The sequence below is a fragment of the Mytilus trossulus genome, chromosome 4 (genome assembly GCF_036588685.1).
Source record: "Mytilus trossulus isolate FHL-02 chromosome 4, PNRI_Mtr1.1.1.hap1, whole genome shotgun sequence".
Taxonomy (NCBI): Eukaryota; Metazoa; Mollusca; class Bivalvia; order Mytilida; family Mytilidae; genus Mytilus; species Mytilus trossulus.
This window is the reverse complement of record NC_086376.1, coordinates 20,899,443-21,043,621: the sequence shown is the minus strand read 5'-3', so window position 1 is coordinate 21,043,621 and position 144,179 is coordinate 20,899,443. Positions and strand designations below refer to the sequence as shown.

Genomic DNA, 144,179 nt, shown 5'->3' with positions numbered 1-144,179 from the left:
TTGATGTTTTTATGTTTAATACAATTTCATTTTGGAATTATTGTTTAGGTTTAACCTCCAAAACTATTTTCAATTACAGGTTGATGTTTTTGGAGTAACTAAATTTTGATTAAATTCAAATTGTGATTCATTAAAATATTAACGCATAACAGAAAGATCAAAGTTCAATAAACGGTTAAAAGGCCAAATCGATAGCTAAAAACCAAAATTCAAAACAAATGTCCATCTTACTAGTAAACCTAAGTTTTTCAAAAGGATAAATTTACACAAATGACAGTCAGTGTCAATTATGTATGACGACAGTTAAAAGGTGTTAACTACGGACACTTACCAAGAAAACTTCCTACTCATAAAATATAAATGGCTTATAATTTAGTACATGTAAGATCTGCATTTCGTTTATTAGCGACATTGCGGCTGGGCTCGAATCAAAACATTCTGAAACCTTGGCAATCCATAAATTAAAAGCATTCATTGAAATCAAAAATTACACAAACAAATATATAAGAGGCACAATATACTAAAGGGATAATCAAACTCATATGTCGAAAATTAAATGCCAGTGCTATGTCCAAAAAGTATACCAAACGCAACATAAAAAACTAGACTGAGCAACACGTACCCCACAAAAAACAGGATGGTATCAATGTTCCGGAAGGGTTATTATATAATAACTCTATAATAAGGACGACCATTTGATATTCTGGGGGGGGGGAGGGGGCAGGAGGATTTTGAAAATAAATAACTCGACCTTAATAATCACAAAAATAAATGGTTTCCTCTTTGGTAGTTTGAAAATAAATTACCTGACTTGCAATGTATTGAATATAAATAACTCAGCAGGTCTAATCGAATGTATGAGATGGCACCAGATTCTTCATAAATTCATCTTTTAAAAAAAAAATCGCCCTCGGCAAACACTGCCCAAATTATTTAATAATAAAAGTATAAATATTATTTAAATATACTTGAAATGTCTGTAAATTGGCTTCATTTAACTTGAGGCATGTTTTCTCAGAAATACTTTTATTACAGGGCCGTAACTACATTGAGGCAAATGCCTGATTTAGAAAATTTCAAAACCAAACGTTTTTCTCCATATCAAATTGTTTTCACGTCGAGTGCTTTGCAAGAAGCAAGTTCTGTTCTCCCTAAGAAGTAGCCCCTGATTTTACGGGATCAATGTTTCTTATTTATTTGTCTTTTGATCATTGATTGCCCTTCTGTATTCTGTTAGTGTTGCATTCCTTTTGTAATTTACCAATTTTGTTTTAAACTTGATCATGAGTTTAAAAAACAGGAGCCCTAGACTCCACTGTGTGAATTAAATTGTTGCTTTATCATGCATATTTGTCTATTGATGTTGTCCCGAAAAATTTATGTCTTGCACTGAATGTATACATTTTGCTTTGAGACCAAAAATATGAAAGGGTCTAGGGAAGACCCAGAAAGCATGATTTTGAATTATTTCTTTTCAATCTTCTTGTGCCTTCAGTGGCTCCAAAACCCTTTAAAAATAAACTTTGCCTCGCTCCGCTCGGCGTACCATGTTTTCAAATGCTTTTACAATTGGCTAGATACAATTAATCTTTAATATATACTGTATGGAAGCAATAAATGTATATGCAGTTGGTTTGTGATTACTTCTAATTAGATGGTACATAATGACTTAACTAAACATGTATCATTTATAATTTATAAACAAATGATTAAAAAATTGTATGTTTTCGGATATTTTAAATATAGTTGTGAAAATAAATAATCAGTCCCTTGCTTTAATGAAAATGAAAAATCTTGCTTCAATAGTGCAGAAAATAGATAAAATGTCATCTTAGTTTACAAAAATAAATAACCTATACAAAAAAAAATCCAACTAAACAGTTTACAAAAGTAAATCAAAGTCCCCAAAACAAGGCAGCAGATTTCTTTCATTCGATTGATTTAAAACAAAAAACAGAAATAAATGTCTAATAATAATACAATTCATTATTAACATTTAGGATGAAATCCAGACTGATACTCAAAAATTTATTAATTTCTCTGTAAATACACTTATTATAGATGATCATAAATTATTAAAACAATCTTTACATAACTTGTTCATTAATCTTCTGTCCAAAAATAATAAACGATATTTGTTTATCATTTCGCTCAAAGTAATGTGACCCATTATTAATAATGGTCAGTACTAAACTAGCTGATCAGATGTTTACTCTTTCGGAGAATTATTCAAATTGTTTAGGGGCAAATGTTAAGCATTTAATCACCTATGCCGTCAGGACCAAATGCTTTATTAATTTGATTTTTTTATATATAAAAACTCTCTACAATTTGGTCTGAATCAATAATTCAACATACTGTTTGCTTTATATTCAAAATTAATATTTTCTAACGATGAAAATATATTGATGAAATTAAAATGTTAAATCTTTGGTCGCCATAATAGTCCTCAAACCTTCCATCCATATACATTTTAATCAAAAGAGCTTTTACTAATTCGAAACAATTTACTGCACCTTTTTATACACTTCATATTAAAATGTGGTCTGCGTTCGGTTTTCACAACCAAATCGTTTTCTCCGAACGTCAAAACGAGTTCATATTTGGGAAATTGTTGAAATTGGTTTAATATCAACGATTAGTTAATATAGAATAGAAAAATATAAAATGATAAAATGATAAAATAGTAAGAAGGAGGTCACACGAGAGGATGATGTCGGTCTTCTAAAAATTGCTTTCTCTCGGTTTTGGTTTGTTATCCGGTTTGTTTTCGCTAAATCAATTTATGACTATTGAGCAGCAGTATATTACTTTTGCCTTTTATTTGACTATGTTTATGTTTTATAAGGAAATAGGTTCTGATTGCAATTTCTTAAAACTTTGATATCACTCACCAATGTTCTGCTTGCGGGACAATTTCGACTGTCTTGTGTTCTTAATACCATGTAGCAAAATAATAAGATTTTGCGTATATAATATAATTACAAATATTGCTCATCAGAAAGAAAATTTGTGTCAAAGAATTAGTTGCAGTCTTAACCAATTTCAATACTATATTTTATTAAAGTCAGCGTATTAAGATTTGTGTTTGTATTTCAAAAACTGGATTAAAAATCAAATTAGGAAAATGAAAAACGTGAAATGTCAAAAATCATTTCAACCATCATCTTGGCATTTCTTGTAAAATTCTTTAACTTACTTTAGACATCATCCTTTTTAAAATCCCTCCCTTCTCTAATTCAACGGTTTTCACAAGTTCATTTTTAAATTTGCTCACGTAACAAAAAGTATAGCAATATTAGAATGCCATTTACCGTCATGTTCAATTCTTATATTCATAGTAATATATTTTCATAAAGAGTCATTTTGATTACAGAATGTATGTCATGAATGTATTTTGATAAAAGCGAGAATTAAATCAAAGATATAGACATTGATAAAATAACGTCCTGGTCTTGGTTGGAATACAACCATTTAAAAAAATGATTTCTTGTTTAAGAGAATCAATTCGAAATTTTTAGACGAAAATAGATTTGCTTTTATATAATTTTTGATTCCAACTAAAACCCCTGATCCTCATGATAAAATGAATAACTTGTCGTGCATTCGTGAATAAATATGTTGTTTGATTACTATAACAACATTTTTATATGTAAATTTCGATAAGTATACTTTAGATAAATGTGGTCGTCTGAAGTGCTTATCTGAATTTCCTCGTAAATTTTAGAATATTTTTGACTAATGATAAGCCAAAATGTAACTCAATTTTGGTATAAACTTAAGTTGATGAAATTTTGTTTCTAAGATGGATATTATTAGTATAGATATTTGTTTTTAAAACAGGAATTATTTAACTGAATTTGAGGTCTTTAATTCTTTTATAAAACAAATTTGATTCATTTAATAACAATCTTTAAGGATATTTTCATCTAAACCAATAATATTCTTTCATGTGCTAGAGTTTGAAATACGTGGCAACTGTTTTTACCTGATGTTTAATCTGATCAGGTTTAAAATCATGGAAGAAAACAAAAAGTAAGGAAACTCAGGAACTCTGCATGAATATATACAGTGTAAGTAAGTAAAGTAAGGAAATAAATTATTTATTATAGTGACATGTGTAAATTATGTACAGCTAATAAACATATAATATATGATAAATAGAAAAAAGTAAAATCACAAAAAAACTGAACTCAGAGGAAAATCAATTTGAAAAACCAAAAACAAAACGCATCAAAAGCGAATGGACAAGAACTGTCATATTCCTGACTTGATACAGGCATTTTCAAATGTAGAAAATGGTAGATTAAACCTGGTTCTATAGCACTAACCCTCTCACTTTGATAACAGTCTCATCAAATTCCGCTACATTTACATGATGCGTTAAATACACAGTCACAATTAAATACATCCGGCCCACCTCAAATAAAATAAAATAATTATTAAACAATTATATCACGTTCTAATATTTTGTTTTACGTAAGTAAATTTCAAAAATATATAGACATCAAAATATTTGTAAACAAAAATTTCAGCTTTAAATATGTAAAAATTAAGTGTTATACAGCAACTGACGTCTTATATGAAATGCACGAACTATATATTTTGCTAATTTTCTTATGTGGAAAGACATTAAAAAGTTTAATTTGTCAGTATGATCAAATCTGTGAAGTTTCCTCAATTAAAAAGTAAAATCACAAAAATACTGAACTCAGAGGAAAATCAATTTGGAAAGTCCATAATCACATGGCAAAATCAAAAAACAAAACGCATCAAAAACGAATGGACAAGAACTGTCATATTCCTGACTTGGTACAGGCATTTTCAAATGTAGAAAAAGGTGGATTAAACCTGGTTCTATAGCGCTAACCCTCTCACTTTAATAACAGTCTCATCAAATTCCGCTACATTTACATGATGCGTTAAATAAACAGTCACAATTAATAAAATAGTCAAAATATGGGTACATCAGTCATCATCGTATAACAATTTTAAAAGGAACAATTTAACAGGACACAAAAACATCTACTATCTACGAACACATGGATTGATTTGATTGATTAAAAGTTTACCAAAAAAGTTAATTCGACATTCAACATACAATGGGCAATCAAACATGAAAATGGAACTCAGTTTCAGTTTCTTGATTTTTAAAAAATATACATAGTCTTTCTTCTATATTTTCGTTCGAGTATCTACCAGTTTCCACTCTTAAATAGTTTAATTCCACTTCTAAATTGCGCTAAGTGTGACCGCTCAATTTTGTTCAAGTTCAAATTAACGTAATTTTCAGTTTCAAAGACTGTTTTTAAGTTCCTACATGTTCGTAATTTTGAAACGTTTTGGACGGAATTTCTCCAGATATCTAAATACAGACGTAAAATGTTAGTTGAAACCAATGATAAATTGACCTCTGATATCAGTTCGTAAAAATGTCCTAGTTCAAGCTGGTCTTATATACATGGTATATCCTTTACTTCACTACACCAATTACTTTTACAGCGATCATAGTCAATAGTGGATGCTAGTTTGGTCATGCGTAAGAGTCATCAGCTATGCGTGTTTCACTAGCTATGCAAATCAATCTTCCGTCAAAATGTCAAATCGGGAATTAGACAATCTGAAATTTACAGTTAAGACGACTATCATGGAATCTAAAGATCAAATACCATAAAAACATGTCGCTACTGAGTTGAGACAGAGACATATCGTGGTGGTCAACATAATCATAACGTTGCCCCTTAGAACCTATATTAAATGTTATCAAAGGTACCAAGATTATAGTTCAAAACGGCAGACGAGCGTTTCGTCTACAAAAGACTCATCAGTGACGCACAGATCAAAAAAGTTAGAAGTCGCTTTCGGTATTTTTCCCTAGTAACTTGTGTCAGGAGAACTTCGTATAAACGTTACGGGTTTTTTTAAATTGATAACTGTATAAACCATAAGAAGGAGATAAAACAACACAAAACAGGTGGAGAACAGTGCTGGTCTTTTTGATAGACCAGTAACAGCCATGGATACATCAGACAAATAAAAACTAAACTGAACCATGGTTTTACTCCACCTTTGAACTTTATGGATGTTTATGTTAATTTTAAAAATCGATTGATCTACTGGTATTTGTTGCCAGTACTGCACTAATGATAGTATAGCAACACCACACAAAAAATAAGATTGAACCAGTCTATAAAGGCAACAGTTGTATACAGCTCGATTCAGAGAAAAACATCCTGATTACAAACTAAAACCGAAGGAAACACATCTATTCGTGTTGCTTATTCTTTAGTTTTCTATGTTGTGTCATGTGAACTATTGTTTGTTTGTCGTTTTCGTTTTCGCCTTTTATTTTCAATTTATGAGTTTGATTGTCCCTCTAGTATATTTCGTTCCTCTTTAAATGTTCTCAACGTAATGATTTAACATCAAATCATATGTTATTATATCAATAGCGGTATTACTTCTATCAAAAGTTTTGGTTTTGTAATTCATGATTTTCACTGGTATAATTCCATACAAAAAAGTTACCTCATACACAAAAATTATATTTTAAGTAGCAATTCTAAGTAGCAACATTCCAGCAGCACCTGCATACGGAGTATATATCTCCCAATTGATACGATATTCCCGTGCTTGCATTTCCTATCAAGATTTTCTTGATAAATGTTTGCTGCTCACAAGGAAGCTATTAAACCAAGAGATCCAAATGATGAAGTTAAACTCATCCCTTCGTAAATTTTACGAACGCCATCACTAGATGTTTGGCCGTTATGGAATAACCGTTTCACAGATGATATCGGATCTGTTCATTACGTCGTAACTACAATTCCCCTCACTTTCATGAATGTGACCTACCAAATAAGACTATTTACCGGATTTGTTAAAACATGTGCAACACGACTGGTTCCACATGTGGAGCACGATCTGCTTACTCCTCCGGAGCACCTGAGATCACCCCTAGTATATGGTGAGGTTTATGTTGCTTATTCTTTAGTTTTCTTTGTTGTGTCATGTGTACTATTGTTTTTCTGTTTGTCTTTTTCATTTTTAGCTATGAAGTTGTCAGTTTATTTTGATTTATGAGTTTGACTGTCCGTCTGGTATCTTTCGTCCCTCTTTTTTGGCAATGTAAAATTCTATACGATTATCTTACAAGTTTAACCTTTTCTCCAACAGCAGCAGCAATTCATATTTAGAGATAAAATTTTATGAAAGAAACTCATTATCTATATAAGTAGAAGACATGAACACTATAGACTAGACTTAAATGTCCCCATTTCAACATTTCGAATTATACCTGTCACTGAGGACGTAAATACAGATTGGGGTTTGTACTCAAGTAAACTGGTTTGAACGCACCACCTTTCGAAAGAGTAGTGACGTCGTGGTTGATGTGGTCTGATGTTCTGCTACAAGGGTTTTATTGTAATTTGTGTTTAAATTCTTATGTGTTGTTAACTTAACAATAATTTGAAAGTCCTTTTTAACTTTAGTTCGACTTCATCCTCGAACAATATTTCCATAATTGGTGCCAACTATTTCAGGTATTGAATTTTCTTTAGAGTGTGTGTGTTGTAATTTTTAGATACAGTATTGTTCTTTCCTACTGCCTCTTTTCAATTTCTGCTGCATTTCATACCATTTTAACGCTGTCGTCTCAGTCTATGTATTTCATACATTTCTTACCTCTTATGGAATGGTGACAATTAATTCATACGAATCTAATTAAAATGGAAAAAAAACTGCCTGTGTTCCTTGAATATTAGCAGTATATTATATGAATAAAGAAATAGATACCTAGAGGTCAGATGTGTATATACTACGCTAAGCTCTTAATCAAAATAGATACCTAGAGATCAGATGTGTATATACTACGCTAAGCTCTTAATCCAAATGTTTTAAATATTATTTCTTAAACATTATTTTCTCTTCAACAAAACTTTTTACGTCCAACGTCCAACGAAATGCGCATCTGGTGCAACAAAATTGGTACCGTTGATTTTATTATTCCCTTTCTTGGAAATTAACACAAAAGAATCTTTGAAGTTCATTTCCTCAGTGACAGGTACAATTTTAAATTTTGTAATGGGGAAATTTAATGGATGTTTTTACTCAAATACATTTTAGATCCAACAACTTAATTTCATGAAAACTGAATTTCAATTTGCAATTATCGTTTATGTTTAATCGCCCATACTATTTTCATTTAAAATGTTGATGTGTAAGGCACATTCAGCAACTGACGAAGTTCAGACTTAACACGGATTACAGTGTATGTTTTTATCAATGTTTCTTTTTGTTTTGTTTTGGGTTAACGGAACTTTGTTATGCTTATGTTTCTATATTCAGTTTTGATTTTTACAATACCAAATCTGTAATGCGAGGTAGCTTTGTATAAAATATAATATGTTTTACGCAAATGTTTCTTTTTTTTCGGGATAAATATTGATAATTTAGGTCTTAAATCAAAATATATCAACACACATACTCGATTCCAAGGTATTTAAAAACGGAAACTCCAGAAAAACTGAGAAAGCAACCAATGACACAAATCTAAAGATCGAATATTATCTAAACAGGGCAGATTTAAGGTGAAATCAAGGACTAAAGATAGGGTTGAAAGGCAAAGCTGTTATGATTTGAATCACTCCTTTTTAATTGGATGAAGAATACCCTGTACTGAGATAATTAGAATTAAATCGTATTAGATGATATAGTAAAAATTGCCCACAAGAAAGAAAATACCTCTCATGTCGTTGAGGCAACCGTTCACACACCAGCTCTGCGAAAACGCAATCTGAGTTCAAATACTACCCCTTCATCTACTGAAAAGCAAGGTAAACATCATAAAAGTACCTAGGATGGACTCCGTAGCAGGAGTGATCTGTTGAGTACAGAGAATAAATGTTTTTTCAAATAATACTCTGAAATGTATTTGCCTAAATGTATGTGGGTTGAGATCGAAGCTTAAGTCTCCTGAATTTCAGGAACTGATGCTGATGTATGATATACTTATATTTTTGGAATCAAAGACTGATGAATTTGACATTCTAGGGATGCCTGATGGGTATAAGTATTTTGCTAAGCATAGAACAAAATTTAAAAAGAAGTCGGGTGGTATAATTATTTGTTTTAAGAGTAATTTCGAAAATTTTTTGAAATTTCCAAAATCTAATTCTGAATTTGTACAGTGGGTAGTATTAGAAAAGGGGTTAGTTGATTTTGAGAAAAACTTGTTAATGGGATGTATGTATCTTCCACCTGAAAATACTAAGTATACAAGCAATGAGGCGTTCACAGAGGTTGAAATTGAAATGATAGAACTTGCTAATAAGTATAATGGTCAACCTCTAATTATTGGTGATTTGAATGCCAAAACCAAATTGTTAGATGATGTTGTCGTCCCTGATGACAGTCTTTTTGATATACTGGATGATTTTGAAGATGACAGTTTTGTGTCATATTTGTACGATTATCAAAATTTATGTGACAGCAATGTATCATTAAAGCGATGTTCAGAAGATAGCAGTGTGCCCAATAACTATGGGTACAAACTTATAGATTTTTGTAAACGTAACAATTTGTATATTGGTAACAGTAGGTTCCCAGGTAATGACCATATGATAGGTTTGACTACATGTAATAGTGTATCTCTTATTGATTATTTATTACTGTCATCCAGTGTATTTCCATTGATAAAAGAATTCAATGTTCTCGAATTCAACCCACTTTTTTCTGACGTTCATTGTGGTCTTTGTTTTTCTTTTCATGCTTCAGTGAACATTTTTACTACACATTCCGATGATAATTGTAGTAGTCAGCGTGGTCATGCACGATGGGTTCCAGACAAGGAAAACCGGTTTATTGAGACACTCGTTAGTGACGTTACTAAATTTGACGAGATATCACTGCTTTTGTCGGAGGACAGTAGTACTGATCCAAAAGAACGAATCAACACCGCCGTTGATAAAATATGTGATCTTTTTAAAAGCACCGCTAATCGTGTATTTAAACCAAAGGGAAGATTCTATCCACCTGGTACTTCTAACCAACTGTGGTTTAATAAACAATGCAGAGATAAGCGAAAGGGTTTCCATAAAGCGAAAAACCGTTACAGTTTAAATAAGAATAAAGAGAACCGAGATGAGATGAAAAAGTCCGGGAAAGTTTATAGAACCGAAATGAATAAAAGTTTTGAGAGTTTTCAACATGCACTAGAATCTGACATGCGCAAACTTTCGAAAACAGATTCTGGTAAATTTTGGAAAATCTTGAAAAGATTTGATAGAGGGGGGTCTGATAAAGATATTAAAATTACTATTGATCAATTATATGAGTAGTTTAAGTCATTAAATAAGAGCGATGTTCCAGATGATGATATTGATTTTGAGGATTTAGCTAAAAGTATAAAAGATCAGGGTTTTATTGAAATTATAGATCAGGAAATCACACAGGACGAAATACTGTCAGCTGTTAAAAAGTTATGTAATGGGAAAGCCCCAGGGGAAGATGAGATTGTCAACGAATTTATAAAAAGCACGGTGAATCAATTTTTGCCTATTTACACTAAGTTATTTAATTTAGTGTTTGATTCTGGAATCGTTCCAAATTCATGGCTTATTGGTATCATTAAGCCGTTATTTAAAAATAAGGGGGATCCAAACAATTTGGATAATTACAGAGCTATTTGTCTTACATCGAATTTAGGGAAAGTGTTCACCTCTATACTTAATTCAAGACTTAATGCTCTGTCAGACGAGATCGGGATTATAACTGATGCCCAGGGTGGTTTTCGTAAGGGATATTCTGTCCAAGATAGTATGTTTATCATGCATGCTTTAATTTCATTATATTTGAGTTCGGGAAAGAAATTATTTTGCGCTTTTGTAGATTTTAGAAAAGCGTTTGACACAGTGTGGAGGGTGGGACTATGGCAAAAACTATTAAAATATAATATTGGTGGGAAAATGTTTAAAGTTATATTGAGCATGTATACAGATATTAAGTCTTGTGTTAAAAATGGAGAACTGAAAACAGATTTTTTCCCGTGTGAGGTAGGTGTAAGACAGGGAGAAAAAATGTCACCTTTTCTCTTTGCCTTATACCTTAATGACTTGGAGGAATATCTGGATGAAAACTCTGTGGATGGTCTAAAATTTATTAATGGAAAATTTACAGAGAATCTTGATTTGTATATCAAGTTATTTATTCTTCTGTACGCCGATGACACAATCATTTTTGCGGAGTCGGCAGAAGGGTTACAAAAGGCTCTGGATGTTTTTGAGCAATATTGTTTTGAGTGGAAACTCACTGTTAATGTTACAAAAACAAAGATTGTAATTTTTTCAAAGAGAAAGTATAATAAGAATGTTACTTTTAAACTATGTAATGAAATTATTGAAATTAAAGATTCATATGTTTATCTTGGTCTGCTGTTTAATTACAACGGAAATTTCTTTCAAGCTCGTAAAAAATTGGTAGACCAAGCTCAAAAAGCACTTTATGCTCTTTACAAGAAGATTCAAAATATCTCACTTCCGATTGATCTACAGCTAAAATTATTTGATGCTTTGGTGGTTCCTATTTTGACCTATTCCTCGGAAATATGGGGGTTTGAAAATAAAAATAATAAGTTACATCTACAGTTTTGTAAGCGCACTTTGGGTGTGCGATCATCTACGCCAAATTTTATGGTATATGGGGAACTTGGAAGATTTCCGCTTGAACTGCAGATCAAGTTAAAAATGGTATGTTTTTGGCACAAGCTAGCAACAAATGATAAAAAACTATCGGGTAAACTTTATAAGTTACTTTGGTACATGCATGAGCATGAAGGTTGTAATTTTAAGTGGTTTAACTATGTAAAATCTGTGTTTAATGATTGTGGCTTTTGTGAACTATATAATTTTCCGGAGCAAGTTGATTATAATTATATTAAAATTAATATAAGGCAGCGTCTCCAGGACCAGTTTATTCAAAAATGGTTCTCAGATATAAACAATTCATCAAGGGGGGAATTTTATCTACACTTTAAAGAAGAGTTTTGCTTGGAACCATATCTGTTAAAATTAAGGCGGGGTCATAGGGTAAACATATGTAAATTAAGGGTATGTAATACAAAGTTTCCCATCGAAACAGGAAGATGGAGAAATGTACCACGAAATGAGAGGATTTGTCCACTTTGTAAAGCTGGACTTGGAGATGTATACCACTATATATGTAAATGTACCAACTTGAAGTTAAGGATTTAAGGGGGAAGTTCATACCTCCATATTATTTAAAATATCCAAATGAAAAAAAAGTACTTGGCATGCTTAAATATAGTAATAGTAATGTGCTGTCTAAGCTGTCAATTTTTATTCAAAAGGTAGAAAAGATGCTTGTCTAATTTAAAACTGTAATAAACACAAACTTATTTTTGAAGATGTATAATTTAAAAATGTATTATGTTTGTATGATGAACTATGTTGTAATTAATATTGTGTATATAAATATGCTCCTGTTACGCAGTCTTCTGCGGCTGAGTTTTCTCTAATAAACTATCAAACTAAACTATCAGGATTGATGGATGTCTTAATCAATTTCAATCAGCTATGCAATTTAAGGGGGGTCGAAATTATTTATATAGGATTTCTCTATATTTTTCTATACTTTATCTTATAGTTTATAGAAAAATAGAATAAAAAAGTAGGGTCACAGTTCATTTGCGCTCACAATCTGCCTTCGAAAGAAGCATCCATTTTTATAAAGGTGGTTTTTTTCTGTTGAAGTAATAGGAGAAATAAAGGTAATATCGAAATAAAAAAAAGAAGTTTATTACTGAAATCGCTCAAATTTTACAATAATTTAGTTCAAGTACAGCTTATATTGAAATTATATTAAAAAATATAGGTCACCGCGATGAGTTAAAAAAGATATTTCAATTTTAAACTCAAAAAATGGCATTTTCCACCAAAGGGAGATAATTTGGAACTTTTTCAATGATGCATACATTTTAAAAGTCATCTGAGGCCAACACGGATTGTTTGTTTTGAATGAGTTTTGTACCATATGATAAGTAACAACTACAAAAGGTAACAAATAAAATTTGAAATGAAAACAAATGTTTATTTTTTTCCTGAAATTTGTATACCCTCGAGCCTCCTTAAGTCAGTACACTAAGTTTTGTATTCGTTTTACAGTAACTACAGTCAATTTAGGACTGTAGAAAACGTGAAATGTCAAAAAGCTTTTTAAAATTACTTTGTCGGGTTTTTTTTCTTTTTTTGTCTACATCCTTTCAGAATCCATCCCTTGTCTAATTCAACTTTTTTAAAACATTAAAGAAAAGAAGGAATATATCCAAGTCATGAGTATTTAAACGATAAGTCTTGGTTTTGATAGAGTTCCAAACATTCTTTGAATTCGATTACCTTTGTGCAGTGAATTTCACATCAGGAGTACGGGAGAATTTTTCATTAATTGTAGCAAAAATAACTTGAATTTGAATAAAATATCAGTGTAAATTAAAATGTGTTTCATATGCAAGTTTGAAATATATATTGACTTTTTAAGAGTTTGTTCGGCATCAAAGGTTTTACACTATAACTTGGGCGTCAAAAAAAGTATGAAGGTTATGAGAGTGACAATCAAAGCGTCTGATGCAATTACAAAATTTCAATCCTGGTATGTATGATGAGTTTATTTATTGACATTTTAGGCTATTGCTTGATTAACCGTCAGCTTCATAATCAAGATGAACTATAAACGAAAAAAAATACAGAGAAAATATCAAAAAGCACCATCAGCTGCGAGACTGAATGTTCGATATGGTACAAGTCACAAGATAAGTAGAAATCATCTAACATGGAATACACACTCGATCAGTCAAAATCGGGTATAGGACAAACATTGTCATATCACATAATGTTCTATTTCGGAACACAAAAACATGATCTAGTCCATATAAGCAAATTAATTCATCATAAATACATCGATTAAAATTATGTACTCCAGATGCATTTCTTCTACATGAAACGATTTTGTGTACTATTGTTTGTCTATTTGTCTTTTGTTCTTTTTTGGCCATGGCGTTGTAAGTTTGTTATCGCTTTAAGACTTTGAATGTCCATCTAATATCTTGTGTTCCTCTTTGTTCAATGATGTTCGAAATTTTGATCCTGGTTTTTTTTATAAGTTTATTTCCTTAAATGTTAACAGTATTTGATATGAATAAAGGATATGTGAAGTGTGTATCAATAAAACAACAACACATTACATTGCTATTTTGTACATTTCATTCTTCCTTATTGCTAATCTTATTTAATATTAATACATTATATTGAATTTCGATGAACTATCGTTTCCTCTGATACACGTTACAATTTGTAATATAATGTCAGCTGAAATCCAAGATTTTAATTAGTCATTCGTCTCTAATACATGTGGCGCTAAGTATCCTACTGAATGTATTTGTCTTGATTTCATCTCTGATGTAATTCTTGCGTACATAAACCTGAATTGTCAACAAATATGTCTTAAGACTCTAATGGAGACTATTCGTTTGTAGTTTCTATAAATCATCAACATATCATAGTTAGTTTAAATAGCACTTTGTAATGTTTACGTCCAAATTGTCTGCTGACTGAGTATCATTTAAATAAAAAGTGTCATAAAAGAAATTAGCCTGATAAAAAAATCGAATAATACATATACTAATATTGTACATCATAAACAAAATTGAAATCGACATTGAGACAAATATTGCAAGCATATTTCTTGAGAATTATCAAAAAGCGTGATTGAAATTATTTACAACCACTTGGCCTACATAGCTGTGGTAAAAGTTTCCTCCATGAAGGTTTTAAATTCTTCGGGAACACCATTACTTTTCTACACCTGGCATATATTACTCTATATGATTTGGCAAAACACTTTCAGAATTTTGGTTACACAAAGATCTTAAACTTCGTAATCAATTTGACTTTTACCCTTTATTCATTCAACCGTCGATGGTGAGTTTTTGGCAAAGAAAATGCGCGTCTGTGAAACGAAATGATGTATAATAATTCTAACTCAATCAGTCGTCTGCGCCATTTATACTGTCTTTGTTTCTGACTACGACTACATGTGTAAGGATGTTTATTAATATATATGTTCTTGTTGAGATATTTAGTATGGGTTTGTACTTTTCTGTGACGTTATCCTTCGTTTAATTATTACAAATAGTCAAACCAAAACAGCCTTCAGCTACAGAAGTATGAATATCATTAATGTGTATTATCATCGGTCTATCAGATAAACATCAGTTTCATGTTTATTCATGTGTGATTAGCAGTTTAGATATAGCGGATTTGATTTTTACTAATTCTCGATCAATTGTGCATTGTTTCGCTCAAAAACTGTAATCATATTTAGTTATACAAAAGGCATAGTATTTGCATTTCTTTTTTTCATTTCGATGAAAGTCTATAACAATTTACAGTTATAAAACTTATATCTCATGGTCTTTTTTGTCCTTTGAGTTAGAACTCATTTGATGAGACGTGAGTGGCTAAATTGAATGAAATACAAGAACAAAAGGCAGATCATCTGGTTGTTTTTACTGTTTTTAATCTATTGCTTGAACTTTATGTCCCAATATGTCGTGTTTATATGAAGTTAAGTGTTGACTACAAATGCATTAGCAGTTGCTGAGCGGAATGATCTGTCATTTCCTTCTAAAATATCAGTCTTTGCGCTATGTTTGGTCGTCTAATTGAATGGATGCCATTGTAAGATATGTGAGTGAAATGGTAAATGTGTCATTAAATACATGGGAGTGTTTCCAATTTCCAATTACTTTCAAATAATGTACTTTTGAAAAATTGCCTTAACCAGAAAGATTACAGAGTGTTTGAATGGTACTTTTAATTACACAACCTGACATTGACAATCAACAATTTTTGAATAACAACCAAAATGAGTTAATAAAGCTGAAATGAAAATAGGAGAACTAATCAAGTGATGTTTTCTCATGACTCGCATGCAGCATGTACAAAAAATCATGACTGTGGTCAATGAGTAAACCAGACATGGTCAGAGAACTAAAAAACAGAAAGAATAAGTTACATTGAAAATGCATGATGCCTATAACAACATGTGAGAAGATATAGTGAAAACGTAGACAGTTTGGCACAAAATGCATACACAGATCACTCAACATTGACTACTCAACAGAGAGGGTGAATATTTAACAATAATCAAATCAGTAGTTTTTGGTCCTGAATTGCTGACCTTGCTACGAGTTATCTTTGGTCCAGCTATGTTTTTTTTTTATATCAGACCTGAAAAATACATCGAAAGGATAATAGCAATCGAAATATATAAATATACTTATTGCAATTAAAATACAAATATCTATAATTTCTATTACACCAAATATCAAACGATTTATGTCATAATGAATAGTCTGTGTGATTAATTCAGATGAAGTTGGGTCGAATTGCAATTATAGTTGCTATCATAAATGGGCATTATGTTGTTTAATTTGACATTACTTTCAAGGGATACATTATAGTGATACATTATAAATAATGTATCCTTCAGTTCGGCTTATTCTCTAAATTAATTTCAAAGGGCGCTTTGCTGCTGACGGGCCTCAAACCATAGGTTCCGCGACGCGCCAGATCCAATGTCGAGAATTTTTCAGTGAAATTTGTGAATATTCGCACCATAATTGGAAGGTATTTTGATGACATCTCATAAAACATTCTTCTATTATTGTCTTTTTAAGTTTATAACTTCCATGATGCTATAATTGAATCATTATCCTTGTCACAGTATATGTACATTAAAAATATACTTTAGAAAATTATTGTCGGCATTCTAGACTTGAGTCATTATCATTCCGACATGGTGTTTATATGAAACTTAAAATTTGTTACATCTTTCCGGTACAAATTATTATGTTGTTTTGTGTTACTCTATCAATTATTTGATCTGGTTTGTGATAGCTAATTGATTGTTTCACTTTATATCGTCTAGGAAATACGTGATGGTTATACAAAGCATAATCTTCCGAACAGGAAATTATTTTACAGCAAACAATATAAAAACCAAAAACTAGGCAATATAAACCACTTAAGGGAATATGTAAGTGACATTAGTGACAAGATAATCTGTTAAACTGATTCAGAATTCGACCAGGTCAAGTTGACGATTATGTTATTTGTTGTTAACACACACATCACTCAGTTAAGCTTGCTGTTTTCAGTCACACAGGATTCAATGTCTGTTTTATTCCGTCTGTAATACATTTTGACCGTTTTCGTGTTTAATTTAATATATGTGGTAACATCACCAAAACGAAACAAACTGTAAAAAGCATTGAATTAGCGTAATTCTCAAACAGATTGCACCAAAATTTAGGAAGTCTATTTTATGAAAACACGTACATTTTATCCGTCAACTTTAAAGGAATTTAGATTGCAAATTTCATTAAAACCTTATATGGCAGAGTCAGATTACAAATATTGCCGAACTTGCAACGATAGCTGATGATGTTCGGATCGGTTATAATATACTAGATATGAGAAATAGATGGGGAATGATCAATCGCAAATTGTTCTCGAAATCTCAGAAGCATTTGACTTGAGAGAAACATTTGCTCATAAACACTTTGTCACAAAAATTTGATCTGGAAGAAATATCTTATTTTTAAAGATTCATATATTTTGGTGTGCAGATAAACAGAAAAAAACTTCATTAGAACCGGTATAAAGAAAGTCATAATTTAATACTAGTAAATAAACATTCTCAATCTATAACAAACGAGTTAGACCCTGAAATGAAATGGAATGTCATCTACTTAGTAAAATACCAATCCTGAACGTCGACAAAATATAAGAATGTCTCCTGGTATGCAAACATTTAGGAATAATTTTAGCAATTGAGGTATGTTTGAACAAGTCTGATATCGTTTGGCAGGTTATGCATGCATTATAGACAATGGTAAAATAACAAAAATACTGAACTCCGAAAATAAATTCTAAACGGAAAAAAAATACGCAAATGGCAAATTCAAAGCTCTACCACATCAAACGAATGGATAACAACTGTCATATTTCTGACTTGGTACATACAAAATGGTGGATCAAACCTGGTTTTACAGCTAGCAAAACCTGTAACTTGAATGACTGACAGTGGCATGAAATGATATTGCATTGACAACAAAAGAGACGTGTTCTCCGTCGATGCAACAATATTTTGTCCGTCTGGATATAATGCACTTTCCGCAAAGTTATCTCATTTACAAGTTTAAAACAACAATCAATACACTATGTTGTTATTTATTAATTCAATACTGAGTGCAAATGTTGCTCGTGAGATGAAAAACGTAGACTCTTTAACTTTGATAACCATTGGGAAACTTTTGAATAAATAATTCAAATTATTATTTTTATAATATTGTTGGAAAAGTTTGTTGTTGCAAATATCTTTAAGTTAGTAAATGGTTATCAAAGGTACCAGGATATTAATTTAATACGCCAGACGCGCGTTTTGTCTACATAAGACTCGTCAGTAACGCTCAGATCAAAAGAGTAATTCAGCTTAACAAATACAAATACGAAGAGCAATGAGGAACCAAAATTCCAAAAAGTTGTGCCAAATACGGCTAAGGTAATTTATTCCTGGGATAAGAAAATCCTTACTTTTTCGAAAAAAACTAAAACTTTGTTACAGTAAATTTATATATAAAAAAAATATCATATAATGATATATTTATGTCAACACCGACGTGCTGACTACTGGGCAGGTGATACCCATCATCGACCCAGTAGTGTAAATAGTAATGTCAAAGGAAGCTATTAAACCAAGAGTTCCAAATGGTGAAGTTGAAATCATCCCTTCGTAAATTTTACGGGCGCCATCATGAGTTGGTTGATCGCTATGAAATAACCGTTTCTTAAATGATATCGCATATGTTTCTTACGTCGTAACTTCAATCCCCTTCCCTTTCATGAATGTGACCTACCGAATAAGACTTTTTATCGGATTTGTTAAAATATGAGCAACACGACAGGTGCCACGTATAGAGCACCTGAGATCACCCCTAGTTTTTTGTTGGTTATGTGTTACTCATTCTTCAGTTTTCTATGTTGTGTCATGTGTACTATTGTTTGTCTGGTTTTTTTTCTCCATTTTTAGTCATGGCGTTTTCAGTTTATTTTCGATTGATGAGTTTGACTGGTATCTTTCGTCTCTCTGTTATCAAAGGAACCAGGATTATAATTAAATACGCCAGACGCAGCTAATTTGAAAGGTATTATCCTAGTCAATAAAGAAACCAGATAACTATATGAAAAGATATACAAGATACCAGACTTATATTTGGATACGCCAGACGCGCGTTTCGTCTACATAAGACTAGTAAGTGACGCTCAGATCAAAATAGTTAGAAAGCCAATCAAGTATACAAAGTTGGAGAGCATTTCGGACCTAAAATTCCAAAAAAATTGTGCCAAATACGGCTAAGGTGATATATGCCTAAGATAAGAAAATCCTTAGTATTTCGAATATTTCATACTTTTGCAAACAGTAAATTTATACAAATGACCATGTAATTGATATTTATTGCAACACCGAAGTGCTGACTACTAGGCTGGAGATACCCTCGGGGACAAATCATCCACTATAACATCGAAAATCATTGCATTTCACTCTAGTCTCCAGTTAAACAACAGTATCAATCAAAATAAATTACTCAACCTGGTAAGAAAAATATATTCTTTTTTTGTGATGAAACGTCATCTACTTAGTAAAATACTAATGGACTTAGTCGTGGATTATGCCTTCCCATGGGCTAAGAAAAGAAGACGTAGATATTATTTCTGACTGACAAATGGCACTGTAGTCATTACATCAAATCATAAAGAGAAAAACGTAAATGATATATGGTCACTTATTTAACAGCTATCTGTAAAGACCCAAGTGTCTTTCCTATCTCCATGCCAAATGTATTGTCTTCCACGTAAACAAAACATAAAACCTTGTCATTTGTTTAGAAATCACATTCTATGAAGTGCCTCAGAAGGGAATAGATATTTGCAAATCACATGTTCTCTATAGAACTAGAAGATTAATTCAGAGTAAGAACTTTTTTGGATTTTACATGTTAAAATGCCATGTAAGGTAGATAAAGGGTCTTCCGCCATCTTTTATAGTTAAATGGCATACTTTTAAATATATCTTTGAAAATAGCATGATACTAACTAGCAAAGTGTAAAAAATGTCCACCGTTTTTATTTTTAGAATTGTCTATCCTAAAACAAGCATAATAAAAAAAACTTTCACACATCATAATATTCTTGAATACTTTACTTTAAAGTTACAACGAGTTATGGTATGCATGTTGTTTTCCTAAATCAACTAATTCATTAAATATATAGGCTTATATCTTACTACGTAAGACTCATCGGTGGCCACAAATGAATTAAACGAAATGAAAGGCCAAATTATTAACGAAGTTAACCGGAATTCAAATTCAAGAAAGTTGTGAAAAATCAGTGTAGTTTCATCGCCGAAAACCATATAGTGTTTGCCTAAATCTAAATAATTTCAATTTAATTCATTAGACTAAGGAAACTTTCTGACTTTAGGAGGTCAATAATTTCTCTATATCTTCACATTCTCAAATGTATTTGGGAAAAATATTATATACCTTAATTGTTTGGTATTTAATAATTTCATTGTTATCAATTTTGGAATCAGGAAGTTCTATCAAGTATATCGATCTTTGGTGTTTTTTTCTGGTACATTTAAGTCGATGCAAATCTTGCAGACACGTATGTAAAAGATACCACATATCTGTTTCTTTAAAAGGTTTCATTATCATATACTTTAATGTGAAATTTATATTTAGCTTTTACCGCGTACAATGAACTTCAGAAGATAAATACAGAGTAAGAACTATTATTAATTCTACATTGAGACGAGTGGGTTACTTTTTATATGTAAACTGTGATTCATTTCGAATGTTTGGAAACATATATATGCAGACTTAAAAACCATAATTTTCGGTTTTACAGATTCAAATTTGTTCCATATAACATTAACACACATTATCATGTCTACAGTCACACAATACATTGTCAGTTTAATAATGTCATTGGCATTTATTTTGACTGTTGGCTTATATTTAAAAATAAAAATCAATCACTTTCAAATCTATGGTTAAATAAGCTGTTTTTTGCTTTGTTAGATAAAGGCAACAGTAGTATACCGCTGTTCGAAATTCATAAATCGATTAAGAAAAATAAAAAATCCGTGTTACAAACTAAAACTGAGGGAAACGCATCAAATATAAGGAGATAACTACGACACAACAGAAACACAACATTAAAATGTAACACACACAGAAACGAACTATAATAAAATTTCATTACGCCAGAAGTGCGTTTCGTCTACACAGACTAACCAGTGACGCTCAGATAAAAAAAAGTTCGAAAGCAAACACAAGTACAAAGTTGAACAGCACTGAAGACCAAAAGTTCCAAAGAGTTGTGACCAATGCGGCTAAGATTTTCTTCTGTGTTCTGCTTTAGTACAAATATGCGTTAATTCAGCATATTGTAAAAAGGTCTGAAATACATAAACCGGATACCCATATCTTTCATAGTATCCAATTTCACAACGGCTGTTTTTTATCAATTTATCTATATTTATACATATTTGAAAAATAGATATCGCACCAAATCTTAAGAAATAGATTCCCATTAAAACAAGTACAATTTGTCACTCAACTAATGGGGTATTTAGATTGCAAATTTCATTTCAATCTTATATATGCCATAGTCAGAGTATTAGAGTTGTTGTAATTATACTGAAAGCTGATGATGTTCGAGAAGCTTACATAGTTCTAGATATGAGACATAAATGGGGGAATCATCAATCGTAAGCTGTTGTAAGAGGTATTTGACCTGACTTCATGTATCACCTTTGTATGTTAACACCTGTTTATTTTTTGATGCTCCAAAACACATTCGTGTCCACAAAAGTTAATCTCTAAGATTTTTTTATTTTTTTTTGTGATGACACCTCCACTTGTAAGTACAATACTAATGGACTTAGTTGAGGATTATACCACCCCATGGGCTAAACGTGAAGAAGAGGAGACGTAGATATTCTTTTTTATGACATATAGCACTGTAGTCATAAAACCAAATCACAAAGAGAAAAAACTAATTGATATATGGTCCCTTATTTTACATCTATCTGTAGAGACCAAAATGTTGCTTAATGCCTTTCCTATCCCCTTGACAAATGTATTGTCGTCCACGTAAACAAAACTTAAAACCTTGTCATTTGTTTAGAAATCACATTGTACGCAGTGCCTCATAAGGGAATAGATATTTGCAAATCACTTGTACTCTCTTTAGAATAACTAAAAAGATTATTTTTTTTGTATTTTACATATTAAAATACTATGTAAGGTAGATTAATGGTCTTCCGCCATCTTTTGTAGTTCAATTGCATACTTTTAAATATATCTTCAAAATAGCATGATATCAATTATATTGTGACAAAATGTGACAAAATGTCGCCGGTTTTTATTTTGACGGTTGACTTATATTTTTGTATTTTAAAATAAAACCCAGTCACTTCAAAATCTAGAGTAAAATTAGTTGTTTTTTCTCTGTTCTACCACTGTTCAAAATTCATAAATCGATTGAAAAAAATAACAAATCCGGGTAATAAACTAAAACTGAGGGGACATTTTAAGAATGAAATGGTGAGTTGAACCTGGTTTTGTGGCAAATCCTCCCGCGTTGATGGCAATGATAAATATAACATTAAAATGACAACATTACATGACAGGACTTCAATATATACAAATAAATGGTAGAAAATATAGAACAGAGAAACACACGAATAATAGCTAAGAAAGTATCAGGTTTTACAGAAGATATTGGATATGTTCCTTAAGTCGTAACTATAATCTCCCTCCCCTTCATGAATGTGACCTACGAAATTATACTATTTACGTGTATGTATGTGTTATGACATAAACAACACGACGGGTGTCACATGTGGAGAAGGATCTGCTTACCCTTCCGTATCACCTGACATCAATCCTAGTTTTTGGAAGGGTTCGTGTTGCTTATTCTTTAGTTTTCTATGTTGTGTCATGTGTACTATTGTTTGTCGGTCTGTCTTTTTTTTAATTTTTAGCCATGGCGTTGTCAATTTGTTTTCGATTGTGAGTTTGACTGTCCCTCTGGTATATTTCGTCCCTCTTTTAAAATTTTAATACGCCAGACGTGCATTTCGTCCACACAATACTAACCAGTGACCCTCAGATGAAAAAAGTTCGAAAGCCAAAACAAGTACAAAGATCAAGAGCAATGAAGACCAAAAGTTCCAAAAAATTGTGACCAATACGGCTAAGATTTTTGTCTGGGTTCTGCAGATATGCGTTAATTCATCATATTGAAAAAAGGTCTGAAAAATACATAAACCGGATATCAACATCTTACATAGTATTCAATTTCACAACGACCGTTTTCGTCAATATATCTGTATTTATACAAATCTGAAAAATGAATATCGCACCAAAATTTAGGAAATAAATTCCCATCAACACAAATACTATTTGTCAGTCAACTAATGGGGTATTTAGATTGCAAATTTCATTTCAATCATAAATCTGCCATAGTCAGAGTATTAGAATAGTAATTACACTGACAGCAGATGATGTTCAAATAGGTTACACAGTACTAGATATGAAATATAGATGGGAAAGTCATCAATCGCCACTTGTTCTCGAAATCCAAGTTCAAGTTTTTGACTTGAGTTGATGTATTCCCTAGAAAAACTTGTTTGAATTATGTGTTGCTGCTCCAAAACACATTTGTGTTCACAAAAGTTGATCTCGAGCAAATATGCCATTTGCACTGATTCAACAGTAAAGGTTGATACACTTGGATAATACATTTGGCTTTAAACGTATCAAACGTTCAAACGTATAAACCGAAAAAGATTCATTGGATGCGTACACTCAATAAGGTGAAATAATTTTGTTTTAATTGAAAGAAAGAAAGCTAAAACCAAAATCACGAATAGGTTAAAATCATTTCATGCAAAATTATCCAAAAAAAAGTTTGTTTATCGATGTTCCTTAAAACACTTCCATGTTGCCGGTCATAAACAAATAGTTCAAACATTCTCAATCTTCTACAAACAAATAAGTCCCTTAACGTCGACAGGATTACAAATTTCTCCTGGTATCAAAACCTTTAGTGATTACATCTTCTTCCCAATAGAGGTATGTTTTAACAAGTCTAATATCACACGTCAGTGTATGCATGCATTGTAATAGACGCGTAATCCGTCGACGCAACAAGTTTTTGTCCTTCTGGAGGTCAAACGATTTACGCAAAGTTTGGAATATAAATGGTAGATAAATTACTTTTGTAATTTATTCATGACTGAATGCAAATGTTGCTCGTGATTTGAAAAACTTGGACACTTTAACTACAATAGTTTGTATAACGTTGCAGGATAATATTTTTGTTGCATAAATCTCTGTAAGCATCTGGCTGGGATTTAGCTATCCTACTCAAGGAATGAAGGACATATGTAAGAACATCATCGCATTTTACTCTAGTCTCCAGTTGAACAATAGCGTCAATCAAAATAAATTACTTAACCTTGTAAGAAAGATCTTTTCTCTTTTGTAGTGAAACGTCCTGTACTTAGGTAAGTTCTAATGGACTCAAGTGAAGATTATGCCACCCAATGGACAAAACATGAACAAAAGAAGACGTTTATATTCTTTCTGAATGACAAATGGCACTGTAGTTGTTAAATCAAATCAGAAACAGAAAAAAAATGAATTGATATATGTTCACTCATTTACGAACTATCTTCTGATACCCAAATGTCGCCTAATGCCTTTCCTATCTCCTTGACAAGTGTATAATTGCCCACGCAGACAAAACCTAAAACCTTGTCATTTGTTTAGCAATCACATTGTATGAAGTGTCTTATAAGAGAACAAATATTGATAAATCACATGGAAACTTATTAGAAACTCTCATTAGAATTACAAAAGAGAAATTATTTAAAAAAAATAAAATAGACCTTTCACACATCATAAAATTTTGAGATACTTTACTGTAAGTTCCAACGACTTTTGGTATTCATGCTGTTTCCTTAGATAAGCAAATTCATCAAATAATCAGGCTTATAATGTACTACATTTTAAATATGTTGTGTGTCTACATTAGACTTACCAGTGGCCACAAATGTATCAAAGGGGCTCAAGCTGTCTGATTTGTGTTTACCGACTTCACACAAATCCTCATATTTGATTTATAACAATATAAAACATTTATCCAAATTAAAACAAAGTCTTAAAAAACAATGCTCGGAGCATGGGCTCAGGAATATATAACTTCGTGCCGTGCGTATTTTGGTCTAGACGTCGTCTACTTAACTATCGAGTTAACCTCCGAAAATCGCCAATGATAGTATAAACGATATATATAAACATAAATATAGATATAAAATAGAAAGTGGACTCATGCAATTGGATTTTCTAGTTCTGTTTTATTTCTTATTATAGATTTAAAAGATATGTTAATCATCGTTTTACTTGTATAAGAATGATATTTTATGGATAAAGTCAGCCTATCAAATGATTAACTTTTGTTTCACTTTCAATGCTGACATTCTTTTCCTTTACATAACTCAACGCGCACAATGCATGCGTTATCAATCTATAGCTAAGGAATTAAATTGAAGTTCACATGAAAACTGATCAACAAGGTCGAATTATACACTTGCAAGTGAATAAGGCATCATCAATGTTTCTTGGCTTATTTTGACAATTTTAATCCAATTCATCAGACTACTTAAACGTTTAGATTTAATGATATCAAAATTTTCTCAATATGTCCATATTCTCAATATTGCGTGGCTTTATTGTTTGGTTGTTAATAACTTATTTCGTTGTTCTCAATTTATGACACAGGAAGTTCAATCCAGGATAAAAAAAAAATCTGGTACATTTAGGTTGATACAAATCTCGTAAACAATTGCGTCAAAGATACCACATATCTGTCCCTTTTAAAGGTTTCATTATCGAATACATTTATATGGAATTCATAATTAGCTTTTAATGCGTACAATGAACTTTAGAAGATTAGTTCAGAGTAAGAAATATAATTTTAAAATCCAAATTTAGGCAACGAGTGGTTTATGCTTAATAGCTTAACAATGATTCATTTTTATATATGTAAACGTATGTAAGCAGACTTGAAAACGTATGCTATAATAATACGTCCGGTCTGTAATTCGATTTTGTCGTTTGTTGTCGGATATCATTTTTGTTTTCGTTTATTGATTTTCATTTTGCGGTTATTAATGTCGTTTAAATTGTTTAATATTGTCATTTTTGGGCTTTTTAGCTTATTGTGGTTGGTTTGTTTTACTGTCACACAACCATACCACAACTTTTTTTTATAGTCGGTACCTTACCCTAATTTATATGCAAGATTGTTATATTCAAATTATTGCAAAAAGTAATCTTTAATTTGAATTCGTATAATTTTTAGGTTTATTGTTTTTTACGTACAAGTTAAGATTTCTTCTTACGCATTTTTCCTCAACAATCTATTGATCTATATATATATATATATTTATATAGGCTTAAAAATATACCAGCGGGTATTTTCGTTTCAAACTACTTTTAGGCCTAATACATTTGTTCTCTCTGTTTATGTAACAAATATTATCTCAGGACGGTGTGGGTTTAATTTTCCTGTATTTGTTACTTATTTTTTTTTTTTATCTAGATTGGATGATCATTATGTTATAGTGTTCAGAGAAAACTAAAGTGACGACTAGTTATACTGAACCAAATTATTTACAATTTTCTATAAATCAAACAATTATTTCGAATGGGTTTTGGTCGCATAATTAAATGTTGGCCTTTTTATAGTCTGGAAAATACGTGAGGTTGAAGTAAAACATATCTCCAAGCTAGACATAAAATCTTTTATCAACGTTTGTATGCACATTTTGTTAAGTACTTCATAGTAATTGAATTTCGGTTACTCATATAAATTTACACAAATACAAACTAGAAAAGTGCTGTGCGGGCATTTCAACGAACGGAATGAAGTAACTTATTTCTTCTTAATTGCCAATTATATTTATTTTTCCTATGGCAAAACCAATGAAACCGAATTGATGTCAACCAAATACAGACCTTGTTATATTCATTGATTACGATCATTCTGTGCTTACACATTTATTATGTTTCAAATTAGTGTTCTTTCGTTATATTTTGATGTACTTTTGAATTGATATGTAATACCTGTTTGTCCATTCGTTGTGCCTGTGAAGTGTCACCTATCTATTCTTTTTTCAACTGTTCCTGGTAATACTTTAGAAATCTTTTTCCATTCAAAACAGTATATGTGTAGCGTAAGATACTGGAGCAAAACGTTATTGACATTTCTTTTTTATAATTAAAATTCTTTTTTTAGTCTTGTATGATTGATGTTTCCTTGACCGCCCCACATCTCCATGTATGTAAAATAATTACATTATGAACTCATTTATCAACTTGTTTACAGGGTTTGAAACTGCAAATAATTCATTCATTGAGACAGACTTCAAGACGAATGAAAATACGCTTAATTTACCCTTTAACTCACACTCCACTTCTCTTATGATGTCCCTGAATAATTCAAAGTTTGGTGATTGTGTTGATCGCATCCATAGCTTTGCATTAAAACAAATGATACTAAAGAAAAAGTTAGGTTCGTTACATCTAGAAATTGACATTGTGGGTCCGTTGTGTGGAAAGATCGTTCTCATAACATCCCGAAAGAATCGATCTCAGTTCTTTAATGACCCCATGATATAATGACCACAAATATTCATTTTAGTTTTATGTTCTTTGTGTACTTCCATGTTTAATAAAAATTGAGAATGGAAATGGGGAATTTGTAAAAGAAACAACAACCCTACTAAAGAGCTGATACTAGCTGAAGGTCATGATGAGGGAAACCCGGAAACACATTAAATATAAGAGAACTACGATACAACAGAAACACAACACTAAAATGTAACACACAAAGAAACGAACTATAATATAACAATGGCCATTTTCCTGACTTAGTACAGGACATTTTAAGAAAAAAATGGTGGGCTGAACCTGGTTTTGTGTCTAGCCAAACCTCCCGCTTTTATGACAATGTTAAATACCACACTAAAATGACATCATAACATGACAGGACTACAATACAAATAAATATACCTGACTTGATACAGCCATAGTATAATATATTTTATATAAGTATTGAAGCACTGACGAAATGACTCGATAAGGCACAATTGTTATCAAAGGTCCTAGGCTTTTAATTTGATACGCCAGACACGCCTTTCGTCTACAGAACTCTTCCGACTCATCCTTGAGTGATGCTTAGATTAAAACAGTTAGAAAGCCAAACAAGTATAAAACTGAAGAGTATTGAGGACCCAAAATTACAAAAAGTTGTGCCAAATGAGGCTAAGGTAATCTATGCATGGGATAAGAAAATCCTTAGTATTTCAAAAAATTCAAGGATACAACAAGGATTTGTATATAGTTTTATAACTATACAAATCCTTGGATACAAGAATAGGATTTTCTAATTCTTTTTTATTCAACATCATTATAATTAACAGCAACAAATTATCACAATCATGTAAATTAGCATATAAAATAAATTTTACATTATATAAATATTTCACTTAAAATCTAAGAAGAATAGAAAATTTAAGATCTAAGTGTGCATAACATATTGCACAAAAGATTAAAATTCTGTTATAATAACAAAAGGTTTAGTGGTCTGTAGAAATGAAACAAAACTGAAGCATGGCTTTAATTGCCAGGTCAACACAACAAGATACAAACTTTGAAAAAGCATAATACTTTCCTTTTCAAATTAATTTTTACCTAGTTATTGATCTACAAAAGTATGAGAGAGTCTGACTAACAAATCTATACTTTTCTTGAAAGTGTAATTGTGTAAAATTCATGTATACATTCCCACTTAACAAAATGAGGTTGTTCATAAAGGCCTTTAAAGGAAAGCCTTTAAAGGTCTTTTTAAGTGGTTCATATAATCTATAAACTTTTCATCTTTTGTAAAACAGTATAAATGTAAAAAAAAAAACAATGGGTAAAAATAACTTACAAATCAAAAATAACGTATTCTGGTACAGAGAAAATTGAAGACACAACTGTCAGTGAGTGCCTGTGGAGACCAGACAGAAGATCATTTTCATTTCTATTACTTGTGTCCATTTCACATTAATCAGTAATGACCTCTTTCAAAAACTGAGGGTATTTAACAATATCAATCCTGATGTACTACTACAGGGTTGCTCAGATTTAAATGTTGATGAAAACACAGAAAGAACATGTCTAACAAATTATTCAAGAAATGTGGTGGTTTTTAAAATTCCTGATGTAATAATAAAACTGTACAATATAAGTCTATAACCACATTGTAACATTTAATAAAAGACAAATTTAACATCTTATTAAAAAAACAACCAATTGTGTTAACATCTTTTTTGCAAATATATTTATTATATCCTATTTAATTTTTCTATCAATATCTTTGTTATCAAAATGTCATAACTGTGCATTTTCATGAGCAAAGTATTTATTTTGTGGGTCTTCTTTGATTTTGCTCTGGAAACAATATTATCTTTAACATATGACTATTTATTTTCTGATTTCTCGTCGATTAAAAGTATAGGAAATTGTCTGATAAAATACAGCAGAAAAAATCGCAACAGGTAAGTAAAATTTGAAAAAACTTTAAACTTTAAAGTATTAGGAACAGGTTTCATGTACCTTAATTAATATAGATATTCCAAGCTTTAAGGCAATGTCAAATACCTAGTAGGTTTATGACGTCATGCAATTACCTGTTTTTTTTTTCTTTTTCTTCTTGTTTTATATGTCTTTATTCTCTTCTTATTATTTTTGTGTATTATTTTTATTGAATATTAAACTTACGGGTGTTAGAAACTGCAAAACCACATGAAATATTTAGTAAAATAGCAGTTTTAAAAGTATCTTGAACAAATACTAGAAATTGGAGAATAAATAGTCATATAATACAACAATTGTTGACTTTTGATTTCAGTTGATATAATGAAATATGAAACTAACCCTCAACCATTGGCCTCAGTGAATATCATATCTTTGTTGTTGATAAATCATTATATCAACCTCATCAGAAGTCAATGATTGTATAATATCATTAAACAAAGTTCTTGCAATTATGTTTGTACAGTTGATAAGAACATTTCTATTACTAAGTTATTTTGGTCCCATGGCAGGGATTGTGTAATGATTTCAAGACTAAACTTTACGATGCATTTGTAATTGTAGTATTTGGATGACATGTGTGTCTTCCTTGCAGCTATCCTTAATCAAATAATATTCCATTCAAAAAATAAGTGTGGTCAGATGTAGGAGTTTAATTCTCCCATGAAAAACAAATTTCAATCTTTTACACTTCTGCATATATTATTTTTAAGTATATTTCTTTTTCAGAACAAATAAGCCTATGTCTCATTCAAAATGGAGAAAATTTCTAATTTCTAGTTCACTCAAATAAATATAATTACAATAAAACCTACATATAAAAGTCAACCTTCAGGCAAGTTGAAACTGACCTCATATTAAACATATTAAAGAGATGTTACCTGTGAATTCAGGTTCAAAATACATAGGCATAACTACAGTGAGACAATAAGAAGGTCACCAGACAGGTGTTTGCTACATAGAAGTGACCTTAACAGCAGGTTTGACTTGAAAGCAAGGGACTTTTTTCTTACTGAATTGATTATTCAGACCAATACAAATATGTCTGAATAGAAAATGGAGGAATTTTCTGATTTATAAAACCATTATCTTCAGCAGCAATTGTCATCATTGTCTCTTTATAATCCCTGCAATATTCAAAATAAAGTCTTCATTGAATGTCAGTTCACTCATTTTCATCAGCTTAAAAATTAACAAAAGATTTAAATTCTGGTGTATACTGTAGTTTTTTATTAGAACTTTTATTCCTTCATTTAATTAGACATATTGTAAATCAAATGCTTTAAGCATATAGTTCTTTCAAAAATCAATAATAAAGATGCATTAAGAATCTGATTTAATTTCAATTCTGTCGCCCTTATCATAAATCATGAAGCTCAAAATAGTGATCTATTTGTGGAGCTCAACCTTACCACTCAGTTCATAGTTAGTGGCTAATGACTTTTCGATTAAAACGTTGAACATAAAATAAAGAGATGTGTTACAAATGCAAAAAAAATCAATAGTGTAAAAAGTCAATAAAAGATTCATAGTAAGGTTTCATTTTCCAAATATAAGCACATTAGTGTGAAGAAAAAATAAATTAGTGCAACAGATATTTTACAGGCTAGAATGAATATACTGTAAATTCAGAAATTATAATGTGCGATTTATTATTGCGATTTTGTCATTTTAGCATTAAGTACGATTTTAATTTATACAATTTCTAGAAAAATTCTGTTTAAATCATATAAAACATTTCAAAATTTCAGTTCAAATTATGGCGTTTACAACTTTATCACATTTTACGCAATAATAAAAACCTTGCAATAATTTCTGAATTTACAGTTCTCTAACATATACTCCATGGACCAGAGGACATGAGATAATAATTTCTGAATTTACAGTTCTCTAACATATACTCCATGGACCAGAGGACATGAGAGTCAACCTCTCTTTGATAAACATTTAGAATTAAAATATTGAAAAAATTACAAATACCTGTTTAAAACTACCACAACAATACCATTATCAGGACGTTGAACAGCCACACATTCTAAAGATCCACAAGATGCTTCTATTCTTACTGATCCTTCAGGTATAAATTTACTGGAATAAAAAGAAAATTCTTCTTCAAAGCCACAATCAACTCAATGTTAAGATTATATGTAGGTGAATACAAAAGTTTTTCCAATTGCTTTCCTGAGTGCTCTCTATCCTCTAGGTCTAATATAAAGGGGGAGGGTTGAGGTTAAATTTCACATAACATTTCATTGCATATAAGATATAATAACCAACACTGGAAGTAAACCAATCAAATTTCCATCTCTTTCTTTCTTCTTTACAAGCTGTAGTGTCAATGTTACCTTTAGTTTACAAAATACTTTACAAAAACACTAAGTAAAAAGAATAGTGCTTTAAAACACCCAGGATGTATGTTTATGACTCAGCTTTAAAATGTAGAATTAATTTTCATTAACTGTCAAATTCAAGGGAATATTATTTCAAAAAACTAAAATATATAACAGCTACTTTAGTTCTTACACACAATTGATTACAAGAATCTGTCAGCACATGATGTGTACTTAGAAAAGTATTAAATCATTACCTGAATTGCACCCTTTAGTAATGGCAATTGAAAACCATTTCAACAGCAATTTATAAGCTTGTTTTTTCATAATTAGAAACATCTATTCAAAATTACATGCTTTTCCTCCAGGGGCGTAGCTAGAAAGAAACAATCTGCAAGCAACTACTGCCGAGGAAAGCCAGTGGAAAAATTTTGGGACCCTTTTATGCAGATTTTTTTTTCTTTTCAGTTTTCAGTAATAGGACGGTTAAAAGAGGAGCTACATGTAGAGATGTACATAGGACTTATAAACAATTCATGAATGCAAAACTATTTAGAAATCTTGACTTCTGAATAGAGTAAAGCATGGTTAATTGAATATGTAAGTAACACATTTTTGTGATACAGAATTTACTCAAAATTGTCCAAAATCTGCTCTTTGAGTCTTAGCAGAAACGAACGTCTCTATTACTTTGTCAATATTCAAACTGAAATCCCGATGAATATAATGCAGTAATGCTAGGGATGATAACCTAGCTGTAGTTGTTCATGGTTAATCATGCATATGTTTTCAACAGATGTAGTACACTGAGCGATCTCTCGGCAGTAGCACTCGTGTTTGCTATCGAGCGACCTCCCGATTGAATTTGACAAATTATATGCCAGGCCAGTTTCAGTATGTCTCAAACAATGCAGGGATTTGTTCGTTTGTTAAATTACTGACAACACAAGGAAGCTGATAATGCGCAAAGAAGCAATTTTCTGCTGATTTCAGATGCAACTCCAGTTCCATTATCATGTTGTCTATGAACGCAAAATATAATGAGACTTTCCAATACTGTTTTGGCGTGTTTACTGGGGGATTGGCTCTGGTAGTCTGTCGAACACATCGCCTTGGCATATTTTCAACAATATCGAAGGGTACTGATAAATCTAATGTCAATTGCTACATTGCATTCCAAACAATTAAACCATACTCTGTAAAATGTGCCCCGAAACCACTAGAGTATAACAAATTCAAATCATGTAATAGATGCAAGTTACTGTAAGTCTTTTCATCTCCAATAAAACTTTAATTTTGAAACCATATTTAATATTATTACATCATTTAAAAAAGCGATTACATATATGTGTTTCCTTTAAACAATTTATGAATTTTTATTTTGCCATTTTTTTTTTGCATGCCAAATTGATGTGCACGCAACTGCCTGTTGGCATATATGGAGCTACGCATCTGTCATTTGATTGTTATTTTTCTTAAACAATTTTCAAAATACTAACCTAAAATGCCCCATTGCATAGAACATGGGTTGTTTATAAAACTCATCTTTGGCAGCATTTACAATGATTGGACTGTCTACAAAATTCTTCACCCAGTTTGGTCCACCTTTCATATCTAAAGCTATATTCCAATCTGTCCATCCTGTTACCCAGTGATTCAAATCCTGTTATTAACAAAAAAAACATGAATTTATTGTAAAAAATCTTATTCTCATGTTAAATATTTCCTTCACTAAATGAAAGCATCTTGTAGCAGACAATTGTTGCAGGCTCATGTTTAAAGTTATTTTCTTAATAGATGTTTACCATGACTTTATTTTACCCTGGCTGGTTTGGTATACATATTGGGCACTTACAATTTTTGTATGAGTAATTTTGTTGTTTCCAGTAAACAACAGACTACATTGTAATAACAATTGTGGTATAAAAATTGTTATGCCCATCTGAGTCTAGTGCTTTTTAGAAGTGCGTTTAAAAGTCTTATTACATCTAGTTCAAACCAAATAAAATATACATATACACATGTATTAACAAAAGAGACATGTGTTCATTCTAACTGTTTGTTTATTTAGAAATTTATTTAACCGAAAAATTAGCCTCTGTGTACAAAGGCAGATAATTCAATAGTTTTTCTGTCATAGTGTATGCAATAAGACTTATCTTTTTTTCTAGACAGCTTTGAAATATGTCAATAATGCTATTATATATTTGGTTCAACTGGAAATCATAAACTGTTGATCAAAACAAATGTTTTGCCTTATGTTATTCTAAAAGCATAATTTTAATGTTGAAATAAAAATTGCAATACTTTAACATGTAAACTTTGCAGAACATTCAACTCAATGCACCATGATTTAAGGTACAGGGTAAAATAGTCTTCCTGAAAAAGGTAAATACCTGAACTGCATACCAAATACTATTGACTCCTCATAAGCAGTTCCATTTAAACTCAGATAAACATAAACTTTTACACAAAAAGTATACAAAAGTGTGCCAATAATTTAACATCTTTAAAACCAAATAGGTACTGCAATTTATAGAGAAATATTATCAATGATAGTGAATAACATAAAATATTATTGTAGTGAAGTTTATCTCAAATTGGCTTTATGGTGATTTTAAACAAGTGGTTTTTTTTTAACTGCCTATAGAAAGGAACAATAAATGACAACAACATCAATCTGAAAGAAATCTTAAAATCTGACTAACCTGAATTATATCATGAGCATATCTCTGTGCTCGTGCCCAATCACCCAATAGAACAGGAGGTATTGGTAACAAAGGAATATGTTCTGCACAGGCTTCAGTACCAAATATAAAGAAGTCTGGATTATTTTTATGTGTGAGATCTAATGATCCAACTGGAGCCAAAGCATCTAAATACCAATGGACCGCTACACCAGATATGTACTGCCTTGCACCAGGATCACTTAATACCTGAAATAAAGAAGTCTGGATTGTTTTTATGTGTAAGATCTAATAATCCAACTGGAGTCAAAGCATCTAAATACCAATAGACAGCTACACCAGATATGTACTGCCTTGCACCAGGATCACCTAATACCTGAAATAAAGAAGTCTGGATTGTTTTTATGTGTAAGATCTAATAATCCAACTGGAGTCAAAGCATCTAAATACCAATGGACCACTACACCAGATAATGTACTGCCTTGCCCCAGGATCACCTAATACCTGAAATAAAGGAGTCTGAATTGTTTTTATGTGTGAGATCTTATGATCTAACTGAAGCTAAACATCTAAATACCAATGGACCACTACACCAGATAATGTACTGCCTTGCCCCAGGATCACCTAATACCTGAAATAAAGGAGTCTGGATTGTTTTTATGTGTGAGATCTTATGATCCAACTGGAGCTATACATCTAAATACCAATGGACGGCTACACCAGATAATGTACTGCCTCACACCTGGATCACTTAATACCTAAAAAGTTTACTGATTTATAAATAGGGATGGATGAAAATAAAAATCTAGATAACATCATGAGCCTGTTATATGTGTGTCCATTCCTAGTCTCCAAGATATTTTACAATACATTCTGAAATCCCATAAATTAAAATATTTTACTAATTGTTCAGTTTATTTTCAGTTTTTTTTTATAACTTATAGTGTTCTGTTCAAATAGAAAACTATAACCAAAAGCATTTTTAAAACAATTTCTTTTTTGGGTCTGTTTTTATGCATGTGAAGAAAAAAAAACTGATTTTATAAGATTTAATTATCATATAATTTGATATACAGTTCCAACATGTCAATTACACTACTGATTTGCAAGCAGGAAATTAGACATATGCATTGTAAATGAGAAGTTGAAAATAGATCCATCATGGTGATGGTCTACAATGCATATAAAGTTAATTTCTTCATTTCTGTTTACAGTATATTTATACAGAAATTTCCATTAAAAATAACTTTTAAGGGAAATTGTTTGATATACAGTAAATATATCTTATATTGAATAGATAAGTATCTAATTTCAACATATCATTGACAAAACAGTGGAAAAGATATTGTATCAAGATCTATTTTGGTTTTTTTAAGAGAGAATTGTGTAAAAGTATGTTCTGACTTGGTTATTTCACATGTAAGGTCGAAATTGAAATCCAAATATGGTGAGATTGTTGTTTACTCGCAAAATCCCTTTGTCTCTGGTGGAGAGTTGTATCATAGTCAATTATACTACATCTTCCCACTTCAATTTAAATCAGACCTATTTTGGACAATTAACATAAGTTTAAAAAGAAAATCTTACAATATCAGCCCAGTATGGCAGTAATAGCCTCTGATCATCTAGTACCATAAGTTTAACATCTTTATACCCAGCCTGGTGTAAGGCAGGACCTAAGTCTAACTTAATGAAATCTCTCTGTTGTTGTGGAGTCCAGCCCATTGCTTGAAATGTGAAGTTAGCAATGTTACCATCTGTGGGTTCATTCTGTGCAGTTAGTCCCCATAACTTTAAACCTTGCTCTTTATATGCATCTAAAAACCTATAAACAGTAGAGAAAACATAAATTCTGTACTATCTGTGAACCTTGTGACAAAGTATAACTTTGCTGTGCTTAATTTCAATAATCAAGTATTGCTGGTGCTGTGAGCCAGCCAATCTGACTACTGAACATTGCAATAAATACATTTAGTCATTCCTTTTGTCTTATTTAAAGTTGCTGTTGGGAGCTCTCTGCAATTTATTTGAATAGGATATATTTGTGACTTGGTTAAAATGTCTCTTTATTTTTTTATATATTATTTTAGTAGTTTTTTTTGTCTCCATATATATTCAACACTATCTAAACTCTAGCAAAAGATAGTTATCTAATTGGTCATCATAACACATTGTATTACTTTAAAATTGTAAATGTAAACATTTTTTGTTGAATTTATAACTGAGATTGACTTTTTACTCTTAAAGGAGTTACAAAACCATTTTGAGCTAGTCATATAATTCTTCCCTGCACAAACTACTGAAAGGCATTGAAAACAGCCTTAAATGATTTTGTGTTTGGTTGAAGTCGCATGTACATATACTCTCTTAATTATTTTTGGCATTTTTGATGACAAGAAACTATAGAAATACTTCTTACAAAATTGAAAATAAACTTACTTAACAAAGTATTGTGCCCAAGATTTATAATAAGGACCACCAGGTTGACCTTTCAACGTCCCTTGACCTGTCATATTATTGTTGGTCTTCATCCAAGCTGGTGCACTCCATGGACTACCAAATATAAGTAAGGTTCTGTTACTTAATTGTTGAGCTCTCTTTAGATATGGAACCTAAATGCAATAATTATGTGATCTAAATTTTTTAAGTCCCTCATAATAGAAGCAATGCTTAAGCAATTTTAAGGATATTTGGCTCTCCAGAACAAAGTATTTGATATGTAACCACTTTATTTTTTCAGGAAGAACTGATTTGATATTTCTGCAAGAAATACTTCAAAATTTTCATTAGACAGTAAGTTTTTCAGAAAATTCCTTAGAGAAGCTTTAAATTTGGAATATGTACAGCAGATTAAATTAGATATGCTATCAACTCTTTGGCTTATTAAGGTGGTACCTAACACTACAGGGAGTTAACTCTGTAAAGTCAGCTAAACGTTTTAATTACGTTGTGTTGTAAAAAGGAATATTAAGCTTCTCAATGATCAAAATTGGTGTTTGTCAAACTGCTATATAACCAGTTTAATTTTTCTGACAAAACGGTTGGTTCAAAATTTTTGAAATTTTATATTTTTGTTAAAAGGTCAAAGTAAGTACTTTGACAAAATTTTATGAAAAATAAAAGAGCCAAATTAATTTCAGTGTAAGTGTTGGGTACCACCTTAACTGAAGGAACAGATGACCGAACTTTGAAAAGAGAAATACCTTGTATTTGAGATCTTCCTTGGCCAATGAAAATCTAGATTGATTGAAGTCTGGTGGACTATCGTTATTATCATTGTAAGAGTACGGATGTGTAGAGAAATCACAACTCGCCATTGGTATTCTGGCTATATTATACTCAATTCCTGTAATGTACAAAGTAAGAGTATGGATGTGTAGAGAAATCACAGCTGGCCATTGGTATTCTGGCTATATCATACTCAATTCCTGTAATGTACAAAGTAAGAGTACGGATGTGTAGAGAAATCACAGCTGGCCATTGGTATTCTGGCTATATTATACTCAATTCTTGTAATGTACAAAGTAAGAGTATGGATGTGTAGAGAAATCACAGCTGGCCATTGGTATTCTGGCTATATTATACTCAATTCCTGTAATGTACAAAGTAAGAGTATGGATGTGTAGAGAAATCACAGCTGGCCATTGGTATTCTGGCTATATTATACTCAATTCCTGTAATGTACAAAGTAAGAGTATGGATGTGTAGAGAAATCACAGCTGGCCATTGGTATTCTGGCTATATCATACTCAATTCCTGTAATGTACAAAGTAAGAGTACAGATGTGTAGAGAAATCACAGCTGGCCATTGGTATTCTGGCTATATTATACTCAATTCTTGTAATGTACAAAGTAAGAGTATGGATGTGTAGAGAAATCACAGCTGGCCATTGGTATTCTGGCTATATTATACTCAATTCCTGTAATGTACAAAGTAAGAGTATGGATGTGTAGAGAAATCACAGCTGGCCATTGGTATTCTGGCTATATTATACTCAATTCCTGTAATGTACAAAGTAAGAGTATGGATGTGTAGAGAAATCACAGCTGGCCATTGGTATTCTGGCTATATCATACTCAATTCCTGTAATGTACAAAGTAAGAGTACGGATGTGTAGAGAAATCACAGCTGGCCATTGGTATTCTGGCTATATTATACTCAATTCTTGTAATGTACAAAGTAAGAGTATGGATGTGTAGAGAAATCACAGCTGGCCATTGGTATTCTGGCTATATTATACTCAATTCCTGTAATGTACAAAGTAAGAGTATGGATGTGTAGAGAAATCACAGCTGGCCATTGGTATTCTGGCTATATCATACTCAATTCCTGTAATGTACAAAGTAAGAGTACAGATGTGTAGAGAAATCACAGCTGGCCATTGGTATTCTGGCTATATTATACTCAATTCTTGTAATGTACAAAGTAAGAGTATGGATGTGTAGAGAAATCACAGCTGGCCATTGGTATTCTGGCTATATTATACTCAATTCCTGTAATGTACAAAGTAAGAGTATGGAAGTGTAGAGAAATCACAGCTGACCATTGGTATTCTGGCTATATTATACTCAATTCTTGTAATGTACAAAGTAAGAGTATGGATGTGTAGAGAAATCACAGCTGGCCATTGGTATTCTGGCTATATTATACTCAATTCCTGTAATGTACAAAGTAAGAGTATGGAAGTGTAGAGAAATCACAGCTGACCATTGGTATTCTGGCTATATTATACTCAATTCCTGTATTATGTACAAAGTAAGAATATGGATGTGTAGAGAAATCACAACTGGCCAATGGTATTTAGGCGAGTGATATGAGAGCCAAATTTACATTTTTAATACACCTACCTAACACATGACTAAATTATATATCACTGGAAAGCTAAGAATGTGTACTTTCTAAATATCCCGGTCGTCAAAAGAAATTATGGTGCATTTTTTTTTTAATCGAGGTCAAAGGTCATAGGTGCAATTTCAATTCACGGATACTTCCAGTAGATAAATCGATTCAAAACAAATGCAAAAACGAAACAATTTTATAAGAATGCTGTATTACAATTGGGAAAATATATTTCTATCATACTATTAATCAATTTTGGTTGATTTTAACGGTAACGCATGTTGCGTAACGTTTTCTCTCAGAGTCTTTGAAAATCAACCTTTAAGTCACAAAAATGTTTCTGTAGTCGCGTTTGCATGATCTAAATCTTATAATACCTCCATATCATTTGATTACACGTATTTACGTACATGTATCTGCAAATTTGATATAAATAATCCGAAACAAAATATTTGAAGCAAGGGGAAAATATAACATATGACGTATTTTTAATTGTTTAGAAAAAGTCCCACGATGAGCTGTACATTAAAATTGAGGAAGTGTATGGTCTCCTGTTAGTTTGAAAGCCTGCCAACCGCTTCAAGCATAGGGCAGATTTTTTTTTATTATTGTAGTGCAATATGTTGAGTCTGGATCATACCGCGTTTTCATTTACATCACTAAATCAGATATGATAAGAGTACTATAACTAACATTACTAAAATGAGTAAAGCACTACTAGTATATTTATATCAACAAATTGACCATTTTGATTTAAAACATCACAAGAAAATATGATCACTCATTGTACGTCAAACTGTGTTTGAATTTACTTTAGTCGGCCGCCGTGTATCTTGAGATATCTAATTATTCAAACAACACTTGACAAAGAAGCTTTTTTTTTAATTAATTAAATTGAGAATGGAAATGGGGAAGGTATCAAAGAGACAACAACCCGACCATAGAAAAAACAACAACAGAAGGTCACCAACAGGTCTTCAATGTAACGAGAAATTCCCGCACCCGGAGGCGTCCTTCAGCTGGCCCCTAAACAAATATACACTAGTTCAGTGATAATGAGGACAAGGTTATCATTTAAATATTGAACCTTTTATTTGGCTTTCTTATGTTAAAATCCCGTTAGCGTATAACCTAAATGATCGAAACGTTGGACCAATGGGATGTTGGACCATTTAGATATCGGAATATTGCGATATCGGAATATTATAGCTTCATTTTAACTTGTAATCTCATTCTTCTTATCGGTCAACATATCCATACATGCAAAGACAACTGCCTTGGCATGGGCATATATCATTATCAGTACAGCAGAGGTTTTGCTCAAAGCGGAACAAGATCTGCTATTTTCAGATTGAATTACAAATTGGGAGTGGACATGATGGATTTGTCAAAGAGACACCAACCCGTTCAAAAAGCAGGTAACGGCCGAAGACCACCAATGGGTCATCAATGCAAGAAACTCCCAAACCCGGAGGCGTTCTTCAGCTGGCCCCTAAACAAAATTTGTACTAGTTTGAAATGATAATTGACGTCATACTAAGCTTCGAAATATACTAAAGAAATTAAGATAAAAAATCATACAAAACTAAGAAAGGCCAGAGGCTTCTGACTTGGGACAGGGGCAAAATTGCAGCGGGGTTAAACATATTTTTTTTGGAAATCTCAACCCTCCCCCTTTACCTATACCAATGCATGAACAGATCAAATCTTGTAGAAAGTTGCATGAAATCATACCAGACCGATGTTGCCTTTTAGCCAACCAAAGTCATACCGAAGAACTTTTATTGTTTCTGTAGATCTACATTGTCTTGGATAAAGTATTGACCACCAGGAGAAAAAGAATGCCATGTAGAATTTAGGCCCCATTTTCAATTTTTCTAATCTCCTGAGCAGTCAAACTTGTTAATAGTATAGCAAAGGTGTGTCCATAAATACGGTGCATTTGTAATAATAAACCTAAATGAAAAAGAGAAAAAAAAATATTTAAAGATAATATACATTCTACTTAAGCCATAGCTACATTTAAGCTTTATTAACTGCCACAGATGCGCCATCATCGAAAAGACAATACAGAAATGTTCTGAAAGCAGGTGGCATAATTTCAATTGAATAATTCAGTGAAATGTTTTTAGAAAATGGACATTCGTCTGATCGGATTACAACTTTACCGTATTTCTGCTTCCGTAAAATACTAGTAGCTGCATAAAGTGCTTGCAACCAGTTTCGCAGTCACTGCTCATATCTTTAAATTCGACAGACTGTATATCACAGTCATTTTAAACGGGTAATTTTCCGTCATTACGGCATTAGACAAAATTATAGAGCTACTGTATACAATATTGGATATTGTACCTTGGCCTTGTTGAGGCTGTATACATGTAACTATAAATTGGCCATATATTTTTAGTTTTTGATGAAGTTGATAATATGTTGTGTAGTTTTCTCGGCGGCGATCCTCGGGCAAAAATTAAGCCCGGTTAACTGACCAAGTAACCAGAATACGTCCTTGTGTACACCCACGTCATCTTTAATCGTCGAAATGTTAGTAAAAGCTGTTTTATGTTCAGAATTTATTAGCTCTTTACTTTCTGATTTCAAATTTTGTGGCAAATATTTAGCGATGCAAGCTTGATGCTTTAAAGATTTAATAGTAAAATGATCATGACTTCTTTTGTAAATCAGATCATTGTAGGAGATATATGTAGTTACACTCAATACAGGTTGAATTTGCTCCTCAGAGGATACCGTATGAAGTTGTGTTACTTGCTTATAGGCTTTATACATTTGCAAAATAAACAAACAGTCAAATCAGAATGAGTTGTAGATCTACTGCCCTCGTCGATATAGGAGAAGAGACTTGTCGGTAGAATTGGTACATGTAGTACAAAGTCTTTGTACAAACAAACAGAAGATAATAGGTTGTGCTTACTTTTGAAATATTGATAGCAACTCTCATGATATTTTGTATTTTCAAATGGGATGTTTTCATTTTTTTCATATTCATCGACTGCCAGTCTTCTGTAAACTTCGTCATACCGTTTTTCCACTGCGGCAATACAACTGTATCTTTATTTAAGTGTTGAACCAAATAGTTTCTTTGTAGTAGAAACCTGACAGATCATGCTTCTGTGTCAATCAATGGATAGGTTTTTGCTTTTTAGCATAGGAAGGGTTTTATTGTGAACTGGACTGAAAATTTTACAAGACTCGGAAGATTTTCTACAATTTTCCGATACGATTCCTTATTTAGAAAGGGGTGGATTCTACAGAACTCAAAAACTATGTTTTACTTTGATTTGATCTTAATTTCGGACGATTTTATATATATTTAAGCTACACTGAAGTTAAAGATAGAAATAGAACCGTTTAAATATGATTTATCGTACTCTAGTAGCACTATTAAGTACACCGAAATCGACTAAAATATTCAGTAAAAAACGATAACGAAATAGATAAGGGATTCAGGAAACTATATTGATTTTACCCACCATCATAAAATTACAGAAATTCGTGATTTAAAGAAATGTTGAGATAAAGTCTTGATCTTGAATGAAAAAACGATAACTGATGAGTAATTTGGTGTGTTCTAAAACAGATAGAGTGCGAAAGAACTTAATAAAAATTTAATTGTAGATCCGAAAAGGTCAGGATTATGAAAATTTTCGTACAAAATGTCAAATATTTAAGAGGAATGCTAAGGCATGCTGACTTACAGTTGTAAATATTGCTTTTCATTATTTTAAGAATATAATTCCTTAAATTATTCTGTCTAAAAGAAGAGATACAACTGATTTCCTTTGCTTGAAAAAAATGTCGTAATTTTATAATTTTCAACTAATTTCTGAAATAAACGTCAATTTTACAAAAACTGCACCGTACGATTTTGTGACGACTGGGCAAAAATCAAAGTTTAATCATTATTTTTTCATTTAAAAAAAAAAATAGCCGTTTGTTAGGTGGGTGCATTAAAGTCCTTAACTAGACGTCTTTTTCAAATATTACACTCGCCTAATTCTGGCTATATTATCATGATTATACTCAATTCCTGTAATGCAAATTATACAGTTAATGTCATTTTGTGAGCATGGAGGCAGACCAGTGTTTTTTTTTATATAACAGATGGTCTACTTGCCACAAAATATTCTTAAAATATAAGTTGGCATTACAATACTTTGTTTTATCATTTATTCAAATCAGTTAGGGTTTTTTGAAAGAATTCTTTTCACCATTAAACTGATATAAGCGATATTCTTTGATAATACTTAACCTTTTGAGAAGTATCTATACTTTGAGGAGATTGTTTCCTATCTGATTAGATATATTTGCTATCTTAATTGCTTGTAACCAGCATTTAGAGAAGTATGCTTTGAGGAGGTTTTTTTTGTCTGATTAGATAAATTTTTCATGTCTGATAGCTCAAATTTTCTATCGTAATTGCTTACCATCTTTTGCAAAGTATGCTTTAAGGAGATTGTCTCCTGTCTGATTAGATAGACTTGCTATGTTGATACCAGCAGCATCTGTCATGGCACCACCAAATCCAAATATTTTCTGGTAGGTCACATTCTTATTCACTTTTATGACTGAAAACAGAAAAGAGTTTTATTAAAATGTGCCATACAAATAAAGGCTGATTGAACTTTACCCAAAGTATTAGCACAAACACTAGAAATGAGATAAAATATTTTACCAGTTGATATAATATATGGTGTTGATTGATTCAAACTAAAACTTGGTCAATCATTTCAAAAAAATCCATTGTTTACAAATAAATGTTACTATGATACTTTTGACACATTGTCACAATTGATTACTTACCATTTGACTGGATAGCTGCCATATCTTCAAAGTAATAAATTATTTGTGTGAGCCTTCCTCCCTGAGCTGCTGACTGGTATTGTGCATAGACAGACTTTCCACGTTTATATACACCCTCGGGATAATCACAGTAAGATGCATTACACACACACACAAAAGAATTACCACCAAAACTTCTTTGATTGCAAAATGTTGGTAATGTATAACCTTAAAAATAAATATGTGAAAGCAGGGTCAAATTGTCCTTAATACATGAAGAAATAACAACCAGGTGCTCCTCAAGGCACAGCTAATTATACAACCCCAGTGGTTGAACCCTGAACAGTTGGGGAAAATTGGGTCATAATATTCAAGCTTGACACTGTCTGAATTTGGATTGTGATTAAATTTTTGACATTATATAGTTTTTTTGTCACAAAATTAATGTGATCAAAGATCTAACAAATCCATTGCAAAATACAGTGCTATTGAAGATTTCTTCTTGAAACTTTTCAAAATTCGAAATTTGAAAAATTTTGAAAAAAAAGGAATCCCTTAAAAAAAATGGTAAAAAAAAAATCCCCCAACTTTTTAAAACCCCCTTGGAGGAATAACCCTTAAACTCAATCCCATGCTTTCCTTTGTTGTTTTGAACCTCGTTCTATAATTTCAGAGAGATCCATACATTTAAACACAAGTTATTGTCATGATTGTTCGGAAACTAGAAACATGCTCCTTTTTGGCCCTATTTTGGCTCCTAATTCCTAAATATTTTGGGCAATTAATCCAAAACTTAATCCCAGCCTCCCTTTTGTTATATGATACATTGTGGTACAATTAAAGAGAGATCCATGCAATTACCCACAAGTTATTGTATAGACTAGAAAACTAGAAAAATGCTTGTTTTGGTCCCTTTTTGGCCCTTCAGTCCTAAACTTTGGCCCCATAAGCCCTAAAATCAATCCAAACCTTCTATTTGTGGTTTTGAACATTGCGGTATAATTTCAGAGCAATTGAAATACTTGTACACAAGTTATTATCCTGAAACTAGAAAAATACTTGTTTTTGGGCCCCTTTTGGGCCCCTAATTCCTAAACAGTTGGGACCATAATCCCCCAAATCAATCCCAACCTTCCTTATGTGGTATTAAACCTTCTAAAAAAAATTTCATAAAGATCGATTCACTTAAGGTCAAGTTACAGTAAATGGGCTATGTCTTCGATTTCAGTAAAATTTGGCATACAGCTCTGGCTCGATGAACTTCAACTGAAAATCGAAATAATAATGCATTTATCTCAATTATCATTTGAAATATTACTGATTGAATTCTTACAAAATGGGTGAACATTTGTATAGAAAGCACATAAAATCGGCGAAAACCCTTCTAAAATTTGTCTTAAAATCGCCAAATCTCTAATTCTACTCCATAGATTTTTCTTTAAAAACTATATGTTGTTGATACATAAATTTCCGTTATAATGATGCAAAATAAAGATAGGGTCACCGACTTCGTTTTTACAGTATACATCATTCAAAGTTGCGGTCTTTGTGAAAAAATCCAACAAAACGTCGAAATAATCGTAACATTATCGCGTTGCAGGCCGTAAAACGTTGATTTTTGACGTTTTTCACTACCAATAAGGTAACAAATTGATTATTAGATAAAAAACGAAGTCGGTGACCCTATAATTATTTTATATCATTTAAACAGAAATTTATGTGTCAACAATATATAGTTTTTTAAGAAAAATCTATGGAGTAGAATTAGAGATTTGGCGATTTTAAGACAAATTTTAGAAGGTTTTTCGCCGATTTTATATGCTTTCTATACAAATGTTCACCCATATTAAGAGAAATCAATCTGCAACTTTTCAGCAAATAAAAAAGGAAAATGTATTATTTTTTCGATTTTCAGTTGTAGTTCAAGGGGTCAAGATTGTATGCAATTTTGTAGCAAAATCTGCGACATAGCCCATTTACTGTTCCTTTACCTTAAACCTAAGTTATTATCCGGAAACAATGTGTCTTCAGACGACGCAGAAGACGATGACATCATACATGTACCATTACATGCATTATATGATCCCCAAATTTTTTAAGGGTCGTATAAAAATGGCAGCAATGTTTATTACACACATAAACAAATTACAACCATAATTTTCTTTCGTAAATTGTAGTTTTTGTACCCTAAAATGTACAATGTAAAACATGTGACATCATGACACACACATAGAAATTTACCCCCACTTCACATGACAGATTGTAAAATAATTATTAAAGCATTGTAGGTGCAGCAGAGATAGCCAACCAGATTTTAACATCTATATAATATGTTTTGAACTAATATTCAAATATAATACTAGCTGTCTTTAACAAGGAGTACTCTTAGATCTGTTCTTAGCATCTTTTTGATGTGAGGATGTTTATTAAAGTACCCTGCTAGGTCATGCAACTCCGTGTTTTTGTAATATGTATACAATGTACCTCTATTTGTATCTATCTGATGAGTTGAGCTATTTTCAACAGATTTCTCAACTGATTTTTATAGTTTGTTCTTATATTGTACTGTTAAAGCACTGTCCAAAGTTAGGGTGAAGTTTATCGCCTGAAAACTAGTTTATTAAACTCTGTCACATTATATATATATGTGCTTGTCCCTAATCATAATTGAGTGGTTGTTGCTTGTTGCTGTTTATCAGACTGACATTTGGTTTTTATAATGTTTTGTAGAGTGTTTTGTGCTGTTACAATACTGACCCAGTTTAAGGAAAGGGTTCAGCATCATCTGACTAATTTAACGCTGCCACATTCTGAATGTGCCCGTCATATATATTATGTACTTATAGAATGATCTAGTCCAAATAATTATGACGTCTTGAAAGGCTATTATATTTTTTCTTTGACGTCTTACCTCGACGTCAAAGAAAAAAAATATAGTAGCCTTTCAAGACATCATAATTATTTGGACTAAGTCTAAGAATGATCATGACATGAATAAACTTTAACCTTTTAAAGTAAATATTAAAAGTACTGACCATAAACATGAAGTAGATGTTATATGCCATAATTTTATCACTCACTCACTGAATTCATGTCACAGTGTGTGTTAAAAAGACTTTATATACATAAATCTACCCATTACTCATTAGGACATATCTAAACTAAGTATTTGTAAAGATACCTAAAGAAGCGAAAATTCAATTGACACTAATTTCTGATGTAGCAAAATATATAAGCATATATCTATGTCTGCAATAAAAATAATTACCCAAGCTTAAAATGCTTGAAAGAATGACAAAACCAATTAGTTTTGCATTGAGTTCTTGGCCACCCATTTTTGTCATCTGCTAAAACATGACAAATTAAGTTCAACATATCCCTGATAAAACTGTCATCGTTAACGAAAGAATAATATAATTCCACAAAAGAAAATCTGTTTTTAAAATTTACCAATAATGAGATCTATTATTTTGGTTGGTCCATGTACAAATGTATTTCAATTTTGTAAAACTATTTTTAAAAGAAATAACATCAAAAATGTTTGGGTAAGATAGGTAGGACATATTTTAGGTATAAATGATCATGTGACAAATGGCGGAAAATTTGTATTTTTTCAAAAGACAACAAGAAAGTGGAAAAGCACTTTTTGAAGCCTTAAATGGCGACAATACAGAGTAAACACAAATATATTCAAAACCAGATAGTCCTTATTTTTAATGTCCACATTTAAATACCTTTTGATAACTATAATCCATTTTGAGAGGATGTTCAGTGTTGTTTTGTCTTTTGAATGTGACTTTTTTTTTAGATTTGTATTATTTAATTTTTCTTCTACAACTTCATTGTAATATTTAACATATTTTATGCAAATCCATGGATAACATAACCAGTGTTTAAATACACAAGTCGAAATCAGGGATCTTGTTCATTCCACATTTAAACAGAATCCATGTAAGCTCACCCAAAATCATGTTCACTGCCAATTTTTTGTTTGTCCCTTTTACATTCACTCCCATTCTGGCTTGTCCCCATCTATGTTCACACTCTTGATCACAGTGACACATATCATAGATCTATGTTATGGGGCGGAAATAAATACCAGTCGACTGGCATATATTTCTGCCCAAAAAAAAATCAGCCTTCTTTTATCCTGCAATCAGCCTTATATTGTACAAATAACAGGTATGCAAATAATGTTTTGCTTTATTTGTACATGTACAAATAATGTCTCCTGTTACCCGCTTTAACATTGAGCAAGCCATAAGACGTATATTTCTTTCTGAGTAACCAATGGTAACAGTTCAATTTGGGGTCCTCATCGTGGTCAGCATTTAAGTCAATTTTTTTTTAAAATCAAAAGCAATGATTTCTATTTGAACAGCTAACATCAAGTATCGGGTGTAAATAATATGGGTATGTACACTGTTGGAAAATATCAAGTTTATTTGTACTTGCTATGAAACAGGAGAAAAGCTCGGCATAGCCTCGCATCATGTTTCTAAAGCTTGTACAAATAAATTTTATATGTCTGACAATGTACATATATATATTGTATATTTCCTTTGGGGATCCCAACATTACTGTTAAATAATGGAGGGTCCCACAAAATAAAGTGTGTATTTATCATGTTTATTATGCACTGCAGTTTTTTAATTATATACGGGTGTACTGATTTTTTGTAAAGTATTGGCTTGTATATATGTACTGTACATTGTAGGTTGTGGGCCCCATAAAGTAAAAGAAGGCATTATATTGTACTCTTTTACTTTAGAAGTGCTATACAAATTACTATTATATACGGTGGTTGTACATGTACGTCAAAAAAATAAATATATTTTTCACTCCTTTATTACAATAATCAAAATTCCAAAGTACTGAACAATACATTGTAGATGACTTCACGTACAAGTTCTGGTGAATGGTCACAGGCACTTGTTTCAGAAAAGAAATCATATATCTCTAACCTGTGAGTTAGGTTAAAAATATTTTTTTGAAGAAAAGTTTCTGTGTGGATGATGGATAAATGACAGAGAACTTAACCTCACAATAATAATTATTATATTGTAGTGACATGATCATTTGTTATCAGTATGGTATACATTGTAATATGGTTTGTTGTAATATACACAAGTACATTTATATATAACAAGCGATAAAGATTGTTATTTTGCACTGGATAACAATGGATAATGTTTATGTATACAATTTACAAGAAGTGACGGGTTCAGAATTTCTGCACCACCATAACACTAAAATTACCTGTCAAGGTCATCCTTTGTAAAAACAACTTTACAAGGACAGTGATATGGCTCAATTAGCAGAATTAACAGTGGTTGAAATAATACAAACTTGCAGTCCACATCTTATAGAAGTTATTGCCCTTTATTTGATGATGAATTTTACTGTTTCATATTTTTGAAAGAAAAACAAACTATAGTAGATAGAGAGAAACTGACACCAATAAAAACAATCAGAATTGTAAGATCAACAACAAGACATCTTAGTCATGAATTATGTTGCAGTCTTAAATGTTGGAAAAGCATATAGAGCCAGATGAGTGACAAAGGCTCTGTTAAAAAGGCTCTAGAATAAACATAGAATCAATCTCTAGAGTTAAAGATAGATGATATAGGATGGATTATACCAGAGCAACCAAAAGGGCAATGTTGCCAAGATTCAGTTCTAATTCACTACTAATTAATCAGCAAAAATTCACTTGTTTCATTCTATTTTCTACCTTACAGACTTGCAGATATATTGTTGAGAAGGGGAGCAGACCCTAATGAAGTTCTTGCAGTGGAGGGGGTGGCTCCCATGCATATAGGGACAGGACTGGGAGAGGAAGCAGTGAAGCTTCTGTTAGCTTATGGTGGGGATCCAAATTTAAGGTATTGTTATGCAAATTGTTTAGATACAAAAAAAAATTGCATTGTATAATGGTATCCTGTCGTCGTCGTCCAAAGAGGCATTTAGTTTCCAGACAATAACTTTATGTTAAGTGAATAGATCTTTCTAACTTTTTACCAGAAGGTTTAATGCCACTAAAGGATGATTGGTTGGGATTGATTTTGGGGGTTATGGTCCCAACTGTTTAGGAATTAGGGGCCAAATAGGGGGCCCAAATTAAGCATTTTTGTAGTTTTCAAATAATAATTTCTGTTTAAGTGTATGAATCTCTCTGAAATTATACCACAAGTTTCCATACCATGAAGGGATGGTAAGTAATGACTTTGGGGGGTTATGGCTCTAGTAGTTTTGGAAAAAGGGGCTAAAAAAGGGGGAAAACTAGGTTAACTTTCAATTTATTGAATGGATCTCTATAAGTTTTTACCAGAAGGTTCAATACCACTAAAGGAAGGTTAGGATTGATTTTTGGGGTTGTGGTACCAACAGTTTAGGAATTAGGGGCATGTTTGTACATGTAGTTTTTAAACAATAACTTGTGTTTAAGTGTATGAATCTCTCTGAAATTATATCACAAGTTTCCATACCATCAAGGGATGGTTAATAATGACTTTTGAGGTTATGGCTCAAAATGTTTTTGAATAAGGGACAAAAAAGGGGGGCTAGGTTTTTCTGGTCAATGGACAATTAAGATAAATTAAAAGATGTGTAAGGGAGGTAATTCAAAAACAATTTAAGGTATTAATGAAATTTAAGGTATTAATGAAATTGATCCTGGTGAACTTACTTTGAATAGAGCTAATACTAACAATGACCACTGCCCTTTCCTCGATCTTGATATCTATATCACTAACGAAAAGCTGAATACTAAAATTTATGATAAAAGGGATAATTTTTCATTTCCTATCGTTAATTGGATATAGGAAGATGTGGTGTGAGTGCCAATGAGACAACTCTCCATCCAAATAACAATTTAAAAATTAAACCATTATAGGTTAAAGTACGGCCTTCAACACGGAGCCTTGGCTCACACCGAACAACAAGCTATAAAGGGCCCCAAAATTACTAGTGTAAAACCATTCAAAAGGGAAAAACAACGGTCTAATCTATATAAACAAAACGAGAAACGAGAAACACGTATATATTACATAAACAAACGACAACTACTGTACATCAGATTCCTGACTTAGGACAGGTGCAAACATTTGCAGCGGGATTAAACGTTTTAATGGGCCCAAACCTTCTCCCTTTTTCTGAAACAATAGCATAACATCACAACATATAAAAACGTACGATAAAATATCAATTAGCAGACTTAACTCAATCAAAAAACGTATGATTACACAAAGAACGAATAAATTTGGTTAATTATCCGTTTTTAGATGGTGACGTTCCCTTGTCACCATCTTACGGTGTTTATTTATCTCAACTTGTACGATTCGCTCGTGTATGTAACAATGTTTTAGATTTTAACGAGAGAAATTTATGTATTAATACTGAAAAATTATTACACCAGGGTTTTCGATATCACAAACTAGTCAAAACATTTACTAAATTTTATCATCTGTATAAAGACATCATTCGTAAATATAGCTCAATATGCAGACTTCTTATACGTTCAGGTATTTCACATCCAATTTTTTATTGAAATATTCTTTATAAAGCACAAAGGTGTCAGTATTCACCTCATAAACTTACAAAACCTTTGAATAGACTTATTAAGAAGGGATATAATTACGATACTGTTGTCAAGTCATTAAAGATTGCATATTTTGGCGTTAATATTGAGTCACTGATAAGGTCTTTGCGTCGGAACTAAACACATTTATTCTAAAAACAGTTGTTGGCATGACACGGGTTATGTTCTTCTCATATATGTTATGATGGTATGATACTAAACCCCTTACGGGAAGGATTGTGCCTGATGTTCATATGATGAAATCATAATCTTTCAGTCAGTTTAATTGAAGTCTGGAGCTGGCATGTCAGTTAACTGCTAGTAGTCTGTTGTTATTTATGTATTATTGTCATTTTGTTTATTTTCTTTGGTTACATCTTCTGACATCAGACTCGGACTTCTCTTGAACTGAATTTTAATGTGCGTATTGTTATGCTTTAACTTTTCTACATTGGTTAGAGGTATAGGGGGAGGGTTGAGATCTCACAAACATGTTTAACCCCGCCGCATTTTTGCGCCTGTCCCAAGTCAGGAGCCTCTGGCCTTTGTTAGTCTTGTATTATTTAAATTTTAGTTTCTTGTGTACAATTTGGAACTTAGTATGGCGTTCATTATCACTGAACTAGTATATATTTGTTTAGGGGCCAGCTGAAGGACGCCTCCGGGTGCGGGAATTTCTCGCTACATTGAAGACCTGTTGGTGACCTTCTGCTGTTGTTTTTTTATTTGGTCGGGTTGTTGTCTCTTTGGCACATTCCCCATTTCCATTCTCAATTTTAACATACAATGTTTGGTTTGTTTGGATTTACCTCCCTTACACTACTTGTAAATAGTGTATAAAGAAATGTCAGGTTTTGGACTTATTGCAAGAAAAAGGGAGGTGGTAGTAGTTTTCATTTTTTTTTCTCCAAAATTCAAATTCCAAATTTTTGAAAAGATTAATTTGAAGAAGAAATCTTTAATTGCACAATATTGCATATGAATTTGTAAGATCTTGACATTTGTTTTGTGTCAGAAACTCATATTATGTCAAGAATTTGATCACAATCCTAATTCAGAGCTGTATCAAGCTTGAATGTTGTGTCCATACTGCCCCAAATGTTCAGGGTCCAACCTCTGCGTATAAAGCTGTGCCCTGAGGAGCAGCTGTTTTTTTTTAATGTTGTGTGCCTTGTGTCAGAATTTGATCTCTAGGGCAAACTCTATTGGCCTTGGGATCTTGTAAGAACTGCCACCAAGTGACCAAGTTCACTCAGAATTTTCTTCACATTTTCTCTAGTACTGCTGAACAGAATCTAACTTTGCAAGGTGAAGGACATGTTAAAGAAAAACATGTATTTTCTCAAAAGCTTAGCTACTGAACAGATGCAGACAAATTTTTTTGTCGGCAAATTAACATTGAAGAGTTGTAATGTGTGAATGCTTTTTGGAGCTGTCGGAGATCTACTTTCTGCTTTCCAATACTTAAAATTCAAATAGTTGTATGTTAAGCATAGAAACATATGCATTTTGTTCAATTGGGTATTAGGGAGGCTCCCAAAGTACAGCATCAGTTTAGCTGTGTGGAATGTATAAGTACCTAGCCATGTCGGGTCAGAAAAGGGACAATAAATCTGATCGATGCATTGTTTATAAAGAGTACCACTCTCTGCACATTGAGAAAATTTTCAACAAATCTGAGGGGTTTGAGGTAGCCAGTAATAAGGCCAAATTTCTCTCCCTATCCAATATACCCACATTTCCAGTGGCAGTGGTAGTCTAACTTTCACAGTCCTACTTTTTTTTCTTTTTTTTTAACTTGCAGTACGTCTGGTATTTTTTACAATTTATTTTATTACAACTTCTACAGGAATGGTATTAATTGATACTGCATAGGATGATCCAGGGGGACCCTCCTTTTGTGGGTAAAAGTGGGTTGATTGTATAGGAAATCACTGAAGCATGACTGAAGCAGCCCCCCTTATAAAAAGTTCTGGATCCGCCACTGTGTTGTCAAAGATAACTATATCCAGTAACAAATCATTGATTCTGAATTCACATTATGTAAGTCAAATTTTACCACAGAATTTTTGAATTATTATATAATGGTATATTTACTTTAATGTTAATTTACATGTATGTGCATTAACCATTTATGTACAGACTTGACATGATATCTGTGAAACTGTAATATTGTAATCATGGTAAAAACTATAGTTGGTATATGGTTTGTCCACATATAATTATCTATGAAAGACAGTGTTGAAGCATAGGGATATACATGTAGAATATATTTTTTTTTAGATCTGCAGATGGAACGACACCCCTACATGTAGCAGCTAGCTGGGGAGACCGTGATGTTCTACGTCTGCTACTTCAAAATGGTGGAAATCCATACATTAGAGATAGGGTAAATTAAGATATAGTGTAGAAACACTAATTATTGGTGGAGTTAAAATTTCGTGTTTTTGTGTCTTAATAAGATTTCATTGGGATTTAATTTTGTTGATTGTAATAAATGGAAGTGATATTATATAAATGTTAAATTTTCGTGGGTTTTTTAATTTCATTGATTTATTCCTTCCTCGAAATAAACGAAATTAAATCCTCCGAGAAAATTTCTGCGTCTACAGTAACTAAATTTTACCAACATTAATAATCACCTAATTGATAACAATGTACATATCTTATTATTCATTTATCATAAAATTTGTATTTTTTTAAAAGGATTGAATAATTTTCCAATCTTACAATGTTAGGGCTAAAACACCATTTAAATACTGGCATTTACTGGCATTTCTTGAACCTGTTGCCTAAGACAATACCCTGCAGTTTAGAAATTCAAAGAAATTGAACTGTGTTTTCCATAGATTTGATTTAAAAAAAATATATAATTCTTTTTGTGTATCTATGGCATCTTGCATTTATTTACTGTTAAATATTACAAAATGGGACACAAGATGTCACATATATCCCCAATATTTGTTTCAAACTAGAATCATAAATCACTTTGAGTGTACCTTTTCTGAAACTATCAAATTGTCAAATAAAAAATGAGTGTTTGTCACCTTATTTTTTCATTAAATTGAATCACAAAGTTCATGCAACAAAAACTTGGGAAAAAAAATTACAGTAATTTCTGGATCAATGGATATACAAAAAGTGGACTGTCATAGAAGTATATAGAAAAAAGCCGATAATACATACTTTAAACAATTTTGTTCACATTAAACCACTATGACAACTATATTAACCCTCAGCTATCCGAAAATGAATTTTATTGCACCCTGCACACTAGCTATCACATCTACATTGTAACTATTGAGTGCTACCTTATATAATGAATTATTTATTTTAGGAAGGGAGTAGTGTTTTTGAGATTGCACACAAGTTTAACCATGATGACTGTGTGAAACTTCTTGAAGTGTATTGTTTGTTACTGAATCCAGAGGAAGACACCCTGTCAAATATACCAAGATATACTTACGAATTCAGTAAGTTTAACCTGGGTTTATAATCATAATCTTAACAATAAATTTCTCATATTTTACCGTAAACCGGCATGTTTTAAGCTACTGGTTTGCTTGTTCAACCATTATGATATCCTTAAATACATAATTTTTGGAAAGCATGTGTATCTAAAATACTAGCATTTCTTTTGAATAAGGAAATTGACATATTTGAGGAGACAGAGATGTGGTCTGATTGCACTGAGACAACAACTATCCACCAGGGTACAAAAGACAAGGATGCATACACCTATCAGAAATCATAGGGACTTCAACACTGAACCAATCCCATACAGAAATAAGATATAAAAGGCCCAGGCATAAGAAAAGATACTATTGGTAACATCAACCAACAACATTAATGATGTTAGTTTTAAGTAGTTGATAGTTTTAAAAGCACATGTGTTCTAAATACAAAAAAAAACATAAAGATATAATGAGTTTAATTCATGACAACTGTGCAGAATCTCAAACTACTTTCAAGTTTGTTTACAACAATATACAGTTTACTGTAGATTTGTTTATTTTGCTGGAAACCAATTTTTGTGGATCGATGAATATTTATGTATGTATTTTTGTTGATATTTGTTTTCCAGATTTTAGATTTAGGAGATAACTGTATTGTAATTTAAGCTCCGACGGCATCAATTGGGGATTTGATGGTCGCAAATTAAGTTTACTGGTGACGCGTTAGCTGAGACAGTAAACGGGTATTTGCGACCATCAAATCCCAAATTGATCATGTTGATGCCGTTGGAGCTTAAAATATAATATTGTTATCTCCATTCTAATGAAACTGACAGAAAACAACATTAAAACATGTATTTAAGATCTATCATATGCTGTCTGCGCATGCGTGTACGTCCCATAGCATCAATTGTCAATTGATGCCCTGTAAGAAAGTGACGTTATCCAATCAAAATGAACCTTACAATCGTTGTTGCATTAGAATAGTTTGTATTCAAACCAATAGAAAATTTGTACTGTGTTGAACATTATAAATGCAGGTTAACCTGTACCCACAAAATCTACTAAATTTGGTGTCAACCGATAATGAATCTGCAGTATAACCTATATAGTAAGATGATATCATTTTGTCCTATTAGAATTATATCATTATTCATGTTAATTTTTTGTTTTGTTCTTTTCCAGAAGGTCACATCAATAACAATAGAAAACAGCTGCAAGACATAGATCAAAATGACTTATTTCTGCAGGATTTTAACAAATCTACTTTGAAGGAGAACTTCTTCCAGTATGAATTTCAAAAGCATTTAGACAAAGTGAAACATCGTGATAGTGGTGGCAGTAATGTTTGTTTAAATGTCACATCACCAGGTAAACAAATTCTACATCCCCCCCCCAATTCTCTCCATAATTTAGTGTAACATATATATACTATGTCATTTACTTCTAAGCCATCTATAGTTTACACAATTCAATTCAATTCAATATTTTATTTAAGTCTCATCTCTCAATAATATATAATACAACATTACATTAAATGTAAAAATATATAAATATAAAAAGAGAGCCATTCTGTACAGAATTACAACAGACTATTACATTAAAAATTATATAAAGAATGCATCTATTATAAAACATATTGACATTAACATTATTTACAGTATAAAACATTTCTACGTCTATTTAAAGTAAGATTACAGGCTTTGGCACAGCTACGAAGTATATTATTATCTGTAAATAAAAACACTAATTCCTGTTTATCATCATAAGACATAAAATCACTATTAAAATGTGTTGCTTCATCAAATAATGTTTTTCTAAAATCAAAATCATCATTCAAAGGACACGATAAAATAACATGGGCTTCATCTTCTAAAATATTCATACAATTATCACATACTCAATCTTTTAAAATTAATTTTTCAAATCTCCCCGTTTCTATTCTTAGTGGTGCTACACCACATCGAAATTTGGCAAAAGAACTCCTTTGCGAAAATGGCATTGGAATTTTACAAAAAGTTTCCGTTTCAAAACTGTTCTTAAATAGATTATATGTACGAAGTTTATTACCACCTTTACCAGATAAAGCTTTCTCTGATTGTAAATTGCCTTGCCACGTGCACTGTTCAACATATTTACTGAACATTTTAGACATAACTGTATTGACAACTGAGGTACTATCAACATAATCGGTAATGATAAACAAATGTTCTGCATTATACTCAGAAAACGTTTTCCTTACATAAAAATTTCAATTTTTTATACACTTATGTTTTTTACTTATAATGTCTGCCCATATGAAAAATTTTCTGTTTTTTACACCAGGCACTCAAGTGATTTTACAAGGTTGTCATGAATAAAAGAAAGTAAAGTATAGAAAGTTGATCTGGTGATATATTTCAGTTTGATAAAAGTAACATTTCTATTCATCACTATAAATGATTTGAGAGATTTTTGTTGAAGATGAAACTAATTAATTCATGTTCAATGAAATCATGAATGTTCTTAAATCTCCGTAATAAATCATTAATTTGAGTGTACAAATATCAGAGCCTAACAAGACTGTCATCCTAGTGACAGATCCTGATATGTTAAGGCACATTAAGTGATACACTAAAAACGTCAACAATAGTTAGACTTTCACAGAACTGCGAGCTTGAAATTTCATATGGTAGGTCTACTTCCACATGTTGTATGATAGAGGTATATTAATAGGATTTTTTTGTTTTTATTTTTCAGATCATCCAATCATTTATTGTAAATCTTCTTCAAGTTCCACACCAGAGGAGCCTTCTCGACATGTGGTATGGGCAGACAAACTAACACAGACATTACCATATATACCTCTGTCTGACATATCTGACAGTAATTCATCATCATCTGATACATTTATTACTTGTTCTGGTGAAGAACAAAATAATCCTCACAAATTTTTCACATCTAGTATACTTGAACAAAGTAGCAGTAAAGATACAAAAGAATTAATATCCACAGTAGACAATAATACTTTAGAAGATAACAGAACATTGAACTATCATTTATCTACAGGAGACAAAAATACTTTAGCAGAAAACAGAACATTGAACTATCATTTATCTACAGGAGACAAAAATACTTTAGCCGAAAACATAACTTCAAACTATCATAAGTCTACAGTAGATAACAATACTTTAGACAAAAACGGTACATCAAACTATCAAAGTTCTAATTTTTCCATCAACAACAACCATTGTACACGAAAGGTCAGAACTAGTAGGCAAGGTACAGAATACGACAAAAGATTTGTGAGACAGACAAAAAAGACTTGGGAGCCATCACTTCTGTCAATTAATGATTCCCTTCTATCATCAGATGCCAGTTTTATAGAGAGACACAAATATACTAACGTAAAAGAGGACAATAATAACAGTGATGTGTTTGTAAATTATGACTTCGCTGAGTTTGACTCAATACTGACAGAAGATAGTGTTAATAAAAAGAAACGGGTCAGTTTTGCTGAGAAAATAGTAACACCTTGTCAAACTGATAAAACTTTTGTTGTCAACCAAGACGTTGATAAGGCTTTTTTAATGTGTAGGCTGAAAGAGTCATTATCCTCAATAGGCTCCAAGCAGTCGTCAGTATCAACTGCAGAAAATGATGTACTGAATAATAGCTTTCGCTTACAGCGAAATTCTTTAGATAGTACATCAAGTATGATAAGTAATGCTTCCACTATTGATTATATTTACACTGACAAAGAAAAGGGTATACAATTTATTGAGCGCCACCTACCAAGTTTACAGGGAAGTAGTGGCAGACAATCCCTGGACAGCTTGTGTAGTTTTAGTAGTTTGAACACCGTAGATTCACAACAGACAGTTTTATATGATTGGAAAGCCTTTTCTGATACATCAACCTTATCTGAGGATCCCAAATCATCACAGGTACCCAAACTGGTTACAAAATTAAGTAACCAGGAAATAAGAGACCAGCTAATTGATAAGGGAGACAATCCAGGACCAATCACAGACAACACTAGGCAACTTTATCTTGTTAGATTAAACAAAATTAATGAAGACCCAGGATACTTGAAGCTGTGTGCAAAACAACCAGGTTTGTATTTAAGGATATCAAATGTAGAACTTAGGCCATAATAAATAATAGGACTGTTTGCCCAAAGGCTACCTACCCAGAAAAAAGCTGCCTACTCAAATTCTTTTATTGGCCCGATTTGAAGACGTTTTTTTTTAATCAACTAGGCATGAAGACTTATAAACATCTGATACTTCAATTTCTTTTTTTTTTTCCCCACTGTCTCAATCTTTGGGTAGGGTTTGGGCAAACCCAATTTTTTTTAAGTGTGGCTTATAGAGCGAAAGGATCTGATTGACTTTAGATTGTACTTTTGGGTTTTGGTCAGAACAAAAACATGAGAAAGCTAAGAGAGAGCTAACATTTCTGGAGTACTCTATATTATTTGGTTAGAAACAAGTGATTTTGAATTCTACACATTTTATGGCACTTTTATTAATTTCTCATATTGAAATTAATACAATATCATATAAAAATAGAACAATATGGTTTGTTTCACGACTGTTTGCCAATGAGACAGCTCTCCACCAGTGTCATGATGGTCTCCTTCATCACCTTATGACGAAGATTTTAACAACATTAGGTCACAGTTCAGTCTTCAACAATGAGCAAAACTCATACCACATAGGGAGCTATAATAAACTTGACATAATAACTAAAAACAAAACAAAATAACGAAAAATTCCCCTTCATTGAAAACATTTACTTTATCTTGTAGTTCTGTGTTTTGGAGGACATGCATACTGAACAAATATCTTCAAAATGGGCTTTATTACTGTGGATTCATTAATTTTCATGGATTTTGTGGGTACAGGTTAACAACAAATTTTAATGTTCAACCAATTATAAATTTTCTATATGCTTTGTATGCAAAGATAGACAACCGCAAAATCAAATATACACGAAAATGCAATTTTTCATCAATCCACGAAAATTGAAACCCACGAAAATATATGAATCCACAGTAGCAAAAAATACATGCATCAAATAAACAAAAGCCAAAAAGTCATGCAAGTTGCATGTGAGTACATTATTATAAACAGATTTTCCTTCCAGGTTATTCACCAGAATTATGTCAAGCTTTTATTGATTGGGGTCCGTCAGGACTGAATGCCTTAGAGGACAAACTCATTTCTTCTTTTTGTAATACTGACCGCTGTTGGCGAGAAGGTCATTTAAAGTCCTCTTTCAATTATTTACTGCTTGACCCGAGAGTAACTAAGAACTTACCCAACAGGATGCATTCATTAGGCAAGTATAGATTATGTGGGAAAAAAATCACTGGAAATAGTTCCTTGATTTTCTGCTGTCTTATGAGTTGGCTTTTAACAAGTCTTATCTTGATATGATGTCTAAAGAAAAGCAGTTAGTTATTTTCTATGCCTTGCTTACGAAAGTTTGAAAGCATAATATATTTCAGTCTGTGCATCAAATGCTTCGTCTATTTGTCTCAGTGTTTTGTTCAAAGACTTAGACATTCTTGACACATCAATCTGAAACTAAGTATACATGTTTATAATTAATGGAATGAACTTTAAAAAATCAGATCTACTTGAATGATATACATGATATGATTAATCAAAAATTTTATGCAACATTTTTCTCTTTAAAGGAATTTAATTCTTTCTGTGAATTTTTAATTAAAGACTAACAATCTTGTTTTTATCCTTCCTTATACTTTTTTTTTGTATTATAGGTGAAAAAGAGTCATTCAAGATTTTTGTGGCCTCCATTTTTTATATCGGAAAGGGTAAAAGATCTAGACCTTATTGTCATCTATATGAGGCCATTAGACACATGGAGAAACCAAAGCCACAGGTAAAGTGAATTATAAGGAATGAATATTGATTGTTAGAGCTAGCCATACAGTGCTGGCAAAGGCTGATAATTTTGTTTGTCCTTTAAGTCTTATCACTTACCCTTGTATTACCAAAATGACCAGTTTTAACAGATGGATGAAATTATCAAACATCAGAGTTGTAAAGATTGTGCTCACATGAAAAGTTCATGTGAAACTTTTCTCAAAGAACTTTATACTGGAATAGTTGAAATTCACATGAGCTTTACAACATGTATAACAAAAATGCAATTTTTCATGATTTTGATTGTGTTGTAATATTAAGATGTTTTATGAATAACATTATTTATTGTATAGCAATACAATATTTCCCACATAACGTAACCAAAAGTTAGCGTGGAATAAATTCTTATATTGCGCCAGTGCAATAAATCTTCAATATTCATGACGTCATCAACAACAAAATCTTATTTTAAACCATTTTTTACTTTTAAATATTATATTGCTATACAATAAAAGGGTTATTGCATGAATATTGGGGAATACTGTCCCTCGTAGAACATATATTGCACTCCCAAGCTCGTGCAATATAAAATTCTACTCAGGACAATATTCCCCAATATTCATGCAATAACCCTATAGTAGAAAATTCATGTGAATTTCATGTGAAAAAAACACATGTTATTTTCACTGAAAATTCAGTTAAAATCAGTACACATGAGTTTCACATATAGCTCATTGGATGTGAAATTCACCCAAGATTCAAATGAATCTAAATTCACATGTGTGAAATTTCTCTGTATTATAATGTAAGAAGAATGTTCAACATGTTTCAGATTCATCCAACTATAACAATCAGATGAATTTATCTCTCCAATTCTTTAGTGAAATCAACCTTACCATAGCAGGGAGACAATAGTGGAGCCAACTGTTTAGAATTTAGAAACTTTAAAAAAACATTGTACCACCTGTCACCTTGTGAATCAATCTTAACAATAACTAGTATATGTATCAAAAGGTCATGGCTTCATTTTCAAAAAGTTTAAATTATTGCGATTATAACCCTGTTGCATTTTCGCAATAATAAAACATCGCAATCTTTTCTGAATATACAGTATATCTTTATATTTGATAAAGTATGATATTGTTTGTAGGTGTGTAATAAAGTGAAGCATATCCTTGATATATGGAATGATAACTTAGGTGTTGTTTCTTTACATTGCTTTCAAAATGTGATACCAGTAGAGGCCTATACCAGAGAGGCATGCATGGTGGATTCTGTTTGTAAGTTTAACATGTATTTTTTAAAGTACAAATGATAATCTTGGGATGCATTAGGGTAAGCTTGATTGGTACTTTCACTGTTCTCCCTCTGGTCTGCTATATTCCAATAACAATGTATGACACAAAATTCTACATAACCAAAACAACATAATTATTATATTTGATAATCATAGATTAAAAATATCTAAATAAATTCATTTGATAATTCCTTGATTTTGTATACAAATACATAAAACAGTTTTATTTGAAAGATTTTATAGTTGCAAGTATCAAGAAATTTTCATACCCCTGCTGTTGGGGTATACTGTTTTACCTCTGTTTGTCGGTCCTTCTGTAGTCAGTCAGTCCCATGAATATTTTTGGTTGCATCATTCTTAGGACACATTACAAGGATTTCTGAAATTTTGTTTCAGGGTTTATATGAGTTAGCTATACCGTGTAATTTTCAGATTCATTACTCAACAGCTTCCTGTTTACCTTTTACTTTTAGTGGGGCTGTGTATCATTAGTGAGCAGTATTTCACAGATTCACTTGTTCATTTTGAGATAATTTGAAAGTTGAAGTCCTTTTTTGGAATGTCAATTCATACTAGATTCAGAAGGACAGATGAAGTGTTATTTTTATTTTAAGTAGGTCTATGGAATCATTTTACAGTTTACGTAACATGTGAGAGGGTTTGATTCACTTTCACTTTATTTTCATGGTTCAGTATATCAATGATAAGTTTTATGATACACGTAGTAAGACCTTTTTATCAAAGGATTGATTTATTTATGCAGTAATAATTATATAAACAGGCAAATGTTTCAACACATCATTCTAGTATGTAAATTTGAACACTGGAATTTTACTTATGACATCAGTATATACTTGTTAATTGAATGCCATAATTCATTTAAATAACATATTTCATTATTCTATTTTCAGCGTTGAACCGGTTAACTAATAAGAAAAGGGGGGACTACTATGGAATAAGCAGCACATGGTCTATGAAAGAAAAGAGAAGAATGGGAGTATTCTTTCTAAAGAAAGCCTTACAAATATTTCAGGGGGAAGGAGAGAGACAAATTCTCCCTATGGACATCAAAGTTGGCCAGTAGAAGTTATTTGTAATTAATATGTTTTATTTATGAGGCATGAATCCAATTATATTAAACAAAATTTCACTTATTTAATCATGCGGCTTTGAAGTGATGAGTTGATTCGCAGATAATGATGAGATAGTTTGTTTCTATAGATTAGTAGAGTATTTTGAAATGTTATTATAATATGGAAAAAATATTGCAGCATATAATACAGATATTATCTCCCCTCACATTGATCTCAATTGCATTTAATTGTGAGGGGGGGGGGGGGGAAATCACCTAATATATCATTAGCAAGGTTTCTTTAGAATTTTGTTTTCTTTAGTGTCCCAATTCTTGACCTTTACATAATAAGTTTTTAACTCATCTAGTCCAAAGGACCAAGTCATCTTTTCTCATCACCTGAGAGTCAATGTCTGTGGTCCATTAACTTTTCCCAAAATTTTCTCCTTTAAAAATTCTGGACCATTTAACACCCAATTTCTGAATTTACAGTAATCCTTCAATTTTATGAAGTTATAGTCTGGTATTAAATTTGAATTCAGGACATTGTGATTCACTTTTCTCCAAAAAGACAACAAGTACTAAAATCTTTGATGATACTTTAATGGCAAAAAAATCATTTAATTGGATCTCTTCAGTTGATTGCTCAGTATATCAGTATATTATCTTCCATTATCAGCACCAAGTCAATTCTTTAATCTTTTGTTTAGTTCAGAGAATTGTCTTTTAAAACCATCCTTTTCCTATTTCCCAGTAATTGTATATATCGTTTCCAACGAATATTGCCCATGGATGGATTGACTTTAAGTGTACTTATGACAACTTCATCTTCGTTGGTATCTACAATTGGCTCAACTGTACGAGTTATTTGTTTCTTTCTATTATGCCCTGAAATGAAAAGTTCAATTATAAATTCTGTATCTAAGATGACCATGTAGTTTGAGCCTTCCAAACTGAATATGCTTTTGTTTCCAGAGGCATTCTATTTTTAAAGCAATCTCTTGTGCTCTTCTGAGATCTGCCTAATAGATTTATTTTGTGTGTGATTAATGCCTTTCCTTCATAATAATATGCATGAAGATTTTTATATTGTACAATATGCATGCAAAAGTTGTAATGTTTAAATGGAATTTTTTTCTTCATAAAATAATCATGGTTTTAACGAAAATTTGCAACAAAGTTGTCTATCAATAAATTACTAGTAATTAGAAATTTTGATCAGTTTATCATTTTTGATATTTGAAATTTTCCAATCTTACATTTTGAGGCTCAGGACACTTAATTCTTATGAAATTTATAAAGAATAACTCTGATAATTAAGATGATTTTTTTTTCACTATAATTATAGATTATTTATGTTTTTTTAACGAGATGCATTTTCTCATTCTCATCTCATCGAAGGGCGGAGCCCTGAGATGAGATGAGAATGAGAAAATGCATCGAGTTTAAAAAAAACCATAAATAATCTATTTATCTCTATTATTTATATTTTCGAAAATCATTTAATTCAAATTTCAGTAAAAAAAAAGTATCTTATACGATGATAATGCATTTTCTTTTGTGGTACTATTTTTTTTTTGTCGTAGGCTTATTTGATATAAATATGTAGTTGCTCAGGTAGTTCATTCATTGAAAAAAAAATGTCTCATCTGACTATCCGGCGTGTTCAAATATGGCGAGGATCATTCTCACTGTTGATAAGCTGTAATTTGGTGTTTCAACGTATCAAAATGAAGTGAACAGTTGAATATATAATGTATTTTCAAAGTAGGCGAAGAAATATACATGTATGAAGAAATGTACATGCAGACAGACCTACGATGATTTGAAGTAGACTTATGTAAAAAGGGATATTTTTTATCTGTTTAAAACATGATTTGATTACTTTAATTAACTTCCAATAAATTATTTAACGCCGAAATTCACGGTAAAATATTAAAACGAGAAATCATCTTTGACATTTTAGCGCAGTTATCAGATAACATTTTTTTGTATAGTTCCGGCTAATCTTTTCTGATTGGCCGACACTCTAGCGCATGAATTAGATTAATACGCTGTTGCTAAGGACCTTAGAAACTAGCGATAATTTTCATTCTCACTCTACACGAGTGATATGAAAATTATCACAAAAAAACATCAAAGGAAAAATACAGATAATAGCGATAAAGTTATTTATTATAAGCTTTTTCTGATATCATGTCCATACCAGTTTGATCTACAAAAAGACCAACATCATTAAAATTGTCAGATTATTCTTAATAGAGTTATTCCCCTTTAATGATGATTTAAATATGATTCAGTGGCCAATGTTGAAGATGTATGTGGGTAACACAGTCTCTTTAGACCCTCTTATATTAAATAGTGATAGTATCTGGTCCCTAACAGTATATTGCCATTGAGTTATATCTCATATTTAGGTCATAGAATTTTTTATAGTAAAAATGAAATAGATATATTTCCATTCTCAATTTTATTATGTTGAGATTAGAATTCACAAATTTTATTTTACACCAAACCAATTAGATAAAGCAACAAAACATACTGAACAATAGTTGTGAAATACTGGTACTTGTTTTGAATTGTAAATTTAAATTAAAAATATTAATTTACAAAAGTATAAAAGAGATTTTATTTTTTTAGATCTTAAAGAAATGGTAATATACTTACTTCTTTTTCCATCAACTTCATTAACGAGACACACACATAAGATAATACAGATTAGTAATGACTTCATTTTCTGATCACAACTAAGAATTTCCCAAATTTGTGTAAAAGTAAAGAAGGTTTGCTATTTTATAGATATTTGAAACATATGGCTGTAACAAATAAATGAACTTATATACAATATATCATGTTAGATTTAAAACAATTCAATAGTCAATCAGTACAATATTTATATTATGAAACTATTGATATTTCAAATATGTAATTTCAATATTTTATAAAGAATTTTATTTCATATGAAGTCACTCAGGTACAAAATCTACAAGTATGACGTTAAAAAAAACAAGATACATAAAAAAAAATTATAACTTATTGAACCTTAAATATGTAGTGTGTTCTGTACCTTACAATGTATATGGTACTACCACTTACATGTGGAAAGAGCTTCTATTGAATTTAGACTATGATTGACATTTCCTATTTAATACACACTGTCATCGTTCTCATAATGTGTACAATTATAAAGAACATCACAAATATTGAAACAATTGATAATTGGCCTAATGATTGAATGGGAATGGTCAAATGTCTATGGTCACCCTCATGTTTCTTTGATCTGTTAATCAAAACCATACTAAGGGGAGCTTCTGTTTTGATGTCATTTACATCTTTCAAAAATTCTATCTTATTTTATGGACTAACATGATAAATGCAGAATATCCAATTACTTATAAGAGGGTTGTAATGGGGGTTCCTTCATGACAAATAACAATAAAAATTCTTGCCAGATGACTTTAACAATGTTTTTTGGTACATGACCCTTTAGATGATAAAACAATCAACTGATTTTGAAAAATCATGTTACATCTTTCCAAAAATAAAGATATTATTTGAAACCCTTGACTACAAATATTTTTGACGAATCACCATAAAATTTTAAACAATTTGATGCTAACTGTAGCTACAAAAATGACCATTTGAGGCCTGATGGTGGAGGGCATTCATACCCTCATTTAATGAAACCTTGGTGTAAATAGTGTAATTGTATTCTATAGTTTGTAACAGATGTCAGCTATAGGTCAACTTGTACTACAAACAAAAGGTTGTTAAGGATGGGGTTTTGAATATGTAAATACATGTACATTTGTTATTGTACTGCTACAATAGTTCAATCAGTGAAAAAGTTTAGATGCATACTAAAAATATTAAATTGACCCTATCATGGATTTGGCTATAGTATATTTTGTCTAATTGGATACTTTATTATTAGGTTCATTTATAACAGTAAGCAGTGTGTTTTGAAATAGTTGAGAAGAAAAAAAAAATTGTTGTCACACCAAATTGTAATGTCAATGGTAAATACTTATTAAGATAACCCTTTTCCATTTAGTATCTTGAAAATTTTGAATTTCAATCTGTAATTGTTCTTTTGTAAATCCAACAAAATATTTACATTTTACTTTAAAAAAGGGAGAGTAAATCAGTGTCCTCTCCAGAGTAACCTGGTGCTATATTTTCTACCATGGTACTATCTTGGGAGGACTTTACTTTACAATGTATAGGAAGGGGCCTTGTTGCTAAAAATTTTGGAAAAACAGTGCTATGTTTATTTCGATGGTGCTATTTAAAAAATTCTGGGAAAAACACTGGAGTTAAAATGTCAGTTCTGGAGATGGGGATGGGGTAACGTTTATCACTATAAAGAATTTTATTAGATTTTTCCATATTTTTTGCATATCATTTTAATAAAGTGAAAATAATTTGATATAAGCTGATGACATATCGAAAAGGTATATTAGTTTTCAATTAAAAGAGGGAGTGGTGATGATTGATGGTTTTTAAATCAAGCACCATGTTTTATAAGGATTGTTTTCTATGGGTTTGTACATATCAATCTTACACACATTCCAGTATGCTATCTATGATGTGTAGAATAATGATAAAAAAAAAAAAAAAATTTAATACTGCATGCTTACAAATTGTATTAGTTGCATAGTTCTATTTTTAGTTTGTTAATTTTGTTGCTTTAATGTTGTTATATGATACCAAAGAAATATGTACATTTAACTGCTTTGTGGCATGATTTTTTTTTCATTTTGACTTCAATTTTGCTTGCAATGTTTTGTCTCCCCTGTGAAGCGGATCTTAGATTTATATCAGCAACGTCTTGAACAAGTTTGAAAATCTGTGTCAATTAATTATATTTCAAAAGAGTTATGTCCTTTGAAAATAATGATTGTATGAACAATTTTTTTGTATGAATGAATTTGAAATTGCATTGCATTTACTCTCAAGCATTCAAACATATGATATACATTTGTATGTACAACACAGAGAACAATGCAGCTTTGTTCTTTTATTCTCATTACAATTTCATTTTCCAGTGGTGAAGTCCAACCTTTGGAGTGTTTGATAAAGTGAACTATTATGAAAGCAGGAATCCAATCTATAATTGTGTTATTTTACCTTTTTTATGTGAAAATTTGAAGATTATTATAGATGTTCACTTTCACATATTTTAAATCTGACAAATCATTAATCTTCAAATTTCAATATCATAATGGCAGAATGTATATGCTAAATTCTGAAATGAATCCAAATAAAATATCTGAATTGAAGGATTATAAAATAAATGTGTGAGTTTTCATTTGACGTTCATAAGTACTATTTATGTTTTTGTGTAATAATTATCATAATACAGAGATGTTTTACATTGCACTAATATTATCATGTACTAAGGAGGAGAAACAAATTCTATGTTAAGTTGTCTTATATTCTGTGATAAATTTGTTCATGACTTTTAAATGAGTAAAGTACTTCAGAGTTGGTACATCTCTAATTAAAACTAGCTGTTCCATGAATTCTTACAAATCTGTAAAAATAAGATAAATAGTTATAGATTCACATGTTTTATGCTTTTTATTTTTATTTGTATTTAGGTCCTTTCAACATAGCTCTAAAAAGAATTGAAAGAATTTCAACTGGCACCTTCAGTTTGTGATTTGTAAGGTGATAAGGATGAAATTGAAAAAAAATCTAGAATTAAAAGTTGATACTTTAAGCCAGAAAAACAAACTATAGAAGCCTAAAATATTGATTTGTTATAGAGCTCCTTTTTCCAGATATCTTTAAATGACAGGAAAAGGAAAACTTTTACCTTATATTTGCATTGGTATTGTGTGGGTCTCAAATTGAAAGAAAAGAAATCTAGATTATCCCTAAATTTTGGTAAATGACATTTAATGAGTTGCTGAAGTCTTATTTGAGAATAAAAATGGATGTTATGGGGCATATATTTTACCCTGGTTTTTTTGGGAAAAAACATAAGAAGTCCTAACATTTTACAAAATTCCTATTAACAAAAATCTTTCAATATTACCAATCAGCTATGTATAACCACTAGTGCTATTTGTTTCTACAAATGTAGTTTTAATGTTCTTTATCTTATATCAAATGTTTAAATGGCAGCTTTTGAAATACAACTGACAATGAGAAAAGTTGCATTGTTATGTAGGTTGAAATTAGTTTTTATTACTGCTAACTACCGGTATATTGTTGTTTTGTTGTGAATCATCTTTTTGTTGTTTTATTTTTTATTTGTTGTACAAAAATTGATGTGAACTATATTGAGCTCAAGATGAATTAAATAAAATTACAGTTGGATGAAAATTCTATTGATTGTGTTGTTTATTTGCTTGCAACAACAAATTTTTATTCTGTTGTCCATTCTGCATAAATATGTCTCCCAATAACTCAATATAAGATAAGGAGATGTGGTATTAATTACTATATAGACAACTATGCAAAACTTACTATATAGACAACTATGCAAAACAGCTCAAAATAACATGGATGTAAGCAATTATAGGTCAGTGTACAGACTTTAAACAATGAGCAAAACTCTTACCGTATTTTTAGCTATGAAAGGCACCAATATAAACTTTCAAAGTTATTATTCAATATGTAGGTATGAGATCATTTTGTTTCAGTGTTTCAGGACATTAATCTTTGGAAAATAAGTATTTTTTATAAGCACAGGCTAAGGTCATGCTGTGAGGTTTCTACTTCCGACTTTTTATGAAATGAATGATAGTCTGAAGGTCTATACCAATGCCTCACATTCTTCAAAGGATTTTTCTACAAATACTATACCTTACTTGAGTGATAGAAGCTACGTCCAAGGAAAAAAGACCAGCCATATTTTTCTCAACAATCTCACAAGTAAAAAAGAGGTAGTAAGTCATAAACATTTCCATTATATAACAATGATTATGATTATATATTCTATATTTAAAGGGTAAACAGTTAGCTATAAAACTCATCGTCCCCGAGGCCCACATGAAATATACATTGAAAAATAACAAACAAACAATTAAAAGATAATATATAACAAACACTCACTTAATGTGACAAGCATGACAAGAGAAAATTATCAAAAATCAAATCAAATCAAATATTTTATTATAGTCTCACCTTTCTACATGTACAATACAAACATGAATAAAATATATACAACATGTTTTAATCAAAAGTACAAAACAATCTTAAAAGCATTTGAGAGCCACTCTCGAAAGAGTTATGAGAGACTTTGAACATGAAAATGGACAAATGAGAATTGTAAAAGGAATATACCTTTTTTGAAACAGGTAAAAATGTTGGATTCATACAGCATTGGCATCATGGGAAATTACAATCTCAACATTATTCAAAGTTTAGTGTGTGAAAAACATTCATATAATATTAAACACATTCTTAATGTTCCAACTTGTATTTTTTTTAATTTTTATAATTTAACAAATTTGAACTTGAGGTAGATTTTTCAGAGAAATTGGCAAGTTATTTCATTAAATGATCCTGAATATTTATAAAAGATTTCTTATACAACTCTGTTTTTGCTTTTAGAACTTGCATTTTTTTCACAGGCACTTGTTTCTGTCAATATGGGGTTTACTATCAATACCAGTATAAAAAAAACAGTTTTTTTTATACTGGTATTGATAGTAAACCCCATATTGACAGAAACAAGTGCCTGTGATTTTTTTGTAGGATGTAGTCAATCCTCAAACACTGTTTGTTATTTTTTTACATTTCTTTCAACTTTTATTAAATGGACATGAGCATTTTACTTAAAGGCATTTATGCATTTATGCATCAAAACATATTTGTGGTATGTGGTCTCCTGTCTGAATACCAACATTTAAATTTCCCACTCAATAAAGTTTGAGTTATCTCCCCTGGTCATACACATGTGTATCCTGTTAAATGTAAACAAACCTATGTCAGTAAGCTAAATGTGCTTGTTCAAGTCAATGTAATGATTTTATAGTCTTTTGGCAAACTATTTGAAGTTGGGTTAGCTTATATCTTATTTAAGATGAAAATGCCACATTCAGATTGAATATGGATATAAGGTTGTGTGTCATAACACTTAAATGTGGTTTTTTTCTAAAGACTAAACTCAATGGCAAGTTGAAGTTTTATATGGGTGAGAAATTCATAACATAAGTTTATTTTGGCTAATTTGATGAATAAAATTTGAGCTATTATATAGGGAAGATCAGATTCAAAAATGAAAAAAAACTAACTCAATATGTCATTGCTTTAAACAGGTTTGGTATTAAAGTTGTGAAGTTTTGAAAAAATAAACCCTTGTACAGCATGAGTTTCATAATAATTGATATAAAAATGTTTAAAACTCTAATGTTTACACACCAAAACCTTTGAAATTTGAGGCTTGCTGGTATAAACATTTCTGCGGAATATTGAACATTTGATTTTTCATTTCAAATTTTATTTATTACACTATTAGTTATTACTTTATGATACGGTACAAAAATCAATCCAAAACATTGACTCAATTTGGCCCCAGATGACTATTAAAATGTTTATATCATTGAAAAAGCTCCAAATTATCTGCCTTTGGTGCAAAAAGGCCTTTTTCTGGCATTAAAATTAAAATATCTTTTTTAAATCTTTGGTGACATTTATTTTTTATTATTGTCTTCAAATAAATTGCCCAAATTAAACAATTGTAAAATTAAAGCGATTTCTGTAGTTTAGTTGGGTTTTTTTTTTTCGATTTTTCTCCTAGCTATTCAACAGAGAAAAAAAGGACATTAACAATGTATGCTTCTTTTGGAGATAGATTGTGAGCTTAAATGGAAAATGACCCCATTTTTTATTTCATTTTTTATTACTAAGTATATGATAAGGTTCATTTCAAGTTATTAAAAAAATATAGCGAAATCCTATATTAAAATCAAAATTTGAGCCCCCTTAAGAATGTGATGTAGATAAAAATTAAATAAACAAAAAACAAATGCTAAAATATATCCCATCTCTTATTATTTTTCATGATTTGCTTAGAATTTGATGCATATTAATTGCCCTTTTTATGTCACTGCAAAATTATATTGGAAATTACTACAGACATGACAGAGTTTAAAAGTTGATCAACATATAATTTCAAATGCAATGCAACTATAAGCAATTATAGCACAACAGGATACAAATAAATGTCATAGGATTCTTTTGATAACAAAAGAAACATTTCTATAGCAACTCATTCAATAAGTCGTTTTGTACAACTTTCATTTAAAGAATAATTTATTCAAGTGATTAGATTTAATACCATGTATAATGAAGTCATCTTATAAAAAAACTTGCAACAATGATACATGCACTGGGTAAATGAACATTTATTATAGGATTAAACACATTTTTTCTAGAGGTTATTGATGTGTAAACCGGGGCAATTAACTCACAAACTGAATAAAAGTCCAAAGGACTTTTATGTCAAGTTTGTGAGATAGAGATCCGGTTTACACATCAGTAACCTCTAGAAAAAATGTGTTTAATCCTTATAATTCTTCAGCCAAAGATATGCGATTATTAATTTTCATTATTTATTTGATGGCTGCTGTATTTACCATCAAAAGCACAATGACATGTTGTAACTAAGGAGTATACAGCCATCTTGTCTTTCTAAAAACAATAAATGTCCAACAAATGCAACAGAATCCAAAATGAAATAGCACCTACCTCAAGAAACTTCATTTTAATTAAATATTATCGGAATTTGAAGCGTACACGTAACGAAATAGTCTTTCCCTTGAACATTTTCAATCATATGACGTAGCGTTTTACCATGACGTAAATTCGCCAAACCCTTCATGAATTTTTGAGGAATTTTATTTAAATTTTATTTTTATATATTTTCGAAGCTTTTGTCCATTTAATTTATTTCTTTTTTTTTGGTTATATATACATTAGAATAGAAACAACTGTTATGCAACTGTTGTATAATCTCAATTTGCTGAAAATCCCAGGATCCCTGCAAGAATGTGTATCGCGCATGAATAGATTAAGAAAGTAGTTTCGGAAAAATGGTTTACGAAGTGTAAACCAAGAGAAAATTTCGAATTGACCAATCCAAGTCAAGAATTTTTTAGATATGCAAATGATATAAGAATTATTAGTGTATTATTTGTTATCTCCCCTGAACTATCTGATTCAGGCCTTTGACATGCTTAATGTTTAGGGTGGTACACATGGTACACAGTTAACTGGAAAAGATTTTATAGAAAAAAGGGTATTATCATAATCAATAAAAAAATATCTGCCAGGACAGATGGAGGGTATCATTTCTGATGTGATTATCATTCAAGAATGTAAAAGTAAACACATTGTACATTTTGGTACATAAACAATAACCTTAACTTACCTACTGATAGCTGAGTAAAACTTTAAAAAGAATCACACATATTTACGTTTTCTGTATTTTTTGTTTTAGGTGGATTGATCTGAACAGAAGACCAAAAAAAAAATGTTAGAGTATTTGTGATTTCTTATTCAAAGATAATATATTGCTTTAGATCGATGGACAAAACAAAAATCTTGGCAACATGAAGAGTTTGTTGTTTCTTGCTTTCCTATATTTCATACAAGGATTACCGTATGGCTTACAGTCACGGTTTTTACCGATCTACTTCAGAACACATGGCATGTCACTTACTGATATTAGTATGTTTAAACTTCTATTGATTCCATGGATGTGTAAAGCCTTGTGGGCTCCTTTTGTTGATACCTATGGTACCAAGAAGTTATGGTTGACTTGGAGTATGGTTGGCCTTATTTTTACATGTTTCCTAGGCTCATTCACATCACCAGATCATATAGCAGAACTTGGTGTCGTCATGTTTTTATTCAATCTGATTACATCTACACAGGACATAGCAGTTGATGGAATAGCCATTCAAGTTTTAACTTCCTCCGAATTAGCATATGGAAACATAGCACAGGTTGTAGGATATAAATTTGGTGCTATTTTTGGGGGAGGAGTGTTATCATGGCTTAGTGATTATGTAGAATGGACCCTACTGTTTATATGTTTAGCATTAGTTTATGTATTTTCTTTAATATTTGTTCAAATTTTTGTTCATCCACCACAACAATTAAAATCAGAAATGGATGAACAGAAAAAAGAAAATGGTCCCACGGAAAGAAAATTACTGCCTGGTATGAAATCAACATTCCAGCAAATTTATAACACTCCGGGTACTTTATGGATTATGATGTTTGTAATTGTATATAAACTTGGTAGGTTTTCATACTAAGTCTAGTGTCATTTTAGTTTTTCTATGTAAAATTTATTTTTTCTGATGATCCAAAAAAATGCATGAAAATAAGTATCATATTTTACTATGCAATGAATCCACAGAAGATAAAAATCAAAAATGAGAAGTTTGGGATTTTCTTAAAAGAGGGACGAAAGATACCAAAGGGACAGTCAAACTCATAAATCTAAAACAAACTGACAACGCCATGGCTAAAAATAAAAATTACAAACAGACAAACATTAGCACACATGACACAACATAGAAAACTAAAGAATAAACAACACGAACCCCACCAAAAAACTAGGGGTGATCTCAGGTGCTCCGGAAGGGTAAGCAGATCCTGCTCCACATGTGGCACCCGTCTTGTTTTTTATGTGATTACAAATCCGGTAAATAGTCTAATTAACATGCTTCTATTTCATGGCTCTTTTGAAGTCCCAACCGATTATAGATATGGTTCTTTTGTTTCAATTCTCTCTCTAATTTCATGAAGATCCTAAGCCTGTACAGTGAAGGTAGAACTTCTCACTTTACAGGAATCAAGCAAACAAATATCAAATAAGTCAATTGTCTTAAAGCTTGTAACAAGAGAATGAAATAGAGTACATGTATATAATTTAAAAAGATATTTATAGAACTACTGGTAATCACTTTTTATTTTAGGAGAACAAGGAGCTTTGAGTATGGTACCAATGTTTCTGATTGACAAGAAGATTCCTGCCTCTTGGGTAGGGTTCTGGACTGGAATGGTGGGCCAAGGTGTGTCAATATGTGGATCTGTATTAGGGGGTTGGGCAATTTCACATCTAGGGTAAGTTTGTAACTAGTTTTGCACACTGTTTTGCAATACTATTTTGTTCAACAAGTTAAAAATAAAATTGGTACAACCTGAAACCCTACATTGATCTCGAGTCTACCAGCTGGCTGCAGTCTTGAAATTGCTTCTGTGACTGTTGCTGTCATTTCTGCAAAAATCTGTTGAACAATTACCCATTATTTAAAAAAAGGCATCATTAGTAAATGTTTCTTTTCCATCCATAAGACATTATTTACCATAACCCTTAACTACATGTACATTTTTTAAGCATTTTACATTACTAAATGTTACAAAGTTCAAATCATTTATACATCTGTTACAAGTACATAAAATATATGTCAGTAGATTGTTTAGTATTTCTTTTTATTAAATTCAAATAAAAGAAAAATAAGAAATTTACAAAAAATAGAAAAAGCTGCTCAAGTGACATAAGAGTAAGAAATAAAAAAAAAAATACAACATAGAAATGCTTCTTACTCCCATGAAACAATTTGGACTAACACAACCTTTCACCTAGAGTTACCTCAATCAAGGTAGCCTAATATTAACTTATTTTAGTACTTTGTAGTGTTTTTAAGATGAATGCATATTATATTGAAAACTACATGAAGCCATTACCACACCAGAGTGATCATTGGACATATTTTTTTATCAAAATCTTCTGTTTTATGTCACTCAAATCATTTATAAAAACAAAATGATGTCTTCAAGTTACTCAGCAAAGATTGGTGATTTAAATGATTATAATGATTGGTGATAAAATCATTCTAAAATCAAGAATAATGAAAATATTTCATCGTAATGGTATACACAGGTGAAACCAAATAAACAAACATAACAGTCATTTTTTTTTTCTGTCTATTTTTAGATACACAACATCAAAGACATTGAAGTTAACTTGTATTCTGAGAGTGATTCCACTTTCTCTACAGTTACTTGTAGTATGGACATGGTCAGAAGAAATGAGCTCAGTCTCTTCTTGTAAGTTTTCAGCTTTCCTAAAACAGAAGATAGTTATTTTTTATGTCCATCAGTAGACACTTGCATAAATGAAGCCATTCAGACATTATTTGGAAAAAAATAAGAAAAAGTAAAAATACTTGTTGGACAGAATTCAGAAATCTTTATTAACAATGGCAATAGTGGATGTATTAAATGCTTCTTTTGAGATGTAAAAGCGGTTAACTTCATACTAAAAAATAAGCAAGATTATCACTTTTACACATCGATAACAACTTTTTTCTTATGTTTTCATATGAGAGTCGTGTGCAGTCATAACTGTTGAATTTCATTGGAAGATAAACTGTATTTTTGGAATCCCTCCAGATTGTTGTCACCAAATGAAAAGTTTGAAGCATACATGTACTGCAAATATAATGGTATAGCATTTGTCCATCCACTGGCCTTCATCTTGTGAAGTCAGGAATATGGCAGTTGTTATTATGCACTGCACTAGATTATTATTACCGTTTCTCAGTAACTATTTAAACCCTTACATAGGAAGTGAGGCACACATGGTCATTGATATTCTTCACACTTTACACACTTTCCAAACTTGATGAAACAAACCAAAAATGACAATGAAGGCTATGCACATAAGTTGCCAGTTTTACCCCTTGTGGATATACATGATTTGAAGCTGAAAATGCAATTTTTGTCATGATTTTCTTTTTATTGCAGTGCTGTCTGTATTTTCTATGTCAGCCATGTTGTTTATCAGTGGTACTGTTACCACAGCAACCTTTACGTTGATGATGCAGTGTTCCCAGAGGGCACCACCTACAGTTCAGTCCACACATTATACAGTGCTAGCAACTTTAGAAGTAATGGGAAAATTGACATTTTCTGTAATATTAGGACCAATAACAGAAATATTAGGATATAACTTTATTTTTGTATTATTTATTATACTGACTTTAATAGTTTTGCTCATGTTTCAAAAGTTTCCATCTTTGTCAGTTTCGGAAACAATAGTTACAAATAAAAATAGTTAATGAAATCTAATAATTTCTTCAGTTTTGGTGAAAACAAGGATTTTTATAGAACTATACAAATCCTTGGTGAAAAGAACCATTTAGGAAATAACATATATGACATGCATGAACCAACAACATTCACAGATTATGTGGGATAGTGGACACTGGTGTAACAGTACAACATGAGAACAAATTGTAATTAAAAGTGTCACCATGAGCACATGATAGGCTTGTTGCTTTTTCAACAAATATTGTTCCATAATTCCTCAATGTCACATCAGAAATATATTAACAAGAGTGCACACGCTGAAATGTCTTGCCTTCTTTACTAACCATTGATTTTATGTTATAAGTCCTAAATTTAAAGCTTCACCACAAGTATTACATCAAGTTAACACGATCCAATTAATGAGGTCAAAGTCAGATAAACCAATCAAGAACTACTTGTACACCTTAAATGCATTTAATACACAAACTATAGTTGACAGATTACTTATAGATTCTAAGAAACAGACTTAAACTCAAAAACTAAACATTTACCAATGAACCATATAAATGAGGTAAAGGTTCGATGAACCTTGCCAAGCAGACAAGTACACCTTTCAATCAATCTAGGCATTAATTATAGTTGACCTATAATTGTAGTATCTTAGAAAAAACTTAAAATGACCAACGAATCATAAAATTGACGTCAAGGTCAGATGATACCAGACAGACATACACACCTTACATTCCTTCCATACAACAAATATACGGGGTAGTTGACCTATTGCTTATGGTTGAAGAAAAGCAAACCAAAACACAAAAACTTCACACTGAGCATTGAATTGTTATAATGAGGTCAAGATCAAATAAAACATGCCAGACTGACATGTACATCAACAAGATATTTTACATACACCAAATATAGTTCTAAAAACTATTGCATACAGTATTAGAAAAAAATACCAAAAATCATGAACTTAACTTTTACCACTGAACTATGAATATGAGGTCAAGGTCAGAAGACACCTACCAGTTGGACATGTTCACCATACAATCATTTAAAACACCAAATATAGTAGACCTATTGTTTATAGTATATGATATTTGGACTTCATCACAAAAACTAAACCTTGTCAGGGGCGTAGCTAGAAAGAAACGATGTGGGACCCTATTACGCAGAAAAATGTTTTTTTTCGGTTTTTGGTCATAGGACGGTTAAAAAAGGAGCTATATGTAGATCAAAAAAATATGAATCTAAAACTATTAATAAACCTTCTATAGTAATACATAAACAACACATATTTGTGATACAGAATTTACTCAAAATCTGCTCTTCGGGTCTGGGCAGAAACAAACTTACTTTGTCAACATTCACACTGAAATCCCAATGAATATGCAGTAATGCTATGTAACTTTCGTTGTTCATTGTTGATCGTACATTTGTTTTCAATTACATACGCAGTACCGTGACTGATAGATCTCAGGGCCATCATGGCATGGTAGCACTCGTGAGATGTTATACACCAGCTTACGTGTTCGGCATCGAGCGACCTCCCAATTGAATTCGTCAAATTAAATGCCAGGTCAGTTTCGGTTGTCTCAGACAATATTGAGATTTGTTCGTTGGTGATATTTCCTACAGCACGATGAATCAGATACAGCGCAAAGAAGTGATTTTCTGATAACTTGACGCGACTCCCCTCTCCAGTTGCCTTATCATATGGTCTATAAACGCAAAAAAATAATGAGACTTTCCAATACTGTTTTGGCGTGGTTGCAGGATGATTGGCTCCGCTAGTCTGTCAACCACATCGCTTCGGCATATTTTCAACGATATCGAAGGGATGTGATAATTCTAATGCCGATTGGTGCATCTCATTCCAAACTGATGAACAGTGCACTGTAATAATTTCTCTAAAACTACATATTTCAGACTGAGATTTACAAATTCAAATCTTGTAAAAGATACAAGTAACCTTCCAATTTTGTCATAATCTCCAAAAAAAAATAATTTTGAAACCAAATGTCTTTATTTAATGATCTATCATCGATTAAAAAAGTGAAAACATAGGTGCTTCCTTTAACATACAATTTATAAATTTTTATTTTGCCATTTCTGTTTTGCATGCCGAATGAATGTGAACGCAACTGCGGAGCTACAATCTTTTTCTGCATGAACAGCTTCATCAACAGTTGTAACTAGGTTGTCAAACTTATATCCGGGACAGACAGAAAAGACACCAGCATTCTCCGATTCCGATTGACCAACTGATCCCTCTCTCTTCTGTCTTTTTTTTTTTTTTTGTGAAAACGACATGGATGCACGTGCTGTCGTGCCTCCGGGTAGCTACGCCCCTGCTTGTTCACTGATCCGTAAAATGAGGTCAAGGTCGACTGAAAACTAACTGCATGAGGACCTTGCAAGGTACGCTCATACAAAATATAGCTATCCTATTACTCATATTAAGAAAGAAATTAACATTACAAAATATCTTAATTTTTTTTCAAATAGTCACTTAACCATGAAAATGAGTTCAAGGACAATGGACATATGACACACAAGAATTTCGTAACATAATGCATCTTTATACATGAAGCATCCACATCTTCCACGTTGTTTTATGTACTGTTGTTTGTCATTTGGTCTTTTTTTCTTTTTAAGCCATGGCATTGTCAGTTTGAGTTTGAATACTATCCCTTTGATATCTGTTGCCTCTCTTTGATATCTGTTGCCTCTCTTTGATATCTGTTGCCTCCCTTTGATATCTGTTGCCTCTCTTTGATATCTGTTGCCTCCCTTTGATATCTGTTGTCTCTCTTTTCAATAAAAGAATATTCTTCACAATACATGTATGTCAGACCATAAAGCATGAGTCTTCAAAATCTAATTTTCAGAATGGTTTCTGTAAAAATGTATGTGAATTGTGAATTCTAGTGGTTTAAACAAGCATTTTTCTTACATGGGCTGTGTTCAACTTAAACATATCTCAATACAATTAGCTGTCACAATAAACAAGAAGAAATCCAATGCTGTTTTATGATAATATTTATTAATATTCAACAATTAACAAACTCTAAAGGGTGTACAAAGACATTATAAAAAATAAACAATTTGGTGTACAAATTTAAATGTCCTTATAAACATAACATATCTAAACAATGGAAGGAATGTTTGGTGTTTTGAAAGACATGGGGATTAGGTGGACATCACAAACTCTAGGTGGGTGCTTTGTTTTACCTCATTGATGATGAATACATGAAATGTTGAATAATGACATGGAGGTTAGGTGGACATCACAAACTCTAGATGGGTGCTTTGTTATACCTCATAGATGATGAATACATGAAATGTTGAATAAAGATATGATCTATGATTGATTGATTGGTGTTTAACACCACTTTCAGCACTATTGGATATTTCATAGCGGCCACTTTTTATTGGTGAAAAACAGAGTGTCTGGAGAAAACCATCTACTATCAGTATGAAAACTGACAATCCTTGGCAATTAGGATTGTAGTTCAACATATCTGCCATGTGCAGGATTTAAGCTCACAACATCAGTGTTAACAGGCATATTGCTTTTAATAGTGAAAATTTCATAAAAATGAGTCTAGAATGATTATTAAAAAAAAGATGGTTATCAGGATGTACTTAAGTGAGGTTTTGGTAATGAGTGTCAAATGTTCGGACTCTTCAGTGTTTTTCCATACAACACAAAGTAAAATATTTTGCACCATAACACCTTTTTATCTATTAACATAAAACTTAATAGCCCATAAAAGGTAATTTGACACAGTTTAAGCAGATTCTTGATTTTCTTTTTTTTATTTGAGACCCAAATAATATCAATGCAAATATAAGATAAAAGTCAGAGTCAATCTGTTCCCGCCATATTTTATAAATCAAATATCTCGAAAAGGAGCTCTATGACCTATCAATATTTTTAGTACTTTTAATCCTTAACTAATGCTCTTCCAGTTCAAAGTATCAATTTTTATTTCTTGACTTATTAAATTTTACCTTAGATCACCTAAGTACATCCTTAAATGAATATTCAGTAAATTTACCATGTGAACTAACAATTGCTGCCTATTAAACTATACATTTATCATGTCAGTAATCAAGAATAGCATATTATTTTTTTAAATCCTGTCCTTTACAGCAGATATTGGACTTCAGCTTATAAACACAATTACATTTAACAATTTTCTATCACTTAAAATACCATGACTATAAAAAGTGTTGTCATAGAGATGGATATGATACAATTATACAATCTAAAGATCATTTTATAAATTACAGAATAAATATCCTTAATTATAAAATCAGCTGCAATTTGGTATTCAAGTTGTAATTAAGGTAGCTTCACAATAACAATATAGGGCACTAGGCATGCTAGATGAATAACATTTTAAACTACAAGCAATAAAAGCAATACAAGTTTTAAAACACTAATCATAAACATTATTTCATAACTCATTTGTGTATCAATAAGCCTTTATTTTACATCAAAGAAATTGTTTTTTGGTTAATAGAAACCAATAATTCTTTTACCATTAAAATCTTCAATAAAATAATGAAAAATGTAGGATGCACATTTATGGAAAGACAAATGGACAGAAGGAATTTCTACAGGAGTTTCATAATCCCTGAGTTTAAAGGGGAGATAATTTCCTTAAAGCTTACATATATATCATTAAACAGATAGAAAACATAGAAACAAACTAGAGGCTCTAAAGAGCCTGTGTCGCTCACCTTGGTGTATATGAATATTAAACAAAGGACACAGATGGATTCATGACAAAATTGTGTTTTGGTGATGATGATGTGTTTGTAGATCTTACTTTACTAAACATTCTTGCTGCTTACAGTTATCTCTGTCTATAATGAACTTTGCCCAGTAGTTACAGTGGAAAATAATAATAAAAATTTACAAATTTAATAAAAATTGTTAAAAATTGACTATAAAGGGCAATAACTCCTTAGGGGGTCAATTGACCATTTTGGTCTTGTTAACTTATTTTTAGGTCTTATTTTGCTGTACATTATTGCTGTTACAGTTTATCTCTATCTATAACAATATTCACGTTAATAACAAAAAAGGCAAAATGTCCTTAAAATTACAAATTCAGGGGCAGCAACCTAACAAGGGGTTGTTCGATTGAATCTATTCATCTAAAAATTTCAATGCAGATAGATATTGACTTGTTAAACATTCAACCAAACATCAGATTTGCTCTAAATGCTTTGGTTTTTGAGATATAAGCCAAAAACTGCATTTTCCCCTATGTTATATTTATACCTTTGGGCCAGGTGAGCTAAAAATATAACTATTGAATTCAAATAGCTATATGAACTTGTAGAGTACATAACTACTAAATGTAAATATAACAATGATCATCAAGGATTAATAAATACAAATGTCCTCAATATATAATGAAACTTTCATAACATTGCATTAATATGACACTTGATAACATACAATAATAAAAAATCACCAAGTTTTGACTAATAAGGTAAAATGAAAGGTAAATGAAAACCATCAATCAAATTTTGTACATTGTTATTGTTAGTGGACCCATAGCCTGTAGAATGATATATGCTAATAAAAACAAGAAAAAATCCTTCTTTGTTACAAATTAGTATTACATATCATGATCTTTCATGTTTTGACTCTGATAAAAAGTATTTAACTCTACATCATTTATTTGGGTATACACTCCCTTTATATATATATGTTTAAAACCTTATTTCTTATTATCAATAAAAAAGAAAATTAAGGTACATTTTCAAAGTTTAGTATACAGGTATCAGAATATCTTTTTGAAAGATACTTTAAATGAATAAAATAAACTACCCTGGTTTAAAATGTCACATTGTATGGTAAAATGAAGATTACATGTTAATGAAGATAACATTTTAATTAATATTTTATTCATGTTGATTTCTAGTTCAAAAACATTTGAAAGTATAATGGAAGCCAATTTATCTGTGAACTAATGAATGAATAACCCTGATAGGAATACAGATCATATCATTAATCTTCATAAAAAAAATTTAGGCTCAATAATAAAGTGAGTTCAATGTTTCATTCCAAATTTAAAAAAATAAGAATTATCTCCCTTTGGAACAGGAAACATAATTTTTAAAACATGTGACATATTGCGGGTTTTTTTTTATTAAAGGGGCACTAGCTGTCAAATTCATGGTCACCAATTTGACTCAAATTCTCATATTTGATTTATAACAATGTAAATCATTTATCCAAACTACCAGAAGTCTAAAATAAACAGTATACAGAGCATGGTATTGATAATATGTAGGTTCGTTCCGTGTGTATGTTAGTCCAGATGCCATCTAATTAACTATTGATTTGACCTCAGATGACCATATAAGCAATGTTAACATAAATAACAATATGAATAGATTAAACTAACACATGCAATTGGATTTTTATAGGTCTGTTTGATTTTATCTTATAGATTAAAAATTTATGTTTATCATTGTTTTTAACCGTATAAGAATGATTTTATTTAGATCGAAACCAGTAATCAAATGATTTACCGTAGTTTCACTTTCATTGTTGACATTCTTTTTCTTTAAATAACCTGTACACGTATAATGCATGCGTTGTCAATCTCTAGCTAGGGGTTACATTTAAGTTCACATGAATACGGATTTAATGAGGTTGGCTAATTCACTTGCAAGTGAATCAGTAATTATCAATGTTTCATCGCTTAATTTGACAAAATTGAACCATTTTGGCTGCTAAAAGCGAATTATTATTTCACTATTTCACTTTCGTTATTGATTGAACAAAACAAATCTTAATTAAGATTTTTTATATATCTCGTAGCTAGTGCCCCTTTAAAATCATTTCAGCCATGAATTTGCAAAAATTTTATAAATTTTTTTCTGAACCACATAACTAAAAGAAACCAGTTAATACATAAATTTAACTGAGGTAGAGTACCTACTTCCAAGAAAGACAACTCTTTTAGCACTAATCAAATAGGAGTGATTTTGAAGTGGTATCATTAACATGATTAAAGGACTCACATTATCCAAATCTTGCAAAGTAGACTGTTTCCGAAAAAATTAAATTGTGATATAATTACAACCGTTTAAACACAATTGGAACAGCAGGTTTACTCAATCAAACTTCTTCAATTATTTCATGATACAACTGATAACTTGTAGATATGCAAGAAATGCTAATTGGATATGGGATACAGGTGATATAATAAGAAGGAATGATGGATACAGGAGGTAAAAAATAATTAGGGATGTTGGATATTAAATAAGTGGGGATTTGGGATATATGTGGTAAAAATAAAGGTGTGAAAAATTAAGTAGAATCTGTAGAAAAAGCTGGAAGTGGGGGATGGGCATCCCAATGATATCCCTCTCATTGTAAAACTTGGTATAAAAGTAAGAAGTGTAAACAATAAAATATCACTATAGATTAAGAGAACTTGATAATAATCCATGAGGCATAGATTTAGATGATCGTATAGAATGTAGTGAGACTTGACTTCTAGCTATGTGTCGATCATTATCTGTATCTAGTCTGTGTGTATCAGGTTCTATAACTGAGGTCGATAGTGGCTGATCTGTGATAAAGTTATATAGAAGCTGGTTAAACTTGCCAGGAGCTTCCATCATAACCATATGTCCTGCATCTTCTACAACCTCTAAGTGAGAGCCGTATATTGTCTAAAATCAAATTGAGAAATAAACATTATTTATTGAAAAATTCAAGATCAGATAAAGATATTTTAATGGTTTTGCTAAATTTGGGCTTGTTGGGTTGCTGTCTCATAACTTTACGTTAGCATCTACTTAAATTTCAGAATTGCTATTATCAAGCCAGTTGCAATTGTCTCCCTTCACATAAATTTTCAAGACACTTTGAAAATAAAAATATATTAATTATATCTGTGGAATAGTTTTCTGAATTAAAATCTTCAACATTGAAACTTTTTATTCCCATCTTGATTGAATTAATCCAAAACAGCATGAATATATTTAATAAAATGTCCGTAAAAGACAGACATGTGATTATTTACAAAATTCTATACAGAGTTATCTCCCATAATCCGAATCGCAAAAAAAAAAAAATTATACATGGAACAGCACTTAAGAAACGTCAAATAGACCCTACTTCCTATGTAAAAATACAATGTATACCAGGTGAGTTGAATTCAAAAAAATGTAACAAGAATATATTGTAGCTTTTTGATATCTTACATGTACATGATGTATGTTTGGATTCTCTTGTGAACAATGTAAACAGAATGATGTGAAGAGAACTTAATGAAGATTTTTTATATCTTATGTTTGGAATGTCCATAATGATATTTTTGTGCTTTTAAAAATCTGCTAACCTTTGTCATTTCTTCTTCCTCTTCTTTATCTACCAGTCCATCTTGTTGTCCATATACCAGTAATGTTGGAACATTAATCCAGCTATGGTATAAATCATCTCCATCAGGCCAGTGTTGTCCATTCATTACATAACTTAACACATAGGTTGGCACATCAAAGGCTTTCTCTCTGTCAGATGATTTCTTAAAGCTTGGATGGAATGCACCTCTACAATGAAAAAAGAATTAACTGAGTCAGAATGGTCTATGGTATCTACAGTTTTCTTTAAAACAATTAAATAATGTTATCAAGAAAATGCATTATATTCCTTAGCAATTCAGATACAAATGTAGTACCAAACTTTGAGAATGTGCACAATAACTGAGAAATGCAATCATAAAATGGAAAATTCATTAAGAAATAAAATTGTGGCTTTCTTTTGAAAATTTAAGAAAGACCTTGCAAATAGTGCGGGTTTTTTTTATTCCATGGCCTATATAAATCCAATTAGAAATACATACAGCATGTTATAACATATTTTTTGTTGAAATCTTAATCCTAGCATAAAAAGATGTTTTGTGATTTAAAAAAAAAAATTAATATCATCATAATCCTTATACATTTTGCACCTGTAATTAATTTGGAATATTAGCCTGATGTATATCAATTTCTGTTAAAATTCTGCCTTGTTGGAATATTGCAGTAGTAATATACTTTTTCACTGGTTATTTTTTTACCTCTGAAATCCCCTATTTAGACAGGGTCTACAACAGGCAAGAAGACATAAAGGCAATGAGAAGACACCAGGTTGAGGAGCTAATGGAGTTGGTCCTCCACCACTTACAAGAACTAACTTGGATACCCATTTCCTTCTTTCTCTGGCAATCACTGATGCAAATGCACAACTACAAAAACAAATATTAATGCAAATAATCATATACATGTTGGTAAAGGAGAAAGAATAATTTTTTTAATTTATTTTAGAAATCTGCCATTTCTGTTGAATTACAATTTTTTTTCAAATACATGTACAAATGTATATATATTTTTTTTTGGCAATCGCCAATGGCAGTCAGCAGGGTTAAAGAACATCAGTTATTCGACCTATTAGTCAAATGCATTTTGTTTGAATATACTTTTTCACTTTTTTGGTCTTTTGAACTCTTCTACAACGAAATTTGTTTTACATGCACACGTATAAAAAATGTGGTTATTATCCAAGACAATCATAGGTTTGAATGTAGTTTTCAATTTAGACTATACACATGTATATATAACTTATTTCAACCAATAAAGGTTTGCAGTTGATATATTAACTTACTCAATCATTGTTATTAATTGATATATATGTAAAAGTAAAACTTATTCATTGGAAACGGATATTTTACATTTACTGATAGAAATTACTGAAGATTAAAACTGAGAATGGAATGTACATGTACATGTATACCTCATTAAATTGTGATTAATTTGTTGGTACATGTAGCTGTACTGTGCATGTTTTAATTTAAAACTAATTAAGTTTTCAAAATTAGAAAACTAAACTTTAACACCATTACCATGATTTGCCTGTACATCTTTTTTTTTTAAAGTACCCACCCGTATGAATGTGCAACAACTACGTTTCTCCTTTTGCAGAATTTATCAAAGATTTCGGTAATGTCAATGAGAATCTGATCAAATGTATAGGCAGACTTTTTATCAGGAGCATCACTAAGACCGTGACCTATTAAATCAATAGATATAATTTCACAGTTTAATTTTTCAAAATAATTAAGCTGTGCGTTCCATATATCTGATGATCCACCGACTCCATGAATGAAAAATATCACTAATTCTTTGTCCTTTACTGGTTTAGCAACATTATAATTTATATGCTCATCGTGAGTTCTTGAGACAATTGATTTTCGTGGAGACATAAAGGATTTTGGAATATTAGCAGTAGATTTGTCTTTATGAACACTATGACTACTTTGACGACGAGGGCTATAAAGTGATGGTGGTAATCCATTGTGCATAGCTATACTATGGCTTGACCTTGAACTTAACGGTTCTTCCGTTTCAGCAATCATACTATGTGCTGTTGATGGTTTCTCCAGTTTTTGTTTGTTCATGGCATCCATGGAAACATGAACACCTGTTGAAGACATAACACTTCTCTCTCCAGTCGATAGAACAGATGCTCGTGATTCAGAATGGAGATCTGAGGTTTCTTTATTACTTAATGGTCTCTTTCCAGGTATCAGTTCTTCAGCCTTTGCATTGACATTATTCCTGGTTAACTCATTTGATATACAGGTACCATTAATATTACTATTATTATTAGAATGGGTTGCCATATTTGGTAACTGTTCAGTATGATTATTTGTTTGAGACATTTTACTATTCCCATCTTTTGACAATTCAATATTCCTATTAGCATTTAATCTTGGAACAGTTACGACTCTTGGAGTTGTTAATGCTATTTTTAAATTATCAAGGTAGACTTTCAATTCTGTCTGAAGAAGCTCTTCCCTAGGTCTTGGATTGATATGTTTTATTCGTATGTGTCTATGAGGTCGGACTTCTATAAGTTCTGGTAAACCCTCCTCTGTAGGACCAACTCTCATTCTTCTTTTTCTAATGCAACAACAGCCATCAGACTTTTCTGCCATTTTTCTACAACATCAACAAAAATATAATTAACAAGGAAAACATTGAGATATCAAGTCAATAAAATCACACCATAACTGCAAAACTATAGCTACATGTCTTAATTTTCATAAAATTAACACCGGGAATTCCAGATGACTTATAGAATTATAAAGTTAAGTTTAGTTTAAGGAAGAGTTCTTACTAAATAAGACAACAAATCCAATGCTCAAAAAGTCAGAATAAAAATATCCAATTTTTTCATTGAAATCCTAGTTAAACTGATCATGAGGTTTCTTAAGGTGATACCTACATGTAACACTACAGGGAGATAACTCTCTAAAATCAACTAAACATTTTAATTACGTTGTATTGTTAAGGGTATATTATTAAGCTTCTCAATGATCAATATTAGTGTTTGTCAAACTGTTATATAACCAGTGTAATTTTTCTGATAAAATGGTTGGTTCAAATTTTTTGAAAATTTTGTAGTTTTGTCAAATGGTCAAAGTAAATACTTTGTCAAATTTCATGAAAATTAAACCAGCCAAACTAATTTTAGTGAAGGTGTTGGGTACCACCCTGATATCAGTGGTTTTTTTTTTTTTATTCTTCCATAATTTTGGTATTATTTTTTAATTTATAGCAATAGCTCACAGTTTATATGACAAATGTTTGAAATAATGAGTTTGAATCTTCATTTGTTATCTTGTCTCTGTTTTACCAGATATAAGATAATGTTTATTCAAGATGTATCAATACATTGGAAAACTTTTAATATAAACTAAATGAATTTGCAGTATCTAACTATCATGAGTATCAAGAGATTCATATACATGTGATTTTTTGTCTCGTCTCCAGCAATAGACTTTACTTAACATCTGCACACCACAACTCTGTTGGATTTGTAGACCCCACTTATAAATTGAACCACTGTCAGTTGAGTCTTCGCTATGTTTGTGATGTTATTTTTATCAACATCTGATTGTACAAATCACATATGACATGTATGAAGGCACTATATTCACAACTCATATGTTGATCTAACCAGCAAAATAAAACCTTTTAAACAGCATTTGGCTGGGCTGTGTCTAAACTTTCTGCAGATGAATCACAGTGTTTATGGGGTTAACCTATTAAACTGTTTTATGGTTTATCAATTGATGTTGGGCTTCAAAATTGAGACCAAAATAAAATGTCTTTGGTAGACAATATGTGAGATTTCTTAAACTACATGTACATGTATGTTACTCAATACAACAACTGCAGTCATATGCTCATATGCTGGTGAACACAATGAGTTACCGTAGTTAGAAAAGACAACACTTCAAGAGCTATGCTTCAGTTTGAACAAAAATTATTTAGTAATACTGGTTGATAAGAAGGGTGCAAATTGGAAACACTAAATCTACAGTGATTGATTTATTATAAAAATATTTTGTCAGATTTTCTCTAAGTAATAATTATTATCTTTATTGTAAATTCATTAAAGATTATGTGATACAGACTATAATATAAAGTGTTATCTCAGGTCTGTAATGTGTCAGGAATTTCTATTTTTAGAGGTAAGATTTTCCCATTCTATTGACATCATTCAGATCTAGACCCTCTCTGGATTTTACGTATGAAATGAATAAAGATCAGATAACTCCGAAAACCATTTGGACCTTCCCAAAAAATTTAACCAAATGAACAGAGATATATAAAGATATCTATAAAGAAAGTGGGAAAAATACATGTACGTTTTACTGCGAGACGATTGTTTCCAAATTGGCATTAGTACATGTAGATGAAACAATAACCATGATAGCTAATTTTTTAAATATGGAATAAATACACTTTATCGCTATTTGTCCGTCATTACTGGATATCAAACAGGTACCCAAAAAATGTTGACGCCATAAAACAAAATATCTAACGCCACAATGGAAAAATGACTGATGTATGTGTGAGCCAAAATTTGTTCCTGTGAAAAAAGTTCCAGTGGGAGAACTTTTTTCACAGACAATTTCTATATAATTTGTTCGATCTCTATGAAATAAGTTCCACACTTTACCTGGTGAAATAAGTTCTGGGTTTGTGAAATTTGTTCCTTACCTAGTGAAATAAGTTCCATGTTTGTGAGATTTGTTCCTTACCTGGTTAAATAAGTTCTGGAGTTATGAGATTTGTTCCTCACCTGGTGAAATAAGTGCCATGTCTGTGAAATATGTTCAACTGGTTAAACAAGTTATCTTATATTCTGAGCACTTGTCACCAGTGAGTTTAAAGCATACCTGTCAACCTGTGACGATGAAAATGCAGGTCATGACCTGCATTGAAGAATCAAATCTCAGGTCATAACGCGTACGAACTTTTTCGAGCTGAATTTCAGTATTAATGGTACATTTTCTTATTATATATATGGAAAATACCAAAACATCAATGCATGTTCACTTGGTTAAGTCATTTTATTCTAATTAATTATTATTTCATTGCACTTTTAAAGATTTTAATAAATTTGTGTAATACAGTTTTATGTTCTTTACTTTTTGTAAATATCAGATACTAGAATTTTTTTTCAATTGTAATTTAAAATGTTTGAGACTATTGGCTCACACAGCAGCTCTGAAAACAGTAGGAAATTAGACTAAGATAAAATATAGTAATACAGTTAAAGGCAGTATAAATGTAAAAAATAATTTTCAACTTTTTTTTTTTAAATTGTATAAAAGTATTAAATAATGAAAAGTTATTTTTCAAAATGTATTTGAATTCTAATTTTTTTTATCATTTTATCTTTTTCACCCATAAAACGTAAATATAAGGAATAATTTTGAATGGTGACAAATTAGGGGAAGTAACTCTAACTCTATTTGTAAACAAATGTAGAGCAGTTTATTTACGACCTAAAGCTAAGGTAATTGGTGTTAATTAACAGTGTGTTTGACACCAAATCTGTCAAGTAAAGCCATGCACTTAATGGGTCACTTAAATTGACAGTTTACATAGCTAGATGAACTTCCTGTTCATGGAAGAATTACGAATTTGCCGGTATTTCAAAAGAATATTACTTATGAAATCAATCGCAAGGCTAAGAAATACGGGTGAAATCGGGTCATTTTCGGAATTCCCGGGTGATTTCAATGACCCGGCGGGTGTCCCGGGTGATCCCTCAGCATTGTGAAAATCTCGGGTCACACCCGCAGAAAACGGGTCAGTTGACTGGTATGTTAAAGCCATTATAAAAACATGTATTATATTGATAATGGGATAAACAAAAAATGTGTAAATATCCAATTTAGATCATGTGGAGTAAAACAAAAGTTTTATAACATACTCAATTAATAATACTAAATATGACAATTATGAACCAGGAAAGAGTAGAATAAGAAATAATAATAAAAGTCATTCCTAAAAAAAAAGTATTATAAATAGTTAAAGATGAACATTCGTACTTTTTTTTAAAAAGGACAAAGTGACTGATCATGATTTTAAGGCATTAAGAAACAAAATACACACTCTTTGAAAACTGTGCAATGACCATAGCTAAGAACATGTATGATTAGAACAACCATGACAGATCAACACTGAGGAAACAAGGGGGTTGAATACCACATAAACGATAAACTATAGATATAAATTATGATTCATGATCATCCCTTTTATTTCTTATCTTCATAGGAGTCCTACAGTCATGCCTTCAATTACAAATGTACCCCCATGCAAGCATGATACTTATTTTCTGTGAAATAGGTTCGAGCAGAACATTTTCATTGATTTCTGTAAAATACCTTCGTTCAAAACTAATATCACAGGAACTTATTTCACTTATTTTTTTTTAAATTTTAATATTGGAACAAAACTCATGGTGCTGTGATTTTTGTTCTGGTCCATATTTCACACTTGGTTAAAAAATTAGTTCCTGAACAAATTTTATAGTGCTGGAACATATTTTCTGTGACATTAGTTCCGGTGGAACATATTTTCTATGAAATTTGTTCCGGTGGAACAAATGTCACGCCGGAACAAATATTTTGTTACATATGCATCAAAAGTTCTAGTCCAAATAATTATGACGTCTTGAAAGGCTATTATATTTTTTTTCTTTGACGCCTTACGTCGAAGTAAGGCGTCAAAAATTTTTTTTAAAAATAGCCTTTCAAGACGTCATAATTATTTGGACTACAAAAGTTCAAGAGGACAGGTGAGCCGGGATTAGCGATAAATTGTGAAGAAAAATCAATTCAGATTTTCGAAATGACAAGTTTTCCTAGGTTGACAACTAAGAAATCAGCATATCACAGAATTTAGCGACCATGTGACATTTTTCCCAATGGTTTAGTTAAGTTCCTTATGTTATATTTTATAATAAAGTATATAGTAGGAATTGTTTCTGAGACAAGTGCTAGTCCAAATAATTATGACGTTTGGCAAGGCTATTTTAAAAAAATTCTGGAACGCCTTCCTACGTAGGAAGGCATCCCAGAAAAAAAAAAATAGCCTTGCCAGACGTCATAATTATTTGGACTAAGACAAGTGCCTGTGCTCAAAAGTCATAACTTTATTTACAACGGAATATATTTTTTATCGACATATTGGTCGACGTTTTTAATAATTTGGATATTAAGCTACATATTCTGTTTTTTTTGTTTAGGAAAAGAATCTTTATATTTATGTATTCTGAAAAGTGTGTGGCATCCCTTTCATTACCAGGTTACAAAAAAATATTGTTTACTTTTTCCAGGAGACAGCCTGACCACAGTTTCCGGATTTTATGAAATCGCGTACTAAAATAGTACAGAGTTTTCGCGAACTTGTTCGTAGATGTATATTTAATTTATAAAATTTACTTATAAAATAAGTAAGTTCTAAATTATTTTGATTAAAAAATCATTATTCTGAATATATTTAGAATTTAATTTAAATTTCGAAAATGAAAGTAGCGGAATAATTCCCCCGGGCCGGAAGTGGAATTAGCGAATCCATGATATCTCGGCCTATAACAAAATCGGACTATACCAAAATCGGACTATAACAAACTCGGACTATACCAAACTCGGACTACTAGAAAAATATAAGTATAATGTTGGTTGTTGTTGTTATTGGAAATAAATTTTCAATTCTTGATTTAAAATTAATTTTTATCTTCAATTAATTGTATAATTTATTTTTAAAGGAGATAAAAAAAATACGTTAACAAGATATATATTTAAAAATAAAAACCAAAAAAAATCTTTTTGATATTCATATATTAAATATTTACCACTGATTTGTCTTTGTAGTATTAATTGTAATAATGTCCCTCTCAGAATAAATTGTTCTATGCATATTTTAATTGATTATGACACCATGCCACGTGTATAGTTGACACCTTTTTAATCACCATAGGTTAAACAAACACCTGGCACATGTACTGTTGACACTTATCTAATCACCCAAGTATCTGTTATTACACGAAATTGGGAACTAAATATCCAATTAAATGTGTCTTGAATGAATGAATATATTTGATTGCAGAAGCAAACATAATGCTATAGCAAAATAACATAATATACAATTACAATAATGACAGTAAACAAACAGAGAACAACACAATATGGTCATAATAAGCACATGTATAATTACAACTGTTATGCAATGATTATTTGTGATCTTAACTTCCATGCCGCATTAAGAAATTTACACAATTGTTTAGTTAGACTCTTTGAGCTAGCCTGTAAAAGAAATAACAGCTTTCTATTAGTTGGCCATGAACAATAATATTTTGGTAAAAACTGTAGTCTCAATGATCTAAAGGCAGGACATACTAGAACAAAATGGTACTCGTTTTCAATACAATTCATATGACAGCATATACATATACGATTTTCTCTTACAATATTGTCAAAACGACCAACTTCAATATTTAGTTTTAATGTTCCACTACGCAGTCTGGTCAGTATATTACTATTAAAATCATATTTTCAGTAATCTTCTAAACAAAACTCATTTTTCAATTTTCTATATAAACACAATTTTTCACAACCGTTCACAGTAGTAAACCAGTTCTGGTAATATTGATTTATGTCCTGAAAGCGAGACAAAGCGGCGTCAATATTTAGGTTCCGAATGCGGATAAAGTCTTTTGAATGAATCTCCGTGAAATTTTACGAAAGTTTGAGAAACTGTTTATGATCAAAAGAGTATTCAGAGCAATATAATAATGCAATTATATCTTTAATTTTCCCGCATTTTAAGGACAAACTGTATTTCTTTCTGCCCTTAATAAGTGGTCGCAGTTTGGGCTGACATTTTGTTATTTCTCAATTACATTAACTACTTGTTGAACCTTCATCAATTTGATGAAAATGCCGAAGAAGCTTTTTCTATGACTATATGTCTAAAGCTAAAACTTTGAAAGCATTTGTTTTCGTTCATTTTTCTGTTCTTTTCTGATAGACAGATAGCCGGACTCTTCTTTACGCAATTAATTGTTTTACATGCTCAATTTATAAACCTTCATAGATTCTCGTGAAATATTCCAGATCAAGAAAAAAATGTCCAAAGAAAATTTTATATATTTTTTTAAATCCTTTTAAACTAAAAGGAATGATAAATTGATTCACTTTTTGTGGGAAGAAATCCTAGGTGTTCCAGATTTTTTTATGTTGCACCTCTTGGAAATATTTCCCCCCGTGTTCATTAAAAGGTGCTTTTGCCTCACTCAAGACACCCTTTAAACTTATTTAAAAGTAATATTGGTTTGGACTTTTTCTCTAAGACCATTAGGCTAGCTTTCAGTTTATCACGATGAATAAGTCAACATATCACAAAATTTAACCAAAACAAACAAACCATTTAGATTCCAAGTATATGTTGCTATCAATGATTTTTTTACTGACAGGACTCATTACGGTATCTCATTCTCGATAGCTTTCGGGGGCTTCATGATCATCCCTTTCGAACCCACTGCCAGCAGGTGCTTTAACATTGAGCGGTTGGCACTTTTCTGAATCCATGACAGATTAGTGAAATTGTTAAGAAGCCATTCACTGTCAATCAAATTTGTCTTTGTTTATTTACTAATCATACACCAAGGATTAAACACAATAAAAACACGAACATTTTCTTTTGTCAATAAACATCATAAATCACAATAATATTTCAAGTATAAGTTAATTATCCTCATTAATACATATCTAATTCAACTCATGTAACAAATATTAATCATTTCTGTATACGATCTTTTCTTTTCAAAAATATTCATTATAATCTCATAAATTCGTATATAATTTTAATATATAAGTTGTTTTTTTTATCACAGTAAAAAAAACAATCTTCTAATCGTAGTCCGAGTTTGTTCAATATATTTCTGCATATAAATAATGGTAGGCCGATTTTGTTATAGTCCGAGTTAGTTATAGTCCGATTTTGTTATAGTCCGACTTTGTTTTAGTCCGAGTTATCCAGCAGCGGAATTAGCAGAAAGCACTGTCATTTCTTCAACATGTTTTCAAGTTTTATTCCAAAACTTTCAAGGTGATCATATAATAATTTGCTCTTCTACTTCTACTTCTACTATGTAATGACCGCCTTCAACACGTTGAAGTTTACGTCACTTGCTCTTTTAAGAATTCATAAATGAGTCGACAGAGAAATTATGACAAACACTATTCAAATATTTCTATAATAAGATTAGCATTCTTGGATATACCAAAAAAAAAACCAAACAATCCTACTATACATTTGATAAAAGAGGGACGAAAGATACCAATTGCAAAGGGACAGTCAATCTCATAAATCTAAAATAAACTGACAACGCCATGGCTTAAAATGAAAAAGACAAACAATAGTACACATGACACAACAGTGGCGGATGCAGGTATTTTCGAAAGGGGGGGTGCAGGGGGGTGCAAACATATGTCCCGATTCAAATGCATTGATCGGCCAAAATAAAGGGGGGGTGCGGACCCCCGGAACCCCCCCTCTGGATCCGCCACTGCACAACATAGAAAACTAAAGAATAAACAACACGAACCCCACGAAAAACTAGGGGTGATCTCAGGTGCTCCGGAAGGTTAAGCAGATCCTGCTCCACATGTGGCACCCATCTCGTGCTTATGTGATAACAAATCCAGTAAATAGTCTAATTCAGTAGATCACATTCATGAAAGGGAAGAGGATTGTAGTTACGAAGTAAGGAAAATATCCAATATCATTTGTGAAATGGTTATTCAATAACGGTCAACCAACTCGTGATGGCATCCGTAAAATTTACGAAGGGATGATTTCAACTTCACCATTTGAAACTCTTGGTTTAAAAGCTTCCTTGTGAGCAGCAACCCTCTATCAAGAAAACCATGATAGGAAATGCAAGCACAGGAATATCGTATCAATTGGGAGATCTATATATACCCCATATGCAGGTGCTGCTGGAATGTTGCAACTTAGAAATAGAAATTTCACAATTGGAAAGCTGAAATCATCTCTTTTGTCATAACATTTTGTTTTCAATCGACCCTTATTGTCAATTTCTAGATGTAAGTCAAGATATGAGGCCGACTTAACTGTTTCTGTAGTATCCTTTATCTCTAGTTAGATGGGATAGATGCGTTCCACATAGTCACCAAATTTTGAATTATTTAGTGAAAGAACATCATTAAATTTCCACCTGATAGATCAAACTGGGAACATATATGTTCCTGGATCAAATAAAGTTATTATAATCAGCTATCATTCACTGTTGTTTCAACAATAAGCAAAATCCGCACCATACCTGAAACCTGACATGACAAATCTTACACTAAGAAATACAATATAGTAGTTCTTATGTTGATGTTCTAAGTAATAGATAAGAAAGGGCATCTCTGTGTAAAATAAGATTGAGTGCACACAATCTTGCTATTGATGAAGGTATATTTAGTTTAACCCACCGATAAACGAGTTTGTAATGTATGTAAATCTAGTGAGGTAAGAGATGAAAATAACTTTTTACTGAAATGTGAAATTTTTTCCAACTATAGAATTAACTTTAAAAATATTATATTAAATATACTTCCTCCATATTGTAGTGAAAATTAGCTAAATATTTTAACAGCTGAGGGGGAGATTTTGAGCGAACGACATTTTCAACTCATTGCAAGTGAAATATATGACCTGTTTATTTATTCATCTACAAAACACATATAAGCGTTACTAAATATACTTTATTATTTTAATTTGATTTAACCTGTACAGAGTGTGTTGCTAGTTTATTACCTTTCTATTAGGACAACTTTAATGTGATTGTGTTCCAAGTGTTCAACTGAAATGAACTGTATTGTTTAAATGGTACAGTTTGTTTATGCACAATCACATTAACATTACTGGTTGGAACATTAAGAAGCTGTGTTTTTTATATGCATAATTATTTTCACACACTTACTCAAACTTGTTATTGTTGATGTTATTTCTATAAATATATGTCATATGTGAATTTGTAATTTTTACCTGTTGTGAAAATTGTATACTTCATGACAATTTTTTATTTCATTATTCATGTATGTGTGTCTGTTTGATATTTTGTAATTGTTTGTTATATTTCATTGTATTTCATGAGGGCCTCAGGGAAGATTAGCTTTATAGCTAACTGTGTAACCCTCTTTAAATAAAGAATTATTATTATATTATTATTATTATTATTATTATGTTCTATAGATAACTTACAAATTTCAATTCAAACATTGAATAGGGGTATAGATCTTTTAAGTGATTTTTAAAATGAAGTATTATTTTTGTCATAAGGCATCTAAAAATCATTAAATTGCCTTCCTTTCATGCCTTTTATGATTCTTCGTTCAATTTGTATTTAATTTATATTGTTTTATCAATTCACATTATTGTTAAGGGGCACTTAAGCTACGAAATATATATATGAAAGACCTAATATATTATATTTTTGGGCTCAATCAGTAATGCAATGCAAAAATAAGCAAATAAACATTGATTATGAGATATTCACTTGCAAGTGAATACTTCGACCTCATTGAATCCGTATTCTACGAACTATTGACATTATACATGTTATACAACAAGAAGTTTCCGTCTGTCATATGTTCATTGTCCTTGACCTAATTGCTGCAGTATATATAGGTCGATCTCTATAGTCTTTTGGAACACCAGAATTCTTTTCAGAATACATCTGTTCTTTCTGAAGGTCACCTGTGGTACATTGTATCTGTGATTAATTGATCTCGTGCATATTTATTAGTGTTGTACATTTGCTTTAGAGATAAGGATTAATCAAGGCTGTACCTGATTGATATGATCTAAAGTTTATAACATTATAGTCGCATATACGGTAATGTTTTTAAATGACAACATGGGTTCACATTGGAGATTCTAAAGGGTGTTTTATAACTGAGCCATATATGTATTGCTTGTAAAAAGTGTTTTTAACAATATTTGTTTTTATATTTACAGGTTTTTAAGGTGCACTTATCATTCTATAGCAACACAACAAAAAGCAAGTGAAGGGACAAATCAAAATTTAAGAAATAGTTGGAACATATGTCAGTCATCAAATTTACAAGTGCAAAATGGTTGTAGACTGTTACAGAATAACATTAATACCACCAATCATCAGAGTGTTCGCTTCAGAAAATATAAAGGTGGCGAAACTTTTAAAGCCAGCGCCTGGAAGAGGGCTCACAAACATGGATTAGAAAATGTGCTTGTTAACCAAGGATTAAAGGAGGCTGTTTGGAGGAAAATTTTAAAAGGCAGAAAAAGACTGTTTATTGTTCCAAGAATTATGAATTATCCTCCTATGAGTAAAACTGACCAAATGCAACTACCAACTCTAAAGAAAGGACTTTATAAATTTTATCCATATCAGCCACAAGTAAAAACTTGGAAGAAAGTCTGATGTTCTTTATTATGATAATGCAAATAAAATTCTAGTTTATTGAATTCTCTCTGATTTCTGTTTACAAATTTTTAAATGAATTTATTATAAAATTGTATTACAGTTGATCTTTTGGTCAACAGGGGTAATATATATACAAATAAAAAAAAAGTGGTATGATTGGCGAAGAGACAACTCCCCACCAGCAGGGACGTATATTTATAAGTCTTTGCCACCAGTGACCATATGCTAAAGAAGTAAACAACTACAAATGTATAAGTTTCGATATGCAGCCTTCTTCAATGAGCAAAACCAAAATGCAAGATAAATATATGGATCTTTTTTTTACTCTTTATTAAATTTGTTAGCTAAAAGTTGTAATTTTCTTGTAACACTGACTCGCAGACTAATTTTGCTTAAATTTACTTAATTATGACTGTATAACTGTTCAATATTTCCCTGAACCATGCTGACTTGTCTCATCTTTTTTATCAACATTTTTTTTCTTTTTGCAATGATTCTTTAACTGTATTTGGCACAGTACATGTACACAATGTATGCACAATGATCTGAAAAATTTGGAGATTTCTATAGAAAAAAATCATAACAATCAGAAACATGATTTTTTTGTCATAACACTTCTGTTGTAATTTTTATTTCCTTGCTGTATCAGAAGGAGCATAAGGGTTTACCTTCGTCTGAACATACATAGGCCCTTATATTTGTTTTCCTTCTCTAACTTTAGCTTGTCTCAACCAAATGTTATGAAACTTATATACACAATGCTTATTACATGTACCACCAATCTCTTGTCAAGTTGTTCCCATGGATAATGGACACATTCTCCATTTATTTGTCTCTTGTACTAAAAGCTTTCAAATATTGTGGGATGCATTTAGTGAAAATTTAATTCACTAGAGACCATGTTTTCTTCCTTCTCTCTGTGGAGCTAAGTATGATGAGAAACAAGATTGTGTCCAAAGTACACGGATGCCCCACTTGCACCATCTTTTTCCATGTTTAATTACACTATATGACTATACACCCCTTTCTACGGTAACTGTGAAATTGGGTAAAAAATCTAAAGGTTTTTGGTCAAGGTAGTTTTTGATGAAGTTGAAGTCCAATCAACTTGAAACTTAGTACACATGTTCCCTATGGTATGATCTTTCTAATTTTAATGCCAAATTAGATTTTTTACCAAATTTCACAGTCCATTGAACATGGAAAATGATAGTACAAGTGGGGAATCCATGTACTTTGGACACATTCTTGTTCTTATTTTGGTTAATATGTTTTGGAGTTTAGTGAGAAGTCCAGTTTTGATGAACTAGTATATATTATTCTTCAAGGAGCCAGCTGAATAGCATCTGGGTGCAGGATTTCACTGTGTTAAAGAATAAAGACCCATTGGTGGCCTACCGCTATTTTCTGCTCTTTTGTCTGGTTGTTGAGACTGACACTTTCTCTGTATTCATTCTAAATTTTATTTCTAACTGATAGGTTCTTTCTGATATTGACCTCATTTTATTGTTCATTTGTCAATAATGATGAATTTCTTCAATTTTTTTGGCAATTGTGTTGTTGTCTATAAACTTATGATTTTTGTCAAGCCTGCAATTTTTGTTGCAGAAAGCTCGACAAAGGGATAGTGATACGGCGGCCGCAGCGGTGTTAGCTCACTTCTTAAAAGCTATACATTTTAGAAAGTGGTAGACCTGGGCATGGGTGCTTTATATTTTGTATATACATGTATATGCCTCATGGTACGAAGATTCCCTATTCTCTCTTACTATAAGTAATAGGATAACTATATTTGGTATGTGCATACCTTGCAAGGTCCTCATGCTCATCAGACAGTTTTCACTTGACCTTGACCTCATTTCATGGATCAGTGAACAAGGTTAAGTTTTGGTGGTCAACTCCATATCTCAGATACTATAAGCAATAGGTCTAGTTTATTTGGTTTATGGAAAGACTGTAAGGTGTACATGTCCAACTGGCAGGTGTCATCTGACATTGACCTCATTTTCATGGTTCAGTGGTTATAGTTACGTTTTTGTGTTTTGGTCTGTTTTTCTCATACTTTATGCAATAGGTTTACTATATTTGTTGTATGGAATGATTGTAAGGTGTACATGTCTAGCGGGCAGATGTGACCTGACCTTTGAGTTTTGGTCTTTTTTGTCTAATACTATATGTCATAGGTCAACTATATTTGGTGTATGGAAATATTTTATGATCTATATGTCAGTCTTGCAGGTTTTATTTGACCTTGACCTGGTTTTCATTGTTCATTTCTCAGTGTTAAGTTTTTGTGTTTTGGTCTATTTTTATTAAACTATAAGCAATAGGTCAACTGTATTTGTTGTATTGAAGCATTGTTAGCTGTACATGTCTGCCTGGCATGGTTCATCTTACCTTGACCTCAATTTCATGGTTCATTGATCAATGTTTAGTTTTCTTGGTTAATGATAAGTTTATGTGACACACATAACAAAGCTTTATATTTAGGAGTATCAACATAATATCAATGATTAGTAAAGAAGGCGAGACGTTTCAGTGTGTGCACTCTTGTTCATCCTTGGTTTCTTCTGACTTTTTTGAACATAAAAATTGATATTTCTATGAAATTTTAAAAACTGCTTTTTTATTTTGTACCATGATTAAAATGATAAAAAATAGATAAGTATTGTAAATATATTTATTGAGACATGATACTAAATAGATTTTTACTAGACATAGTAAACATATAGTTTATTGAATACAGTTCTGTATTTCTCAACTGAATTTGCAACTATTTCTTTATGGTGGTTATTTTATGTACAGATATAAAATATTATGATTTAATAAAATAAAATAAGTCAACATGTAAACACTTGATAACCCACCAATGTCAACAAACAGCTGCAGGGAAAGCAATTCTCAGTTTGAGTGTTTCTAAATACTAGAAATTACTGTTATTTGCCATTAGTTTGCACTGAGTTTCTTGTCTAGATCATACATAATTAGTTTTATTATTATACATATAATTTCCATATTGTGAATGCTAAGGTTTTACATTGTTTGTTTCCTTGAATATAATATGGTGTAATTCAATCATTATTTGAACCCTTTGGCTGACAACAACACTTTACCATTTCATTTCTTGCATTTTAACTAAATTTATTGATACATTTTAATTTGAAACTATTAGATACTTATGAAATTATAGCGATGTTTTCTCTTTTTAAATGTGAAAAATGTGACAGAGTTATAATTGTAATAATTTAAACTTGCATTATGAAAACGTTTATAAATATGAATCAAATAATATTTTCCTCAACATCGCAAAAATCTAAATTGCATTTTAGTCAAAAATGACAAAATCCCAATAATAAATGCACACATAAATTTCTGAATTAACAGTCGTCCCTTTGATGACTGAATTACTGGTTAGTTAAAAATTGAATCATCATTTTTTTTCTTCATTTAAATATAAACAATATTAAAATTTTGATGAGGCAGTCAGTTAATAGAATACAAAAGAGTATTTTAAAAGGCAAACAAAAATATTCAATTGAAAACAAAACTAATTCATCAATCTTTACCAAAGATTAGCCTGAGCTCATTTATACACTTATAAGAAAATTATTTTAAACTTAATTGAGTTGTTTGTAGAAAGGACATGCCTTTCCAAAATAACACTAAAATTCATGAAGCTGAATTTACATAGTTGTCTCTTAAAATTGATTTACAAAGATGGTTATTAAATGTAACAAAGTCTGTGTTTGTACATACACAATCATTTCAATACACATAACACAATATACATGTAAAGGGGGACAACTACACACTATTTGGTCCCTTCTTAGACTGTTATGAAAAAAAATAACAAATTGAAACACATTTGTTATAACAAAAATAGTTTATTTGAAACAATTTCAGTTCTATTATTTTCCTTCTTGCATATATATATATCAATTATCAATGTATCACTGGAAAAGAAAGATTAAGTACATTTGTCTATATACATAAACTTTTCTTGCATGCAATTCTTTTGGGTTGAACTTGTCCAAGGGAACCTATTTCTATTAGTGGAGATCTTGTTTGGCAACAATAAATTTTAATAATGGATAGGAAACAATAATACAATAATCTCATCCTTTTTCAACAAAATATTTCAAGGACATTTTTTTATTATTGAAAGTGTTAGGACTTGAAAGAAATATTTTAAAATTTAAAATAAAATTTGAAACTTAGGTAAAATAATATGATTTTTTTATTTTATTCTATGTGGCCTTACATCCCTTCTTGGCAAGAAACAGAAGAATTTGTTATAATACATTCAATGAATAAAATACAAAATTGTAACTTTCAACCTATAAAAATAACAACAGCAAATAGTACAATTAATCTTCTTCTGTCTTTACATATTCTTTGGCACTGTATTTTTTGTTGTCAAATGGTTGGAGATGAATCTGAAAGGAAAATATCAGAGCTTTATAGTTTTAATTTAACTGAAGCAATTCACAGATACTAACAGTGACCAATATTCAAAAGTTTATATTCTGCCCCCTCTCCTCCTCAAATAGTTGTTAGTTGGTATACAAGAACAGTAATGCCTTTTTTTCTAAACAAATTAGCTGAAGATGTGATATTCTTGTCAACACTACAGGGAGATAACTCTGTAAAACCAGCTAAACGTTTTAATCACCTTGTATTTTTAAGAAAATATTAAGCTTCTCAATATAAATCAAAATTAGTGTTTGTCACACTGCTATCTATCCAACCATTTTTTTCAGAGAAAGTGATTGGATCAAGTTTTCTGAAATTTTTATATTTTTTTCAAAGGGTCAAAGAAAATATTGTCAAAATTTTATGACAATAAAACAGGCCAAAATTATTTAAAGGAAGGTGTTGGGTACCACCTTAAACCTTAGCAGAGTATGTCATTGAAAAAGCCCCAAATTATCTCCCTTTGATGCAAACATGCCATTTTTTGACATTACAATTGAAATATCTTTTTCAGCTCATCTGTGACCTACATGTTTTATTATTGTTTTCCAATAAGCTGTTCTCAAACTAAACTATTGTAAAATTTAAGCGATTTCTGTAATTTAATTCTTTCCTTATTTTGATATAACCTCTATTTCTCCTATTAGTTCAACAGAAAAAAGTACCTGTACAAAAATATATGCAGTTTTCAAAGAATAGATTGTGAGCTTAAATGAACAGTGACCCCATTTTTATTTCATTTTTCTATTAAGTATATGATAAAGTTCAATTATAGAAAAATATAGTGAATCTTATATTAAGTATATAGTAAGTCTGCAAATTTAACTTAGCTATCTTATGACCTGCAGAAAGTCAGATATATGCAAAATATGCACCTTGCTTAGGATTAAGTAGATATTACATTCTTTGTAGCCATTAGTTGAGTTCATTCTTTAAAAGACTTCAAACTAATACCAATATTATTTATCATTTCCTCAGACATGTTAAAAATGTTTGCAGTTATTTACAACTGCTTTGTACAGTTTTGAACACAGACAATATTTTTTTATATATCATTAATATAACTTAAATTGTATTATGAACAAAAGTCAAAGTACAATAACCATAATTGCTAAGTCAAAAGCGCACACAAATAAGAATGTGTCCAAAGTACATTGATACCCAACTTGCACTATCATTTTCTATGTACAGTGGACAGTAATATGGGCCAAAAATCTAATTTGGCATTTAAATCAGAAAGATAATATCACGGGGAACACATGTACTAAGTTTCTAGTTGATATGACTTCAACTTCATCAAAAACTACTTGACAAAACCTTTAACATGAAACTTGCACTATCATTTTCTATGTTCAGTGGACCGTGAAATTGGGGTCAACAATTTAATTTGTCATTAAGATTAGAAAGATCATATCATAGGGAACATGCGTACTATAAAGTTTCAAGTTGATTGGACAACATCAAAAACTACCTTTACCTAAAATTTAACATGTAGTAGGACAGAAAGACGGATAAATGAACATAATGCCCCTCTTCTATTGTAGGTGGGGCATAAAAAACGAATATTTGAAAAAAAGAACAACAGTTAAACAAACGAGAAAATAATAAGATTGATTGAAATATATTTTCAAATTATATATTAGATTTTACTAAGAAGAGTTACTTCCCCATATTCTTACTTGATTTATAAATTGTATACACAAATGTTCATTTAATTATTATTTTGGTTTTCTATGTCATACTAGATTCAACAAACAGCAATAAATTTAACTAAGCCAGAACTGACAAGACTTTAGGTAGTACTGGACTACTTTTGTTGAGCTTAAAATATAATATGACCTTGACTTTGGTTTGTTGTAAAACATTTCAAAAAACGAATTATGTCAGTCATCAATCAGCAAATACCAATTTTAAAGTCTTTTAGATATTTGAACCCCAATAGCAAAAACTTTTGCTAATAATATAAACTATAAAAGGACAACAAAAACTGTAACATTCAAGATGCATTAGAAATAGAATAAAACATGGTCAAATCCATATTGCATGCTGTATCACCACTAGAAACCAATATCAGTCCTGACCACCAAAGGTTATACTGTTGCTATAAATATTTGTGTAAATAAACATAGTTTTCATACCTTAATAAAAATATCCACTTCATCACATCTACTGAGATATGGAAAGTTACCTCCTGATTTTAAATGTGCACGTTTAGCTTCAGGATAACATTTATATAGTTCTTCTCTCACGGAATGTGATAAAGCACAATCATCAAATACCTAAAATAAAACAATGATTATCTGGTTATCTATATATAAACTACTTAAAATGGGTCTAAAAATTATTCATATTTGCGTAATTTTTTTCTCTTCCAATTCCCGTTAAAACATCTGTGAGTGTGTACAATTCAAACAAGACATTATGTAGCCCATAAACCTTTTTATAAATTATCAAATTTCTGTATTGCAAGTTGATCAGTGATTATCTTAAATGTTATCTTCTTGCTATACATTTCTACAATAAAGATCAATTTTAAAATTATGATCAGAATAATAAAACTTAATTATATACTGACTCACATCCATTATAGTAATAGGTATCTGTTGAATTTTCTGTGGTTCTACATAACAATTCATACAATTTAAGGTAAGTCTTGATGCTAGCTCAGCTTGAGTCAATCCATCCAACTGAAATATAACAAATATTGTCTATAAAAAAAATTAACTCCTAGCCCTACAGTGATGGTAAAAAAATAAACCATAATTTACTTTATTTACTATTGGTTGCAATGTTCAGAAATGTTTAGACAATTTTACTTGAACAAAAAGCATCAAATCAATAAAGTTACTGAGAAAAATTTCAAGATACTTAATCAGTGAATATAGAAATCATCCTAATCTCTGATATTGACCAATGTACTTTGGAGTACATTTCATACTTAAATACTGCTTCTTCAAAGATATATATATATTATAAAACATCTAGATATCAGTCAACAATATTTCTTACGAGGGCTCAGGATCATTACAAATAATGATACATGTACACAATAAATAAATTATGTAAATGCCTTAAAAGTGAATAAAACATTTCCAATATTAAAACAAGAAATCGTTAAATGTATCTATTAATATGTAGGATTGCAGATATCCTTCATCTGACATCAGTATGACTATGATGTAAAATTAATCATATCAATCTATTGATTTAACTATAACAATCTTGAACAATTTATACAATTAAAACCGAACACAAAAAACGCTTGTTCAATTCTAAAATTTCTTAATATATTTCTGCATACAAATTATCTATGATATAATTTATACCTAAAAATTTATTCTTTAATTATATAAATGATTAAAAAACATAAATACCTTTTCAACTAAAAAATCTATTGAATCACAGATACTTGGATCTACTAGTCCCTTATCAAAGTTTCCCATTACCATTTTCTTAAGTACTAATGATGGCATCATCCAAAAACTTCAATTACAAATATATAGTGTGTGACAACATTTAACATATAAAATGATAAGTATACAAATATATAGTGTGTGACAACATTTAATATATAGAATGATAAGTACATGTATACAAATATTTTCAAATTTGCATCTACCTCTTTTTATTACTTAGATTACTAAATAAATAGTTGATGGTCTGTAGATCTCATTGCAGTAATAACATTAATTTACAAAAAAAAAAATCAAAACAAATTGGGGTCAAAACTCTAATTTGGCATAAAAATTAGAAAGATCATATCATAGGGCACATGTATACTAAGTTTCAAGTTGATTGGACTTCAACTTCATCAAAAACTACCTTGACCAAAAACTTTAACCTGAAGCGGGACAGACGGACGAACAGACGGACGGACGCACAGACCAGAAAACATAATGCCCCTCTACTATCGTAGGTGGGGCATAAAAATGAAAAAATCCAATGTTTGTCTGTATTTATATACCTAATCTCTTATTTTTCGTTTATATGCCTTTTTGATGTAGTCAAGCCATTTCAATTGATATTTCATAGTGTGTCTTTCTATGTTGTGATGTTATACTTTTTTTTCAGGTTGGGTAAAGGTTGGTGCTTATAAGAACATTTAAACCTGCTGCATTTGTTTGCACCTTTTCTTAGTCAGACTCAGGAACCTTATGTTTATTGGTGGTCATTTGTTGATGTGGTTCATAATTGTTTCTTGTTTTTTGTATATAGATAAGACCCAGACCATTGGTTTTCACATTTGAATGGTTTCACACTAGTCATTTTTCTAAGAGTAAAGTCATGACAAACATTTATAAGGAACATCAGTCAAACAAACCCTAAAGTCTTCGGACTCCTAACTTGTACCTATGACTTTTAGAAAGATCAGTAACTGAATCCTTTGTCTAATTAAGAATAAAATGTAGAATGTAAATGTATACTTACGTTGGTGCAGAATTAGTTTGGTTAAATATAGTTGTGTCGTAAAATGAATTGCATAAGATAAGTGATGCTACTCTAGGTGATCGGTATGTATACTCAGCAAACTTCTGGGCTAAAAATCCCCCTAATGATGCCCCAAATAAATGTACCTAAAAAAAGGAAAAAAATATTTTTATGTACGAACTTCAAACAGTTTTTTTAATGTTAACTTTTCTTGAGTTTTTTTTTATTGTATTATGGTGCTTAAAGTTAAATTATATAGAGATATTTAAGGTCTGTATTTGTGTATTTATTTCATGCAGACTTCTTTTAAACTGAGTTTTACTGTTCGTATTACTATGTGTTTGTTTTTCTACATTGGCTAGAGATAAAGGAGGAGGGATTAGATCCCAAAAAACTTGTACAACCATGCCACATTTTTGCGCCTGTCCCAAGGCAGGATCCTCTGACAAATGTTAGTCTGGTATTATTTCTAATTTTAGTTCATTTATATATTTCAGAGTTTAGTATGATGTCCATTATCACAGAACTAGTACACATTTTTGATTAAAAGCCATCTGAATCATGCCTCCAGGTGCTGGATTTTTTTGCTGTATTGTAAACCCATTGGTGGCCTTTAGCTGTTTTCTGCTCTTTGGTCGGGTTGTTGTCTTTTTGAGACACTTCCCATTTCCATTCTCAATTCTTAAGTATTTAGAGTATTGTTGTCATATCATATGTAAATTATTCAATATTCTTTGTTTATTTAAGCGTTTACCAAGGTCTGCATTTGATTAATATCATTCAAGGGAATACTTCTTTTAAATAAAATTGTGAGCTCAATAATGCAAAATAAATATATTCATCATATACATTGTACTGTACAACTATTGTTAATCAGTCAACTCTAGAATTGTGAATTGACTCTTACATAACTAATGAATGTGACTCATTATTTTTCTAGGGTATCACAATGGCTGCCCGCCCATATGAAGCTAGGTATGAAATTCATATAAGGATTATCAGCATTCATTTCTTAGTTGTTGACCTCTAGATCAGATGACTCTTGATTGTGTTTGTGCCATAAAGCTACAGTCTCATATCCTTACTTTCCTTTTGTTTATATAGGTAAATAGTCTATTTCATTAAATACCTACTTTATCTAACTGTAAGTGGTCTATAAGTCTTCTAAATCCCTCACAGAATTCAACAATTTTCCAGTATGTTGGATATTCAACCTAAAAGGAAATAACAGACCAGCATCCAAACAGTGTCATCTGTTGATCAATACATGCTTGTGACAAACTCAAGATTAAACAATAACAACACTTTTAAATAAGAATTTTGATAAAGAAAGACAAACAAGAAATTGCATGCATTCTTGTGCTAAATGTTGTAAGCATACACCTACTCCTGGTTAATTGTACATGTATCAGAAAACAGGGAAAAGATGAGTTACAGACACAAAAAGCTCTTCCATGTTAGAACTTACATTATGTCACTGCCAAGCTTCTGACTGAGTATAAAATTATTCTGTTTAAAACATTTTGAGGAAATCGAAAACAAATTTTAAGTTCATACATAATGAATTATTCACAGTATGATGAAAATATGGGAATTCTAATATGACATGCTTCTTTCGCTTTGTGAACAAACCCATGCTCTAAATCCAATAAAATCTGTTTACACATGTGTGTATTGACTTCTTCAGTATAATGAATTTTATCAAATTATCAATCACTTATAAATATATTTCCTTAACTTTAAAACATTTTCAAACTCTTAAATGGTGCACATGTTGTTACTAATTCATTTATTATGGCTGTAATGTGTTGCATTCCGAAATTGACATATTTGACCTAGATACGACAACCGTTCATGCTGGTTGTTCAAACTCCTCCCTCTGAAAAATCACAGTGCCAGCTTGGTTATAATTTTATACCGATAGGCTTAAGTGATTGTTTCTAAATTTAAAAGACCAACCATGTAATGATTACTAAAAGATTAAAAAAAAAAGGCATTAAGGTGTCAAAAAATACTGTATGTCCTGTTAAATATTTTTTTTAACAATTCGGGCGCATTGATATTTTGATTATTTGTGTAGCTTGCCGTACACACAGTCTATCACTACTATGATCACCCCCCTTTCTGTTGTCACATAAGTTACAAATACCTCTATTTAACTGACATTAATTTTCAATAAAATTGACATTGTTTTGATGGGACCCTAAGTAGACTGCAACATAAACAATGATTTTAAGTATCTGTTCGTTTTAAATAGAAGCAGGATATAGGAAACAAGATACCTCTGTGTATACTATTTTGTATCTATATAGAAATGTTGTCAAAGGTCTATGCTGCGCAAGACACAATTGTATTATCTTACTTAGCCCGGTTAGGTTTGAAAATAAGTCAAGCACATTCCAGTTTAAAAGTTGTACGTTTTTACATCTATACTTTCGCGAACAATCAGACTTTAGTGTGATCATACATATATAATCAATGTTTTGATTGAAGTAAATGCACTGGTACAAGCCTTTTATGTAATTTTTTGCTTTTCATCATAACACAATAAAATTATTACATACAATACATACAATACTGTCATTTAGCACACCAGTATTTTTTTTCCAGTGTCCCCAAGATTCTCTACCCTTAAGGATAAACATTTTTTTTTTTCTAAATACCAGGAAAATGTACTTACAGAAATAACTCTATATCCTACTGCAGTTAGAGCCAATATTTGTCTGAAGAAAACATCAGCTGTACCACTGGCAGGAGGAAAACAAATTAACGGACATTTAACTGACCGGGGACCAGCGTCATACACCTTCCATTCCTTTGACTCATCTTCATCTACAACAAACTGTAAAACAACACTCATGATGATAAGTTTGCTTTTATTTATACACTTTCAAATTCAGCAACTACAAATCTATCCCATATTATAACATGATTGCACTTAATGAAATGTCTGGCCTGCTACTCTGATCATTACATTAATGCTAAGTCTTAAAGGTAAAACTTTTGGAGAATAACTTGCCATCAGTATACCAAGAAAGGGAAGGGATCGAACTAGAATTAAAAATATTGGGGGAAAAAAATATAAAAGGGATAATTACAAGAGCTAAGGCAAGATGGCAAATAGAGGGGGAAAAGGGAAGTAACTATTTTTGTAATTTGGAAAAAAAACATTACACAGAAAAAATTATTCCCAAACTTATTTTGGAGGACGAGACTGAGATAACAGATCCTAGTACTATTAGAAATGAGCAAAAACAGTTTTATAAAAAAATTATATACTAGTTGTAAACCATTGTTACTTGAAACTCACAGGGACACATTTCTTCAACATGATAATCCTTTTATTACAAAACTGAATGAGGAAGAGGTGGGTTCCTGTGAGGGACTTTTAACAATGCAGGAATGTCTGTCCTCTCTTAAACTTATGAAGAATTCCAAATCACCTGGTATAGATGGATTTACTGTTGAATTCTATAAATTCTTTTGGAATGATATTAAGATACCACTGGTAAGATGTTTAAATGAGGCTTTAGAATATGGAAAGTTCTCAATCACACAAAGGCAGGGACTCATTACTTGTATACCAAAGGAGGGTAAGTCAAAATTTTATTTAAAGAACTGGTGACCTATCACACTTTTGTGTGTAGACTATAAGATAGCTACAGCAAGTTTAGCAAATAGACTAAAAAAGGTGCTGGTAAATATAATAAGTCAAACACAAAAAGGATTTCTTAAAGGTAGGTACATAGGTGAATGTACTAGATTTATTTATGATCTAATGGAAAAGATGGAGGAAGACGACATTCCTGGACTTTTACTTTTAGTCGATTTTGAAAAAGCTTTCGACACTGTCGAATGGTCTTTTATACTAGAGGCGTTGCAGTTTTATGGCTTTGACCAAACATTTATAAGTTGGATTAAGGCATGCTACTGTGATGCCTCTAGTGCAGTGTTAAACAACGGATATATTTCAGATTTTTTTTCATTGAAAAGAGGGGTTCGTCAAGGGGATCCTCTGTCTTCTTATCTATTTATTTTAGTTTTGGAACTACTCAGTGCAGCTATTAAAAATGACCCTGATGTTGCTGGAGTAACTATGAATGACTCAGAATTTTTATTGAGTCAATATGCTGATGATTCTTCCCTTGTCCTGGATGGTGACCAAAAGTCTCTAAATCAATGTCTAAATTTGTTTGATAAATTTTCAGAATGTGCTGGACTCAGGTGTAATGTTGACAAAACTGAGGCCATATGGATTGGGTCAAAAAAGGGTAGTATGGAAAAACTTTTACCAGGAAAAAATCTTGTTTGGAACCTTTCTGGGAGGTTCAAACTATTAGGTATATGGTTTGAGCTTGCTAAAAGGGATAAGACTCTATGTAATTTTACAGCCAAGATAAACAGTATCAAGTCACTTCTTAATACTTGGGCTTATAGAGAACTAACATATATTGGGAGGGTGGTTGTGATTAAAACTTTAGCACTACCCATTCTGGTTCAAGTTCTGACTGTCCTCCCTAACCTCCCAGATGGGGTTTTGAAGGAGATTCAAAATATATTTCTCAATTTTTTATGGAAAGGAAAACCAGATGAAGTGAAAAGAACAGTGGTTATGTCCGAACACTGTGATGGCGGTCTTAAGATGCCTAATATTTACTATTTTTGTTATAGCGTAAAAATGTCTTGGCTGTATAAATTACTAGACCCCCAAAATTACTCTCCTTGGAAAGTGTTGCTGCTTAGTTATATACAAAAATTTGGGGGGGGACAAAATTTTACATTTAAGTAAGGAAGGATTGCTTTATTTAGCAAAAAAGTCAATCCCTTTTGGCATGATATCCTGGTTAATTTTTCAAAATTGAAAAATAAACTGAAAGTTGAAAACAACACCGTTATTCTGTCCCAGTCCATATGGCTAAATGCAAACATCAAAATGGATGGCAAGATGATTTTGAAGTGTAAATATATTGAAAATTGCATATTTTTCATCAATGATCTGGTGTCAGATAATAATACATTATTCTCATATGAAGAATTTGAGAAAAAGTATAATTAAAATACTAATTTTGTAGAGTTTTATGGTATTTTAAGTGCTATTCAAAATATATGGAAAAGTAGGATAGTACAGGTAGTTCTAAACTGGATAATATTGAAAATAAGTTAGTAGATAAAGTTAAAAAAGAACCTAAGTCTTGTAAATTTTTCTATAATTTATTTCTGGAGGATAATAAAGTATTATCTCTTTCTTCCCGTAACAAATGGGAATAGACTTAAATTTACAGATTGAAGATTGGAATGCTATTTATTCCATGCCCTTCATTATAACCAAAAATTTGTTTTTACAAAATTTTCAATTTAAGATTGTTCATAGGATTTTACCATGTAATTCCTTTTTATATAAATGTAAATTAAAAGAAACTGAACTATGTACATTTTGTTCAGAAGTTAAAGAAAATATTTTTCACATTTTTTGGGAATGTAATGTAACACAAAACTTCTGGTTATCCATTATAGATTGGATTAGATATTATGAAATCTTCTTGCCTTTTAGTGCAAAAGAGGTCATTTTAGGTGTGTCTGAGGATTCTGTCAACAGTAAAACAGTTAATAATATTGTTGTTATTTAAATACTATATATACAAATGTAGATGTAAGAGTGTATTGCCCACAAAATATGGTGGGATAGAATATTTAAAGTATTGGATTACAATAGAAAAATACTCTGTATGTTTCTTAACCCCTTCACAAAAAATAAAAATGGATCAGAAGTGGCAATAGTTAGAAGCAGCATTTAATTAACAAAATCAATTGTAATATTTATATCTTATTATACCATTATGATTTAATCGATCTGACAAGTATTAATTAACTTTTTATACCTTGTGTCTAATACTGTATTATGTAATTTCACATGTTTCATCTTGAAAAATAAAATAAAAAAAAAAAAAGTCTTAAAGGTAAAGGTTTTACCACAAGTATCACATTAATCTAAGTATTTTTGAAGATCCATGACAATGAGGTGAAGGTCAAATTAATACTGTCAGACAGACATGTACACCTTCCAATAGTTCCGTACAAAATATATTTAACTTTTGCTTATATTAATTGAAAGACAGACCAAAACACAACAATTTTACATTAACCAAAAAATCATGAAAATGAGGTCATATTTCAGTTTCAAGTAGTCGCTGAACCATGGAAATGAGGTAATGGGTCATATGGAGCAGCTGAATTCACTCCCAATATCAAAATTTAGAACAAATTTAGGTTAATGCTGCTCAATATTGAGGTTTTGATGTGGTTCATACTGGACAATTGGGTTTAGTTTGCTTCCTTTTTCTGGTGGTCTTTTGGCCTTTTCTGATTTTGGATGAATACAGATTTTTGATAGCAGACTGTGTGTATTTTTATTTTCCTTGTTTTGATGGGTTTTGTTTACATTTAAATTTTACTTTTATACACCACCAACCACTTTTCATAAAATTTTCTCTTTCTTCTAGCAACACATAATAAACTAAACTATTATGCTTATTTTATTGAGCTTATTCAGACTCACCTTTCTCTGGGACACAGAACTACGGAAACTTTGATACTCATTTGACTGAGCAATAGTCATTTCACCAGACATCTTAGTGTTTGTGCATTATCCAAAGATCTGCTTAACATGTAGAATATTGAGGGAGTAAACTGTAACACAAAATTTCTACACAATCTACAAAAAAAATTTACAAAATTTTACATGCAAAAAGTGCCAAGGCCACATACACTTTAAAATATCTAATTTGCCCCTAATTATCATTCCATAAGGTTGACTCAACCTGGTTGAGACAGTCATTGACAGGGGGTACTAGGTAAGAAGGCATTTTCTTTTTTTTGGTTAAAGAGAAATTAAAGTATCAATTGATTTTTAGTATTCATGCTAATCTGATTTAAGAAAAAAAGAGACTTTTTTTTTATAATGGCTGTGTGTGCGTGGTAGTGTGGTCTGTTAATATAAGAGTGCACTATATAGCCCACAAATGTATTCCTTTTTTATGGCCTAAATATGTTTTTCTTTCCACCTTCCCTAAATTTTAAAACAAATATTTTATACCCTTCAAACATATTAAATGTATAGAAAATTTCTTTTTGCTATCACTAACCTGTAATTGACATGAAAAAAATTGTAGCATAAACTTAAAGATGTAAATATATATATATATATATATATAAATGTGAGGCATAGGTGGTTGAGTGGTCTAGCATGCCGGATATAGTGCAAGCGATTTGGTGTCACAATATCTCAGTAGCATGAGTTTGAATCCCAGTGAGGGAATATCAAATAATTTGCGAAATCAAATTAACAGATCTGACATTGTTGGGTTGATGTTAAGTTGTAAATATATAATAAAAACTATAACACAAATTCCCATATGTTTGGCCATTACTACCTTCTTCATTTGAATAAATTACAACATTGAAACAACAATCACATGGCTTGGATACATTACATTATAATAACTTTTGTGACGTTCATTTGGCGCGTTTTTGTCTATTTCAATATAAATGTTTTTATTGTTCATACATTGTGTTGAGTCCTTCAGGTTCTAAAGTTTTTATTTTTTTTTATCGAAAAGGCTTCTTTTAAATTTTACTGTTCCAAATACTCTTTCTATTAATTATATATATAAGCATTGACAAGAATTGAATGCTTCATTTTGCATATTAAAGGGTTGTAAAGCATTGATCAGGCCTACATTTTGAGAATAAAGTGTTTAAAAACTACTCCATTCAAAATTGATTTGAATAAATGGGAAATGTGTCCATGGGAGATGGATGATGCCGGGCCACTTGCATATCATGTGTTGTTATAAAGGGAGATAACTGAAGAACATAAAAAATGACAGCACCTAAATTTGTACTTTATCTAAGTTTTGTGGTTATAAGAATTGTGTATAAGTTTCATAAAATTTGGTTTGAACTACAAATGTAAAGTAAAAGAACGCAAATGAAAAATTCAGCAATGTTTATATAGGGGCATAACTCTAGTCTAGAATTGTAAACGGGACACCACTATATTTTAAAAATTATCTGTATTATGTGGTAATACATGTAAGTATTGTGTATAAGTTTCATAACATTAGTTTAAGGCAAACTAAAGTAAGAGAATGGAAAGGAAAAATTCAGCTATTTTTATGTTTATAAAAAGACAGAACTCAAAAGCAGTTACAATGACACCAACCAATTTCAAACTTGATCTGTATTGTGTGGTAATGAGCATTGTGTATAAGTTTCATAAAATTGAGTTGAGGCAAACTAAAGTTAGTGAACAGAAACGAAAAGTGCAATAATTTTTATGTTTATAAAGGGGCATAATTCAAGAAAGGTAAAAGTGAAACACCCAATTACAAATTTGATCTGGATTATGCAGTAATAAGCTTTGTATATAAGTTTCCTAACAATTGGTTGAGGCAAATTTAAGTTAGAGAACAGAAAACAACTTTGGAACATATTAACGGACAGGCAGACTAACCTATGTCGTGTTTTTTAATTTCTGGTTTGACAGAATACAGAAATCTACTTGCTTTTCCCGTCTCGTGGTCGTGAGAATTTGAGTAGTCTAGTAAAATATATGAACTTAAGGAACACAATACCAATACAGTTTTTCATTTTTAATAATTCTTTGTCTTTGATATGAATTAACGTTATACCTGGTGGATATGCGTTTCTTTGTTTACATTGAACATGACGTCATAACTTAAATAACGTCACAAGTTAAATCCCTAACAACAGAACCTACATAGGAAACGTTACAATAAAAATCTGTTTCTTTTTTTTTTTTTAACAAATATGCAATTTACAAAAAAAATACTTCATACATACTTTGTCCCACTCACAGGTAGGTAATGCCTGCCTCATATGATTTACATTATGTTGATGGCATGTTTTTATGTATTTGTAATTATCAATTATGTCATTCAATTGTAACTGATGTTATGCATTTTATGCCAAATTATGGGAAACAAATGATCTAGTATGTAAATTATTGAGACCATAAATATCATATTTTTGCCTCTTTCTCAAACAATATCAATGTTTAAAGTTCTTTCCGTTGTTTGACACTTTATTTTTTATTAACCTTTATTAGTTCTTGGTTTATTCTTCCATGCACCTTCTTAATTAAAGAAATTAATCAGTCATCTGGCAATATCTCTACTTTCATGTTTGCAAAACTTTAACCCGGAAGTTAGTTATCATTTGACCGGAAGTCTAAAAATTTTGCAATGCAGTCACATGATTCCTTAATAATTGTAACCGTTAGAGACGGCGAAAGTATTTTTCGCGGGAAGATTTCGCCGTGTTTTTTTTTTAGTGCGGTAAAGAAAACCTTAGAAAAACATGACTGATGAAAAAGCAAAGACACCCATTTTGATAGCAGCTCGAGAAAGAGGTAGAATAAATAATTGATTTCCTTATTATCTTAAAAAAATATTGTTTAAAATATTACGGTGAAAGTCCGTATAAAACATAATCATTTTGTTATACAGTACTGATTGGGTTTTTTTAAAGATTAAAGCTACAGAAAAGGTACTATACGTTTTTTCTCTTCAATTACAAATAATGACATTTGAAAAAAAAAATTGTTTATCTCAGATTCATATTTTACAATACGTCAGCAATTCCAGATTATAGATATATGATAAATGTGTCACTCTTATGACTGTCGTTGTGAAGGAACCAACTGTCAAAGAATAGAAGTTCATTTATAATGTTAGTTCAAATTGCCTTTATGGAAAAAAATATGGTGGAAAATCATGAAATTCCACTGGAAGAACCGTACGTGACATTATTTGTGCCTGACGGATAGATGTTGAAGCATTTTTGTAACAAAATTTCCAGAGGATATTCTGTAACGAGGACTGGAACAAATAGAGTTGACACAACTACCTCCTCCAATTTCATATATATAAAAATCAAATCATGTAAAAAACAACATGTAGATTTTTTTAATTTATGTCCCAAGACTCATTACAGGGGAAAAAAATAATTTGATAAAACAGCTTTTTAGCGCTTGTTTACAAATACTTTATTTCAACAAAGGGGGGTCGGGGGTCGACACTCTGTGGTCATGTGGTGAATCCGGAAAGAAACGCTTCAGTATACAAATTTATATTTACGAAATAATCTATTCAAGTTATGAGAAATATTAGTTTATAAGCACATGATCTTATACATTACAACGTTTGGAATTTTTAAACTTCTATTTGTTACTTTTGTCAATTTTGATCGGTGTACTTTCGAATGTGTAAAAATATACTTTTTGTTCCAAGTTAAACAACTGTAGTACATTATATTCCATATGCATAATTCTTTTCGTATATGTAACAATTAATAAATACACGTTAAACCTTTATCGTAAAAAGGTGAACAGGATATTTTAATGAATAAAGAAGACAGCCTCGATAGCTAGAAAACGCCATAGCCATATTTTATGCAACTATTGCGCGAATTTAAGTCCTTTGATGTATAGGAGGGATGGCTTCTGCAATATTCGATTGTAAAATAGAAGAAACTTAAATTTCTGGATGCATCATATTACTATTAATGGCTCTTCCAAGTGCAAAAAGAAACCTCTTTCTACATCATTGACATCAATTTGATCATCAATCAAGAACAGGCTTCAACCTTAGGGAACTTAATTACCTTTTTTAAGGGTGGCGGGAATCAGATGCAGATATATACTACTTCTACTTCTACCTCTACTATGTAATGACCGCCTTCAACACGTTGAAGTTTATGTCACTTGTACTGCGCATTACTTGTGAAGACATATATACAGTGAAATATAAAGAATTGTGATAAACTAAACAAAGTCAAAGAATACTTAGTGCACATACAATCTAAGTATATTTTATGTTGCATTAGTATTAAAACAATTAGCTTTTACACAAGTTTTCCCTTTTCCAAACTAAGAATTGGTCCTGCTTTGTTTCATAAAAAAGGCCAACGTTGCTTCAAGTATCTCGTATTTATAAGTGAGGGATAAATCGTACTATGTTAAAGTTCACTCCAATTCAAACTAAAATAATCGCTGAAACAGACAGTCTCTAATATTTTGGTTAGATATCTTTCTATGTGCACCCGTCTGCTAAGTTCGTCCTTTTCTACTGAATTTTTCCAGGTTAGGTAGTGTTGTGCGCTCACAAACATGTTTGATTACCCCTCCACATTCCTTATGTGCCTATCCCAAGCCGAGTCAGCATAGCCTGTTGTTCAGTGGTTGTCGTTGGTTCATTTTTTTTTCATAAATTGGTTTGTTATGAATAAGGTTGTTAGTTTTCCTTTTAAAATGGCTCGATCCGCCCCTGTTTTTCCATGTTTACTGTAAATAATTTGAAAATTAACATTGCACAACCTATAGTTTGAAAAAGGCTTGACCCATACATAGAAAATAACATCATTTACATTACATGGTGGCAAAATGTATTAAATTTCCACTTGTATTTTTGGCCGTCTGATGAGTATAAGCCTTTTTGAACTGATTTTCATAATTCGTTCTAATGTTGTACTGTTCTACTTCTTTCCCAGGTTAGGCGGAGGGTCAGCGAGACATATAGCGATTATACATTCCGTCGGCGTCGGCGGTGTCCACAAATATTAATTCTTTGGTTAAAGTTTTTTTAAATTTTGATTACTTCTTAAACTATCCTGGATGTTTACCAAACTTGGACAGAAGCATGTTTATGATCATTAGATAGTATCCAGAAATAAATTTTGTAAAAATAAAAATCCATTTTGTCTGTATTTTACTTACAACTGGACAACTATAGCTTGCTGTTCGGTGTGAGCCAAGGCTTCGTCCTAGATTTTTACCAGTCTTGGACAGAAGCTATTTCAATCAAAGGATAGTATCAAGAGGAATATTTTTATTGATTTTTTTCCCTCATTTTTGTTGAGTCTGCGATTAACAGCAAAAGTAGGCAAGACACTGGGTTCCAAAGAACCCTTACAAATCTTTTATACTAGTATTCTAATTATGACTCTGGTTGTATTGATCTATGCATCACGATTGAACTTTTTTTTTTATTATATCCATTCTCAGGTCCAGGTCCAGGCAGGTATGCGCTACCGTCATGTGTAGGATTCGAAAATCATGACTGCACCAAATTACTCAAACCAGCTTATTCCTTCGGCAGACGGTTATATGGGGATGGTAAGAAATATAATGATATATGCTTGACTTTGGAGATAAACATTCAAATCGAAAAAGTTTAAATTATCGTTTTACACTCAAGATTAAATTTCAAACATCATATTTTTCTTTGTTTCAATTATTGTGTTAGGGACCAAAAACAATAAAAATTAAATAAAATATAATATTAGATAACGTTTTGAATGCACCATCATATCTATACTACGCTCTTTTACACCAGCACGTAAATCCTCATTATAAATGACCCAAATTGTCCTATTCTTATTGCAGTTCGCAAGAGAGATATTAATCCCGGTCCTGCTTACTATATTGACCCAAAGATAACAAAGACCGGTGCTGATGGTACACCTATATATTCCATGCTAGCCAGACAGAGGGATCCAAGTAAGTATACTCCATGTTAGCAAGGCAAAAGAGCTTGTGGCACGAACCCCTCTTTTTCTTTTCTTTTTTTAAATTTATTTAGATAAATATTCCTTATAATCTTTAACTTATATATTCCATCAACTTACTGTGTTCCGGCTCTTATTCATATAATTAACCGGCTTGGTAAAATAGAATGTAGACTATTTTTGTGTAAAACTTATTTGTTTCATTTAGATACGGAAAGATATTTATTTTATAGACACATTCAAAACACCATCGCCTGGAAAATATTCACCCGAGAAAGTACATCCACAAGGCGAAAAACATGCTCCTAGATACTCAATGGGGAGTAGAACTCGATATAGAAAACGTGATGCTAATCCTGCCCCTAGCAAATACATGCTGCCACCTGTTCTTGGAAGCCACCAGTCATACAAAGTGGCATCTCCGGCTTATTCCATGGTCAAACGTCAATCACTCGGATCATACTTGGAGGACTTAGCAAGTGCTCCTGGACCCGGAAGATATGATGCCATACCCCCAGATAATACAATGGTTAAGCCACCACAATACTCTATGAGATACCGTTGTTATATGCCAACAGATGCGGTTAAGAAACCAGGGCCAGGGGCACATCGCCCAGAAAACGTGTACATTAACAAGGCAATACCTCCCAAACACTCAATAGGTATACGTCACTCTGAATACGTGTGTCCTCTCATAATTGGCTTCGATAGCTAAAAAGGTTTTGGATAATTAATTTTGATATAATTATAGAACTTTTATATACATATATATCTTTTCGTGTCAGTAGAATTTTATTTTTTGTATACATGTATATGTATTGAATATAAAAAGTAGAATAAAAGTTGTGAATGCTCTTTACTTGATTATTTCGTCCATTGAAAATGTAAGTATACTGATAGCAGTGCGAACTATAAAAGGCAACATTGGCCAACATGATCTGATGTATGTATAGTTGCACGAAATGTCTGAATAACAGCCTCTTGTGGTAAACGTCTTAGTAAACGAAGCAGCAACATAACACACATTTACCAATAGGCTAACGTACATATGCACGACTATCAACAACTAATTGAATAAATTTTAAGCAAGTTTTTATACCTTTTTTTACTCTGGTAAAACTATGTGAATAAAAGAATGGTCAGGAATGTGTGGATATATGTATGAAGCAATTTTATGAATGAGATTGAATCAATACTACATTTGCAAGGTCGTCTCACTGTCTTCTTATGTGTAACGGTTTTTCCCAGCCCTAAAGTAATATTCCAGTTCTTAACTTCAATTCTTTTGTGTCTATGACACAATTTAATAAGATGCCAACAAATAATTATGTTCAAATAACTAATTTAGCATGAAAATTAGAAAAAGTCTTTTAAAACCGAATAACAATCGTACATGAAGCTTTCATAATTCACCTTAGAACAAAAGAAGTTTGACATACTAAGTATCATGCAAATCTATCAATCCAAGAAAATTAATTGGTTGTCCCATTACTTTTTTAAACGATATAGACAAGACACTATTTTAAAACTCTGTCAAATGGTTCACTCTATTACAATCATTGTTTTATGTCCTGCTTGTAGAGATCATTAAACTAGAGGCTCTAAAGAGCCTGTGTCGCTCACCTTGGTCTATGTGAATATAACAAAGGAAGCAGATGGATTCATGACAAAATTGTGTTTTGGTGATGGTGATGTGTTTGTTCATCTTACTTAACTGAACATTCTTGCTACTTACAATTATCTCTATCTATAATGAACTTGGTCCAGTAGTTTCAGTGGAAAATATTTGTAAAAATTTACAAATTTTATGAAAATTGTTAAAAATTGACTATAAAGGACAATAACTCCTTAAGGGGTCAATTGACCATTTTGTTCATGTTGACTTATTTGTAAATCTTACTTTGCTGAACATTATTGCTGTTTACAGTTTATCTCTATCTATAATAATATTCAAGATAATAACCAAAAACAGTAAAATTTCCTCAAAATTACCAATTCAGGGGCAGCAACCCAACAACGGGTTGTCGATTGGATGGCCGGGTCACCGGACATATTTTAAAACTAGATACCCCAATGATGATTTTGGCCAAATTTGGATTAATTTGGCCCAGTAGTTTCAGAGAAGAAGATTTTTGTAACAGATTACTTAGATTTACCAAAAAATTGTTAAAAATTGACTATAAAGGGCAATAACTCCGAAAGGGATCAACTGACTATTTCCGTCATGTTGACTTATTTGTAAATCTTACTTTGCTGAACATTATTGCTGTTTACAGTTTATCTCTATCTATAATAATATTCAAGATAATAACCCAAAACAGTAAAATTTCCTTAAAATTACCAATTTAGGGGCAGCAACCCAACAATGGGCTGTCCGATTCATCAGAAAATTGTAGGGCAGATAGATCTCCACCTGATGAACAATTTTACCCCATGACAGATTTGCTCTAAATGCTTTGGTTTTTGAGTAATAAGCCAAAAACTGCATTTTACCCCTATGTTCTATTTTTAGCCATGGCGGCCATCTTGGTGGTTGGCCGGGTCAACGGACACATTTTTAAAACTAGATACCCCAATGATAATGGTGGCCAAGTTTGGTTTAATTTGGCCTTGCAGTTTCAGAGGAGAAGATTTTTGTAAAAGTTAACGACGACGGACTACGGACGCAAAGTGATGGGAATGGCTCTGTCTCCAAAAGTTGAAAAATCTGCAATTTCAAGAACACATGTGGACACAAACATGATGGTAGTCTTACATATAAAAAATCAGATCAAAATCTGGAGGCATATAGAAAAATGTCTGTATAACTGTCATTTTCAACAATTTTGTAAACCCTTAATTTTAGAAAAAAAAATAGCGGAGTGGAACGAAACTTAAACTTGATCTGTAACTCATCATGGTTAGCTCACATACCAAAAATAAGACCAATATCTGAAAGCATTTAGAAAAAAGGGATGTACAACTGTGATTTTCGAAAAATTATAAAAGTCCAAAGCCCGAAATTACAGCAAAAATTAACCGAGTGGAATGAAACTTAAACTTGATCTATAACTCATCATGAGTAACTCACAAACCAAAAATCATCCCAATATCTGAAAGCCTTTAGAAAATAGTTGTGGTATACTAATATGTTGTAATTTGTATGGTTAAAAACCTGACTTTACGAGTTAAACTAACAAATAACGAAAAAAAACCTACATTTTATACTCAATCCATTCAGGAACATATATATATATATTGACATATGTTACACAGATGTACTGTTCTAAGATCCATTAAACTTTCAACAGGCCCAAGCTTTTCAAAACAGTCAATGGAACTGAGGACTTAATATATCAGATCGGCGAAACAGAAGCTCCCATAATATATGGGATTCACATGCAACTCCCAGTCCCCAATAAACTACACCGTTTATTTATTCAGTCATGTATATGTATTCTAAATAATTCTGTTGGAAAGTTTTGTTTCTAAAAGCAAAAGAAGTGGACAATATTATTGTTTTCTATTGCACTAGATATGTCTACGTCTTATCATAGATATAAGAAGATGTGGTATGAGTGCCAACGAAACAACTCTCCATTAAAGTCACAATTAATTTTGTAAAACTAAACCATTATAGGTCAAAGTACAGTCTTCAACACGGAGCCTTAGCTCACACCGGACAGCAAACTATAAAGGGCCCCAAATGACTAGTGTAAAACCATTCAAACGGGAAAACTAACGGTCCAATTTTTATAAAAAACGAGAAACGATTTAAACACTTATGAACCACAACAACAAACGACAACCACTGCACACCAGGATCCTGACTTTGGACAGGTGCAAATAAATGCAGCGGGTTTTAACGACTAGTAAAAGGTTCCCATGTTTTAATAAATTGAAATACATCTGATATCATTACTCATCTGACCATCTTGTATGGTTACAATGTTGATAACCTAGATCACCCATACATATAAAACACAGAGATACAAATGAAGATCTTTGTCATCTTTTTTTCTTATATTATTGTTGCCGGTTTGATAATATATTCAAATACCACAAATGAGAATTGAGATCAATTTATGAATAATGAAAAATTTGTTGAAAATATCATTTTACAAGTATCATAATAACATAACCTGTCAAAGATATAAAACCATGTTCAAACCATGTAGGAAAAAATAACAAAGAGGCAAAAAATAAATTATGAAAATATTTTTAGAAAGAAGTGTTTTTCGTCCTCTATTTTATTACAGAATTTGCAATATCTCTGATCTCTAGGGATCTTAAGATGTCTACCCTTTTCTTTTAAAAGAGTGTGTTCGCTAATTCTGAATTTTGTTAACAGTTTTCTGGACTCAGAATATTTATGTTTTAGATAAAATTCTAATTTCAAGTTAATCTTAATATTTTTGTATAGGAAAATCTTTTTACATTGTACTTTCATTTAAGTCCTTTTTCTTTTTTTCCAATAGATTATTGAAAAAGACACTGCAATTAGATTTAATTTGCTTTTTTATGTTATTATTGCTGTTCCTGTATTTTGTACAGTTGTAGAGTTGTTTTTATTTCTGGATCAATATCTAATTTTGTTAAAATATCAGTAAGGAAAGTATACCATGTATATATTCCTTCTGAGTGCATTTTTTTTTTACACATTTCAGAAGCCTCGTTTAGTAAGGGGTTTACATTTTGGGTTTCCAGACGGGAAAGGTATAGCAATGTTTGTGAGAGTATATACTCGATAATGCAAGTTGTTTTGCTGTTTTTGTTTCTGAAAAAAAAATAGCACCTTTGTGGCCGTTTATTCACGGAATAGTGCTTGAAATATTGGTTCGTTTTTTGATAATAATGTTTTGTAAAGACAACAAAAAGAAAATAGACCGGAAATCCTTTTGACATTGAACTTAGTCGATATTGAGAGAGGAAGAAGGAAGAACGTGGTTGGCCCCTGAGAAGAAAGGACAGTCAAACTGACACGGTAGCTCTCCAATCTACAAAGAATATATAACATTGATCAATGGATCTATTCACATAACTGTATTCACATAACTGTATTCACATAACTGTATTCACATAACTGTATTCACATAACTGTATTCACATAACTGTATTCACATAACTGTTCTATTAGAATCACCAATAGAACAGCAATAAAGGTTAAGCCAATAATCATGCACCATCGTCCTTCCTACACAAAATTTGCTTTATTTTAATTTATGTCTTGCTAGATATCTTTCTAAGTGATCTACATGTATTCAAAGTGCGCAATAAAGATATACTTTAGAAAAGAAATGTATCTATATTGTTTTGTCATTTCTGTAGGCATTTGGCTTATGTATGACTTAAGTGCAAGACTTGTTTGATTGCTTACATGTTTAAGAAAAGAAAAGAAAAAATTACGCTGGTCTATTTTTTGTGAGAAAAAAAATCCAAAATATCGGATTAAGTTTTAAACTCGACAATCATAGACTCATTCACACAATGTTTGGTACAACTCCTTTGAGTAGTTTCAAAGGAGTGGAATATTTTTCAAAAAGAGTTTTCGACAACGGACGACGTGCGCATTTAGTTATATCCAAGGAGCTTACATGGAGGTCTATAACTTCCATCGAAACAGATATCAAACGACCGAAAATATCTGATTAATTGATTAATGTCCAGTGTCAAATATATCACTTATTTAAAGGTATATAGGGGAACAAAATTCTGAGACAAGTGCCTGTGGGAATACATGATTGAATATGGAAAATTGACCGTGTTGCACAACAAAATTACTAAATTAAAGCAACCATTTCACTGTCTAGTTCCGATAGGTGGTATATATGGTACATGGATAAATATGATACTACCAAAAGTAATCCAGATTGGGAAGTCAAAATGCTATATACATGTTGCTAGTATAAATGTACATTGTTGCTATAATTTCAGATATTTTTTGTATTCTATTTTTTTTAACTTGAAGGGGGCTTACGCACATTATGTCCGTACCTGGACCCGCCCCTGCGAAATGCTAATGTTTTGCAAACGAAAAAACAAAATGGAACAAAATAATCCCCATTTAATTTTTCAAGTGTCTTTGCACCTTAAAAATCACAATAAAATAGAAGTTGACGTATTTTTTTATATGGCTTTAGAAAAGTTAAACTTGTGTTTTGAACTTGAACAGATTTTACAATACTGTATTTAGGCTTCATGGTCCATTGGACAAAATACCTCGCGGCTTTTTTTTGGGGCACTATCATATGTTTCGGCGGAATTAGTTCTATTGTTCTAATTTGTGAACACTTTTATCATGAGGGAATTCATTTTGAATGAGTTACTAGTTTCATTGAAGTGGCTGTCGGAAAGTCTCTTTTTTAGGTAGGTGTACATGTTATTCTTTCTTTAATGATGGTTTATTACCCCTTCTGTAGCCAGTTTAGTACGAACTTTTCAAACTGCAATTATATAAAAACAAAAAACATTATGAATAATAGAGATATGCCATTTTGTACATGTATCAAGGGGAAACTTCGTGCAAAGCATTAGTATTTACAGTTTCACTGCATTTAATAGAAAAAGTGGAGTTTGTGGGAAATAAGCTAAGATTTTTTTTTATAGAAAATCTAGACTTCAGAGATTTTTGTTATAAAACATTTTAAACGTAGATTAATAAAATTGAGAATGGAAATGGGGAATGTGTCAAAGAGACAACAACCCGACCAAATAAAAAAACAACAGCAGAAGGTCACCAACATGTCTTCAATGTAGCGAGAAATTCCCGCACCAGGAGGCGTCCTTCAGCTGGCCCCTAAACATGACTTGTTTTTATATGACGTGCTAGTGTTTATTTTTTTTACAAAAAGTTCTAAACAATCTTTAATTAAGTTGCAAAACATAATCGTGTTGGGTCACTTCAGTCGAGCGCACCATGATAAAAGGTGTACTTGATTTGATCCATTTCACCAATAACTAAATTAAAAAACTTGTTTAAGATCTTATAATACTCAGACTTTTTGTATCATGTCAATTAAGCATAGAAATAACCAAAAAGAGACAAATTTCTCTTTCCTAAAGCTTCTATATGCACTTGTATATGTAAATATGTGTTACAGCCTAAATTGACCTGAACTTATTTTTAGTAATGCATCGCCTTGGACCATTTCCTAACTGTGAGGTATGCTGTTGTAACTTTTCCATCCAGAAAGAATTATTTATGGCAAAATTGCTTTTAATTTGGTGAACAAAATTACAATTGCTTAGAAGCACCTCCTATTTTATTTAATATACTGAGCGACAAAAGAAACGATACACTAATTTATTATCAAATTTTCAAGAAATAGGTTTTACAATATAATTAACAATAACAAATGTATGAATGACTAACAATGAATAATGCATACTAAAAAAATAAAGTACAGCGGAGTAACAGTTTTGGCACAGTTTCAAAAACAACAGATGAGATCAAAAATCTCGAATAACAGTACGCTTCATCAGATGTTTACAGTTTGAAAAGTCAATATCTCGTGTTTCCACCATTGGCATTAATTACAGCTTGGAGCCTACGTCGCATAGACAAGACAATTTTGGAAATTTTAGTCTGAGGCATGTTGTTTCACTCCTGTTGTAATGCTTGGGAAAATTCTTGCAGTGTAACAGGTTGGCGTTGCCTTGCGCGAACTCTGCAGTTCAGTTCATCCCATATGTGCTCGATGGGATTCATGTCTTGAGATTTCGATGGCCATGGCAACACATCGATGTTTTGTTGCTGCAAGTAGGCATTTGAAACACGAGCAGTGTGGGGACGGGCATTGTCATGCTGAAATGTTATTCCAGGTCCATATCTGTTAATTCCGTTGACAGAATTTCATCTCTATAGCGTTGGGCATTTAGTGTTCCATTGACTACCTTGAGATTAGTCCGATTGCGCGTAGATATGCCACCCCAAACCATGACACTACCACCACCAAATCGGTCATGCTGTTGGACGCAACAATCTGCAAATCGTTCACCTGATCGTCTATAGACTCTTGTTCGACCATCTGAATGTTGAAGAGTGAATCTGGACTCATAAGAAAACAAAATGTTGCTCCATTCATTATTGAGTCTCCATCGTAAACGAGCCTGACACCATCTTAACCGTTCTTGTCTGTGTCGTTGTGTCAGTGTCGGTCCCCCATAAGCACGTCTAGGACGAAGATTAAAAGACCAAAGTCTTCTACGGACTGTTTGTGCACTGATACGTCTGCCCTGAACAACACCAGTTGATGCCCTAGGAGGCATACACCTATCCCTCAAATGCAGTATACGGATGAATCTCTCGTCAGCCATTGTTGTTACCCGTGGCCGCCCAGACCGAGGTCGATCCGCCGTAGATCCAGTTCCTTGGAATCTCTGATGTAGCCGATATAATGTCAAACGTTTACAGCCAATTGCTCTTGACACGGAAGTCATACCCATGCCTGATTGAATCATGCCAATTGCACGTTCCCGTAGTGCGGACGTAAGTCGGGTCATTTTGAATTTTTTTCTTGAAATTTTGTGAACTTACGACTGGATACAGTAACAGGTGTTGAACAACATCAAATTAAGTCGAATTTTACTAACAGATTTCTCTGCACGTGCAAATTTTCCAAATTCAGAATTTAAAAACTGTGAAGAACTCACCTGTTGTACAGGTGAAAAATCAATATGTATGGGACGTATTAACGCGTGTATTAAGTTTTATTTTTATATCTTTACTTTTTAAAAAGTGATCAAAAAAATAAAAGTGTATCCTTTCTTTTGTCGCTCAGTATACATGTACAGAAAATAGCAAGCCCCCTATTAATATATGGTGAAATGAGATAAAATCAACTTGGTTGTCAGAATGTGATTATCTCCCCTTATTTAAAAGAACTTATGCCAGTGTAGGAATTTTACAGGAAATATTTCGCCTCAAGTCTTTAAATAGGCCTAAATCAAATTTGATTCATCAAACACCTTGTTTTAAACTTAGCAGAACAGTGAATATGCTGGCCAATGCCCCATGTCCTCTGCAAATTGGATAACTGTCAAGAAAGTCCTTGAATGATAAACAATTGTTTCTTTGATAAAAAAAAATAATATAAGGGGTAGGGGTATACAATAATCAACTAATGCAAAGGTTGTCTGATTTGATTTCAGTAAATGTCAATAAATTGGCTTTCATTTTTATGATTGAAAAATGAGGGGAGATAATTTCGACATAGTAAAATCCTGACTGCAAAAGTAGTAGGACTGAAAATTTCAATATTTTTTTGCACTGGCTACGGTTACATGGAAATGTAACAATAATAAAAATATTATTGTTACATAGGAGACTAAATGCCGGAATGCAAAGTCGGGTAGGGAACCGATTAATTACGAATGTAACAATAATTTCTGAGGCTACGGTTACATGGTGTTATTGTTACATGAAAAACAGCAATCATTAAACTTAAATCTTGTATAGTTACAACTTTTGTTGCCTTAATCTTGCATATGTACGAAATAATACTTGAAATAATGATAAATAATAAATATTATTGTTAGTTTTTTTACTGAAATCGTGAAAATATGTTTTTACACAAATTTAAGTCAAAACACACTTAATATGCGGAGATGATATTCCAGGTTTTTTTTATTTCAAAACTCCCCTTGTGTTTATCTTTTATGACAAAAAAGTTCAGTATGTCTTCGTGAAATCGGATGCATGACAAAAATTTTTTTTGGTAGCTTTATCTATACAAGAGTTGAGGGACAGTGTAACGTATTGATTGATGGGGCATAAAATATGTTTGTAGCTACAACTACATGAAGTTGGAATAAAAGTTTAACACATTTATAGATGTTCCATTAATTGTATGAATTTTTATAAATTAATTTGTATGATTTCAAGATAATTATGGTTTTGATTTGCTTTGAAATCTTTTTTCGTCTCTTTCATTGAGTCCATCAGGTTCAAGAGTTCGTAACTGGTGCATCCAAAATCTCTCTTTTTTGTCTTCCTTGTGTATCCCAATTTTGATTTTTCTCAATGATTTGAAATGTGACGTTTTCAAAATCATGTCCTGCGCTTAAAAGGTGTCTTGTAATTGGGCAGTTCTTTTGTATAAAATGACCGATGGTTATTTAGTCAGATGTTAAATGGTGTTTCTGTTTCACCAACATATTGTAGTTTGCAAGTTCCACACGTTAGAACATAAATGCAATTTTGCGTTTTGCAATTTGATATTGTAAATATGTTGTGATTTTTTTTGTGACTCTGCTGATGAACTGGGTTTCTATACTAGAATATCAAAAAACCTCAAAGATATTCTAGTATCATCCAAAGTATCTAAATGGGAGATATCAACAATCAGAGGTTATAAACCATGCTGAAGGGGCAATTGTAAGTGCTGCAAAGTCGCCAACATAGAAACCCAGTTCATCAGCACAGTCTCAAAGAAAAATTACAACATATTTATAACACCAAATGTCAAAACGCAAAATTGCATTTATGTTCTAATGTGTGGAACTTGCAAAATACAATATGTTGGTGAAACAGAAACACAATTTAACATCCGACTAGATAAACATCTGTCATTTTATACAAAAGAAAGGAACTGCCCTATTACAAGACACCTTTTACAGTGACTTGCCTGTAGGTGTTACTGTAAAAGTTTACCTATAGCAGTTTTTAAAATTGACAACACAATAGGGACATTTAAATTGACCAGTTGGTATTGTTAGATTTAAATCTACCTTGATGCTACCTGTAAAGATTTTTATTCACCTAACCCAAAGTTTCAGCATGCTTTTTTCCAGAACTTTTTCTTACCTATGATTATTCTATTAAAAATTGATAGGGAATAAAATAGTTTTTGGTTCTTATTGTTTTAAATCCCTGATATTTATGATTTATCAAATTATTACCTAAAATTCTAAATCAGTAAAAGATTAAATTAAATATGTATTACTATGTTTGAAAATTTTAACTTTATTTACACATTAAATGCTTCTTTAAAATTCGAACCCTTATACATAGTTTTGTCCAGCTGCCAGTGAAACAAGAAATAGCTGTTCAGGTGTTTACAGTTTAAGTACAGCTCTTTGTAAGAACCAGGCAGGTGCCATATACATGTGATTTATGAGGGTTTCAGATTTTATCTATAAATGGCCTAGAAGAAGCAGTAACTAAATACTACTCAAAAAATAAATATGAGTGGGATAAAACGAGTGGTTGACATGGTAACGGACACTCTATTTTTTGGTTGTTAGACATAGTAAAATCTTTCAAAAATCAGCTAAATCACTACAATTCAGAGCCTGATTAGGAATAGAATCAAGCATTTTTAATTAATTTTCATATGTAACATTGATACAACTTTGTTCAAGCATCATTTTAGTTAAGATTGCATTTAAATTAAATTTGTAATTTTTTGGAAAAAATTTGCCAAAAAATGCATATTTTCAACTTTTCTGAATTTGGGATTTTTGCGAAATTTTCAAATTTTCTATGGTGTTTTTCAGAAAAGAGCAACTGTGTATAGCATATTTAGCACTATAGTTATGAAGTTGGGATACTACTTTACCAAATTAAATAGAAAAAAGCTTGGGACTTTCTTCAGTTTTATCACCATAGCAACCGATTTTTTCCTTGGAAACGGACTTATTATTTGCAAAATATTGCAGTTTTAGAGCTTAAATGTACCGAATTGTTTCATAACTGATTAAAAAAATACATTTAAGCATAAGCTTACTTCAAATAACCATTGTTAATAGTTGCTGACTTCAAAAGCTTCCATGGAAATGCACATTACCCATAGCAACATCTATTTTAAAATGTATCAATAGAAATTTATGTAAAAAAATACATATATTATATATAGACGCTGTTTATTATCAAGTTGGAATATGACTGCGTGCTTTGCTTCACTCACAGTCTTGTCTGTTCTTTTCAGAAGGTTCAACATATGTAATATATAATGAAACATTGGGATTAGAACCGAAGGTTAGGAAAAAAAGGGGGGGGGGGTAGGTTTATTTAAAAAAAATCATACATGTAGATTCTTGAAAAGATAACGTTTGGTCGGAAAGCCTGGTTATGAATAGAATAATGATTATATTATGAATAGAATCAATTTTATTTTCAGAAATTTCATATACATGAATAATTCATCTATATAGCTTTGGTTTAGCTTCAGAGCTTAGTTAATATTGCAGTTCAACCCCGACTTTTTGATTTTTTGTTAAAAATAATAAAAAAAACATTCATTTTTTTCGGAATCATGAAATTGTGGAATTGTCAAATTTTCTCATGTGTTTTTCCAAAAATTGAAAATATGTAAATCATAGCTAGCATTATAGTTACAAGTTTGAATACTACCTGACCAAAAAAAAAACATTGCGTGGTGCTCTCTTATATTTTATCACCATGTTAACGTAAATTCTCCTTGGAAACAGAGTTATTATTTGTTGAATTCTGCAGTGTAAGGAATTCAATGTTCTCAACTGTTTCCAAACCTTTATGAAAAGACATGCATTGAAGCATATAAAAGCTCTAAACTACACTCGTTAAGTATTATTTCAACAGTTGCCATGGTAACACATATCACCCATACCAGTCAATCAAATTTTAATCATATAGTTTATGTAAAAAAATACATATAATTCTGTTAATAGTGTTCAGTTTTCTAGGGGGAATATAACTGCATGCTTTGCTTTGTTTCACTCTCAGTACTGTCATGACTGTCGTTGCTTATTGAAAAGACTCAACAAATTTAAATATATACCCTGTTGCATTTTGGGGGAGGAATGGATGTTGAGTCGTTTTTGTTTGAATCTTTCATAGATCAGGATCATGCACAGCTAAGGTGTACATAATAATCTTTAACTACCTCAGATATACTGCAAAGTTCAAATGTACTCTTAACTGATCATAACAGTGTAATTCAATAAAATGAAAATAAACAGCGCATGTTACGCCCGTCGCTTTTTCTAAGAATAATAACTTCTCAGTGTCATCTATACTACTAAACGAAATACCTCATTTCGTGTGTTGCTTCCCCTCCTTCCACAATAAATTAATCATCATTCCTCTGTGTCCTAAAGTTAACATTTATAGTCGCATTTGTCATCCATTCTTATGATCATTCGGTTTGGGTAATTTTGGATAAAAACGAAAAAGAAATCTTCCGAATATTTTCCCGTCATTGGACAAAACTTTAAGCCAGATTAGACTTCCAGTTTGAGTTTTTCTGTTCTTTGACATACAAAGACTATGAAAAAAGTATATAAATTTGCTTTCTGCTATCATTTTGAGTTCTAGCATGTATCATCCTTGCTTAATGTGTTTCAGTTTGGGTTAATTTAGGAGGGAAACGAAAATGAATAATATTTGCTATTCACTATCAATTAGTTTACAGTGGCGGATCCAGAACTTTTCATAAAGGAGGGGGGCTGACTGACCTTAGAGGGAGGGGGCGCTCCTCTTATGCTTCAGTGATTCCCAATAAAAGCAACAATTTTCTTTCAACGATATTGGGAAAAGGGCCCCCAGGCCCCCCTAAGATCCGCCTATGGTTTACTATCAACGGCTGTCACTGCGGATATATTTCTGTATGCTTACATATATTAACTATGAATAATATGAATAACTGTATTTGTTATAATTTACTATAAATTCCAATGGTTATCTATAATATGTTCAAAGAGTACAGAAAAACAGAAGGTATAAAAACCTGTATTTGAAAAATAGGGGGAGGGAAAAAATGTTCCCAGTCCCTAAGTACCTTTTGACTTTTGATACCTCTCCTGAAATTCTCCAGTCAGTATATTTCCCCACGATTTCACGGGTGTGTTCTAGTATCACAAATTCATGAAAACTAAAGGGAGGTTATGATTTTTAAAAGATATACACCCGTCACCAAAGTTTGATAACTGTTCAAAGGAAATCATTGCTAGAAATGCATGTAGTAATCCTCTATCAAGTACCGAATTGCCTTATATGAGGGTACAATGGGAAAGGCTGTGGATTTTCTATAAATTTTCCATATGTAAAGCATTGAATCAACACAAGGATACACAATCATGTTAACAAATTAATTGTAATAGAAGTGTTGCACAAAATGAATGTCAAGTTTATTTTGGTGGCTGTTGAAAATGAGTCTATAAAAAGACAATCCTAAAAGAAGATTTAACATTCAAATTTCAACATAATTTAGTAATCTGTTATGAATTTGTTACACTATTATATGCAGCCTAAGCCTGGCGGATTAAGTAGACCTAGACAGCATGCATGCTTTTTTGTGTAAATTGATTTGAAATAACACGCCATAGACATCAATGGGAATAAAAAACAAAATTCTATAAAGTATTATGTAGTATAAAGCATATTCAATGCTTTACCAGCTCTATATATGCTTTTTTATACAAGCGCACACATTTTTTGGGGGTTGTATAGTGGGTGACATCCCATTAGTCCGACAACCATTATTCCGACAGCCCATTACTACGACAGCCCACTTTTCCGACAGCCCATTACTCCGACAGCCCATTATTCCGACAACCCATTACTCCGACAGCCCATTATTCCGACAATGCGTTTTTCTTATGGTATGGGTAAATTTTCTCTAAAAAGACCAACTCCGTTCTCTATGGTATGTGTGGTTGTATGTCTTGATTACAATTATTCTTTCCATGCGGGCTATTTGTCTCAGTATATTGGAGTTGGTACACATGCATGCTTATAACAACTGCTCAGTCCTTACCCTCGTCCAATATTCGTTTTACGTGTCAAGGTACTTTCTCTATCCTTATATTTCGTTGTTTGTGTCTCCAATATCAATCTGTGCTGTTCTTTTCGCTATTTTTTGCATGTCCTTATCTACATTATTTACAAAAAAGAAGAATTTGGTATGATTGCCAACATAGCCAATGACAAAACTATCCACAAGAGACCAACATGACACAGACATTAACAACTATAGGTCACCGTACGGCCTTCAACAATGAACAAAGCCCATACCGCAAAATCAGCTATAAAAGGCCCCGATATGAAAATGTAAAACAAATTAAAATGAGAAAACTAACGGCCTTATTTGTATAAAGATATGAACGAAATATGTAACACATAAACAAACGACAACCACTGAATTACAGGCTCCTGAATTGGGACAGGCACATACATAAATAATGTGGCTGGGTTAAACATGTTAGCGGGATCCCAACCCTCCCCTAACCTGCGACAGTGGTATAACAGCATAACATAAGAACGAACTATGAAAATCAGTTGAAAAAGGCTTAACTCATCAGATGGACAAAAATACAAGAGGACGTGGCCGGGTACTTGTACATCCCGACAACAAAAAGACACTAGGAACAGATCTGAAAGTATTCACAGTTATCTGAAAGGTAGTTCAAAGCCACTATATAACAACTAATAAAAATATCATGCATCTAAGACTTAACTAGATCTTCGGTTCCCCCCTTTTCGCGTATCAGGGGAGTAAGGTTTCCCCCACTATTAACTACATAAATAAATATGTCGGAGTTGGATAACACGACCTACCCTCTTTGGTCGCAACAACAACTTCTCTCCTTGTATCACTCATCCGAGTTTTTTAAAATTAATTTTGTCGCAGAAATATACAGTCAACGCATTTTGACTGCGTAAATAGAAAGAGTGCCGTATGAAAGCCAATAACAAACTAGTAAAAAATCTAAGACAATGTGTGACATTCTTGTCCTGCTTGTGTCTTTGTCAAATTGTCTTATTTAAAAATAAAAAATTGGTACATTATGTGTTATGTTAGAAACTTGACACTTATTTTTCATTTAAAGATTGTTTCCAAGAAGAAGAAACATATATAGATATTATAGATTTTAAGAAAGGTAGTTCATATGTTAATTCACAATCGGTGCTCTTCATTACATTAAGAATTGAAAATGCTAGATACTAAAAAAATCGTATTGTACAGCTGATAAAGTTGAGGATGACAGTCATTTTTCAATCGAATGCGCACTTCATAATAATTTGAGGGAGAAACTCTTTCAACCATATTTCTGGCACATGTAAGAACTTTAAAAAGTAAGATAAATATGAAAAATTTTCGATGTTAACACAAGAAATCTTTACTATTATGGGGGGGGGGGGGGGGGGGGGGGAATGATGATTACAATGTTATTTCTTTTGAATTATGTAGTACATGTCTTGATACCGACTGTTATTTGATATCAATGTGTTAGTTGTTTTTGTTTGTATTTTGTCTTGGTGACTGAGGCTTCTAGTGCTATAAAGATAACTAAATTTGATTTCAAGAGTTATAAGTCAGTTATACTGTGTGATGCTTTTTCAGATTCACAACTCAAACACTTCCTGTTTAGCGAAATGTTTGGGCGGGGGTATCATCAGTAGCTCGTACCATCAATGGTTGTTCTTCATTTATACATGTTTGCTTTTTAAAGATCCTTTAGTTTGGAAAATGACATATTCTTTTCTGTTATATTCTATATACAGATTTCGAATTGAGTAACTATATAGAAAGTATTCGAACAACCTTAGCCTTATGTTATATATACGGAGTTATTTCTTAAAATATGTTATTTAATACATATCTAAACGTAATAATAGAGACAGACACATTTTATTTTACCCTGATACCCTGGTACTTGACTTGATAAGTGTCGGACTTATGGGTTGTCGGAGTATTGAGCTGTCGGAACAATGGGTTGTCGGACCACTGGGTTGTCGGACTAATGGGTTGTCGGACCAATGGGCTGTCGGACTAATGGGCTGTCGGAATAATGGCGTGTAACCGTATAGTGCAATTATCTTTGGCTCAGAATATAAAACAAGATAAATAAAACTTTTATTTTGGCCGAAAATTATTGTACAAGTTCATTTAACAAATAATTTATACACATACATGACAATAGAGTATACACAATTGCGGGCCCTACAAAAATAAACCGCACAATTAAATCTGTCAATATTAAAGTCACAAGTACAATAATTAAACATTAGGGATGGGTGGGAGGGTAACTAATCGAAAATATATCTAATAATGATTACAAAGTTACTAAGAAGTACTCACTGAACATATACTATTGAAAGTAGAGAATTACGAAATGTCGAAGAAAACGAACTTCGCATATAATTATGCGTTTTTAGAATTAAAAACTATACAATTATCTTTGGCTCAGAATATAAAACAAGATAAATAAAACTTTTATTTTGGCCGAAAATTATTGTACAAGTTCATTTAACAAATAATTTATACACATACATGACATAGAGTATACACAATTGCGGGCCCTACAAAAATAAACCGCCAAACAAGCCCGCAAAAGACAAAAATAGAAAAAGAATAAGAAAAATAAATAATAATAAAAAAAAAAAACTATATTCTTAAAACAAAACAAAACACTCTTAGAATAGCAATAACTCAGACCCACAATCAACGAATAAAGAACTTCAATGTAAGCCACCTACTAGAATGGTTATCTACAAAATATAAAAAAAATCAGAATAAACATACTATAAAGTACAACTACATAATTAAACATATACAATTTACAAATGTGAAATGACATGAATAAAACACATCTTAAGCTGGGCAACTCCAGCTTCATTTAAATGCAAACCTCCATCTTTAATTGCAAATAAATCTCTTTTAGGAGAGCCCTTAAATAAAAATCTTCTATAAGACTTAATGAAACTTACTTTCTCATCTTTACAAATACCAATTAAGGCTTTATTAACCTGAACAACTTGACAACCTTATATCCTAACTGAACAAAATCAACTGGTCGCGGTAAAATAGAAGATATCAATATATTTATGTCTCTATTTCTATTTCTTACACTATATATCAAATTTCTAAATTTACATAAAATAATCTCTATAGAATGTTTCTCTATATCATTGGTACCAAAATGTAAAATAACATGTGAAAAGCTATCAAACTCATGAAGATATATATACTCCTTATCAATAACATATTTAATGTAACCTAAATTAGCTCCACTAAAACTCTGTACAACCGTGTCTTTCATCCCATCCAGATATTTCCCAATAGAGTCAGATAAGATTAACACCCTCTTCTTCATTACTGCAATTAAGGGATAAATTTAGTCATGGCCTTAGCAACAGAGACTTTTTCGGATAAAGAAAATTGAAGAAACTAATCGAAAATATATCTAATAATGATTACAAAGTTACTAAGAAGTACTCACTGAACATATACTATTGAAAGTAGAGAATTACGAAATGTCGAAGAAAACGAACTTCGCATATAATTATGCGTTTTTAGAATTTAAAACTATAATATGATTTCGTCGTCTTCTTGGTTGTTTGAAAGCACATTGGTTTCTGGGCAATAATTTTCTTTAAAGTGAATAAGATCTTTATGAATTTTTTTCAGAAGGTTCAATACTACAAAAGGAAGGTTTGGGGGATGATAGTCCCAACCGTTTATGAATTAGGGGCCAAAAAGGGGCCCAAAACAGCATGTACTGATTTCTCTGAAATTGTACTACAAGTTTCCATACTACACAGGAAAGGCTGGGATTGAGTTTTGGGGTTGTTGCTCCAAGGGGGTTTCAAGAAGATGGGGGGATTTTTTGTTTACAATTTTTTTCAAGGGATTTTTTTTTTTTTTTATTTTCAAATTTCGATTTTTGAAAATTTTCAAAACGAAATCTTCGATTGCACAGTATTATGCCTAAGATTTGTTAAATCTTTTTGACCACATTTATTTTGTGTTAAAATCCTATATTATGTCAAAAATTTGATCAAAATCCAAATTCAGACAGTATCAAGCTTGAATATTGTGACCAAATTTGCCACAACTGTTCAGGGTTTGACCTGACTGCGATCATATCAGGCTGCACTCAGTGAAGCATTTTATAACCTTTGCAGAGGGATAATCCTTCTAAAGAAGGATACAATGATTCTCCTATAGAGGGATATTTTTGTTTACACTCAGGATTTAAAGCAAAATAGGGCATATTGGCATTCTCTACTTAGTATGGCAGTATAAACCTGCAACATTTGATGCACTAATTGATGTCCTTAGTTTAATCTGCACAAATTCAAATTCAAATATATTTTTATTGCTAATCAAAGCGCCCACAAGGAGCAGAACAATCAACATTAACTATATACAAATGATTACAAGTGATTCAATATGATTAAGACACAATGTTATAAAAAAACCAAACCAAAAAATATTTCTTAAAACAAGTACAAGAATACAACAAGCACAGTGTTTAATAATATAAGGGGGGTCACTGGGCATGTCCAGTTTAATGCTTAACTGACTGAATATATAATCTATTGTTCACCATGACTGAAAGCTGAGATGATCATAAATTCTACTCAGTTATGCCTCACTGAACAGAATTTCTATTGTGCAAGTTTTAACAAAAAAATTAAAGGTCAACTGTCCCTTTTGTTGTTGATCGGGAGTTCAGATAGATATTTCAGGACTTCAAAAAAAGACAGGCAATTTGTATATCAAGAATAAGTGCCCACTCTTTAAAAATTGAGACAGACAGATATTCAAAAAAGCATATAGAAAGATCTGAGCGTCTTTGTTCTAATTGCTCACTTGGTAAAGTTGAAGATTAGCTTCATTTTTTATTAGAATGCCCTCTTTATGATATTCAAAGGGATGATTTTTTTCAAGACATTTCTAACAATTGTTGTAAAAATCTTTTTGAGATTCAGCTGGTGCGATTTTTTTGAATTTGAATTCATTGTCTAAAAGAAATGCACTACAAAATAACTGTTCTCCGGCCCAAGAGATTTTCCTGAATGGTTTGCTGGTTTCAATGTGTCAAACTCAATAAAAGTAAACGATTTCCATCTTTTGTTTACAGAAATTCTGTTAAAATGTCCAATTTGGCATTATACGGCTAAAGTAAGCATTTTCAAGCAGTTAGCATTTTATGAGTGTCGAAAAGTTGACCTTAACATGTAATGAAAGTTTACTGTAACATAATATATACATTAGCTAAATATAGATAACTGTAACCATGGAAAATCCCACTGAAAGGATAATTGAACCTTTTTAGATATCAACAAGATACATATTTATCCACTGGATAACTTTGATCCACTGGTTAAATCTCAACCGCTGGTTAACTCAACCGCCGGTTAAATGTGAACTACCGGTTAACTCAACCGCCGGTTGCCTCAACTACCGGTTTACTCAACCACCGGTTAGCATATCTATATGAATAGGGTGCAAACATTAATCCACCATTCTGCCTCTGATGAAGGTCCTTTTTGGACCGAAACCGGTCAGGCTATAAAACATCACCAAGCGCTGTTAATTATGTGTATTGGTATATATACTATATTTTTATACCTGGATGTTTCATACTTTGTATATGGATGCCTCATGTTATAAAGTTTCTGTCAGATACATATCCAATATCCTTGACCTAATTTTCATGGTTCAGTGACTACTTTTTGTAAATTCTCCCTTATTATAAGTAATGAGATACCAGTAACAATATTTGGTATGTTTGTACCTTGCAAGGTCCTGAGACATGCTAGTCAGACAGTTTTCTCTTTACCTTGACCTCATTTCATGGAACAGTGAACAAGGTTAAGTTTTGCCGGTCAAGTCCATATTTCAGATACTATAAGCAATAATTTATTATAGGTCTAGTATATTCAGTGATTGGAAGGACTGTAAGGTGTACATGTCCAACTGACCTTGACCTCATTGTCGTGGCTCATTGGTTATAGATAACTTATTGTGTTTTAGTCTGTTTGTCTTATACTGTATGCAATAGGTCTACTATATTTGGTGTATGGAATATTGTAAGGTGTACATGTCTAGCTGGCAGGTGTCATATGACCTTGACCTCATTTTCATGATTCGGTAGTCAAAGTTAAGTTTTTGAGTTTTGGTCTTTTTTTTCTAATACTATATGCAATAGGTCAACTATATTTTGTGTATGGAAATATTTTATGAATGATCAATATGTCAGTCGCGCAGGTTTTATTAGTCCTTGACCTCATGTTCACAGTTCATTGCTCATTTTTAAGTTTTCGTGTTTTAGTCTGATTTTTTTTTAACTATAAGCAATAGGTCAATTATATTTGTTGTATGGAAGAATTGTTAGCAGTACATGCCTGCCTGTCATTGATCATCTGACCTTGACTTCATTTTCATGGTTCATTGGTCAATGTCTAGTTTTCTTTAAAGTTAAGTTTATGTGACAGTTGTAATAAAGCTTTATATTTAGGACTGTCAACAAATAATCAATGATCAGCAAAGAAGGCCAGACATTTCAGGGTGTGCACTCTTGTTGAAATTTTAATAACTTTCTTAAACTATCCTGGATTTCTACTAAACTTGGACAGAAGCTTGTTTATGATCATAAGATAGTATCCAGAATTAAATTTTGTTACAAAAAAATCCTGTTTTTCTGCATTTTACTTATATAAAAGAAGCTATTTTTTTGTTTTTGTTTCAGATTCCAGCACCAGGTAAATAATAATAATGTTTATCTATTTCCTTTTATATGTTTTTCATGTGTATGGTTGGTTTTTTCCTTTTTTAAATTTTTTTCTTCTGCCTTATTTTTTTTCCTTAGCTGTTGTGTTGTTTTGCAAGATGTCACTTAGATATTTGGAATATGATATTGTACAGTTTTTACACTTTTGTAACTACTACTGCGTAACCAAATACTTTTCCATGTAAGAGTTATCTCCCAAAACACTGTGTCTATTGTTATTTTGAAAACATCGCAACTGTATGAGAAACCGACAAACTTAATTTTCCAATTTGCTCTTTATATCCTCAGGATCTTTTCATTTAATTTTGACCAAAGCCCTATAAAGATTCTATTACATATGAGAGTTATTTCCCCTTTTGTATTTGATATAAGTGAAATGTATTTGTAACTGGAAACCATAAGTGATAGAGGACTAGGGTCATTTGATTTGAGATCCTTGATCCATAAAAATGAATATGAGGTCAAGGTAAAAGGTCAAGGTCATGTTCAAAAATGTTGATTTTGTCTTGTTATTACAAACTTTCAGAAATCTTAGTTATAAGATATCAACAAAACATTTTTGAGAATTATTAGTTACAACATGTCCTAATACACAAATTTGAGTTGAAAGGGTACAGAGTCACTTAATGACAAAAGAGATGATTTCAGCTTTCCAATTGTGAACGATCCATTTCTAAGAAGCAACATTCCATCAGCACCTGCATACGGGATATATATCTCCCAAATGATAGGATATTCTCAAGCTTGCATTTCCTATCATGTGTCATGTGTGCTATTGTTTGTCTGTTTGTCTTTTTCATCTTTGGCCATGGCGTTGTCAGTTTGTTTTAGATTTATGAGTTTGACTGTCCCTTTGGTATCTTTTGTCCCTCTCTTTTAATGAGAGTTTTCTCCCCCTGTAATATCTAAATTTACAAGTATGGTTATATTACTCAATTATCATATATAATTTAAACATAGGGTCTTTTGATTTGAGGCCCTTGTTTCGGACCTTCTTACTTTCTATAATTTGACCTTTGTTTTTTATAACTCATATATACATAATAAAGTCATTGCCTTTTTGTCCAAATTTTCTCTAGGTGGCGTCCCAAGGAACGAAACAGCAGGTATGTTAAGTTAAGATAAGATTGTGTCTATGTTTGTATGTCTTTTTGTCCAAATTTCCTCTAGGTGGAGCCCCAAGGATCGGAACAGCAGGACTGGTATGTTAAGATAAGATTGTGTATATGTTTGTATGTCTTTTTGTCCAAATTTCTTATAGGTGCTGTCCAAGGATCGGAACAGCAGGTATGTTAAGATAAGATTGTGTATATGTTTGTATGTCTTTTTGTCCAAATTTCCTATAGGTGCTGTCCAAGGATCGGAACAGCAGGTATGTTAAGATAAGATTGTGTATATCATTGTATGTCTTTTTGTCCAAATTTCCTCTAGGTGGAGCCCCAAGGATTGGAACAGCAGGTATTTTAAGATAAGATTGTGTATATGTTTGTA

General features: G+C 31.5%; 5 protein-coding genes across 5 annotated transcripts; 3 read left to right on the top strand and 2 right to left on the bottom strand.

The window, feature by feature from the left end:
• Positions 1 to 28,766: 28,766 nt before the first annotated feature.
• Positions 28,767 to 47,865, bottom strand: LOC134714873 (lysosomal acid glucosylceramidase-like). The gene is made up of 10 exons (XM_063576523.1): positions 47,780 to 47,865; positions 44,533 to 44,739; positions 44,157 to 44,297; positions 38,078 to 38,220; positions 37,314 to 37,486; positions 36,462 to 36,699; positions 34,896 to 35,123; positions 33,687 to 33,850; positions 31,838 to 31,945; positions 28,767 to 30,984 (listed from the first exon to the last, which is right to left on the bottom strand). The coding sequence occupies exons 1-10, from the start codon at positions 47,853 to 47,855 to the stop codon at positions 30,879 to 30,881; spliced, it is 1,584 nt and encodes a 527-aa protein (XP_063432593.1). The 5' UTR covers positions 47,856 to 47,865; the 3' UTR covers positions 28,767 to 30,878.
• A 223-nt stretch (positions 47,866 to 48,088) lies between these two features.
• Positions 48,089 to 64,410, top strand: LOC134714871 (uncharacterized). The gene is made up of 10 exons (XM_063576521.1): positions 48,089 to 48,185; positions 50,256 to 50,399; positions 54,377 to 54,482; positions 55,431 to 55,566; positions 56,734 to 56,919; positions 58,288 to 59,643; positions 60,679 to 60,873; positions 61,319 to 61,440; positions 62,575 to 62,704; positions 63,633 to 64,410. Exons 1-10 carry the CDS (start codon positions 48,103 to 48,105, stop codon positions 63,803 to 63,805), a joined length of 2,631 nt encoding a protein of 876 aa, XP_063432591.1. The 5' UTR covers positions 48,089 to 48,102; the 3' UTR covers positions 63,806 to 64,410.
• A 7,304-nt stretch (positions 64,411 to 71,714) lies between these two features.
• On the top strand, positions 71,715 to 77,886 carry LOC134716487 (major facilitator superfamily domain-containing protein 3-like). Its single transcript, XM_063579491.1, has 5 exons — positions 71,715 to 71,768; positions 74,250 to 75,055; positions 75,739 to 75,886; positions 76,761 to 76,873; positions 77,573 to 77,886. Exons 2-5 carry the CDS (start codon positions 74,362 to 74,364, stop codon positions 77,884 to 77,886), a joined length of 1,269 nt encoding a protein of 422 aa, XP_063435561.1. The 5' UTR covers positions 71,715 to 71,768; positions 74,250 to 74,361.
• Positions 77,887 to 80,883: 2,997 nt separating this feature from the next.
• On the bottom strand, positions 80,884 to 117,882 carry LOC134716486 (uncharacterized). The gene is made up of 14 exons (XM_063579490.1): positions 117,742 to 117,882; positions 115,180 to 115,335; positions 111,304 to 111,465; positions 109,757 to 109,837; positions 108,624 to 108,769; positions 107,570 to 107,678; positions 106,775 to 106,882; positions 106,334 to 106,474; positions 104,092 to 104,158; positions 93,570 to 93,621; positions 87,821 to 88,879; positions 86,959 to 87,126; positions 86,242 to 86,449; positions 80,884 to 85,570 (listed from the first exon to the last, which is right to left on the bottom strand). Exons 2-14 carry the CDS (start codon positions 115,249 to 115,251, stop codon positions 85,313 to 85,315), a joined length of 2,631 nt encoding a protein of 876 aa, XP_063435560.1. The 5' UTR covers positions 115,252 to 115,335; positions 117,742 to 117,882; the 3' UTR covers positions 80,884 to 85,312.
• A 9-nt stretch (positions 117,883 to 117,891) lies between these two features.
• LOC134714872 (ciliary microtubule associated protein 1A-like) lies at positions 117,892 to 121,945 on the top strand. Its single transcript, XM_063576522.1, has 4 exons — positions 117,892 to 118,053; positions 120,706 to 120,816; positions 121,087 to 121,200; positions 121,442 to 121,945. Exons 1-4 carry the CDS (start codon positions 118,002 to 118,004, stop codon positions 121,921 to 121,923), a joined length of 759 nt encoding a protein of 252 aa, XP_063432592.1. The 5' UTR covers positions 117,892 to 118,001; the 3' UTR covers positions 121,924 to 121,945.
• Positions 121,946 to 144,179: the final 22,234 nt, after the last annotated feature.

Coding starts and splice junctions, on each gene's coding strand:
- LOC134714873 (XM_063576523.1), bottom strand. CDS start 47,855: ATGACAAAAATGGGTGGCCAAGAACTCAATGCAAAACTAATTGGTTTT. Junction 35,124..36,461: donor TGCCATACTGGGCTGATATT/GTAAGATTTTCT, acceptor TCTTTATTTCAG/GTATTAAGTGATCCTGGTGC. Junction 33,851..34,895: donor ATGCTCATGATATAATTCAG/GTTAGTCAGATT, acceptor TGTTAATAACAG/GATTTGAATCACTGGGTAAC.
- LOC134714871 (XM_063576521.1), top strand. CDS start 48,103: ATGGCGGAAAATTTGTATTTTTTCAAAAGACAACAAGAAAGTGGAAAA. Junction 55,567..56,733: donor AAGATATACTTACGAATTCA/GTAAGTTTAACC, acceptor GTTCTTTTCCAG/AAGGTCACATCAATAACAAT. Junction 56,920..58,287: donor TTTAAATGTCACATCACCAG/GTAAACAAATTC, acceptor TTTATTTTTCAG/ATCATCCAATCATTTATTGT.
- LOC134716487 (XM_063579491.1), top strand. CDS start 74,362: ATGAAGAGTTTGTTGTTTCTTGCTTTCCTATATTTCATACAAGGATTA. Junction 75,056..75,738: donor TGTAATTGTATATAAACTTG/GTAGGTTTTCAT, acceptor TTTTTATTTTAG/GAGAACAAGGAGCTTTGAGT. Junction 75,887..76,760: donor TGGGCAATTTCACATCTAGG/GTAAGTTTGTAA, acceptor GTCTATTTTTAG/ATACACAACATCAAAGACAT.
- LOC134716486 (XM_063579490.1), bottom strand. CDS start 115,251: ATGTCTGGTGAAATGACTATTGCTCAGTCAAATGAGTATCAAAGTTTC. Junction 93,622..104,091: donor TGTAAAGACAGAAGAAGATT/AATTGTACTATT, acceptor GTACTATTTTAG/TACGCGATTTCATAAAATCC. Junction 86,450..86,958: donor CTAAATAGGGGATTTCAGAG/GTAAAAAAATAA, acceptor TTTTCATTGTAG/AGGTGCATTCCATCCAAGCT.
- LOC134714872 (XM_063576522.1), top strand. CDS start 118,002: ATGACTGATGAAAAAGCAAAGACACCCATTTTGATAGCAGCTCGAGAA. Junction 120,817..121,086: donor CAGACGGTTATATGGGGATG/GTAAGAAATATA, acceptor TTCTTATTGCAG/TTCGCAAGAGAGATATTAAT. Junction 121,201..121,441: donor AGCCAGACAGAGGGATCCAA/GTAAGTATACTC, acceptor TTTATTTTATAG/ACACATTCAAAACACCATCG.